Raw genomic sequence first — 143,332 nt, 5'->3', positions numbered from 1 at the left:
GACAGAACTAGAATAAAGTAAAATATAAAAACCCAAGTATAACTACCTCACATGTACATCAGTGCAATATTTGAGTAAGTGTACTTTCGACGACTGCATTTCCTACTGGACTCCTGAGAACGTATACGTTTCACTAGACAGTACAATATGAAGTACTTTAGGTTTGTTGTCACCCTGATGGCCTCCACTGTTCATACCTGCACTCGATAAGTATCTGCTGATGAGTGTGTACTAAAAAGCCAACACACCTTCACACAGACTGCTGACAGTCAGTCAGTGACCAAACAGGTGAAGCCTTTCCCAGCTCTGACACTCAGCATGTTTTGGTGGATAGGTGACATACCAGGTTGTGGCCCCTGTGAGGCCCCTGTGAGGCCCCTGTGAGGCCCCTGTGAGACCCCTGTGAGGCCCCTGTGAGGTCCATGTAGGCCCCTGTGAGGTCCGCTGTGAGGCCCCTGTGAGACCCCTGTGAGACCCCTGCCCAATAAGGTCCCAGGAGTCTAGCTTACACATGAGTTTGACCAGTTCTAAAGATCATCGGCTATTTTTCGCTACACTCACAGTGAAGGTAACAGACAAAGTATAACTAGACTTCTCAACAATTATGAAAACCTATTTATGTATGCAATAATTTTTCAGTTTGACAATACATTCTTCAACCATTAGAGACAATAAAACATATTTTTAAAATGTGGAAAAGAGAGAAATGCATGTTTGTACTCCGTTCAATTAATCTGCTACTTCTACATTATTAATCCTAATGCCTGCCACCAGGTCCAATTCCCCCCCCCCCCCCCCCCCTAAAACCATGACAAGTTTTGCATTGAGTAGTAGGAAACAAATGTATATGACGCGGGAAGAGCTTTTTCTTAAGAGATTGTTATTTTTCAAAACAACTACAAAACAGATTTTTGGTGAGTAAAAAATGCATTGTAAATTTAAAAGATTATTTCATATGCGTTATGTAGAATCTTAACCTGAAAAGTAATTAGGGTCTGCAGCTGTAGTGGTGTTGTGGAGTGCAATATTTCCCAATAAAAACTAATGGAATAGTGGTATTACGATCAGGAAAGGGAAGTACAGTAGTTGAGTTTATTACATAGTTACTTATGTATTTGAACATACCTTTGTTCCAAGAAGCTGGCGTTCCAACAAGCCGTAGAGGAGAGTTGAATTATAATGTCACTGTACACAAAAACATAAAACAGAGCCTCACTGTGAAAGATGTTAAACCAGCAGAGACAAGTGCAGAGACCATTCACATATAATTGACTTACATTCCAATAATACTTGACTTACTTTGTGACAGTGGAGTCTGTGCTGTACATCAGCCTTAGCCTCCATGAATTTAATCTTTCATAATTGATCGGGGATATTGATTTACTGACATTCATCACTCTGAAGTCCTCCGGGGGGGCATAACTCTGCAGGCAGGAAGACAAACAGAGACAAGAGATTATAGCACACATATAGTGATGATGTTTGTGCTGGTACTTTCACAGTCTGACTACGGCTTCAGTCTTCGTTGTGTCTCTTCTTCTTCCATGAAGATAAAATAAATAGGCCACGTCTGACGCCTAAGTATTTTGCTGTAGAGGCTGAACGTGTGTTGTTTCTTTATCAGTGCACATTCCTGACTATTCGCCGGCTATTTGTAGAAAACAACTGCTCCAAATACAGTGGAGCTCCTGTATAAGGACTGGTATGAGTTTAGACATTGATGCCACCCTGTGGTTAAACACAGGAACTGATTAGGGGAAAGCATAAACACAAGGTTATTTGGGGGTGTGTTTTTTTTTTTTTTTGTAATGGTACCCTAAATAAAAAATTAAAACATTTGTATTTTGATGGCGTGACATTCTGTGAAATAAATGTGATGCAATCAATAGATTTAAAAGGCAAACTGTTTATAGATTTAAATGTAACTAAATCAAATATAACTATTACAATTAAGACCACAGGCTTTAATAAGAAGGTCACTCAAATCTTAAATCACATACCTCTTCATTAGAGTACAGTAGGAAGCCGTGGTCTCCTCCACAGATGATTTTGGTCACTGTGTGTTGTTTGGATTTTAAGAAAGGAAAGAGAAAGAGCACATGTTAGCTGGTAAGGCGTGTGGCGCAGTGGACTGGTGCGTTTGTGTTCGGATCAGGGGAGCACAGGTTCAAACCCCACTGCAGTCAGCATGTCGTTGTGTCCCTGGGCAAGACACTTCACCCCAAATTGCTCCTGTGGGGATTGTCCACAGTATTGAGTATGTAAGTTGCTTTGGATAAAAGCGACTAACATGTAATGTAATGTAAACAGCTCATAACAGGTCATTAAATACATACTTAGAGTAGTTGTGTTTCATGCTTTTATTGAAAATAGGAAGAGTGTACTTTAGTCATGGTGTCATAGTCTACCTGATCTGTGGAAACTCCCAGTCAGGAAACCGGCCTTGAGAGGAAACGGGCTGCTGGCGTCCCCCGGTGCTCCTGTGGCCAGCTGGCCATGGCTGTTACAACCGAACGCATACACCACGCAGGAGGAAGGCACAAACGCCAACGTGTGTTGCCTGACAAAAGAAGAAATAGCAACATTTAGGATGAAGGAGGACAGAGCCAGCCTCAAATATACTTAAGGGGAACATTCATTTGCAACCACTGTTTGCCAAGATGAGATATGGGATTAAAACACCCTAAAAGTTTCATTTTATTATTCTTGTGTCTGATTTCAAACAGTACAAATGTTTCCTTTAAACCAAGAACACAGTAGGCATAAAAATGGCAGATGGCAAGGATTTTCAGACGTAGAGCTACAGGTTGGGAGCCATTCGTAAAAACCTCAGGCATGGTTACACTGGACGTATATTACAATATATTTGAGATTGAAAATGTCTGTCAGTGCAACTCTGTTACCACCAACTCTTTGCATACGCTAAACATTTCCCTGTAAGTGTGTGGCTATTAGTGCTGATCATTGTGAATTTTACTGGGTTTTCACTGAGATTTTCTTTTCCTTAAAAAGGGGCCAATCTTGCCAAATGAAAGCACTCACCGGATGGAAACAGAAAATAGCACTGAGATACCTTTTATTTGGCAGTGTGGTTAGGGGTGCATTTAACCCTCTGCTGGTGCCGAGTTACACCATTTTGTTGTCCTTTAGTTATTTGAGAAGGTTTAGTGGACGCAATAGCCGCACAATCCTTTTTGTGAGTTTGCCCCCTGAGATTATAAAATACAATCTAATTTAAGACAAATCAATGACCCTACCAATAATTTGTGATGTTTCAGGAAGTTGTTAAACTTTGAAATACCTTTGAAGTTAATTCAGTATATAACATTACCAGTAACCACAGCCTCAACAATGACCACAGAGCTAAACAAACACTTTTCTGACAGAGACATCAGCTTGTACAGGTGTACCTCATATTTTGTCTAGGTTAAAAAGGGAAAGTACCTGCCACAGGTGATCTGGGACACCTCGGTGCCCATGAGCTCCAGCACTCGCCTGGGTAACAGTTCATTGTTGGTGGAACCATGACCCAGCTGACCCCACGAGCCTTCACCAAATGTAAATAAGCCGCCGTCCTGCCAGAGACACAACAAAGGATTAAATGGGGCGAAGCCTGCGAGCTAGTTCAGGCAGTCAACTCGAGCACCAATGATACATGAACACGTGACGCACCTCGTCCCTCTTACAACCAACCAAACACATTCTCCTAAACATGCCGCTCTATTGAAGCTGCCAGGTCTTCCTGCCTCTGCCTCGCTGTGCTGCTGCTGCCACTGCTGTGTTCACTTGCTATTGCTACGTTCATGTTCCTGCTGCTGTGTTTCATGTTCCTGCTGCTTGCCTGACCCACCACCACTACCCCAGCTTCCACCCCAGCTTCCACCCCAGCTTCCACCCCAGCTTCCACCCCAGCTTCCACCTGTAGGCTCGGGGGATAGTTATCCAATCATCACTCAATGTTCTTTGTAAATCTGTGGAGTGATGAAGCCTGAGCCTAGATGCCAAACTCAAACTATATGCTGCTTCTAATAAACATATTATGAAACACGTGAGTTGTCTGACTGAACTCTTGTTGCTGTTTCAGATTGTTGGCTGTAATGCAGCAAGTCAAAGTTAAATATGTAGAGAATCACTATACAGAGAGAATACTCTAACTGATATACCAATTATCAAAGACTTAGTTGGACTATACAAACTGAACTATTAAACATTTGGTGTCACGCCATTGGAGGTAGCAAGATATGTGGGTATTATGTGGATCTGCGGGGAACTGAAAATCCCCAGTGGGGGTTTCTACCTTTGTGAGGGCCGCTGTATGTTCCTCTCCACAGCTGATGTGAACAACTTTTTGAGATCTCAGAAACTTGATGTGGCACGGGACAGCCCGATCTGAGGAAGTGAAAATAAATAAGTAAGCAAGATCACTCAATATCTTATACACTGTTTGTGTATTCACATATGACTGGCACACCATAGGGGAACAAGGCAACTTCTGCAATTGAATCTCTCCATGAGTATTTGTTTTAATTCTGTTTCTATACTTCAATTCCAGGCTTTATTGTCCTTTGTACATTAGCTACAGTGTAGATATGTCAATTAAAAACATAGGTCACAGGCTCCTCCAACAGTGCAACATATACATAGGACATAGAACCAATAAAACAGATCAAGTAAATACAAATAAAATAGAATAGAAATAGTGCAAGAAGAGTCTATTTACAAGTATATATATTATATCCCATATCTAATGAATAACACAATACTGTAACTTCTATATTGTAGGTGTAATATTAAATCAATATATACCAGTGTATAAACATAGTTATTGCAGCTTTTTAAGGAATGAAGGCCATTTAAAAGCACATCCAAGGTACCTAAACCAGAAATGTCCACACGCTAAGACTTTATCACCACATTTAATTGTTACTATAAATGCAATTAGACAAAAATGTAAGTTTATATAATTCCTTTATACCTAGAGCAACAAATGTATATTGTCATGTTGTTCATTTTACAAGCTGTTCACAAGTATGTTTTTGATCATAATTATTTAATAATACAATCATGTATTTCTTTTTAATGTAATTTATTGTCTTTTATTGTGATTGCAGTAATGTGTTTTTATTAGATGTACTGTACAGCACTTTAGCTCGACCAAAAATCGCTTTTAAATGTGCTTTATAAATAAAACTTGATTTGATTTCAATGGATACGGCCTGTTGTTTTTTCCTATCCAGCTGACTATTACCTTGTTTATCATTGAGACCCAGTTGTCCAGCTCTGTTTTTGCCCCATCCGAACACAGCTCCAGACAAGGAGAGAGCGAAGCTGTGGTCCCCCCCGGCGGTTATCTGTGCCAGGGGAATACCCGCCAGAGACTTGAGGGGGTGAGGGAACAGCTTGCTCGGTTCTCCCTTCCCCAGGCCGAGCTGACCGCTGGTGTTCTGGCCCCACGTGAACAGCTGGCCGTCTGTGTGGGAAAACAGAGAAGAAAAAAACGGTAATTTCACATTTGCATCAATTACTGCCAGTAAGGAACATATTTAACATCTGTTTGGTGATGTCAGAATATGCAACATCCCTCAGGACCCCTCTCTCTCCATCCAATCTGTCTCTCTGCATCACTGTCAAATAAAGGCAAGATGCCAGAAAAGAAATTACAAAAAGGAGAAAAGATTGAAACACCGTTTACTTCTTTCTTTAAATGTGAATACAATGGCTGCATCACAAATCTACATTTACATATATAGTGCCCAGCATTATATTTCATTACAGTATAAAGTAAATATATAGTAAAAGTAAATATATTGTTATCAACACCGTATATTATTTTTGTGTGTGTTTTTCTGTGGGGATTTCCAAAATCATTTCGATGTGAGCAAAGTACAGATTGTACAGTATTTATTTAGGGGGGTGGGCATGTGTGAAGAGGAATAGAGATACATGCTGATGTAAAGTTTAAATTGTAATCAGTCTCATCTGGATTTGGATCGAGTTTTGCCAAAGAGTGGATGGATACAAGAATACAGACATGATGTGTTATGAAGAGACGTTGTCTTTCACACCTTTTGAAAGTGCAATGCAGTGCTGATTCCCACACATTACTTGAGAGATCCGGTGGTCACACAGCCTCTTGACCAACCTGGGGGGGTGGGGGGGGGGAGGAAAATGATTATTAACCAAACTATAGAAAACCAGGAAGGAGCTACTTACAGTACACTAAATAATAATAATCAAATATGCACAGAAATACAAATGTTTATTTATTCTACCTAATACTTACATTTGTATTCAATTGTTTTAATATTAGATTATTACATTTATGTTTTTTTCTGTTATTTCTATTTTGACTTAATTCCCTATTTAATGTCATGATTTATTGCATTTTCTTTTTACTAACTTGTGTATTTCTTTTTATAATAATAATTGCTTTACTCCTTCATAACTCATTGCTTACTGTACAAAACAACTATTTATATTAAAACCTTGGTCTAAATATCAGTTATCAGAACATTTCATTTTGTGACCAGGATAGTCCGGGGGTTCAGGAGTTTAAGCTTCTTGGCTTAGCTAAAGTCTTTTTTGAAATGTATGAACATGAACAGATATCACTTATTTATTATTCCACCGCAGGAGGTTTACTGCATCTGAACAGTTTAATGAATAAAACATTATCCTCTTTAAACCTTCTTATTGCTTTGGAGCAGATATGGGTCCCTGCTACAACCTCATTTACAAAGCTTATATCCAAACCACCAATTATTACAACATATTTTTTCTTTTCAGCCAAAAGCCTACATTGTTTGTTTCTGTGCTACTCAGTCACCTTGGGATTCGAACAGCCACCTCTGAGGTCCCCAGGCCGAGCTGGCCCCCTTCACCGGCCCCCCACGCAAACACTTGCCCCTGCTCGTTCACCGCCATCGAATGAGCCCGACCACACGACACCACCCTTATGGTCTGAGTGTCGAGCGCCGCTACGAGCTCTGTGGAGAGGAGGGAGAGCTTCAGACATTTCATGAAAAAAACAATTATGTTAAGTATGGAGGTTTCATTTTCAACATACTCTCTCATTGCATACACAAAGGCCTGGGTATACGTTTTGTTACTGACAAAAACTACTTTTCCTTTCAGTTAGCAAGCTAAATAATCCAAATGGGGTTTTTTTTAATCATGATGTTGAAGTAGAGAGCATTTATTATGACTTCATGGACCCAACCCATCTCAGGCATTTAGCGTGGGCATCTAATCTTTTGGACAGCTCTAACTTAGTGAGGCATCAAAGGCATTTGCTATAAGTCATAACAAAAAACACCTGATATTCAGAAGCCCAGATCTTATGATATTAAACATACACAGAAGAAATCTGAGTCATCTATGCTGAGGCTGTGTGCTATCAAAATAGGCTTGTCACATCATAGACCCAGCAGGAATCACGTGAGGAGGACATACTGTGGTGCAGATAATGTGGAGTTGGTGTACTGGTTTCATACAGTATGTGGTTTCCTGCTATAGAACAGGTTTAATGCGGATAGATATGATCCTGTGGTTTCAATAGAGTGCCCTATCGATCATAAATCTATCGATTAGATTTATGATTCGTAAATTATAAAAGTAGGGTAGACATGTGGAGAATATCCGACTGTACAAAACGTGATCCGTCTCTTAAATGTGTGTCAACCACAGACCTTATTTCGAGCTATTTTCCTAAATCTTATGGAGAAATTGGATTACGTTTTTGTCGAAGGAACCCATGCGCAGCTTACTTCCAGGTTTTAGGACGCGTCACTGTGGCACTCTATAGAGACTATATTAGAGTATGACTTAAAATAAATCGGCAACTAACTAATTACAGGATGCTTCATAATTTACAAATGGTCTTTACCTAAATAAATCCTATGTGAATCATCAACATCTGTACCACATTTTAAGGCAATCATTGCATCCAGTTGATGTCAAAGTATTTGACTTGGAAAGTGGTGAACTGAGCAAGTTGCCCTCCGTATAGACAGGCACTGCCAATACAAACAGCTTCTGTAAACACGCCATGTCATCTTCACCCACATTCTCACACCTGTTTGGTAACTTTCCACTCTGACCAAGTGAAAGTGGTGCAGCATGGTGGTGCAACCGCTTACACTGTGTAATGATTAATCAAAAGGTCAGTGAATCAGCATTTCAGCTTACCTGGAGAAGTCCCTGGTTTGTCTTGGCCCAGCTGTCCACAGCTGTTAGAACCACATGTGTACACGCTGCCATCTTGCAGCAGGAATATAGAGTGTTGGCCTCCACACGCTACATCTTTCAGTCCCCTGCCATTGAACACTTGACAGTATCTTGGCTCAAATAGGAGGTTCCTCTCCAAACCTATTCCCAACTGTCCATCCTTTGCATTGCCCCAACAGAGCATGTTGTCGAGGGGAGAGGGCGATAAGTACCGATCTGAAGAGGCAGAGAGTGATGGCCAGATGGAGGAAGACAAAACAATGTTCAGGCTTGACAGCAGCCCCGCTTTCTCCGCTTCATGTAAAGTCCAACCCTGGAAGAAGCAAGAAACAGGGTAAATATCACTTCATATTTCTTCATTAGGAACACTTTCCGATTACCGTTCTCAATGTGAAGCCCTGATGCTTTTTTTAACATTAAAGTATGGGTTTAAAGGTGAACATGGATGAAATGTGTGAGAATTGTGTAAGCATTCTGAAGAAGAACAGGACAGTGTGTTTAAATAAACCTTGTCGGTGTAATCCCGGCTTAAGAAGCTACAACAGTCCCTGCTTTACTGTCAATCCGCATGCAACACATGCATATTACTCACTGAGTTAGACATGGGTAATAAATAAATGGGAATAGAACATAAATTAAAACCAATATGACATAGATCAGATGTCAAACTACAGCTCTGGCTTATTGTGATGGACCTTTTATGTTATCCCTTTAAATGGACTGGGATATAACCATAGACTGTATAGGACAAAATTAGTTGCAATAAGAGAACTAATGTTAGTCATGTGAAAATAATATATGCGATGACATTAATGAAATGCAGCATTATATAGCCTACACTAAAAGATTATTCTGGGAGATACATACAATTAAAGCACTTAATGCATAACAGAGATGATTATGTTTGTGACAAGTAAGTGTATACAGCATTTGATATGTAGGAGTCAAGGTTCAATAGCAGCAGTTGTCTATTATTATAAGCAATGATTTAGCTTATTGTGGATCCCTGACTATGGCTTAATCATATTTAGTGTTACGTTAGCTTGCTGTTGGTGAGACATTAAGGGGAGTGGCCTGCATTGTGCAGACAATATCAACACTAACTCACTGTGCAGGCGTAGTTAAAAATCTCCAAGCATGCATCATCTGGTCAAACAGTAAACGAACAAAACCAAAGCAAAAGACTCAATGACACACACACAATCCGTTATTAATAGTTAGCTATTTAACCTTAGCAAGCTACAGCCACGCTAACTGTCAGTGTTAGGGATAAAAACACATAAATCAACGAGCTAACCGCTGTCTTAATTATAAGTAAAACAGTGTTGTAATATCGTGATTATTACAAAAATGGGTTGTTTACCTGGACAGATGCATTCTGAAATTGGGCGTCTGGTTTCAGTTCAGCTAAGAAAACAAACGAGGAAGTACCACACAGCTGACGTCACTGAACGGCAGGGGAGCTGCGATTGGTCCGCAGATCCGGAAGTGCTGGTGTCACGAGAAAAATCTGTGTCACATTCATAGAAATGACAGCAATATAAACTGTAATTATAAAAAATATGTAGTATATGAAATAAGTGAATATATATTATATCTAAAATACATAAATAATAAACCCGCTCATCTCCATTTTAATTTATATATATATATATATATATATATATATATATATATATATATATATATATATATATATATATATATATAGATATATAGATGGTGTGCTGTTATTGAGGTTGTTAAATGATGGCCCCATATTATTTAGTCAGCTAAGGCTAAATCATTTTTAATAGCCGTAATGACCCAATACAGCAGGGAGAGTCACCATTTTTAAAGCTGTAAACCCAAAAATGACTAGATCTGTGCTCCTACCCCTATGGTAAAATATTCAGAAAATGGTAGAAGAAATGTCCTTTCATTTTTTTTTTTTTTCGAGAGGTGTAATGTCAATAATTCCCAGTGCTGCATCTGAAAGTATAAATAACAAACAATCGTTTTTTCAAGGTTCAAAGCAGCCATGAAAGTCTGCACTTTTAAAGCACTGCTAACACATATTATATCCTGATTTTTGGAAAACATCTAAAATCATTTGAGAATATCAGACTGTGACCTTACTCTCACATTTTGCTGAATGCAAGCCAGCAGGCTTTTCTTGCTTTTTTTTTAACCCAAATATTTGAACAGCAAATAAAAGAAAATGACACCAACACTACCTTTTAGAAAATGGCAAAAAAACATCAAACACAACAAAAAGATTAAGAATAGATCTTGTGGAAAAAGTTCAACACGTGTCAGTGAAAATGTTGTAAGGGCTGCTGCACTTAGTGATACAAGTAAAAAGAAAGAATGCAGATGTACTAGTCTTAATGCTATAAAAACAATAAAAATGCCAGCACATTTCAGAGCAGCACATTTTCACAAAGGGTCCGTCTTCATTAACTGGTGGTAAAGCTTTCACACCTTCTGCTCGAACACAATCTGCTATTGCAGTTCTTAAACTTTACACTTAATGATGAACATTTCACATACATTGTTGTACTGTATTTCAAAATGAAAGAAATAGGAGTTTGTATAAAACTACTCTTTAATATCATATTGCAAGTCAATGATAAACTCTCCCTTTGTGATAAGGTACATTTAATATGTGCTAAACATTTACGCCTCAAATGACTAACGTAAACGATGCTTCTCTATGCTATGCAGTAGTCCATGATTGCTGATTGGTGCATATAGCTGTCATTCGCTATCTTGTCGACCAATCATCTTCACTGTGGGGCGTTGATATGGGCGTATGCGTGTTCAGGCTTCTGATTGGCGCGGTCACATCTGAGGCCGTGTTTGATAACATTGAGGATCCAAAACACCGAGCACGGCTGTTTTGATTCAGTTACTAGCGGGTTCTTTTCAAGAAACCAGCAGAGGTCTACAGCATTTTAATACATCTACAACATTAAAGGTATGGTTCTTAGTCAACACATCATTGAAAGGTTGAGGGGAATGCGAACTTGTAGCCAATGCTAGTCATCTAGCTAGCTAGTAGCTAGTCAGCCAAATATAGCTATCGTTATGCAGCTAGTTAGCTAGTTAATGCTAACGCGTCGAAACCTACTAACTTTAACGTGTGTCCATTTGCTTTAGAATAACTGCAATTAGTATATATTATTTATTATTATTATTATAATTATACATGTTTACACAAACATTGAGACACACCTATGTGGTCCTTGTGTTTATGTTATCGGATGTATTGTTAGCGCAATCAGCTTTACGACATAGAAGAGTTGAATACAGTTGGTAGAAGTAAAAGTACTGCATTGCAAATGTTACAAAAGTACAAAAGTATTAGCATCAAAATATACTAAAAGTGCTAATTATGCAGATTGGACCATTTCAGAATCATATCATACGTGTTGATTATAATTATTGATGCATTCATGTGTTTATCGAAGCTGGTAAAGGTGGGGTGATTTTACTTTGTGTACTGCAGGGTAGCTTGTTAATTTACTCCAATTGTAACTAAAGTCTTATTTAAGTGTTGATTAATTTTCCATCGTTAATCAAATTCTGCAAAGTAACTTATGGTACTAAATAAATAGAGTGGAATAAAAGTCAACGATGTACCTCTAAATTGTAGTGGGATAGAAGTAGCAAATAATTCAAGTAAAGTACAAGTCCCTTCAAAATAGTACAGTGCTTGAAAAAAATCGACTTAGTTATTTTACACCGCTACTGTTAATATAAACGTTACTTTAAAAAATGAAGCTTGATGTAACTATACTGCTACATTTAGTTAGTCTTGTTGCATATATATAAGTATTTCAATAATGTATTCAAATGTTCTGTATGCATCAGGAGGACTGTTTGCAGGCAATACAACAGAGGATCTTTGAATATTTATGTGATTTTTATTAGGATAAGTTGTCAAACAAGAAGGTCTTGATTTCAATCCTGAATATCAACACAATGAAGAATACCTTTGTTAGTCCCACAGAGGGGACATTTACATTGTTACAGCAGAAAAGAGCCACAGGCAGCTTAATGTTACATATGTTACATGCATTAAAAAGTACTAACTTAAAATATATATACACACACATGTGTAATAGGATTATTTGGGGTGAGATTTGAAAGTTGTGAAACAATGACTGACTCACTTACAGCTGATGTTCTGCTATTAGTAAATCTTGAGATTGTTTTTCTCCATTGTCTGTGTGTAATGGCAGAAATCCACTAACAGCTTTCGATCTACTGGAGTCCTTAAATTAGTTTGTAGCAATAGCTGCAGTATTTTGATATCCTTTGGTAATGTGAGGTTGGAAAAACTGCAACGTCATTTGTAATGTTCAAAAAGTTCCGTATCTAATAAAACTAATAGATGTCGTCTCCGTTGTTTGGACAGCAGATCCCTCTTTATCCAGTGCTTCTCCAGTGTTTCTGCTGTCACGGTGATGTCCGCAGCCTGTCTCGTACGCCTGGCAAGATGCAGTGGTCCTCAAGTGGGACGTAGTGGTCTTTTACAGAGGGGCCTACTCCCACTACCATTCCAGCAGGACAGCCACCTCCACTTCACCCAGAGACAGCTTTACACCCCTTCAGGAAAACGGTACAGCAACACACGCTTTGATTCAGACGGCAGTGGAACCCCAACTACTTGGGATTCATTTGGCATCTGGGACGATCGTATCGATGAGCCAATTCTGCTGCCTTCCAGCATCCGCTACGGCAAGCCCATTCCCAAAGTCAGTTTATCGAAGGTAGGCTGTGCCTCGCTCATCGGGCAACGCAAGGACAATGAAGACCGCTACCAGGTCTCCCAAATGACCGACAGCATCCTCTACTTTGCTGTGTTTGATGGACATGGCGGGCCAGAAGCGGCAGATTTTTGTCTAAAATACATGGAGAAATACATCAAGTAGGCAAATCATCAAATATGGCTTTATCACATACCAACCATTGTCACATGATTGCCTAGGCATACCTGTTATAGCTGATTTTCTGATCCTCTGTCTTTTGTTGTTGTTTCAGGGACCTTGTGACAGAGGAGTCCGATCTGGAAGTAGTTATAACGAAGGCCTTCCTTGAAATAGACAAAGCTCTTGCAAGGCACTTGCACTTCTCTCCAAGTGGTAGGTTCCTTCATGTTACTTGTAGATAGTTATACTCTGTGTATATATATATATATACACCGTGGTATTTATGTTATGACACTTTTTTCTTCTCTCCTCAAAACCTAACTTATTTATCCTACTTAGGCTTTGAAGCCTTGGATTCCCAACTGACATTAACCAAGCACTTTGGTTAGAGGTCTGTCATTAAACTCATAGTTACTGAATAACATATGAACAATAAACCACCTACAAGTACAGCCAACACTAGTGCTTCACTATTCATCTACGCATACAGAAAGGAACAAATTAAAGGAAAAACCTAAGCTACTGTGTGGATAGACATAGGCAATGTGGATGTTTTTGATGAGCCCAGTTAAAGCCTGAGTTATATTGTGGATTGGTGTGTAAGACAGTGTGTTCCACCATCACCAGAAACAGTAAGCGAGGGAATATTTTACAAAAGATTCTTTCAGTAAAAATAACTTCTTTCATTAAAGGTCTCTGCACTTTGTTTAATATTTACTCCAACAAACCCTGAAGCTTTTTTAAAGTCCTGTGGTTTGTCAACACTTAACAAAGACACTTGTTGTTGTTGTTTTTCCTATAATTTGTCAACTATCTATCAATCTGCAAAGTATACTGTTTAGCACAGGTAGTGAAATGAATTATAGGTACGTAAAGCATCCCTCAAAGCTAAATATTTGTCTTGATGATCATGTGGTCTACATGTTTGCCCTTGTCATATAGAACATTTAAAAATCAGCTTACATTTTCTTCAATGGCATTATATCTGCTTACGGTTATGTTATTTTATAAAAGCTAGTATACGTGTAATGTGGCCAAACATCGGCCACGCTGTGTGAAATGTCCCAATATGCCTGTGTGTGTGTGCATGTTATCTACGGCAGCTGCTGACCCAGCTAAGAGCTGGAGGCCCTTGACACCAATGTGGATGGCGAGAGGCTAGATATTGAAGGAGAGTCCAGCGGGTCCTAAATCCTGGACTACTGGAAGGTTCCCTATCTTTCTCTCACTCCGCTCTCTCTCTTCATTTTCTTCTCTCACCAAGTGTATGCAAAGCTTCTTGTGAGACAATGCTTCAGTTGGACCAGTTGTATGAGGTGTACTGTGTGTTGTCAATGACACGTCTGGCCCATGAGATGCAGCATGTTTAAAATGCATATACGTTTAAAACAGAATATCAAATGGCTATAAATCTCTAGCTAGTGACCTCATTTGTCAATTTGGAGAGAAAAGATCAAATGCAGACCTAAATCATGACATTTAATGCGGTGAATTCTCATCTGTCGTAACTTAAGAAATTCACGTTTAAGTGTAGTAAACACATTACGTCGGATGTAACCGTGTTGCTTTTAAGACACATTTTGAAGTCACATCTTACCGTTTGCCTGCTTTAAAATTAATTATTACTAATTATTTATTACCATTACCAAGTATTTATATTTGATATCAATTTTCTTATGACAAATAAGTTGTGTTTTTCTTTCATTTGGAACTCTAAATAAATGCATGTAAACCCTCACCTGAGGAAGTAGAACAAGGATCTTGTATGTGTACTATACACTGACAAGTGTCAGATATCTTTAGCTCATTTTAGCAATAACTCTGCTGTAGAGTTAGCTGTGGACCTGAACTCTGTGCTGAAACAATTCGACCTGCATGTGCGACTGCCCCCTCTTTTGTTTACTGTGTAATCTCCAGCCCTCTATATGACTCCCCACTCATGTGTTCATGTTTTAATGTGTGGATGTGATGTGTGAGATACACCATGTGATGATTGATGTGACCAATGTGAACAGTGCTTTTTTTGTGTTTACCATTTTATTTTTTATGGCACGTTCCACCTCTAATGTGACCTTTTTTGTCTCTGTAGTGAATGCAGGCACCACCTCCACCGTGGCCCTGCTGAGGGACGGCATCGAGCTGGTGGTGGGCAGTGTGGGTGACAGCCGCGCCATGCTGTGCCGCAAGGGCAAGGCCGTTAAACTCACTGTCGACCACACTCCTGAGAGGAAGGACGAGAAAGAGAGGTGAGGAGAGCTTATCGGCACTGCAAAGTTTTTCATTTAAGGGGGCATTTATCAGCGGTGTAGGCTTATGTACGGGCCCGGGCGCTGTGCAATAGCTGCCCACTGCTCCTAGTACTAGACTCCTGGCACTAGGATGGGTTAAATGCAGAGAACACATTAGACTGTGTGTGTGCTCTGCGTGTGTGACCATTAAAGAGGGGTTCATCCCTCCCAATTCTATTCTATATCAAACGTATCATTACCTCACATCATTTCTAAATAACTACCGATTTAAAGTAGATTGCAGTATCAGCCAGTATAAATGAAAACGACTGTGTGCAAGGCTTTTAAGGAAACGTTTTTGCCATAATTTATCCCGAAATGGGAGTAAATAAACTTTTATCTGTGATACAATCCAGGAATCAGAATACCTTTATTAGTCCCACGGAGGGGGAATGTGCGTAGTTAGAGCCACAGACAGCTTAAATGTTACATATGTTAAATATTTGACATGCATTAAAAAAAAAGTACTAAATTATGATATAATAAAAAATGTCAAAGTTACATAATTAAAAAAAAATACACATCCTGTAACTGTTCTAAGGATTTAGCAGCCAGGTATATATTACACAGTTATTAACGGCATCTATATATATTGCACATAGTTTGTTGGTATTTAGCAGCAAGGGGTGATATAGTCTGTGTAGTGGGGGATACTAAACTGTCCAACTTAAAACCAAATATGAAGTATTTAGGCTTTCTAAAGTTCTTATTTGTTGTTATTTGTGGAAATCTGCATACTCCCTTTTAGTACGACCCAGTATATCTGTTGTATTTGTTTTTTAAAACTGTCTCTGGTGTTATGGAGATGTAGCTGTTTAATAAAAAAGCATCTGTTTATCTTTTTAATACTACATCTCTGTCAATCGAGTACTTTTCTGTGTGCGCCTCTTTCTCTAGGATAAAGAAAAGTGGAGGTTTTATAACCTGGAACAGTCTGGGACAGTCGAACGTTAACGGCAGGCTGGCCATGACGCGCAGCATCGGAGACTTTGACCTGAAGAACACCGGGGTCATTGCTGAGCCGGAAACCAAAAGGATGACGGTGGGTTTTTAAAAGAGGGGTTTGAAGCAACTTTGCACTAAATACATACGGATTTATAACAAAATAAATTACCTCAACTTGTCAATAAGGAGTCTGTAAATTGGTTATTATATATAAGATGTTATTTAAGGATTTTATTTTGGTTCTCTTTTGAATAAATGTATTATCCCTTCAATGTTTTTTTCTTATTCCTCATAAATGAAAGTTAGACATCTTTCTAAATATAGCTTGCCTTGTCCTCAGTTGCACCATGCCCACGACTCTTTCCTGGCGCTGACCACAGACGGTGTTAACTTCATCATGAACAGTCAGGAGATCTGCAACGTAATCAACCAATGCCACGACCCCAAAGAAGCCGCTCAGAGAATCTCTGACCAGGTAAGACCTTCATAAACACACGGAGTGAAACCAAACCATGCATCTGAAGTCTGGTAAATGGACACTCAGAAATCTATCTGTTACATTTACAGACCCTCATAAGTATTCTTTTCATTTCAAGCTACACTCATAGTGGGCTGCTGCCATCAGTCAAGTCTGTCCCTCTATCATTTCATCATTTACAAGAGTAGTGTAGTGTGTGCTTAGCGAGAGCGTGGATGAGCGACACAGAGAGAGAGAGAGAGTTTGGGTTGAGAAAAAAAATCAGCTAATGAGAACAGAGAAGAAATGAGAGGAAAAGTTGTCTTGTTTTATTAAATGTAGTGTCACACACACACACACACACACACACACACACACTTTGCCCCCTTACACATCTAAAACTAACACAAGGTTTTGCAGGAGCGAGTTTACTGCATGCGTGTCAGACATGCAGGTCATGCACTTTGTAGCCATGCTGTGTAGCTTGACTTAAGGTCCTTACACACACCAAGCCGATTTCGGCCGTCGATAGTTGTCGGGCCGTTGATGAGCGTTGTGTCGCCCTACTCAGATTGGTGTATCTTGGTGTGTCCGGCCCCATCGTGTCTTTTCGGCCGCGCCGCCGATTCGACATGTTGAATCAGTAAAAGGCCGTCGGCTAAAGAAAGCACTCTGATTGGCTGTTCAGCTAGCGAATCAGTGCATGAGAAGCGAAACGGAAGTGAGGAACCCAAACAAACGGTTAAGAAGGCACATCTGAGATTTCATTGAACTCCAGCTCTCGACGCAGGTTCGGGAAAGCCCCATGAGCTTCTCGCTGTAGAGTGAAAATGGAACGCACATGCTATTTGTTGCTATTTGAAACAACAGTCGGGTCTGTCGGGACGTGTTCTTTGGTGTCAGATTGGTGTGTAGGGGCCCTAACATGAGCCCTAATGAATACAGTAAAACATGTCCGTGATGATCCATGCTTTATGGACCTGCTGCAGGTCGTCTTTGGTCTCAGACAATTGCTCCAAAACTCCAATGAATTTATGTTGCAAATACTAGACGGCAGAGTTTTGTGCGATTGTTAATGTTTTTCTTTACATGATGGTCCTCTTCTCTCACAGGCCCTGCAGTATGGCTCAGAGGACAACAGCACGGTCATCGTGGTGCCCTTCGGAGCCTGGGGGCGGCACAAGAGCTCGGGCCCCAGCTTCTCCTTCAGCCGGAGCGTGGTGTCCAGCGGGCGCTGGGCGTAGTCAGGTTGGGGGCTGCGGATCTGGTCCATGTGTGCAATACAATCCAACAACAGTGCCCTTGTGGAAATATTATAAAAACTGTGGTTTGCTCCAAAAATGTATACAATAGGATAACGTAATATTATTTAGAGTAGCATGATGTGAGCCTCCTTTCCTCAGAGGCAGTATTCATGAAGTGCACTAAATGAAAAACATCCTCTTTATAAAAGGTTTTATCTCGCGCAGGCCAATGACCCTATAGACGCTGAAAGCTACGGAGAGTTTGAGTGGCAGACAGGAGTTCCCGATGACCTGACAGCCGTCTCCTGTATTTATTTGGCCTGCTCTGAATCACCTGAGATTTGAAGACTGCTATCCTGTCAGTCTTTTAAATACTTTTAGCTATAACGCCCAAGTTTGCACTTTTTATTTTCACAGTTAACTTAACGTGGATAATTTGCAATTTTAACAAAAAAAAGTACTTCTGGATTTTAACAGCTGTTTTAAAGCCAGCAGTCTTTCTGTTTCTCAGTGTTAAGGATTGGACTACATGCACAGATAAGGAAATACAATAATGGAACTGCATTTTAGGGATGCATGATATGGATCGTTTATCGATAACCGATAAATACCTGCTTCTCACCGCAAATGCTCATAACCCAAGCAATATTTCCACATTTCTGGCATTGTAAAAAAAAAAAGCAGGTTTGCACACCTGGGGATAAGAGAGGCTAAGCAAAAAATAGATCATTTAATAATGATAGATCTTATCTATCAGATCATAATTGTTGACAAACAAAAACAACAAACACTTTTTATCTAGTAAAGTACATTAATAACTTGTATTGCAAATTTGAAATTGTGTTGTCTTCCTCTGAAAACCGTCCAAAGCGGCAACAACATGTCTTTAGTCCCAATTTTTCGATTTTTTTTCTATTCAGCATTCTGAGCTTCTCCCCTCTGTTGATTGGCTGATCTCAAACACACAGTGTCAGAGTGTACATGCTGCACTTGTGAAGTCTGTCAAAGCAATAGAGTGCCAAAGTGACGCGTCCTAAAACCCGGAAGTAAGTTAGCATTTTACCACTTCCGGTTCCTTCGACAAAAACCAATGCAATTTCTCCATAGGATTTTGGAAAATAGCTGGAAATAAGGTCTGTGGTTGAGACACATTTAAGAGACGTGTCTACCCTACTTTTACCATTTTCAAATCATAAATCTAATCAATGGATTTATGATCGATTGATTTATGATTTGAAAATTATAAAAGTAGGGTAGACATGTGGATATTATCCGGCTGAACAAAACGTGATCTGTCTCTTAAATGTGTCTCAACCACAGACTTTATTTCCAGCTATCCAAAATCCTATGGAGAAATTGCATTGGTTTTTGTCGAAGGAACCAGAAGGAGTTCACTTCCGGGTTTTAGGACGCGTCACTGTGGCACTCTATATAGCTTTGTCTTATTGGCTAATAATTTATCAGCCATCATTTTATTTACAGAATGAAACATAACAATATACATTTCCCGTCATTAGGGGATGATTTATCGGCCTGATTTATATCATGGATCCCTAATTAATTTGTCAATTAATTTAGCCCTTTTTATATCAAAATCGACTTAAATGTACATAGAAAGGTCACGACTTCTGAAGCAACTGGACAAAAAGCATCACGACCAAAATAAGTCAGAGGGCAGGTCTTGATACGTCCGTTCTTAAATGTTCTCTAATTGCACAATCGTTGAGAGAAATTAACCCAGAATGTTCTGTGATCTAGTTTGTGCTTAATGCTATTTATATGATCAGCATTTCCGTGGCGCATATAAGATATTCTTGTTACCAAGCTTGTATAAGTGTTAATATTTCTATTAAGAAACTGTATTTTAAGGGCACTAAGATGTGTTCAAGGTACAGAAATGTAAAGTTTATGTTTTGTAAATAATTCTATTTATGTACATCCGGAAAACTGGTAAGTTCTCATAACTTAATAACTCGTCATATCAGTCACAAACACAGGACCTTTGCTTCAGTTTCATCTTCTTTGTTTGGTTGTAACTTGTTTACAATCATTAATTCTTCATTTGATGTGTCACTCAGAAAGAGAAAAGCACACTTAATGCAACGCTAAAGAGATGTTCAGCTGAGAGCCATGTTCAACTAAGTGACTGTTTGCTTAACTTCGCTCCTCCACTCAGAAATATCACTCGCACCCTGCAGGGTTGAGGAGCTGTAGGTTGTCCTGGCTGATGTGAGGGGATAAGTGTCCGGGGTGAAGGGTTACAGATCGACTGTTCTGTCCACTGTTGATCTTTAGTTCTGTTGAGAAATACAACGCTTCATATCCATCGCCATTCTTCGACCTGTGATATTTGTTACCTTCAGTTATTTTCCTCCAACACCAGCTTTAGATGTTATGTAAACTGTCTGATTGACTCATCCTCCATACAAACCTCATCTGTTACACATGTACTGTATCCCAGTGTGTTCCTTTGTTTTTTCTGTTTTTGGTTTCACTGCCTTTTCAAATACAATCGTTGTATCCGGGACCTAAATGTCACTTTTCCAACACGACACTGTTAGTACTGTATTTTTGGTCTCAATGGCTTGTGACACAAACGATTAAAAACTCAACAAATAACAATCATGTGTCCTGTCTTTAAATCTTCTGTTTGTTGTACGGAGAAGTACAGATATGAAATGACTCAATAAATAAATCAAATATGTAAAAATAAAAACATCATACTAAAATGCAGATTGATTTCTCATCCAATAAATAATAAATATTATCTTTTTATAATTAATTTTCCTTTTTAACCTGTGCATTTATTTGAGGATTGAGACCATTTTTGTATGTATTTCTTTTTTTGTGTGTATTATTAGTTTCTATATTTATTTGTGTCTTGTGAGTATTTGTGAAACTGCCATTTAAGCGATCTTTCAAAGTAAAGAAAAAATGTAATGTATAACATTTAAAAGTCAGAACATTTTCCTTCTTGTCCATTTATTCTTGGAGTGTTAAAGAAAGGTTTCGTCACTGATAAGTAACCAAACAATGTTTTACTGATGAATTCACCCTGACAGACCGACTGAATTTATGAGGACGACATACTCCAGCGGCTAAAGAAGTATTCAGATCCTTTAAGGTAGGGTAGATAAGAATGGAGAAACCAGCTCGAGTGCGCTAGAATTTGAAAAAGTCGAAAAAAATCTGCCCCTTCCTTACAGAGCCCCTCCTCCAACACACACGAACGCGCACATGACCAATGAGGGCACGAGATACGTTTGTGCACAGATGGAAGGCTGACAGGCAGGTAGGCCATCCAGTTATTTTAGCCGGGCCGGCTCAGATGATTGGTCGTGCTTTTTACAGCGCTACGGCTTCCACAGATGACATTTTTTTAATGGATTTTTTGTCAAAGCACAAATATTCATTGCTATTGGGATGTTAAGAGCATTCCATGGAATATAACAGAAAGTGTATCTCGAGCTGGTTTCTCAAACTTACCTACCCCACCTTTAAGAAAAAGGACTCCCTCTGTAGTGAAATGTTCCCGACCATGGGATTTGTTTGGAATGATGGTACAGGTGCATCCATCTTTATGCAACACTAAATAATGCAGTAAAAGCATTTTTGAATGTTTTAAAAGTAAGTACAAGTAAGTTTGTGTAATCAGGAAATATTTGAAAAGTTTCAATCGTAGAAGTACTCGGTTAAGAACATTTCCTTCCTGATTGATAACATTTAATTATATATCATATATATATATATCCTCATGCATTAATGAAGAATCAGGATTTGACTGCTGTATTCAGTTGAGGTCAGTCAGTCAGAATTCATCTTTTCGTTTTTATTGATTAATCTGCTAACTCATTTTTTCTTGTGTTTTTTAAAGACATTGAATGATTTCCGGTTAATTCCTTTTGTAAACACGAGAAAAGTTCAAAGTGACACCTTAAACTCTTTTGTGTTGTCCAACCGGCTGTTTAGACAGCAACAACATTGAATTACTTACATTTTATATACAGCTGGGTAGTGGTGGTGCAGTAAAGAGGACAATATTTCCCTCTGAGATTTTAGTGAAGTACAAGTTATTTATTTTACTTTTATTGTCCAAACATGCACTTGTTAAAAATTCAAACCCTTTTTTTGTATACACATTAAAAAATAAGACATAAAAACAACATGACCTATTGTTGCCGTTATTCTAAAAACTCTTGTTAAAGTTACACCACTGGAGGATAGTCTTTCTCTGTTTAAACCCTTTCCTCTCTCTCTGTGTGGTGGATAAAGGGTTAACGTTGAGGGGTCCCAGCTGAGTGGAGGCACCTGTCCCCCCCTCAGGGTGCCCCCCTCCTCTGGTCCTCAGTCTGCAGCAGCGCTCCTCTGAAGCTGCAGCAGGATCACAGCAGCAGCCGGTGAGTCACAACCAAACTCTTCTTTACTTAAAAACACCAAGGAGCAGGTGATCACTTTCTGAAAAGCATGATTTATTTGTTTTAGTTGTGCTTCTGCAAGACTTAGTTTGCGTAATACTAGTTGGAGCAAGAAGAACATTTATGTTTTAGTGTTAAAAAAAATCTAAAAACGACATGTATTAAAATTAAGTAGTGTGAGAATCTGTGCTACAGGATTTGACCACAGAGTGATGTGATCTGTGCAGTGGTGAGAAAGTGATTAAAACTTGTATTTAAGTAAAAGTATTAATACCTCACTGTAAATACTGAACTTGAAGTAAAAGTCCAGCATTCAACATTTTACTTATGTGAAAGTACGAGTTAAAAATGTACTTGAAGTATCAAAAGAAAAGTACTCATTCTGCAGAACCATGACATTTTTCAGACATTTTGGCAATCAAAATTAGAATTCATTATGCATCATATATTTTGAGCTCTAATGTGTTTTTAATGTAATCAAATGAACAAAAATAAAGGTTTCTCATTCTGCAGAAAATGGTCCCTGTCAGTGTTTTAATATGAAATATTATTATTCAATTTTGATGTTTTTGGATTGATATAACTGATGTGTAATTATCCTAACTCTGGTCTGCATACTGAATTTGACGGTGCCCATTTGAACGAATGTACTGTTGTTGGGCAGTTTAATCTACAATTTAGAGATCATTTGTAAAAAGATTTGTATGAAGAACAATGGAAAAAACTGAATTAAATAAAAAAGCCAAAGAAATGTCCCTTGTGATGTCATTTTCAGATGATCTAATTATGCGTAATTCATGTGTGCTAAAGAGCAGCCGTACAAACCGTGTTATGAAGATTGCGTGAAACCCTGAGATTCACACACTGTTGTTTTACATCAGTAAAATATGTCTTTCTCTCAGATCACGGTCCCAGGATGATGGAGAGAGCCAATCACATCAACATTGCCATGATGGAAGACATCGGCACTAACGGAACGGTGGGGTCAAAGGTCGCCCCCGGCGCGGAGCAGAGCCCCGAGCGAGGCTCCACCGTCAGCTTCCACAACGTGCGCTACAGAGTGCAGCTGCAGAGCGGCTTCGTCTGCCGGAGGAAGACGAGCCACCGGGAGATACTGCTCGACCTCAAGTCAGTCCTCAAAACACACACGCTCTTCACCTGTCTGTCTTCTGTCAGTTAAAGCTGTTTGTATCAGCTTTGGAAAGAGGAAATGTATATTAACTGAAGTCGTGTACTGACTGAGGGAACCATTTTGAGGTTGACTTTTAGGATATATATATTTCTTTACTATATATTTCTACACCACTAAATTTATTTGACTGTTTTAATAGCTAGTTACGTTAGAGATCCAGATTATTAACTGATACAACATTTTAATTAACTAATAAATCAACATTGACTGCCACTTTTACACAGAGACTTTATTTGACTAATCATTTCCTCAGATTTCAGTAGAAAATCTTTTAAATGATTGTACATATGAATGCTCATTTGTTCTAACTTAACTAAACAAACTCTCACCCCGCTCCATTAGTCATGTTCTTGTCAAAGAAGACAAAGAATAGTGTTGACTTTCAGATGAAGTGATAAAACACACTCTTAACTTTGGAGACTGCGTTACAATAAAAGAGCGGTATTTCTTTATTTGAGTTCAATATGTTTCATTATATCCTTGTTCAAAGTGGAACAATAGTGAATAGACTCTTGAATTATTTTCTTTCTGATGGTATTATTAAACACACCTGACGTTTCCCATGGAGGAATGAATCATTTCACACAAGTTTCTCCCGCCTCTGTGTTAATTATCTGATATTAAGCATGGTTTCCTGCATATAATCTCTCTGATGCACCTCTCTGTCTGCCAGGGAAACGATTTAAAGTCGCTCACGTGATCCGCTGTCGGGATTTTATTCATTTTGATTCCATTTTATATCACTGACTCTTTTCTGCTATTGTGTAACTGTTCCCTCTGAAGTCAAAGGATTTACTTTAATAACATTTCCCAAAGCCCAGTATAATTTTTCTTTCAAAAAAAGGCTAATGATATCAGTAAAAAATGCAAATGACGTTAATTCTGTTTCGGATGAATGAGGGAGGAATGTGCTTTGAGAAAAATAAGTTTCCTCGTGTGAGAGAATCAAATTATTCCACTCTGTTTCACACTGCTCACATTTGGATCATAACAACTGATGTACAGAAGTGAAAATATGATATTATACCTTTTTTGAAATGAATGCAAACCGTTTAAATGTCCCAATCATGGTCTTTAAATGAAATGATCCCTGCTAAATTGGTTTGTGTGTTTGTGCTGCAGTGGCATTATGAGACCTGGACTCAACGCTATCCTTGGACCAACTGGAAGTGGAAAATCTTCGTGAGTATCCCACTGATCTCTTGGAAAAAAGGTATTTAAAATGCATTTGGTTTTGATATAATTGTTACATTTTTGTATGATTTTTTCGTTGTTGAAAGATTCTTGGACATCCTGGCTGCGAGGAAGGACCCCTCAGGTCTCTCTGGAGAAGTCCTCATCGACAGAGCACCGCAGCCTCCAAACTTCAAGTGCCTCTCTGGATATGTGGTTCAGGTGCATTTTGAATTATTTTAACAACGTAAACCTGCAGGACCGGATTCCTGTCCACATTAATAATGATAACCTGATGTTTGGTCTCCACAAACATCCGGCTGTTTATCACTAAATACTACGTTGACCTGCACGTCCCTCACTTTGTCTGGGGCTAAAAAAAACTTTGTGTAATGTTTTTATTAGAGCTTTTCACTACAATGCATTCAATCAAATGTTAGCTTAAATTGTGTTCTGTTTTTCAAAGGTAATCAAAACAATACAAAAAAAGTGAGTCAGTTGAATTATATTTAAAGTAAAAAAAAAATCCCACTGTTAAGTTTTATGAATAAAAATTCAATCAATTCATGATATTTCTGATAATGTTAAGTGATTGTTGTGGGGGAAACTTCTGAAGCAATTGGAGAGTCAGGACTCAGAGAGACACGGGGAGAGCTGGAGCTTTGATGGCAAACACTGACGGTTTATTTGGAGTTACGGCCGGAGAATTGACAAGACAGGTGGTGTGTCACGAGTTGACACAGCGGTTGCCAAACCAATTCTGAAGAACTCTTCTGCAGCTCGAGGTTTTAACTAGTTCTGAGTTTAATAATCAACATTCTTTATCAGTGAGACTAAACAATTATGGACCCTGAATCTAACTAGAGCTCTCGTCCATAGAAAAGACTGTGCAGTAAACTACCTCATGGCGGCTTGTGCTCTGTCATAGACTGGCAACAACAATGCGCCCAAGCTGCCCCTCCTTAAGAGAGATAGCATCAATACCCAAGGCCGTAGACCTGTGCCACGGGAAAAGAGACAGTGAGAGGAGAAAACGATGAACTGGGTCGAAGGTTGAATACCTAAGCAAATTATTCCCTAACAATTGTGATCCAAAAAGTATAATTGATTAAACATTTTTGAATGTTTGAAATCCACTTTTTTTATTTAGTTGTGTTTAGTAAATGATATTTCTAAAGTCAAAGAGAAATAAATACTGTTTTGGCCCTGACGGAAATGACCTCCCAGAAACCACACTAATAAGAGCTGTAGCACAAAATATCTAAAAGACACTAAAGAGCTCTGTAAAGCTTAGGGAAACTTTTATACCAGTTTTTAATATACAAAGTTACTAGCTTCCAAACTCTGTTAATTCATCACATCTCTGCAGTGCAGTTTCGAATGTAAACTAAAATACAAAGTCTTCCTGTGACCTTTGCCCTCAGGAGGACGTGGTGATGGGCACGCTGACGGTCAGGGAGAATCTGCGTTTCTCCGCAGCGCTGCGTCTGCCTCGCTCCGTGCTGCAGAGCGAGAAGGAGGCTCGAGTCAATCAGCTCATCTCAGAGCTGGGGCTCAGCAAGGTGGCCGACTGCAAGGTGAAGACACACAATACTCTGTGATACACAAAGTACTCGTGTATTTCACCTAAGTGAGAGTAGAAATAACAGTGTGAAATACTCTACTGTTTAAATGTCCTGACTTCAGAATAATATATGTAAAGAGTAAAAGACATTAAGTACAAATGTGGTAGCATCACTATATAGTTAAAGGACAAAGATGTACTCAGCTACAAATAATATATGTTATTGAATTATAAGTATGGCTGCATTAATTGTTCCGTCTCTTTAATTTGGCAGCCGGTAAGGAGGAGCCTTTTTAAACATATGGATATTATATATTCTGCCCTGTAGCTTGTGAATTTAATTAAACCTATAATGACCTAAAACACAATCAAATATTTTTTTTCTTTTTTTTTTTTGCAATTACACAAATCTGAATCTTCCAATAAGTAAGGCTATCCAAAAACTGTAGTGGAGTAAAATCCAATACATGGAAGTATTAGTAAAGCACAAGTACTTCAGTACACAACTACTGTACATAGTAGACAACTTTCTTAGTTAAATTCCACATCTTTAATGACTACCTTCAGGTGAGAGTCGGGACAGATGTTTCTGGGTGTTTTCCTTCAGGTGGGCACACAGATGACGAGGGGGATCTCAGGAGGAGAGAGGAAGAGGACGAACATCGGCATGGAGTTGATCATCGACCCGGCGGTTCTCTTTCTGGACGAGCCGACCACCGGACTGGACGCCAGCACCGCCAACTCCGTCCTGCTGCTGCTGAAGAGGTGACGCCATTACTCTGATCTATATTGGATTAATATCAGGTCACAGTTCAGTCTCAGGCCTTCTCTATAGATAACACCCAAAATAAAGAGTGTTGGAGGTTGTGTGGGAACATGGAGGCTGACCACTCGCACATTTTCTGGAACTGTACAAAGATAAGGTCATATTGGGAGAAGGTTAATGCAGTTCTCAAAATGATTATGGAATTCCAAATACCTTCCCAGTGATGTATCTTGGGAACATTAAGGATGTTGTCACGGGAGGCGATCTATATTTGACTTAGGTTTTACTTGGAGCGAGTAAGAAAGCTAGGAATTGGCTTAATGTGAACACTCCGACTCAGGAGCAGTGGCTGGAAATTGTTCAAGATATTTCTGTCATGGAAAAGTTGACATACGTTTTGAGAATCCAAGAGAATGCATTCCATAGGAAATGGGAAAAGTGGAATATTTACATGGTTGACACCAACGAGTAAGTGAATGACTAATTCAATCCTGTACAGTAGTGTGAATATTGAAGGTCCTGAGACAACTAGTATTTATTATGCTTTATTTTATAACTGATTTGTGTGTATTATTTTTTGTTGTTTAGACAACATTTACGTTTTTACATGTTGTTCTGTTATTATCGTTGTGAAAACTCAATAAAAACACAAGAAAAAGAGATCAATGGGACCTACCTGGTAAAATAAAGGTTTGAAAATCCAACCTGCAAAAAATAAACTGTAATTAAAAACAAATAGATTGAATTGAAATAATTATACAGAATATATTTGTTTATTTAATTTTCCTTGGGTTCAACTTTACATATATTATATAACATTTTACATGATAAACAGTAATTGCATTATTCACATCAAACACATCTGATACAATTCAGAGCCAGTCGACATCGTTCATACAACTAAGTGGAATACTCATTTAAAAACTACTAATAATACTAACTTAAAATTCATATCATCTCTATGTATTTTTACATTACATGTTTTTAGTACCTGTAAAATAAACCTTAATTTAATTTAGCGTTATTTATGTTTAATTTAATAACGATATACCTCTTTGAACATTTCACTTGATATATCATGTGATGAGATTGAAATGCACGTTCAGTTCTGCTGCTATGCTTTACAATGTATTAAACAGTTTAATAATACAAATAATTATAACCGAAGTATGCCACGTTCAATGTTTGTTTGTTCAATCTATAATATTCTTGTGATAGACCTACAATGTATGGAGGGCAGAGCAAGCCACATTAATAATGTTTAAATACTTTTACAGTGTTTATGTAGATTCAATTATCTAGTACAGTTAAAAAATCATATGCAGCAACATGGATTATATTCTATTTCTTAAGTATTAATTGAATGTAAATTAACAAAGGAGATATACAAAGGCAGAACATTCTTTGTGTAGTATTACATTTGTTTTTGCATCAAAAGTCATCTTTATTGTACATATTACTAATACATACTTTTACAATGTGTCTCTTCAGAATGGCCAGTAAGGGCAGAACGATCATCCTGTCGATCCACCAGCCGCGGTACTCCATCTACCGACTGTTCGACTCCCTCACTCTGCTGGTCGGAGGGAAAATGGTTTACCACGGACCGGCGCCTAACGCTTTGGACTACTTCGCCAACATTGGTGAGAACATGGATGCTTGTTCTGTAGATATTAATGTTGACTTGTACTATGTTATCTGTTTATTGTGTTGCACTGTTGGACGAGCCTGTGACCTAAGATGTTCATTGTCATAACTACACTGTAGCTATGTATGCACGCATGACAACAAAAGCCTTGAAACTTGATATTGTTTTAATAATATAAAAGATAAAACTATTAACCTGTTTTTTATTGCCCTTTTTTATAATTGAACTTGACACATAGACAATTAAAACATCAAATCACACCAGGACATTATTGAAAAGTATTTATAGGAACTTCACAAGCTTTCCTTTTTAACAATGTAAGTAAGTCTCCTCACTTTTAAGTCTTTTTAAAGTTCTTTAGGTGCTTATTATTTTTACGCTGACCCACATTAATCTTTGTTTATATGTGTTAGTGTGATAGAGACTATGATATGTTTAAAAGTTTGTTTTGTACCTGCCCTGGAACTGCATCCTGTCTTCTCTGCTGAGAATACTGTTTTTTATGCATGGATTATTGTGACTGTGTCTCAGGTTTCCCCTGTGAGCCCCACAACAACCCAGCTGACTTCTTTCTGGATGTTATTAACGGAGACTCCACGGCTGCCTCCATGACCAAGGTGCCCGGCTCTGAAGGTAACGCCATTTATAAATCCCTGCATGAAAACTAATGACGAGGAGAGCAACACCTTTCTGTCTTCGCAATAGGATGGATTTGTAAAGACGTGTCCAAAGTCCCCGGACTGAACTGTGTGCATGACATTTGAAATATCCTTCATGATCCTCAAGCGTCTGCAAAGGATGATTGTCAAGAGGTTTTTTTTTTTGTTTTTTTTTTTTTTTAAATAAATTCCTCATCCTGTATTACCTTGAATTTCTGAAGATTTTTTTTTTTTTCATGCATCAATGGTGAACGAAGAGTAAAAAACAATAACACATCTGTTCACAACTTGTGTAATACAATCCAAAAAGTTGTTCCCTAAATACTGACATGGATAAACCCTTGCTTTTTAAAAAGCCTACAGTGCTTACAGTGTTTGGATTGGTTGTTCTCCTTGGAGACATGCAGGAAAAAACGTTTTTTAAATCCACGGCAACATTGGGTGAGTTCTTGTTAAACAAATGATACTTTTGGAGGTGAAGTATTCCTTTAAAAGTCCACAGCATCTTTTCCAATGCCATTATTTTTTTAATTAGTTCAAATATTTAAACCTGTCACTTTCCTCTCCGTTCACCTACAAGATGTGGAGTTTGAGGAGCAGAGCGGCTTGCGGCAGAGCATCGAGGAGCGCCTGGTGGACGAGTTCAGGAGCAGCAGCTACTGCAGCGCCACCAGAGCGGAGCTGGAGCTCATCGAGCAGGAGAAGAAGTGTTCCTCCTGCTCAAAGTCCCGCACCATCACCTACAACAGCTCCTTCCTCCACCAGCTGCGATGGGTTCTCAGGAGAACCTTCCAGAACCTCATGCTGAACCCACAAACATCTGTGGCCCAGGTAGACATCGAACTAATCATCAAGGTCAAAGATATGACAGTCACAAACTTTAAGACTAGTGTTGTTTTAATTCCAATAACTTACTGTACGTTTTACAAATAACATGTGGATTTTTATTAAATGACTCTTACCTCTTCTCACCTGTAGAATGGTTGTGCATTAGTTCCAACTTTTATTAGCAATATTTTATTACCTTTTGACAGATCCAAAATATCCTTTTTTTAGTCTTTATGCTAAACTAAGCTGCTAATTTACAATTTAATGAACATTCAAAACAATAAGAGCGGTATTGATCCACCCATTTATTACACCAAAAACTGAATAGGTACATTTTTTTAAATTATGTAACAGATATTTATTTGTTCTAATTTATAACTTCATGTATTGTCTTCTTGTAATACAAAGTACATACAAAGCTCTACAGACACATAAACCCACACTCTATTTACAGATAGTATAATAGCAATTCTTATGTAGATAGCAATACAATTACAAATCTGATATAAACTGGTGGTAGCAGACACATTTTGAATTTAAAGTATTTATTAAATGATGTTATCCCAGTTACACGTTTATTAAGTCATGCTCAAAAGGTCATAGAGTATGCACAGCATTGTTTATTTTAAACATGTAGTCCTTACTTTGTGATTTTTAGTACATCTCAGGTCCAGATTTCAAGTCTACAGCTCTGACGGATATAATTATTGTCTCTGATTTCTGTTTTAAGGTTAAAAGTTTAAGGTTGTGCCACTATCGTGATGGTGCACAGGATGCGTAGACAGCACTTAGTAGAGGTCAGGACTTAAGGCTCTCATTAGTCACCCCATGGCGGCGAAATGCTGTCAGAAGTCTACTCACTTTAGCAATTATTAACAGCTAATTGGCCCCAAATAAGTCAAAAACAATCCCACAAGAGGGGCTCTAGGTGGCGTGGGCGCCGTAATCGGCTTTGGTGACTGCTGCGACCCCGCTCTGCCTCTCTGGGCCAGGATCTAAACTGATATCATATCAGGACAAAGCCCCCTGGCCCCGGTCCGGAGTCATCACATGATGGCATCAAGACCTGTCACTCCCCCGCCTCGCTTTCACATGAGGGGCTGCGGGGAATGAGGTGAAACAGGCTCAACCCTATTAGCTTATCCCCTCACCCTGGGAACCGCTTTACTCCCGTCATAATCTGTAAATTGTTAGGATTAAAATTTGCGTCGCTTTCACTTTTCTCACTCTTTTCTGTTATCTTCCCCCCCACCACTTGACCCCGCAAACATTTTTCTTCTCTGTCAAAGGGGACACTGCTTAAGTTTTATTATCATTCTGCAAATGTAATTAATGACAGTCTGATATTAGACAAACTGGGGGGATTCATTCCTGCACTGATTGTTCAGAAGGATAAGGAAAGGGACCTTTGATCAAGTCAGTTCCTCCGTGGTCGCCGGGCAGTTGTCCAGCAGTTTGTCCTTCAGTTGTAAAAGTATGTAGGCGCACTGATATCCTGGGTTTTTGAATACCGGATTATTTGTACGTAGGCTACGCAAAGAATCAATTGTTTTCCAGATTGGTTGAAATAGGAGACACGAGTGGAGGTTGAATCTACCTCTGATCAATTGTGGAAGTCTCTGACAACATGTTGTAACTTGAGAGAAGTTAATAATCGTTTGGTAAGAAATTAAGAGAAACCTCTGAATCTTTTAGGGATTAAGTTCAGTTCTGCATAAAGATAATTCACTGAGTTTAGGGATTGTTTTGTTCATGTATTACACCTTTGTTCTATACTTTAATTCACTGGGGAGTAGATTCATATTAAGTGTGTCTTCCTCGCTAATAGCTGTTATTTTCTATTTGAATGAAAAGCATGAAGAGGCCACAAGCTGCAGGTCATTGGTCAGACAATACATGTATTATTTACATTTCACTTGTTAGACGCTTTTATCCAAAGCGACTTACATACTCAATACTGTGGGCAATCCCCACAGGAGCGATTTGGGGTGAAGTGTCTCAGGGACACAACGACATGCTGACTGCAGTGGGACTCGAACTTGATATCCTCTGATTTGAAGATCAGCGCACTAATCCACTGAGCCATAGCTTTCTACAATACATGTATTACTTTTTTACCCTGGCTCAGATGTGCAAGTCTTTTTAGAAACAGGACTTTTAGATGGCTGTCAGTGCTTAGTAATTAAAACTCTCATGTTTCTCTCTGTGCAGCTGGGAGTCAACATTTTCCTCGCCCTCATCGTTGGAGCCATTTTCTTCGGAGTCAAAGACGATCAGAGCGGTATCCAGAACAGGTGAGAGACTCTGGCCGAGAGGGAGTGCGGACGTCTTTCAACCAGAAGGTTGTGCGTTCGATGCAGTCAACATGTCGATGTATCCTTGGGCAAGATACTTAACCCTGAGGTGCTCCCGATGGCATGGCCAACGATGTGTGAATGTGTATGAATGTTAGTTCCTAGAGTAAGGTACACTGCTCTGTATGAATGGGTGTGAATGGGTGTACGACATGTGGTATGGTTAGGGTTAGGGTTTAGGGTTTTGAAGGGTCTTAAAGACTGGATAAGTAAAGTCCATTCACCATTTACTCGATGAAATACACACTGCACAGAAACCCTGCTTTAACACTCCAACACCCATCTACTATATTTACTGTACGAAGAGAGACACAGCTACTGAGAGGAGAATAAGTGTGTTTGTGGTATTCTGTAATGGAAAACCAATACTTACAGTAGTTGATATTTCATAGGCTGATTTAGGACTTTCTAAAGACTTAATACACTTATACTTCAGCCATTAAGACATTATTCTTTTGCAGAAATTGGACCCATGACTTCAGTAATTCAGTAATTCTCTTTTCCACCTCCGCAATATCGCCAAACTCCGTCCCTCTCTCACCCGCCCCGCAGCTGAGCGACAAATTCACACCTTCATCTCCTCCCGCCTTGACTATTGCATCTCACTCCTCTTCGGCATCAGCAGAACATCCCTCAACAGACTCCAGCGTGTCCAGAGCGCAGCCGCCAGACTCCTCCCCCACACCAAATCATGGCCTCACATCACCCCGGTCCTCAAAGAACTCAACTGGCTCCCCGTCTCACACCGCATTCACTACAAACTCCTGGTCCTCACCTATAAAGCCCTCCACCATCTGCCCCCCCGCCCCTACCTCACTGACCTCCTCATCCTCTACCAACCACCCCGGTCCCTCAGATCCACCTCAGCCGGTTTGCTCTCAATCCCCAAGGCCAAACTCCGGAGCTTCGGGGACAGAGCCTTCTCTGTGGCAGCCCCGAAGCTCTGGAACTCCCTCCCCCAAGACCTCCGTGAGTCTGATTCCCTCACCCTGTTCCAGTCCCGTCTCAAAACCCACCTCTTCAACTCTGCTTATCCTTAAACCCGCCCCTCCCCCCTCTGAACCAACATCCTCCGGACTGCTTTTCTGTTTTTGTTTTGTTTTTGTTTGTGTTTTTGTTCTTGTTTTGTTTGTCGACCTTACTCATAATGTGAAGCGTCTTTGGGTCTAGAAAAGCGCTATATAAATCCCATTTATTTTTATTATTATTATTATAATAATAGATAACCCAATAAATACAAACTATGAATAATACCCCGGTTATCCTCATTCAACGGTCAGGTAGCAATAACAATGGGTTAACCAGAAATATACAACTTTTATGAAAGCTGCATTACAGGAACGTTCACAATATTAATCATAACTTCTCACATGTTAACCCAATGGTACAGACCTTCCTCTAATAACAAATGTATTGATTCTTTTTAATCAAAACTCACATCAACTGGGCTGAATTATTCTTCAAACGTTTTGCCTGATATTAAATCCTGTATGTCTTTTATGATGAGCCTACAGAGATATTTTTCTGATTATTTGTGGGATATAATGTGGTTATATAGTAAGGAGTTATTGATGTTTCCTAATCATTGTTCAGGTTGTTAAGTCAGTCACTTGCTTTCCATAAAGAAGTGTGAAAAGTAGAGCAGGCTAATCCTCTTACCGTGTTTTATTGGGCACAACCTGGTACTCACAGGCCCAGTGAAGCACATCACAAACCTCAACAGTCTCCCTCTTCTTTCCTGTGCATGCTTCAGTGGAATATAAAGACTTGATGTCATTATATTCATGGTCAATGCATAGGCAGTATGGCAGACAGCGGTGTACGCGGCTTAAACATTATTCTGGCCTCCCTCCGGCTCACTGGTCTATAGTGGAGTCAGTCACCTCTTAAGTCCCGGCTGTACGTACATACGGACCACACCACATCTACTCAAAGCTGCCTTCAGTCAACTTTTCTTTACTCAGTGTAATCTGCAAAGTTATTTTCATTTGCATCAGACACTCTGAGTCTACATCCTGGGGCATACTTCTTATTTTAACATAATATTATATATATATTTTTAGAAAATATTAAATAATGTTTGTTTTAATAATGTATATAAATGTATTTTAAAAGAAATGCGTTTTGTATTATTTTAAGCCTTTAGGTTTCTAATTTGATTTTACCTGGAATTTTCTTTTACTATAAGCAACTTCTATTAGTAACTTATTAAGCTGTGCCTATTCCCTATATTATTATTTTTATTATTATTATTATTATTATTTCCAACTTTCACTGGACATATATGCTTATAGGATATCTTATTTCATTTTAATCTTTTTTTTGGCACATTCTCATTTTCATTATTTTAGCGAGTGCCGTGCTACCTCTTTCTCTCTGGATATGTGGAAAGTAAAATATTGAAATAAAAGCCTGGTGTTGTTTTTTCGTTGTTGCAGGATGGGCGCCCTCTTCTTCATCACTACCAACCAGTGTTTCAGCACCGTGTCTGCAGCGGAGCTCTTCATCACTGAGAGGAAACTGTTCGTGTACGTTAAGTGCTTAATTGTTAAGTTAACCTTTGGATTGAGTAATAAGAGCTAGAACTTACTTTATGTTTCTGTTTCATGTTACAGTCATGAGTACATCAGCGGCTACTACAGGGTGTCCGTCTACTTCCTGTCTAAGATCCTGTCCGACATCACTCTGCGCACCGTCACCTCCGTGATCTTCAGCTGCATCGTCTACTTCATGATCGGTAAGACTGAAACGAAAGTGCTTTTAGACGAACTTCAAGAGAATCTGATTAAACAACATCCTTAACATTTATCTCCTTTCTTATTTTTGCATTTTGAAGTATGAATGCTTGTTGTTTGTATGTTGTACGTTTGTTTTTTGTATTTTTGATGGCACTTTAAAAAAAGGAGTAGCTCTACTTATCTCATTGTAGCTGTATAATGACAATAAAGTATTCTATTCTATTTTTAATATAATCTATAAAGTAATTACATTCGTACATTTGTGTTTCCATGCAGGTCTGAAATCCTCCGCCGCAGAGTTCCTCGTCTTCACGCTGACGGTGACCCTGGTGGCGTACACGGCCACCGCCATGACGATGGCCATCTCAGCCGACCAGAGCGTCGTTGCCCTCGCCAACATCTTCATGACCATCACCTTCGTCTTCATGATGGTGAGAATATGTAGACAAGCCGAAATATACACAGACGACACTAATACCTTTTAATTAGGACTCAGATGTGTTCGGACTCAATTCATGTTATTAGTCGACGGTGTGTGAATGTGTGCGAGTGTTGGCTTCCTTGAGCAGGTGGCATCTTGTATGGCAGCCTCAGCCTCTGTGTGACTGTGTGTGAGTGGGTGAATGCTGACTTGTATATGTAAAGCGCTTTGCGGAGTCGTAAACACCGGATAAAGTGCTATATACTCATGCCGTCCATTTAACATTTAGTCACAGTGGCTGAGCTTTTCTTGCTGTGATTCAAAATGTAAACTTTGCTGTGGTGTTTATAGATTTTCTCAGGTCTGCTGGTGAACCTCCCCAGCATTATGGACTGGCTGGCGTGGCTGAAATACTTCAGCATCCCTCGCTATGGCCTCGCAGTAAGTCACAATTAAAGGGTTTATTTGTGATATTCCTGCATTCAAATGTTATTCTTTTTAATATTTAATTTATTATGTTATATATCGTGTTGAGCTGTTTTCTGACATTATCCTGAATGTTTGCGATGTCTAATTCCTAAATGTAATCATATAGCTTAAACCCTCTTTACATAGTTGGCTGTAAGGTTAAAAAGTCCTCTCTTAGAATAGTGTGAGCACTTTCAGTTCATTTGAGTTCCCTAATTGATCACACAGATCATTCTGAGTTTACAGTCTAACTTACCATGTTCAATTTGTTCTGCTCGGCGTTCATTGACTATATTGTCTTTGTCCAGGCTTTGAAGATCAATGAGTTTGTGGGTTTGAAGTTCTGTGACGAGGCTGGGATCAGAAACACGTCGGCTGCAGGGACAAACTGCAGCGTGAGCGCAGCCGGCCTGACGTGAGTACTCCTGCATATGTGTGTGACCTGGATGGGTCTTACTGGTTTCATAACCTCTGTGATCAAATATAACTTTTCCAGTTGAGCTAGTCCACCATCGCTCATGTTGAAGTTGCCACTCTTCACAACCTTATTTAGACTTGGCTTTACAAACGTCTATGTACAGAGGCAAGTGAAAGAAATTAGGTGTCTGGTCATCCATTTTTTAAATCTAATCTAAATTGTTTATATTCTCTGTTTCTTACATAAGAACAGGTTTTTAAAAATATTTATAAGTTTTCCTAAATTTTAGGTTAGATTTTTGAGACCAGAGCGGGGTTTGGCCGTGTGTTTGTTTGAGTAAAATATATTTTGACCAAGTGCAACATACCTATATGGGACCAAAATCATTCATGTTTTCCTAAACGACAAATTAGTGCCGATTAAATGCAACTCCAGCCAAAAGCAAGACGTGGCAGTAATGTTAAACCAACACACAGTTAATGTATCATATGTGCATAACGGTGCGTGCTGAAGTTAAAACTCACCTCCTAAAGAGTTAGAGGGAACCTAGAAACAATATCCTGGGATCTTCTTTTCCACATCAACACAGACTTAGAGAATGGATCCATGTATTTGTATCTCACTTGCCTCTCAGGGCCTTCCGTATTATATTTAACTATTTAACTCTCAAATATGATCTTGGGGTTGTTATTGCAGATGTACAGGGGAGCAGTACCTGGACTACCTGGGAATAGAGTACACCACGTGGGGACTGTGGGAGAACCACGTGGCTCTGACCGCCATGACGTTCATTTTCTTCCTCATCGCCTATCTGAAACTCCGCTACATCAAGAAATTCACTTAAATGTGATTATTAAAACTATGCAAATGTAGCATTTTTCATTTTTGTCTTCATGGGACCAGGCCAGTAAATATTCACCAAAAATGTCAGTATTATAGGAATCTAAAGTTAGATGAGACGAGAGGAACTACTCTCATGTTTGTGTGCTAATAAGTAAGGGGGGAGTTAGCTTAGCATAAAGACCTGAAGCAGGAGGAAACAGCTGTTTAAAGTTTGAATAAATCTACCATACCAATTTCAGTTGGTTGTTCTTAATGCAATGTCAGTGAGAATGAATATATTTTGGATGTATTTTTTATTTATGAGTATTTGTTGTATTATTTCCAAATCAGATTTTATTCTGTACTTTTGTAATTTAGTAATGTTGGTTATTTAGTTTTTGCACAATTTCCAAATGACCTTGATTCTAACTAATAACTGATTATTTGTATTTGTAGATATTATATCATTATATTATAGATAGTGTGTGTTAACCCCTTTATGTTAGGGGTGTCAAACTCAAGGCCCGGGGGCCAAATCCGGCCCGCGACTTCATTTTATGTGGCCCCGCAAGAGCTTGCAAAGAATATAATACGTTTATTATACGGTCACATGACACTTTACAGAAGCAGGTTGCCCATAAACTACATGTCCCACAATGCATCTCGTTTTGTGACATGCGCACTGAAGAGAATTGCAATTATTTGCCCTGGACTTCTGCTTTCAAACGTAGCTCGTTATTACCCTATCCGATAATAATCCAATTCAGAGGCAATAATGTAATATAATACATTATTTTATATATTATATATTTATACATGTATATTTATATAGTTACAACCGGCCCTTTGAGTGCAACCATAATGCTAATGTGGCCCGCCATGAAATTGAGTTTGACACCCCTGCTTTATGTTAATCCAGAGAACATTTATAAACATTTATATTATCAGACAGCTTTTTGAAAACATGTATAAACATTTTCAATAACATTGGACTGTGTTTTTTTGTGTGTGCAGTGAGTTTTGATAACATGCTATCTTTTTTCCATAGTGTACCATTTAGAAACATATTTAAAAAATATATTATAATATGTTTTTCAGTCAGTTATCCCTGATACATAAAGACCCTTTATAAAGTGAAATCCAATTCAATCAAATACTTTTTTTAACCTATTATTATTATCATTATTATTATTATTGGAGAACTACAACCAAAAAAAGTCAGAAAAATTAAACAGTATCCTGTATTTTAATAACACTTTATTGGCATTATAATAGATTAAAAAAAAAGAAATAGATTGTAAAAAAAAAAAGTAAGGCACAGAGAAAAACAATAATGAATGCATGGGTTTCCCATGAACACTAAATGCACTCCAAATCGAAGTTTGTTTTAAGTTACAATATGTATCATAAAGTGATAATAAGCTATTAGATTTGAAGCTTAATTGATGTACAGAGGATGAGTGAATATGACAGAACGTGCCACACTTGTACCTACTGTGTATTAAAACGATGAAAAAAGAATTAGCATGATTTTTTGGTATTTGTGTAAATGCTAAGATGTGTGGATACAGCAATCAAAAGCAGGTGAGCATATTTCTCATGTGATACTAAAATCATACGCCGCGTATTCTGAGTACATCTGAGCATGCTGGCAGGCCGCGGTATAATATTTACTGCAATGTAACACTGTACTGTAAATCCTTCACTATTTGACCTCTTTCACACATGTCCCTTCATCATCCTGTTTAAGTAATACTTCATATTAGCTTTAGTGAATACTTTAAGATGTCTCACAGGAGGGCCTCACTCTCTTTCAGTGCATTTTTGATTTGGTCACCTCCTTTGTAATATGTGAGGAAATGTCTTGGTTGCTTGTGCAGGGGAGTTTCCAGAGGAGTGTTGTTCTTCCTTCCATCAGGCTGACTTCTCACACATGGCCGCTCGCGTTGGTGTTGGTGTCGAGGCCGTCGGTGGAGAGTGAGGAGGGGGGGCGGGGGCGGGGGCCGCTGGGGGTGGCGGGCTGAGCGTGGCTGGCCTGAGACACCACGTCGTCAGACTCCCAGCGCTCCAGCTCCTCCCTCACCAGCCGCTCCATCTGCTCCCTGTGGACGTCTGTGTCCCGGCTCAGACGCTCGTCCTGACACAGAGACACAGTTTGTTTACATGCACACAACAAACTGCCTGACGCAGGATATCTGACAACAAGCCCTGTTCTAATCTGGTTGCTGCCAATCTGCACAGAAGTTAGCTGCAGGACAGAATTTCCATTTCTCTCCAGCGTCTTTGTTATTGAAACATAATTCATAAATCCATATAGCCTTTTTGATTTGAGATGTACAGAGGTTTCTGTCAGACACACTGATTGTTCCCCAAACTGTGGAACAGCCTCTCGTTTGATCTTAGAACTGCAATTGGAATTTTTAAAAGTAAATTAGTAAATCTTTTAAACTTGGCTTATACTCTGTTGCAGTATCACTGTTCATTTTTTAACATATTTTGATTATGTTCCTCACTTGTTATTGTCATTTTTTTGTCATACTATGTAAAGCACTTTAGGCTGCGTCAAGCATGAAAGGTGCTATGAGGGCGCAGTGGGTTTTGCGTTGGTGTTGGGATCAGGTTCAAACCCCACTGCAGTCAGCATGTCGTTGTGTCCCTGTGACACATCACCCCAAATTGCTCCTGTGGGGATTCTCCACAGTATTGAGTATATAAGTAACTTTGGATAAAAGCGTCTAACAAGTGACATGTAATGTAATATAAATATAGTGTATTATTATTATTATTATTTTTGTCTCCGCAGCTCCTCACCTCCATGACTCCGTCCAGCAGTCGGCTCAGCACGTCTCTGCGTTTGAGTTTGGCTCTCTCCATCGTTTCCAGCTTCACGATCACGGCGTCGATCTTTGACACGATGCTGCCGATGGAGTGCTCCATGCGGTCCACACGCCGCACCAGCCTGAGGGACACACAGCCCAGATTAACATGTCTTACTTTACTACATTAATTACTACAGTCATTCTGATTAGTATGAACAACTTGAATACAGTATGCATGTACATTTTGAAGGTATGATAATGAGTCTGCCATACATTTCTATTATTAATCAGTGATTAGTTCAACTTGTATTTAATGATCAACTATGTCGGCATGAAAGGGTCCTTGTAGTTAAAAAAACAATAATCACTATGTTGTGATAACGGAGATCTTACCTTGCAGATTGATCTTTATGTATTCATTGTTATGTTATGCATGGGGTTTTTGTTGTTGTATTTGACTTGTTGTTTGCTCCTTTTACCCCTCACTACTAGAGATGTCCTGATCCGATCATGTGATTGGGGATCGGAGCCGATCACGTGATTTTCAAAAGATCAGAATCGGGAAAAAAAATCGGGGATCGGGATTTTTTTTTTTTTTTTTTAATACTTTTTTTTTAAATGTTGTATTCAATGTTACAAAACAAAAATGACCATGTTCAAGTCTTAAAGTCATCCTGAGGCCTTAGTTTTGGTTTCAAATTACACAACATCATGTATGTGTTGCTTCTTTGGGGCTTGTTTTCATAGACCTGGTTGCTTATTTCTCTCAAATCTGGCAACAGAGTGGGCGCAGTGTCTAATTGTAGCAGTAAGCTAACGAGTACTGAAAGCTTTATTTTGTTTTGATCCAATGCTGCACAACTGAACTGATCCAATGCTGCTGTGAAAAAAAGAAGCTATATCCATGTTGGATAGAATATCCAATTTAAATAAAAAAATAACCTTAAGGGACAACTTGAATGCTTTTTTTCTCTTAATGCATTGCATAAAGATCGGATCGGGAAAAATCTGTATCGGCAAATTGTCAAAATCAAATGATCGGCATCTGATCGGGAGCAAAAAAAGGTGATCGGGACATCCCTACTCACTACTCTGTCTCTCCGTCTCTGCAGGGCTGGTGGGTGAGGCACACCTGTCCCCACTCACATGATCAACCTGCTCTTTAAGAGCCTGGCCCAGCTGTTCCACGGTCCGGAGTGCCTTTCTGCAGCCTGGAGTCTGTTTTGTTCACTTCACAGTTTTTTGAGGAGCTTTTTTGAGTTTTTGTCGGGAACGTTTTCCCTCAGCTTTGTTTTTGGACTTACTGCAGCCAGCCAGCTCCCTGTCGTCAGGACCTGCCCTGGACTACCTTCCTTGGACTACCTTCCTTTATTAAACACATTGAAACTTTATTTTTGTCAGTCTCTGCTTTGGGCTCCAAGTAGAATCCAAACGTCACATTCATGACATAAAAACCCCGGTTTATTTCCCAACTTTCCTTGGTACATTTAATCTCAGATCATTTTTACTTTTTTCTATTAAAAAGTTAATTTCGTTCTTGTATATTTAAGTTCATTGAAGATTTGGTTATTGTACGTTCTTCCTCATAGTAACACCCTCCCTAAGCACTGTGTTTTGTGTACCTACAATTACCCAAATACGCTATTGTAGAATCACATGCATGAAGTTACAGTACAACAATGATAATAAAAGCTCCATACACTTGAAACTCTTCGTAGGAGACCCCCCCGGAGCTGCTGCCGCGGCGTCGCGAGCTGTGGCCGCTGTCCTCGTCATCGTCTTCCTCCGAGTCGTCCTGAGTGCGAGGGAAGCTCCGCCCACTGGTGGCTCTCGTCAGCGAATTGCGTTCCAGATCCAAGTCCTCCTGGCGAGCGAGCAGAGACACACTGAACATCTGCAGGCCGAGAGTAAACTAACACGGGCATGCAGAGGGTGTTTTGCTTTTGTGTTTCTGTTGGCACGGGCACTCACTCTCTCTTTCTCCAGGTCGTCTCTCATCTGCTGGTGTTCGTTCTCCGTCAGCTCCTGGTCTCCATCGTGATCGTACTTGGCAAAGATGGCCTGAATCTCTGCGTCTGTGTGGCCCTTCCTGAGACAAGAAAGAAATAGGAAGACACTCAGAAGATGTGTCATATTAATGTAAGGGTACAAAAGGATCAATCAAACATTGAATTGACTTCTCAGGAGGTTTTAGTCTTTATGTATAGAGTCTATGGTTTTAGCCTTTATGTATAGAGTCTATGGTTTTAGCCTTTATGTATAGAGTCTATGGTTTTAGCGGTATTGCTCACCCTTTCAGATCCTGGCGCAGTTCATCGAAGTTGAGTTTTCCCCCGGCCTGACGCAAACTGTCAGAGATGTCGTCTACTGCCGTCTTCTTCAGTCTCAACTTCATCAAAGCTTTGTTACAACCCTGAGGGAGAAGAATACATACATTAGGACTGACCTGAAGAAATCCTCTCGAGTTTAAGGTAAGGAAACTACACTTCTGCTAAAGTCAACTGCGGTCCCTATTATCAAGATGAAAGCACTCTCATCAGTTAAGTAAAACTTTTAGGAATAAAAGGAGTAAACATTTTTACTGTAAACTGAAGAACAAAAGAAAACGATATCCTTTAAGAAAACTAAGATTAAACTGAATTGGTAACTGATTGGTTACAAACTAAATCAAAAAACTGCTGTATCTCTATTTCAGTTTTAGTTTATGAGCTTTTATAAATTACTTCCGGAAAAAAAACAATTACAATTTAGACATTGACTGACACAGACATTTCTATGAAATGTACCAGGCTTAACCCTTAGATGCACGAGTGACTGGACCCTACATTCTTCCATAAGTGGGTCAAAAAGGACCCGTATTGGTCGTCACTTTCTTTTTTGGTTCACACTAGAAATATGTTATATTAAATGTTTCAGTATTTATAATTTTAAACATTTTTTTTACATTTAGAAAAAAAAACGTTTTGAACATATTGATGCAAAGATCTCTGCTATTCTGAGACCCTCACAGTATTCCAGTCTCTTTTCAAAACTCATATCTTCTCCTCTTGTCTACTCATAGCCCAGCCCCCCATCAATCCATGCCGGTTGATCAAGTTTGATAGTCCTATACCCCCCCCACCGTAACCTTCCCTTATATTGTAAAGCTATTTTGAGTCCTTGAAAAGCCCTATACAAATATAATGTATTATTATTATTATTATTATTATACTGACAGGTATCAGATCTGGCTGTGTAAAATAATCTTCCTGACAGGTGTCACTTGTGATGTAGTCTGTGTGGTCTACAGTGAATGTATTCCTGACAGCAACAGGTGATAAGAATCAAAGGTTCCCAGAGGATTCCATAGAAAATGCATGCGGGTCATTTTTGACCCACTTATGGAAGCTTGGGGTAGAAATACAAAAACTACAATTTCTTAAAATGTAAATACAAATTTTGAATGGCATGATATCCAAAACATGTTTTTTGAGGAATAGCTGGAATATAAAATACTCAAAGAAAACCACCTCACCGGGTCAAAAAAGACCCACTTATGCATCTAAGGGTTGATGCAACTCCACTGCCACCTTTCCCGGGAAATAACACTGACATTTTCTAATATTCTTTATTTGTTCTAATATCTTTTCTATTACATGTTTTTCCAATATCTGTATCGGTAAGAAGAAACAACCAGACCCAAGAAATTGCAATATTTGGAGTGGGCTCTGGATCTTATTGCCGTGGTGGTGGCTTCTGTTGATTCAATGGATTGAATCTGACCGGACCAAATGAATATTCCACGTAGCTCCATACCTTCTTAATGAGATCTGTCATTTCCATCTCAGACCTCTGCTGGGACATGTCGGCCTTCACCTCAGAGTAGGTGTCATTGATGATGGCCAGGAACATGTTCTGTATGGAGAGAGAATGGGAAAGGTGTTATTGTGTCAGGGAGGGGGAGTACTGTATGTAAACAACCACAGGACACTCTACTCACCATGAGAATAAAGACAATGAAGAAGACAAAGGTCGTAAAGTAGATCGGTCCGAGCACGGGGTTCGACTCCTCTATTTCTGAGAACTCAAAGTCCCTCAGGATGATGCGGAACTGAGTAAATCTACAAAAACAGAAACAACACATGTATTCATCAGGGAACATGAGAGGTACTGCTACATGTGAGCACTGTGCTTTGAAAGACATACATGCTGGCCTGGAAAGTGCTGAAATCGTTGACTTGTGTTCCAAACACCAGGTATGCCAGCTGAGCGTAGGCCAGGAAGATGATGAAGAACATGATGGCGAAGCCCACCAGGTCCTTGGCACAGCGAGACATGGTGCCCGACAGCTGGCTCATGGTCTTGTTGAAGTTGATGAACTTAAAGAGCTGAGAGGACGAGAAAATATTAGCATTAGTCGACCTTATAGGAGTTGGTGTTGTGTCTCGTCAAATGTGTTAGTTTTGTTTATGTATCATGTCTGTCATTCCAAGTCTAGTCAGGTTTTCATGTTATTTCACGTCATGTCATGTCTGTTGTCATATATCTCTGGTCGAATCCCGTGTTTCATGTCATGTCTCGTTTTCCATTTCCTGTTTTATTTTGTACTTACCTCTTTTCTCATTTCAGGCCCTGTTACTTCCTCCCTTTGTGTGTTTTCCCGCCATCGTTAGTGGCCGTTTCTCAATGTCGAGTACACATGCTGCAGAGCCACTATTTCAAGTATAGTACGTCATCGAGTGGCGCCGAAGGACTGTTTAAATGCATGTTAAATGCCCAGCATTCTGCGCCACTCTATGACGTAGTATACTTGAAATAGTGGCTCTGCAGCATGTGTTCTCGACATTGAGAAACGCCCAGCGTCTGCCCCGCCCCTGATTGTTTCCACCTGTTCCCACTCACCTCTTGTTTAAATAGTCCTGTCTTCCCCTGTCCTGTGTCAGTTCGACTTGTTTGTTTCCATGAATGGTCGTGCCAGGCTTCAGCCAAGAGAGGATCATTTCCAGTCGAGTCAGGTTTTGTTATTTTTTACAGATTTAAGTTGATCTTAAGTTCTCTTTTTGTTACGCTTGTTTTTCCTCCTTGTGAGCGCTTTTTATTTAATCCAGTACCTACTCTTTAAGACTGAGGGATTTTCTGTTTGCTTGGAATTAAAATAAATGTTTTGCTACATTCAAGACTGTCTCTGGGTCGTGCATTTGGGTTCTCCAGTCCACTATGGCACTGATCCTCAAAGTGGGGTCTGCTAAAAGCTTCTGGTTAAGTAATTTGTTTAGGTTTTAATTTTCTTTCTTTTACAAGACGAGCGACCAATTACATTTCGATTTTTACATCTAAAATTGTTTATACATCATATATATATCAGACACATTCTACTATTTGAAATACCATGATCAAAATCTGTGTTTTATTTACCTTTTTATGAACTAAAAGTGAAACACTTCACACTTAATTTGTTTGTGTGTCTGCTCTTAAAAGCACTTTAAAATGTAGCCTGATACTTTGTTACTTGTAGTTTATTAAATTGATATTTGGATATCATTCATATTATTGGATTTGATGTATTATATTCTACTATCATTGTAATACATTTCACTGAGCGATCTTTCACATATCGAGGACAACAGAAGTTTGAAACAAAGGCAATATCAAATGAGCTGAAGAACACCAAAAGAAAACCTCAGCACTTTTCTGTCTCTGGAGTAATTATGGATCAACATTAAGAATTTCTACCTTGACCCATGAGAAGAAGACGATGACTGCAGCCACGTTGTTGAACTGGACCTGCAGGGTGGCCAGAGCCTCAAAGCTGGGGTGAGCGGAGTGATTCTCCAGCAGGCCTTTCATCCGGTCGCCCACCATGGCTGTTCGCGTTACGTTCATGATGATGGCGACAACACTCAACTGAAAAAAGAGCAGACGGAGAAAGAAAAAACTCAGTCAATTTTCTGCGATCAGCTTCTCCTGGTTAGGATACCTTCATTGTTCATTCAGGCATGTTTTAACCAGGAGCTAAATTATCTGCCGAGGTTTCCTCTCAGAAATGTCTGAGTTTCTCGAATGCAGCACAGTGGAAAACAAACGTCCCGAAACAGCTGTGAACAGAGTTGCCACTAATGTTTGCTCAACTGTTTTTCTCTAATAACTTAAGATCCAATGACTAAAATCCTTTTTTAATTATTTAAAAACCACCAAATTCTAGAAAGTGTATTGTAAAAATATGGACTAAACAAGGAAAAACGATAGACCAGGGCTATTCAATTGGCAGCCCCAGGGTGATATTTACTATTTTCTTTTGGGCCAGAGTGCCTTTTATTCCAGAGTGGGCGTTAAATTGAGAGATAGAGTGGAAGACATTGCCTGAAAACTTCGGCGGGCTCGGGTTTCGAACCCACCTGCTAGCTACTGTAGTGAAAACTCCTGTCATTTATTGCATCTCTGCGTGAATTATTAGATAATTTCACCTAAATCAAATGAAATGATGTTGATGGTTAAATTAGCTTCACATGTAGGCCTACTGAGTTCTGAACTTGCCATTTAGATCTATAAAGGCCTTGGGGCTATGTTGTTTGATTTAATTCAACACAATATATGCACTCCACTATGCTGTTGTAGTATTTACTGTATCTGAAGCTCTTAATATGATTGCTCATATTTCAAGCCATCTTTTTCCCGGCCCCTTGCTTTGGATCATTTTCATTAACCGGCCCCCATTCCAAACTAATTGAATAGCCCTGCGATAGACAGTGAAGAGGGAGATAAGGAACGAAATGCACTGAAGTATTTCGCCTGCTCTATAAGGTGAGCTTCATGGGGAGCCCGGTCTGGTCGTTTTTATACATTTCAATGCGAAATAGTCACATGTAATACATTTAGTGATCCCAAATACAACTATTGATACACACCACGACAATGAGAACATCCAGACAGTTCCACAGGTTCTTGAAGTAATGCAGGCGGTGGATGTGTATCTCCAGCACTTCCTCCACCACGTAGTAGAGGATGAATATGCAGAAAGCCACCTCACACAGACCCACAAAGTAGTCCCAGCTGGACACGTATCGGATCAGACGCACAGTCTGGAACTGCCATGAGGTCAGCACCCCACCTGTAGCAGGGAACTCCACCAGCAACCTGTGTTCATACAATGATACTTTTACACTATATAGATCAATCGAAATAAAGCAAATATAACGTTTATTTTATTTTATTGTAAGGGTAAAATAGGATTTTTTTTCTCTTTTCAGACTGTAACTTTTTTGTTGTTGAAAGCTATTTTGATTATCAAAGAATCATTTAAGTCATTCATCGACTAAAATAACCGATCACTTCCTTTGACTAATCGACTATCAGAAGTTTGAAAAACGTTTTTTAAAAGATGTTACCTTGGGTTTAAGGGAATTTTCATGAACAATGCATTTATCAATTTATTTAAAAAGATTAACAACAAGATTAAACAACAATTGATTGAGGAGTAATAAGGAGGAAAGAAGATACAACTCTTTCAAATGTTTCATCTGCACATTTATAGCAGCAATTTCAGAAACGTTGAACCTTTTGTAGTAATGTTATTAAGGTTGGAAAAAAAACTAAAGTTGGATGGACAATCAGGTTAAACAATGTTTCATCAATGCATACATTTGTTGCATTTCATTCCAACCAGATGCCATTGTTGTGTCATTATTGTACTGATGTGATCAGTGATTCTCACCTGGCGATGCAGAACAGGTTAATGTTCCCGTTGTAGACGGAGAAGTCGAGGAACACGGCTCTGGTGCCTCGGTCCAGCCACAGATGGTCTTTGAGGAACTGCAGTTGGGTTGCTGACTCCTCTCTCGTTCGAGACAGGTCTTGGTAGTATCCTCCAGCTCCATATTTAGATATCTGGCCCCAATAACCACTGCCAGCCATCTCACTCTCTGCTGTATACATCCACCTAGGAGACAAAAGAAAGAAAGATATTGTAGACATTTGTTAATACAGCTTCAGTCCCATTAAAACATTGGTAATCAGAGCCTATTAAATTAAAAGCATGGACTCACGCAGTTCCATTCTTGGGGCCAAAGGAGGCCGTGTCCTCGTTGGACGGGGTGTACATGTTGTAGCAGTCCTGAATCTCGCCTCTCAGATCTTCGTGGACGGAGCAGGACTCGTTGCGGACTTTAACCTGTCGGAGCCGTGGCACCCCGAGGAGCAGGTTCTCATAGTAGATGAGACTCTGATTCTCTGGCAGGCTCTTGTTGTTGTACCACACCTCCCAGTACATGCCTTTGAGGAAAGGTCCCTCTGTGAACTGTAAGGGTAGGAGAGCCAAGTTTACAACACAGGAGAGGCCAGAAATTAGAAAACCCTATATTTATTTATTTAATTGTGAATTTTGTATGTCCATGTTTGTACTAGTGTTTTCCTTCTTAAAATGTTTTTTAAATATTTTGAGATTTGGTTGAGCAGGGTATACTTGTACTTTTACTAGTCCTTTTATTAGAGATGTGTCTGTTGTTTGTGTTTGTTTTTAGTGTCAGGATGGAACCCTTGTCTTTTTCTCTGCAAACAGAATCGACCTACGGGTACAAAATAAATAAATAACCTGAACCTTTACCTGAACCCTGTTGGTTATTTATTTTGATTGCAAAATTGTTCTTTGTTTACAACCCAAAATGCCTTGTATTATTATATTTTACAGTACTCATTGAAAAGTGTATTGTTAGATATCAAGCACACAAAGGTGTTATACATAGCTTTAACTTGCTGTGATAATGTGATTTTGCTATAATCTTTTGTTATAGACAATGCACTTTTTCTATGTTAGAGCAATATTTCCTACCTTGTTTTACTTCCGGTATGTATTTCCACTGAAATGTATTTCTACGGAGGTGGAACTACAACTGTGACCATGTGTGCTCGGATGAAAAGCACCAATGTACTCTTGTGCATGGTCCTTTATTATACATTATGGCGCAACTAAGCTCTGAAGGCTACGTGTAGTTTGACATTTTGGAAAATTAGATACATGAGAATATAGACACCGTTCTCCTCTCCGCCAGTCAAAATTAAGGATGGGAAACGTAGCTTAAAAAGCCAAACATTAATGAAATTTTCGTTTTACCTTCCAGAAATCCTCCATGGTTGAGAGGCTTCTAAAAGAGGAAGGGTCCCCGGCATACAGCGGTGTGTCCAGGAACAGCTGAGACATGACTTTGGTATAGTAGTACATATTGGCACTCACCATCCCATAAGTCACTACAGAGCAAAAAAACACAAGTATTAAAACTGATATTCCTGTTAGCACTTGCTTCATAACAAGCTGTTGGTGAAATGCAGTCATACAACGGTAGTTAATGTTGTTGGTGTACGTTTGCTCTTTAAATCTAGTTTGGCAATGCAAAGAATTGAAAAGAACTCAGTATTGGGTTAAACTTGATTTCGTTTCACTACACAGCACTATTCCTAGTAGCATTCAGCGTTCAGTTTTCAGGCACCAGCTCTGGAAACTGCTTATAATGTCGAGCTTTGCCTGGCAGAATATCCCTCTATCCAGTCTGCCAGGAAATTGTTTCCTGATCCACCCTTAAACCACACTTTGGCATATTTCACTGCAGCAAAAAGAGAGTAGAGAAACTTTACCACAAGTTTTCTCATCATATGCATTTTAAATGTGATTCCAATGATCTTTTTACCATCAGAAAATGTGGCCATCAAATGTGTGCTGTAGCTGTAACCCCCTGTCTGGTGTCACAGATTCATTTTCAGCTGCCAAAACCATTAAGCATACAATGTGAGCTTGGAAAATAACTTTTCAGCTACCAGAAAAGTGCCAAGGCCTGCGTATTTTGTGCCACATTTCTAAGTGCTTTCTATGAGTCACTTGGATCGACTATCCTTTCAGTATTCTTGAGTGTTTACTTACAGATACAAACAGTGATGAGGAATGCGATGTATGTGACCATCTCCCTCAGTACGTTCCTGAGGTACCGCTCTCGACTGCTGTCACTGTCCTCCATCAGCTCCGTGCCCCACAGAACTGCAAAGAAAAAAACAGCAATTAAAATATCAGTCAGCATGTGTACAATAGATATTATTATATAAATAATGCATTAAAAAGATCTGTATGTTTCTCCCTTAGACTAAGCTATTGAGTTAGAAATAGCAAAATCCCTACACTAGGGGTTTTGAAAATATTAATTTTAGAGCAAAGACATAGAACAATCTCTTCTTTAGTGACTCTATAAAAAAAGAAGAAGTTTTTACTAGATTATTAATGTCTATTTATTATAAATGTTTACCCTTTTGCCATGTATGGAGCACTTTTTAGCCTGGACTTTGAGTGCTTTACTTAATATGATTATTTTTCTTACATAGTAGCATTGAAACTTTAGTAGATGTCTGCTATAAGGGCATTGATAACATTAGTGAGAAGGGTGACATTCAATACAAATGTCTTGTTTATATTGTTAGTATGAGGAATTACTACTTCAAATCACTGAAATACCTCGGTTTGATGTCATTGTGGAGTGAAAAAAGCTTGATGGTGTACGTAAACGTTATCATGGTTTTACTAATCTGTAGCTAGATAATTGCTGAACTATTCTAGGAAGTTTACAAAGAGCAGTGGTGTAAAGTAACTAAGTGTAGGTGTAACTACAATTTAGAGTGTAGTGTACTTTTTCTCCAGCACATTCATTTTAATACCTTTAGTTACTTTGCATAATTGGCCTAATGATTTGAAATATAACCAACACTTCAATAAAACTTAAGTTACATCTGGAGTAAATTCACCATCTGCCCTGCAGTATACACGTTTATGTTAGATGCACCTTTAAAAGCTGTGATAACACTTTAATGCAACAATATTTCTAATCAAAAACATATAATATATATCATTCTGAAATGGGTCAATCTGCATATTGAGTACTTTTACTGTATGTAAATGTCAATACTGGACGTTTACTTGTAACAGAGTATTCCTACACTCTTCTACGTCATTCTACTTCATAACAAGATCTGAGTACTTCTTCCACCTCTGACAAAGTGGGTGACTAACTTCTGATCTTTTGCAGTATCTGCTTCAAAAAGCCGTGGTGGATATGCCTGTCCTGCTGCCGGGCATCCACAGTAGGGGTCGGGTAGAGTCCTCCGCGGGTGATGTGGGTGCTGCTGCCCGCTCCGGGGAAGCTGCCCAGGCCGCTGCTGCAGCTGCTGCTGGAGGCCGTGGACACCGACCTCCTCCCGGGACTCGCTGGAGGCCAGTCGGCTGCCATGATCTCCTCTTCGGGCTCAAACCCTGGGTTGTCGCGGCTCCAGGCTTGTCTGGACGGGGGCGACGGGGTTCCTACGGCTCCCCCGAGACCCAGGTCTTGATGCTGGATGTTCTCCATCTCTATCCCCTCGCCTGAGTCTAGTTTGTGCGGCACCTTGGCAGTCTGGTTCTGCGGCAGCTGCTGTGGTCTGACTCGGGATGAACTCATGGTCCAATTAGCTATTTGTTTTCTATCTACTGCGGGGCATCTGCAAAAGTTACGCTAAACACTGTAGAATGTTATAACGGCTCAAGCATTTCGGCTAACCGTACCACCTAAAAACGCCTAAAAACAACAAATCTGATTAGAAAAGTGTGTCCAATAACTCCCTAAATAACTACATTAAAATTACACGGTGTTTACAAATCAAAATCAAGACGTTCTAATAGCGGTATCATGCTCCGTATATAGCTTGTGTTAATGTAGTAAGTTAGTTTTCACTCTCAACAAACCGTTAAGAAAACTTTCCGATCTTCAATTCCGTCTCAAAAAAGATGTCTTCCTTAATACAGCGATGCCTTTAATGCGTTTAAAGTTGTTCCCTAATAAGCTATTTAAGTTGTTGCTAATAAGCTATTTACATGACACTGGTGGCTGCATTAAGATGCCGTGTTTATGTGGAAGAAGAAAGACACTTTTCTTGCCCCAGGACAGCCATCTTGTTCCTGAACTGTTCCCCTAAAAAAACTCATTCCCATTTGTCCGGGACTCAGATTACATTAGAAGTCATGGCGTCGCAGAAAAGGATGGAAAACACCTCTGTGGAAAACATTTTTTATTTTATTACATATGCTTTTGCTCCATTTATATTGTGTTTTCTTAAATGAACTGTTTTAATGTTCACTTTATAAAGAGATGTGTTTTTTTTTGTTGATTTGTAAAGATCAGAATGCAGCTTCCCATCGTTACAGTGTTGACATAGTATATTTTTGTTATAGTTTTTAACACTAAGACAACAAATTAGCCTTTGCTTTGGTTTTTTTAAATATGTTAAGTACCGTATTCAGATGAATATAGACGTCAGTGTTACATAATATCTGTATGTTTGGGTCAGCGGTTGCCATGACAACACAACAGACGGGGAAATTGAAACTGTTTATAAGTAATTTTCAAAAGGTTGCACAGGAGTTTGAGATATAAAACCACAAATTCCTAGTTAATTTCGTGTTCAAATTGTCAATTTCTTTAGAGCAACAAAGCATGGGGCTGTTAGAGTTTTCTTTCTGAATAAATCATTAATGCTTCAGGTTATTTGCTTGTAACTTGACATTAAAAGCAAATAGCCCATAGAAAGAGGGAGTCTGATTTGCTAACTATAATGTTTAGAAAAGGAAAATCACAACCACCAGTAAATAATCTTTTAATTAAGCAGTTTCTATAGATTTCTCTAAACCCACCCTCAAAGTGTAAATTACCTTTAGTTATAAAGTGCTATCAAAGATAACCTTGTTCACAGAAAACACTGTTTTCCCCCATAATTTCACTCTTCAGAGCATCAAAAACATAAACTGACATAGGCTTATTTTATATTTCTCCAAATGTCATTGTTTGCCATTGTATTTCATTGGAAGTGGCGATAATACTTTATTTTGTTACCAAGCTGAAGCATGAATGGTCCTGTTGATCCACAGTATCAGACACAACACTTGTTTGACCACTTGGTGGCACCAAACATCCAAACTTGTAAAAGCTTGATTATTATAAACCAGTGACAAGACTACTAAAAACCTCATGAACTATGCCTTCAAGTTGTTAAATGTACTATCCATCAAAGCACAATTCTTGTTCGTCACAAATGTCTGGCATATCAAACAAAGCAAATGGGCAGGAGGTGATGCTTCATGGCCCCAACTGTGACTGGCTGTATAGAATATAGAAGACTGATAACTGTTATTCGGATTAATTATGTTCATTGGATGCATTTTTAGACTTCAAGCAGATCCAATTAATGAGTCATATTCATTGTTTTGAGGGACAGTTTGATAAAGAAAGGTTATTTTTCGCTTTATGAATAACTAATGTATGACATTCACTCAAACAACAAGTCTCTGCAGCTGCAATGATCATGAGGTGACATAAGGTCCTATTTTCTTTAGTTGGGTACAGCTTGTCCTTCTTTCACGAGTACCACTCTTTGCATTTAAGTTTTGATACTGTTTTACTCCAACTTTTTTTCTGAGTAAAAGATTGCAGTCTTTACTCTGTGTAAATGTATATACATAAGCCTATGTGAAAGCAATAAAAGGCCAGTAACTCAATATTTTAAAGAATTTCCCAAATTGGGATTAATAAAGTATCTATATATCTATCTATATATATATATATATATCTACATATATATATATATATATATATATATATATATATATATATATCCATCCATCCATCGGTCTATCTGTCTGTCTGTCCATCTATCTATCTATCTATCTATCTATCTATCTATCTATCTATCTATCTATCTATCCATCCATCCATCCATCCATCCATCCATCCATCCATCCATCCATCTAAATCACGTATACAATGTTCATGTTACAAAAGCGAGCTAGTTATGAAATTGGAAATGTATCTGATTATTACAAACCAACCAACCGACTGTGATTTTGATCTGAAACTGGACGTTTAATGTGCAAAATAAAACCGTTGTATGAATGTAGGGGAATATGTTCAGATTTATTTTTGTTTCCCTTTAATTGAATGCCCTTTTTTCATTTTATTTTAATCCGTGTATCTATCGTCCAATTGTTTTTCTTTATTAAGAAACGTCTGAGAGGCGTTTTTGCTTTTTGCTTTTACCTTACTAAATGGTCAAATGGTCATTGGAGCGAGGTGCGGGGCGAGACTCACGGAAGTGATTTCAAAACAAAAGCACTCGTTTGCTAAAATCACACTTTGAATCACTACAGTATCCTGCTGAAGGAACGGTGATTATTATAAACAAGGTGAATTTAGCGATCACAACGAAAACGGCCAAGACACATATTGAGCCCAGAAAATGAATGTTATTAAGGGCTGTAAATATAATATGCCTCTGTCTGTAAAATGGAAAACATTGTTAGGAGATTTAAAATATACAGCGGTTCTGCACTGCGGTAACTCAGCCTCCTCTCGCGTTTGTTTTTTCAAATCAGCTGCTCTTCATTTTTCCTCCTATATTTGACGAGTGATACAAATATTTGTTACCATAAGTTCTTAAGGAAACTGACACTGTTGGACTCGGTTCTAGTTTGACTTCTACTAAAACTAAAATGAAGTACTTTTACTCTGTACTTTGTGAGTAATCCTCTGTCAAAGTCCCCTCCATAGTACATAATGCATGTTTTTCTGCTATCTTTGATGAATGATACAAATATATATTATATAAAAATAGCAGAGAAACATGCATTATTGTTCTCAGGGGGGGACATTGACAGAGGAGTACTGGAACAGTACACAGTAAGTACTTCATAGTACTTGTGGGGGTAGTTTCACTAGTACTGAGTCCAACAGGATCAATATCACGAAGAACTAATGGCAACAAAAAAGAATTCCCTCATCAAACTTAGCAGAAGTGGCTTGATTGTGTTCTCAGCAGGGGATTTTGACAAAGTATTTCTCAAAAAATACACAGTAAAAGTACTTCAATGTATTGTAAGTAGTAGGCTAACTAATACAAAGTCAAGCAGTATCAATTTCATTAAGAACTAATGGTAACATTATATGTTTATCATTCATCAAAAATAGCAGAAAAACATGCATTATGTAGGCTACTAAGGAGGGGACTTTGACAGAGGATTACTCACAAAGTACACAGGAAAAAGTACTTTATTTCTGGTAGTAGTCAAACTAGAACTGAGTCCAACAGTATCAGTTTCCTTAAGAACTTGTGGTAACAAATATTATTGCGTCATGAAGACGTCAAGACATCAGCTTGAAAATTCTTGTGAATGGAGTCAGACACTGGAAGTGTGCAGGAGCCGTTGACTGGGACTGATGGAAGGATGAGGCTGATGAGACTGAAGAATCTGTGACGAACTAGCAGCTGAGAAATAATCATATATTAAAAGACAGCAGCTTCATAAGAAGCCAACATCAGTGACATGAGTGTGTCAGTGTGCAGTCTACCATCCTCTTAAAATACTCTGTCCAACAATATCACTCTCATGAAGAAAGGTTTTTTAACGCTTTTTCAAAATAGCAGAGAAACATGCATTCTTATTCTCAGGAGGGGACATTGACAGAGGATTGTTGGAAAAGTACACAGTAAGTACTTCATAGTACTTGTGGGGGTAGTTTCACTAGTACTGAGTCCAACAGGATCAATCTCACGAACAACTAATGACAAAAAAAATTCCCTCATCAAACTTAAAAGACAGCAGCTTCATAAGAGGCCACCAAGAGTGACAGAGTGTCTCAGTGTGCTGAAGGATAGACCAGCTACAGGCCAGACTCTATAGACTTTCCAAGGGGTAAAATGCTGCTGCCGGAGTACTGACCGGAAGTATTGCTGATATCAAGTCTACCATCCTCTTAAAATACTCTGTCCAACAATATCAATCTCATGAAGAAAGGTTTTTTTTAACGCTTATTCAAAATAGCAGAGAAACATGCATTCTTGTTCTCAGGAGGGGACATTGACAGAGTAGTACTGGAAAAGTACTACATAGTAGGGGGTATTTTCAGTGGTACTGAGTCCAACAGGATCAATCTCACGAAGAATTAATGGCAACAAAAAATAATTCCCTCATTAAACTTAGCAGAAGTGGCTTGATTTTGTTCTAAGCAGGGGACTTTGAGTATTTCTCAAAAAATACACAGTAAAAGTACTTCAATGTACTGTAAGTAGTAGGCTAACTAATACAAAGTCAAACAGTGTCAATTTCATTAAGAACTAATGGTAAAATTATATTTTTTATCATTCATCAAATATAGCAGAAAAACATGCATTATGTAGCCTACTAAGGAGGGGACTTTGACAGAGGATTGCTCACAAAGTACACAGCAAAAGTACTTTTCTTAAGAACTTGTGGTAAAACATATTTGTATCACTCGTCAAATATAGCAGCTGATTTGAACAAACAAACGCGAGAGGAGGCTGAGTTGACCGCAGTGCAGAATCGCTGTATAGTTTAAATCTCCTAACAATGTTGTCCATTTTAGACACAGGCTTATTATATTTACAGCCCTTAATAACATCCATTTTCTCGGTTCAATATATATCTACGCCGTTTTCGTTGTGATCGCTAAATTCACCTTGTTTCCCTTTGTTTATAATATTATCACCGCTTTGTTTTGAAATCACTTCCGTGAGTTTCGCCCCGCCCCTCGCTCCAATGACCATCAGACCATTTAGTAAGGTAAAAAGCAAAAAAGCCTCTCAAACGTTCTTCCGTTTACGTGCTTAATAAAGAAAAACAATTGGACGGTAGATACACGGATTTATTTTGTATGTACATTCTTCTTGTAAATATGTTTAATAAAAACCAAATAAATATACCACAACAACTAATAGTACTACTTCTTGGCATTTAAAATAAATAAATAAACACGAATGTCAATGATGATCATTAGCCTTTTACTAGAGTCAAGTGTTTTTTGGGGACAGCGTTACAAAGTTTTGGGGGCGGGGCCATTTGTTTGACGTCATAATATATGTTGCCTAGTGTAAACAGTCCATTGGCTGATTCTTTGTGATGGGGGTTCCCTGCCCCGGATTGCAGGGGTGAAACAATAAATACAACCTATCACTTTAAATCTTCAATCTCTGGTACAGCAGAGATCATAAACTGTTAGGTAGTCAAACGAGGGGAAATATCATTATACACACCTGGGATATTCCAGAACAGTGTACAGCTGGTCACTCGTAGATATTTATTAACAATAATTCTGTCTACATAGATAGGTCTTTCATAAGGTAAGTTAGCCATCCTCCAAGCTCTGTCAGGCTACCAGCTAATGTTAGCTGCATTGTCTGGTCGAAAACACGACTGCTCGCCAGACCGGTAGTACTCATTTAAAGTTATCAACTAGAGGTGTCGCTTCTGTATACATAGCGCACCTTAGCTATTTAGCTTTGAGTGTCAGTTAAATTAGTCAAATTTGCCTTCCTTTGTTTTTTTTGAGCTAGCATTAGCCCTCGACTTGTTTCATTGATAATGGTTCAGTTTTGACTGTAGGGTAATTTATTAAAAACTTTGAGTAACTCTGAATTACCTGGTTTTGATGCAATAAGATATACGTTTGTCGTTTTTGGTAAATTTTTGCCTCATTGGCATAACATTGACATGCTTTTTTGGTGCACCACAATGGCTAACATCACCTCATCGTTATGAAGGCTTTATTTTCCCTCTCTTGCAATTAGCGTCCGACTTCTGTGTGCAGAAGTGTCATCAAAGTAACATCTTGACAGTTGTGGAATTTTCTGTGTAAACGGACAATAACCATGTGGTTCTAGTAATGTGGTGCTCCGGCAAAGTGACAGCCGGATGAAGGAAAAACGACGACGCCACAAGTTAGCTTATGCTAATGCTAGCTAACTAGCATGTCGCAAGCTTGCCGTTGCTGTTCTGTGTACTGGGTTAGCGTTAGCATTTCAAGATTACAGCCAAGAGGCAGGTAGTTCAGATTATATATTCATTCCTATATTTCACAGTCTAGCGGACGTTTGTCTTGCTGTCAATGTGGGTGCATCATTTCTATGACGGGGATGCACATTATACATCTGTAATGTCAAAGGGCTGATTAAAATGTGAGAAATAGTTGTTAGCATAGACATGAAAAGGCCTCATTTATACAGTATGCCTAGCTACAAAGGGCTGCACACATGTGTGTAACACACCTATGTGATTGATACTTTTTATATATAGCATTTTCATTTTAGTTAAATTCGATTCTTTGTCCGTTTCCAAACTTTAACATCTGCATTAGTCTCCTTATTCTCCGACTACAGCCGGTTTCCCTCTTTTGTCTCATTGGATGAACGTGATGGCGCAGTTGTGTTAGCCAGGCAGCTAGCTAAACAGTCAGCTGTCTTGCGTCTGCTAAATGTGATTGATGTGGGTCGGATGAACGGTGGGCCTAATAAGACAAATAACCTCGTTCTGTTCAAAAGGAGACGTGAAACACCTCTCGTACTTCATGTTCTGGCTGCCCAAACATCGATGTTGTTTATCAGCAAACGTTCACGAGTACTCGTATGAACTTCCTTAAAATGGGCTGAAGTCAAAAGCTTTATGTCCATGTGATTATCTTCTACATTCAGTTGTCAATTCGTTTGGTGCGTCCCACTATAACTAATGCAGTCTTATACTTAAGCTCTGAAACAAATCTAACCTTTTATGAAGCTCAATTATTCTAACTGGTTTGTAAAAAGTGCAGATGGATGATCTAATACAATAAACCAGCACCATACACTACTACAGCCTGCAAAGTGACCTTAAGGTGCAGTCCACACCTCTTGAACAAATGCTAAATGCATAGAATAATAAATAACCTTCAGAAATGTAGGGTTTCTAACAGGACTGTATATATATATATTTCAAATAATTTGCATTTATAAAATGTCAACCAAGTGTATGTGTGTGTTTGAGGTTCTTGATGGCGGTATAACAATTAATCCCTTGTCTCTCTTCTGTTTCAGCACTTAATATTGTTTACCAAAGAAATGGTGATGGAGAAGCCAAGTCCCCTGCTTGTAGGGCGGGAGTTTGTGAGGCAGTATTACACACTGTTAAATAAGGCACCAGACTTCCTGCACAGGTAATTACCCAAATAAGTTGCAAGGCACTAACTCTGAAGGTGTTTGCATTGCTGTTTAACTGTCATATATCTGTGTCATTAGGTTTTATGGGAGGAATTCTTCTTATGTTCATGGAGGACTTGACCCAAGTGGGAAGCTTGCAGAAGCAGTTTACGGTCAAGCGGTAAGTGCTATGACCAAGTAATGAAGATTCACATAAAGAAATTCTGTCTTGTATAGAATTACAAATAACAGTGATACAATTAGTATTTTTTAAATGTAGATCATAGCACTCAGTAAATAGTTAATTTAAAGATAGAATAATTGCTGGTGAAAACAATAGTGACATGATTGACCATATATCAATTAATAATGAAAGTGAATGTAAACAGCACACCAACTTACCTCAGAACATTGCTAACTGGCAAATCCTCAATATGAATGATATTCTATGATCTAATGCAATGTTATTTTTACAGATGTATTCTCCCTTTCCCCAAATTAATTTGTATTCTTTGTCAATTTGTCTCTGCAACTCTTAGGAAATCCACAAGAAGGTCATGTCCCTGCAGTTCAGTGAGTGCCACACAAAGATCAGACACGTGGATGCTCATGCCACACTGAGTGACGGCGTGGTGGTGCAAGTCCTTGGAGAACTGTCCAACAACGGTCAACCCATGAGGAAGTTCATGCAAACTTTCGTGCTTGCTCCAGAGGTGATTCCCTCTGCTTCTGAGTACTGTTGCCATACATATTTGAGAGTTGAGTGAGAATTAAGAAATAATTATTTCCTAAGATGTATTGCACGTGCAATGTTCTAGCATCATGCCATGTGTGTAAAAATCAAATATGAGACTGATCAGCTGGTCACCGTCAGTGCATCTTTAGCTCTACTACAGTTTTTAGTTCAGTTGCTTTTTCTAAACTGAAATAGGTCACAAAAAGAAAAAAAATGTGAAGTCTGGTTTCACAGTCTGGCAACAATAACATCTAATTGGTTCAGTTTAAAGAAAATCCCTCTTAATGATTTAGAAATTCTCACTATAGGGTTCAGTGGCCAACAAGTTCTACGTCCACAATGACATCTTCCGTTACGAGGATGAGGTCTTTGGCGACTCTGAAGCGGAGCTTGATGAAGGTAAGATGTTCACAAATATCCCAAACACAGCGGGTTTTTTAAATTAAAAAAAAGAATGTTTTCATGGTTTCTCATGAGCAACTAAAGCAAATCATTTGAAAATTGTTTTGGTTTCTCTCACTTAGAATCAGAGGAGGAAGTTGAAGAGGAGCCGGAGGAGAGGCAGCCGTCCCCTGAGCCACTTCAAGAAAGCCCCAACAGCACCACCTACTACGAGCCTCACCCTGTCACGTACGTCAGAGCTTCAACTATCTCATAATATATATTAGGATGTTTTACCCTTAAAATATACATAAAGCATTTAGCTTTTTATACTTATTTTACCTGTGGAAGTGACTTCATGTTGATTTGTGCTCTGTAGTAATGGAGTAGAGGAGCCCATGGAGGAGCCGGCTCCAGAGCCCGAACCAGAGCCCGAACCAGAGCCCAAGGTAGAAGAAGTCAAGCCTGAAGTCGATGAGAAGGTTTTGGAAGAGATGGAGGAGAAAGCTCCGTCACCGGCCCCTGTGGAGTCTCCACCAAACACACAGGAGCCTCCCAAGGTGAGCCTGATGTGTGGATAGAGCGACACCTGTTTCTTTCTCTCACACAAACACATTCACTTCCTGCCCTTGAAAATAAAGTATTAAGAACAAATTTGACCTTTTTATGAAAGTAACACCAGCGAGACAGTATATCCAACAACTAACTGACCACTAGGGATGGGTATCGTTAAGGTTTTAACGGTACTACTACTTTTATCGATACCGCTTATCGATCTGGTCTTTTAACGGTACTTATAAGGTAAACTAACTAAACAAATTGTGAACAAAATTAAGATTGCTTTTTATTTAAATTAATAATATTTCACATCAAAAGAAACAATGTTTCAAAAAATCGTATTCAATAATCTGATGACAGAATTGTAGGCTACCGATAACGTCAGAGCTTAACGGTACCACGGTCTTTAATAATTCAGCCCCGGGGCCTGTTTAATACCGGGGCTCGGTACCCATCCCTACTGACCACAATGTCAGCCCTGCTGATATCTTAAACCACCAAACAAATGTTGCTGTAGCTTATCTCCCAATCCAACAGAGGTTTCAATGAAGACATTAACATACCCACCAAAGTTTAAAGTAAGGTGTTAATTGTTGTTAACAATGCATTACTGCTTCTTTCCCAGGCTTTCTCATGGGCCTCTGTGACCAGTAAAAACCTGCCACCCAGCGGCACTCTAACGTCCTCTGGAATGTCCCCCCATCTTGTCAAAGGTCAAAGCTCACAGGTAAACATCTATCATGAATTTGACTAATAAAGTGAACTATCAGAGCAGATGTGAAGCAGACAGGGTGTCCGCGGGGTCTTAAAAAGTATTAAAAGTTGATAATTAAATGTAGCGACAATTAAGGCTATTAAAAAGTATTAAACGGCATTTTCCAAGGTTTTACATTTTGTGGTTTGTTTTCAATAAGTTTATCAATTGTCCAAAGAGGTTGTATTCTACAGTCTGCCTGAATGTAATCATTGCGTAGGTGTGTGGTGTGATTCTGTGTACCGTAATTTTCGGACTATAAGGCGCACCTGAATATAAGCCGCAGCAGCTAAATTGAATGATGTGTACATATATAAGCCGCACTGGACTATAAGCCGCAGGTGTTTTAATGTTTAATTACCATATGTAAGGGTTCGTGCAAAGAGGGGATTGTCGGGAAAGAGATGGCTGTTTGAGGAAGCTCCCATTTATTAACATTTCAACAAACAAGTTGCATATTTGCGTAACGTATTCAAGTGTTACCATTTAGTGCAATATTAGCTACAGAACATGTACTGTGCTGTGTAAACTGTACTGTATCACATAGCGTTTCAGACACACAAACTTTTCAACTTTCAAACGTAAACGGTGCGCTCCCAGCGCACGTACCGGCAGTGGTTTTCAACCAGTCGCTCTCGTAATGTCTGTCTGTCTTGCTCTTGTTCTGTCTCTCGTACCACTCTCGGTTCCACTTTTACTTTTGCTCGCTACCTGTCTCACTCTTTTCCGGCCTCCAGCTTTTCCTGCTGGAGCCCGCCGCTTAAAGGTGGGGTGCGCGGACCGGCCATAGAGCCCATAGAGTTAAAGGTGGTGAACTGTAACCTGTAAAATCCATAGATTTAGGAGGTCCCCTAGTGGCCGTTAGCTGTAAAAATCCATAGATTAGCCGCACCGTTATATAAGCCGCAGCGTCGAAAAATGGGGAAAAAGGCACGGCTTATAGTCCGAAAATTACGGTAGTTTATTTATGGCATCCCGTTGAATTTGACGTCATCTGAACAGGACATTGCACGCTCACTGCTTGCTAGCGTGCGAAGGTCCGTTTACGCCGGTTGTTAAAAGATAAGGAGGAAGGACAATCAATACTGTATATAGTAAATGTTGCGCCAATGTAACCGGTTAAAACTCGAAGTGGCGATGAGGTCTTAAAATGTATGGAAAGGGTCTTAAAAAGGGTCTTAAAAGGTCTTACATTTAACTTCAGGTTTCCTGCATGTACCCTGAGCAAAGCAATATTTCACAACTATACAAGTCTACCACGACGGGTATTTCAATCATACATTTAATGGATGACTACATGGTGGCTATAAGCAGCATAGGGTGCATTTTGTGCAATAATTTTCCGAGTGGTGTGGAGTTTAGGAACATTGGGGTTTGCATTACATAAAGGAACTCACTGTACAAAGGAACCACTTCTCGCCTGTATATTTGAGACCATTATGAAATACAAAAGATTGATTTCACAACCAAATTGGGTGGATACAAATGTGTTATATTCCTAACTATAATTACTCAAAGCATGTACAAAAGGAGCAAAGTGACTTAAGAATAGAACACATAACCAGCTGAGGCAAGTGGACCCAATCTGTTTCTTTGAAGCAATTATGAAAGGGATTTCTGGTTGATTTATTAATGTTTTGTGTGACACCCCTCCCCCTACAGGCCAGAGGTGATGGAAAGACGGAGATGCAGACGGCACCCATCCGACCGAGAGACCAGCGCACACGTGACAGACCGGCGTTCCCCCCGCGGGGTTCCAGGCCTGGTAATGCCAACACCTGTCCTGCAGAATAAGGCCTTCATCACGTCTTCTTTTTCAAGTGGTTCATTTGGTTTGTTCTCACACACGTCTCTCTCACTGTTAGATGGTGTTGCACCTTCGGAGTCACAAACGGGGAAACCACCCTTGAGTTTTGTTAACAAAGGTAAACCCTTTGAGTCACGTCTTCTAAAACCCTGTTTCTTGATTTGTCTTTGGGAATTTATTTAGTCAGTGTTATCTTCCACCTGGTATGGGTTTCACTTTGCTGATAATGTGATTGACTTTCTTACATGTAGATGCAGATGATTCATGTTAGCCAATGTGTTTGTTTTGACCTGCAGGTAGCCGGGGCGACTCTGACTCTGGCGACATGGACAACAGGCGAATTGTCCGTTACCCTGACAGTCACCAGCTCTTTGTTGGCAACCTCCCACATGACATCGATGAGAGCGAGCTCAAAGACTTCTTCATGAGTATGTTTACTACACTACTACTGTCTCGTTCAACAAAATGAATGAAAACCTCAATATGAATTATTTACATCCTACAAGCTGTAGTCTACAGACTTAAGGCGAGACACGGCAAAAACATCGTTTTTCATGCACTGGTCAATTTTGAGATTTTGTGCCATTTTGATTCCATAACATGTTTTTCTTTCAGGCTTTTGGAAGGAAAACGTACAAAATACACATTTAGGTGTTTATTTGACTATAGTTTGTCTATTTGCGTCTGTAGATTTCTCCTAAATTCACCAAAAGTTAGCATTCTAACGTAACATAAAGTACCGCGACCGCTGTTTGCACCATGTCAACAGAGATATCGTTGGCAAGCTGAGTCTCTCCTACACAATCTCACCGGATCCAAATATGGTCATTTCCTTTCTATCAGTAACCAATCGTGAAAGTACAAAGGGGTCTTAAACCAAGAAACAAAATCTCATTAGCTGGTGTCAATTTCTGACAACATGATTCGTTCAGATGCGTCACGTGGTGTGCTTAAACACTTCCTGGTTAGCTTTCCGCTGGAAATTTAAATCTGAAAATGACAAAAGAACAGACGACAACAATTGTCACTTGCACGAAGCAAGGTAATACAAAAAAGAAATGACCCCGAACATGAAATACCTTCTCGGAGTGCGTCGATGCGCAAGCTGTCATCCAAAGAACAGGAGGGTTTTACTCAATATGAGTTTTTTTCTCCTACTCCGAGTCAGAAATGTCCACTTCAGTAGCACTTGCATACACCAAACCTTCCAGTTATATTCCTATCAATATTATGAAGGCTTTTACAGAAGGGTTTGTTCAAATATCATTCAAAGCCTGAATGATATAACATTTTATACCTAAAAACATGGCAAATTGATATTTTAGGGCTGTTGACAGTATTTTCTGATTTATGGAGTGATTATAAGAGAAAAAATCCCTTCTGTAAAAGCCTTAGATTCTAATATGACTACAAAATGAAAAAATAATTTTAAACCTGGCTTTATCCAATGTTCAGATTTGTGTTCCTGAAATGTGTTAAAATATGCGCATATTTAATGTGATTATGGCTCATTTGCACATTTAAACAGGCTATTTCAGAAAACTTCTAATACAAAAAACAATTTTCCTAATATAAGTAATTAACTGGAGACATTTCTAGCGGATATCTTTAAGTAAAAATGACCCTATTCACCTGTCTCGCCTTAACAACAAATGTTTTGGTACAGAGCTTCTCACACATGACCATTTTAATATATATTTGAATGAGAATATTGATGCAGTAATGACGAGTCCCTAAATTGTAATCACAATCTCATAAAAAAAGTATTACAATTATTTTATTTTTCCCAAATGTTGCTGTTTGTCAAAATGTCATGACATGAAAAACACATCTTTACAATTGTAAATAAACTCCCTTTTTTTGTCTTTTTCTTGCAGCGTACGGAAATGTCGTGGAGCTGCGGATAAACACCAAGGGCGTTGGTGGGAAACTTCCCAACTTTGGATTTGTGGTCTTTGACGACTCTGATCCCGTGCAAAGAATCCTGGGGGCCAAGGTACAAGGGGCATGTATCACAATTTCATTACCTACTTTCATTCATCTGGTGGTGGTTTGGTGACACACAACTAATCTATAATGGCACATGGTGTGGGATAAACACACCGGAAACACCTTGATTTTTTAAAATGATAATTCTTGTTTCTGTTATTTCTGTCACAAATCCAGCTGGTGAACAAATGTATGAGGCTGTGTTCAGAACAATTGTAGCATTGGGTTAAAGGAAAAAATGGGCAGCTGGGTCGAGGTGTTGCTGCACCTGAGATCAAATATAAATCAAGAAGTGCAGTTTGCAATCGCTAAGACAGTTTGATTCTTCTTTTCTATCACTGTGGCAGCATTGCTGGAAACTCACTGGTCTCATTTACTGTGTCATCTTTGTACACAGAACATCCTAGACCAGGGCTATTCAATTGGCGGCCCGCGGGCCAAATCCGGCCCCGGGGTGATATTTACTGGCCCTTTCAGTATAATGTTAAAAAGTAATCAACTTTTTTAAAATTAATTTGTTTAAAGTTTTTGGGCCAGAGTGCCTTTTTATTCCAGAGAGGGTGTTAAATTGAGAGATAGAGGGGAAGACATTGCCTGAAAACTTTGGTGGGCTCGGGTTTCGAACCCACCTACTAGCTACTGTAGATAATTTCACCTAAATTAAATCAAATGAAATGATGTTGATGGTTAAATTAGCTTCACATGTAGGCCTACTGAGTTCTGAACTTGCCATTTAGATCTATAAAGGCCTTGGGTCTATCTTGTTTGATTTAATTAAACACAACATATGCACTCCACTATGCTGTTGTAGTATTTCCTGTATCTGAAGCTCTTAATATGATTGCTCATATTTCAAGCCATCTTTTTCCCGGCCCCTTGCTTTGGATCATTTTCATCAACCGGCCCCCATTCCAAACTAATTGAATAGCCCTGTCCTAGACCAAACAGCAGCTGTCAAAACTATAAAAACGCCGATATCCAAGGCAACTTCCTACAAATAAGAAGTAAACGGAAGAAAGACATGAACAATTCAACATCTTAAATATGTTTCTCATGTTTTTGTCGCAATTTTTGGGAAGTTTCTGTGTTGGCACCTCAACTGCAAACTCCATTGTGGCTTAATGTAAATGAATGATGGGACTACTTTTTTTATTTTTTATTTTTTTTTAACTGGTGCATTCTAAATCTTGTCTGAACACAGCCTTAAATCTGAAATGATTTCACTGGCAGGGACACAGAACTTGTCAGGTCAACCCAGTGCTTACATGGGGTCCGGGACAGATGGACAAAGTTGTGTGTGCAAACCAGTGAATGACGTGGATTCTGAAATTGATTGGGGGAAAATATTAAGTCTTTTTTTTTTTTCGTTCATACTGACCGTGCTTATCTCCCTGCAGCCGATAATGTTCCGCGGTGAAGTGCGTCTGAATGTGGAGGAGAAAAAGACGAGGGCGGTGCGTGAAAGAGAAACTCGTGGAGGAGACGATCGTCGGGACATGAGGCGCAGCGACCGGGGCTCCGGAGGGTCAAGAGGCATCGTGGGGAGTGGGATGATGCGCGACGGGAGGGGACCCCCACCCCGAGGCGGCATGGCCCCCAAACCCGGCATGGGCTCCGGAAGAGGCTCCGGGGGCCAGGGCGAGGGCCGCTTCACCACCCAGCGCCGCTGAGACGAGCACCACCCCGCAGTGTGGAAGTAGTACCGCGTTCTTCATCTTCAACCGTTCTCTCGTTAAAGAAAAAGAAATCTTCATGTATAAACGTATATATTTGGTTTTTTTGTTTTATTTTTTTATTTTTTTGTTCCCTCTTTTGCTTTGGAATGTGACACAGCCTGTCAACTTTTTTCTTTTGTGAAATAGACAGCACAAAAATAAGCAAACAAATCTTTTCCGCTTATTAGTTGTGAGCTGAGCGTCCTTTTCGGGTATCTCAAGAATTCACAAACTTTAATTTGTAAATTTGTGAAAGAAAAGACGAACCAACCAGGAGCAATCTGCCACATTAGGAGGGACTGATGAGACTTTTAACTACGATAACACAGCCCATCATTTGGAAAAGAGATTATATGCCTTGACTTAACTGAGGCGCTGCTTCATGAAATCCCTCTATTGCACATTTTATACGGTAGTTTTCTGCCCGTTACTGTTGGAAAAGAGTGAGATGCAAAATGTGTGCAGTTCCAGTGGAAAAGTTTGCCTTTTACTTTTTCCTTTTGAGAGACCACTGCTTACAAATTGCATAATGCACTCATCAATATGCACTAATGGGTACTTTTGTCGTATTACATAGACATCCAAGCTCGGAACGCAGCTGGAGAGACCTGTTTTGTCTCAAAGCGACACGACTTTCCGGGGCAGGCCTCGCTCACAGCCTGTCCGCTGTGACCAATGAACCTTTCACACTTTTGACCCAAAACTACACTTCAATTACTGCTGGATGGACAAGATGACAAAGCAAATCTACATTATATTTTTCCTCATTTATAAATCGAATGAAAATAATAAAAAAAAAGAAAAAGCTTAAATCCTGGACTTTCACCAAATAACTCGGGGGAGGGGGGGACAAGAAACGAAGAACAATAGAAGAGTGGTTGTGATGATGGCGGCTCGCTCTGTTTTTTTTATTTTGATTCCAAGTTAGTTTTTTCTTCATGTTTTTCCCTGCCAGCTACACCACGAAACTAGACGGATGCCACCTTCCCTGCCTAAGTGCGGAGTAACAGAATAAATGTACAGCTAAAATCATAGTTTACTGTATGTTTTGTGTTCTGTATATACTTCTAATTTCTCTCACAACTTGGTAAAAGCATGAATGGTGCCTTCTATTTCACCTTTTCCAGTCTTACTCTAGCGGTTCGAGGCGTTCTGCTTCCTGTTATGGAGCCGCTCATTTTGAACTATATTTCTTTTTGGGAGCGGATGGGAAAACATTGCAGTATTCATTCACAGGTTTTTGAGTTTTTTTTTCTTTCTGGTGCATAGTTTATTTTTCCATACTGTTTTACTACCTAAGATAATCTGCTGTGAGTTTTTTGTACATTTGTTTGTATTGTGTCTGTTCTGGGGTCTGTAGAGGACATTAGGTGCATCCAGTTCTGTTAGATGTTAAAAGATGCATCTGAAGAACAACCCCCCCCCCCCCCGGTTAAGGTACATTAAAGATGGTGACAGTAAAATGTTTGTTCCTCGGTTTAAGAAGTCATAGCTCTACACATCCCTAGGGTCTGCAGTTTGGAAATAATTTATCTAATTCAGATGATGTTACTGCTACGTTCCTAAGCAACCATTTTGCAGGTGGACTGGCCGTAACCCGCCTACAGACTAGCAAATAATGCTCACTTTTCTAGCTATTAGTGCATTTGTATTTTCATATCCTGTTCTTCTTATTATTCATTTCTTTCTTCCATTCAAGGCAATGATCTAAACGCCACCTTTGTCTTCCCCCTCTTGCCCTCTAGTGTATTTCCTTTGTACCACTTGGTAGGGAGGGAAGACCTTTTGGTTTCAGCTGGACAGGAAAACATGACACACTTTATTATTTTTTGTTATCTTGCACTGAATTGGGAAGTGATCGATGTAGCATTTTTCTGGACAAATATACGAATGAGGTCTTCCTTGTCTGCTGGTATTGCACTATTTACAACATTTCTGGGACAATCTCTCATTTGGAATACAGTCTCTCCAAATTTCTCATCTGGCAGTAGAAAAAATACGATGACGTGACATGAAATATCTGCTCTCAGTTGATGTACAGACATGGCATATTTTATGTCATTTGCCACAGTAATACTCGGCTATTCTCCCTTTGTAGTCGAAATCAAATATTTTCAGATGTGAGATTAGTTTAATAGAGATTTCTTACCATCAGTCTTTGACCTATTACAGAAAAACCTTGCTCTTTGATCCTTGAGTGTTTCTCATGGGTGCCTCTGCCCCGAATGTTTATTTGTCAGGTAATTGCTTAACTTGAGCACTTCACTGCAATCCTACTTTTTACAGCAACGGTCAACGAAGAGGGTGACGAAGAAGAGCCATCATGCTTTCACACCAATTTGTGCTTTTTACATCAAAGTGGTGGTTAAATATCTGAGGATTGATCTTCTTTTTCACTGAGGTTTTCAACAAAGTACCCTTTTTCCAATCTTTTAAAGGATCCTCAAAAGCGAAAAAGGCTGTCAATTAATGTTCCTGTGGTTGAAAATGCAGTATGGATCCTCTGTGAATCATTCCAGTCCTTTTTTTGAATGGAAATAGAAGTACCTTCTTGGCTTTAGCAGGTGTGGTAAACAGGTGGCTGCCATCTTCATTTGTACTGTGTTTACCCTTTACTTGTTGCTCGTACAAAAGTGTTGCAGGTGGAGAATCTTTTTCCTGGTTTTTGTTCTTTTTTTTTCTTTCAATTTTGAATGTGTTGGACTTAACATACAATAAACTACTGATATCAGCCCCACTCACAACGTTTGTCATGTGTACAGGTTCCTGCATCGGAGATAATTGAGAGGACACGCTGCTGCTTTTGTTAATAAGCTTCACAAAACTGATCATATTATGAAGTATGAAGCAGCTCCTTCCTTTAGTGCAGAAAAACGTACAAGATAATCAGCTTTTATCTTCAATACTTTGAAACAGTAGGGGCAAGCTTTGGTTGTGACCTGATTGTTATTTTGAAAGTATTACACTTAGTATTTCTAATTAAAGGAACACCCTACAGTCTTTACACTCTGCCCCTTGTATTAAGTGTTTTGGGGCTTTTGAAAAAGCTTTCTCAGGACTAGATAAAATCTTGCTTTGGAGTTTGGAGACCACATTTAAAGCTCAAGTTCTGTCTTACAAACATGGTGTAGAGTTTAAAATATGTTGTCGGATTTGTAGTTTAGACGCTTTTCAGGCTTGACTTATACTAAGGAATAAAAGTCGTAATGTATTGGTTTCTTTTTGTATGTCACTACCAAGTCACCTGATGTAGTGGAAATGCGTTATTAAATTATATTGGAGTGTCCTTTTGTTTTTCTGTCTCATCCCTTATTGTAATGTTCCTTTTTGATCCGTGTTTATTATACAGCTTGACTCCCAGAAACATCCAGAAAACATTAAGTGAGCCCAGAGTCTTTACTGGAACTGACACCGCCACACCTTTTGGCCATTAGTGATGACCGAGAGGATATCATTTTGTTTGCTCTCAGGAAAATCCTACTCCTATTTCATTTGTGAGTCTCTGTTGTTCTCTTTTGCTACATCCACGCCGATGGTGTAATAAACTAATCTACAGGTGGTGGTATGTCACGATGTGCTGTAATGTGCCAACAAAGGAAACACGAAGAAGACAACCAAGAACATGGAAGCAAACTTTTATCAATTATTTTTATTAAATGTATTCAAAATCAGCTTGTTTTTAGGAATAAGGAAATGCATTTAAGATGCAATTTTAGACACAATCCCTTTTGGGTAAGTAACACTAAATATAGAACAGAAACAGGAAACCTCCACATTGCTCCCTTCAGATGAAAACAAACGACTGCATGCATTTGTGTAAATACAGTTATTCATTTACACAATTGTTATATTCAAAGGATTGAAGCTGTCTCATCCAGCAGCACCCGCTCAGTCTCCGTCACTTTTGGATGAAGATTCACTGGATGAAGAATGAAACTTCTGAGCCTGGATGGGAGGTCTCTGATCTCCTTTTGGATTGCTCTGAGGGACCACTGGGGGGAGTTGATATTGAGAAACCGGGAGGGAAGCTGAGTGTGGAAGAAGCTGACCTCCTGCTTGAATATACCTGGGGTCAGTTGCACGTTGACCATAAGCATAAGACCCTCCTCTGCCTGGATACTGGAGGACGTAGTAAGGCATCATGTGCTGCTGGTAGAAGGCATTAGCTGGAGGAGGACGGGGGTCTTGTTCTAGTACCTTGACATAGTTTGGAGGTGGAGGTGCTGGGTTCAAAGACTCCCCAAGGAACCGCCATGGTGGGTCCTCATTTCTTTGCAGAGTAGCCAAAACATCTTTCACAAAGGAAAATATGATCATTAGGAATCAAGTCAATCACATTCACTACAGGATCTGAAATCAAAGCGCTGAGAACTGAATTCATGTCATACCTTGTTGATGGTCATTTGGTGTAGCTCCTTGGCGATAGTTGGCAAGTCTATCTAAACAGGGACTTGAGGAAAAGATTTCCAAAGAAAAGGTCACTATTTCATAATATTGCTAAATTAAGGGATACTGCCAGGATTTGAGCAACACTGATCTCATGAGTCTAAAAAATATACATCAATCAAATTGATTTGGATGAACTCAACAATGTATTTAATTGGTTAACTGTTAATACAATAAAACATACATTTCATACATTCTGTTTAAAAAAGATTAAAGCTAGAACTAAATGTACAAATGCAAAATATATTTTGGAGTCTAACACAAATGTATAATGTGTACTCCAAACCCAAATACAAAAAAGTACAGAAAAATCACCTAAAAAGGATTAAATCAATCAAATTCACCTAAGGATCTTCAAAAGAAGATTTCACTATTTCATAATATTATGAAATAAAAGTCCATTGCCAGGATTTTAACAGCACTAATGTCATGAGTCTAATACATTTTTTTTATAATATCATATATATTTTGCCTAAAAATGCTGGAGCCTGCATACACAGATGTACTACTACTACTACTACTACTACTACTACTACTACTATGTACTACCACTATTACTCCACAACCAAATACAAAAAAATACAGAAAGAATCACCAGATACGAGTAGTCTAGTCAATCAAATCCCAAATTCACGTTGAATATGTTTACTATCTGTTTAATAAATCTTCTATTCAAGGAAACGTCCTCAGGGTTACAGCCCAAACGTATATGTTATGTAAGTTTGAATTAAAGAATGATGTCTTAATAAATCCTACCTGTGTCGTGTATCAGGGAGCACAGAAGAAGAGTCAGGGCTGCTGTTATGGAAAGTTATTTCCTGCTGAACCTCTGAGAATCCTCTTTATAGATAGGGGTGACACATTATTTGTTTTTGTAATGCATTAGTTTTATGACTGAGGTATTGTGTCACACTCTGTTATACTGTAATGATCATGTATGCAATCATACTGGATTGAATAATTTTATCAACAGTCTTAATTACTTTAATTACCGAGTAAATGTGAATCATAGTGTCTTTATTATTATTATTACAAGTGTTGAGAAACAATGTTAACTGAGAAACTGTCTAATATCAGCTTTGGCATTGAAAGTGAATACAAACACTAGGAACAAGCTCAAAAGCACAGTGAATAACTATTGTATTTATAATTTTGTCAAATGAATTTGCCCTTTCTGTTTCAGGGTTAAAACTTAGACTTTAAACATAAGTATGTATTGATAACTACAATAAGCAGTATTTATTCCACTGTACACTATTTAAATGTACAATCTGTTGTATATAGACTCCTGCATTTACTTGGTCACTCACAACCTTCTCTGCAACATTTAGCTTATTGTATTTTATGTATATAGTTCACTTCTCCTGCATACAGGGGTGAATCCGAAAATTATACTTTTATACTGACATTTCTTTCTTTATTCATTATTTGTATTTAGTCTTTTACCAGTTATAATGAAATATTTAATTCTCCATACACTCAATGTTTGTTATCTTGCCCTTTAAATAGGTGAACTCTGCTGATCAGCCACGTATCGCCACGTCTTCGCGCATGCGCAGTGCCTCACACTTGTGTTCCGGGGTCGATCTGTACACTGTAGAAAATCATCATTGTGTACCTTTTTCATTTTCTATTCACGTCGTTTTTACACGGACAACTGAAGGGGGAGTCTGGGGGATTTATCGGAAGGAGAGACGCTTTGAATACGGCACCGAGAGATGAACTTCTTCAGAGGAGTGATGGGGGGACAGGCCGCCGGGCCGCAGCCCTCCGGAGCCGAGACGGTAGGAAACACCCTGGATAACCGGAGCTAACTGAGGCTAACTGAAGCTAACTGAGGCTAGCTAACATTAGCACCACAGGGTTCCAGACGCACTGACTCCACACACGTCAGCATTTAAACTCATGTTTATACACGCAGGGTGCATTTATATACCTACATATAACACCAATAATTACATGTTAAGAGACGGAGGCCTTCCTAAATCAGAACAACGAGCTAGTTATAAAGCTAATAAGCTAACGTAGCATACCTGTCAGTTAGCAGCAGGCTGTCTGACATGTCTTCTGTTTTCTCTACGTTTAGCTATAATGAATGGACAATAATGACTATAAGGAGTATCGGCTGTTAACTATATCTTTATCTTCAAATTACATCCAAGAATACACGAGCTAACTATGTTAAGATCCAATTTAAATGATATTGTAGTCATCTCTAGGTTCCCAATGTCCTGTTCTTGATATAAACCAACATTTGTAGTGATTGGTAAGGGCTTTTTTTGCACTTCAAATTGCAAACGAATGAAGGAATATGGGATTTTAAAATACATTTCAATCATCACAACCTGTTCAGCCACTCAGTAGATATCAATGTCTACAAAAAAAAAAGAGATACAGATCATGCCAAATTTGAGGGCGTAGGTTTCAATTAGCATGTCATCATCAGGCTGTATCTGTTGGTGGATGCTTTTAACATTTGACTTAGATACATTGATGAGATCCTAAAACCCTTTGAAAGATCCCGCTAATGTGTCTTCTTAAATTAGATTAAGCTTGGGAATTCATCACCCTGGGAACATATGGGATGCAAGGCATTTAGTACCACTGTCCCTCTTGCTATGCTCTTCATATATCTCTGCAATGAATTTAGCTTTCACTATCACTCGATCTGATTACAAACTTCTCACATAATTGGTAAGCCTATAAAAAGGTAGCCTATCATCACCATCCAAGGTCCAAGGTGACTCCTCAAGGTGCTTGTGTTGTTCAGCATCTTAGGATAATCTATTTCCAATGCCTTAAAAATAAATTATGGAGTATTGCAGCCGTTTTACAATTAAGTAATTCTGTAGACTAATGTTTTCCAACTGGCTTGTCTCCTAAGACCCTAACAGTATGGCATTTGTTATCGGTTGAAAATGTATGGTAGTTGGGACCGTGTAAAATAAATAACACATTTCCTTATCCAATCATTTGCAAATATTAGAGGAATGCATTTATTTTCATTTTATGACTCCTGAGAACAAAAATCAACCACATTTTTCATGATGCCTTGTAAGACATGCTTCTGAAGTAAGGGAAAACATCATGTCCGCTGATATGCAAAATACAACCCATCGTCCCTATTTTAAGTCACATAAAAATATATTTTAGGCCGTATATGAGGCCTGCACAAATAATCAAGGATTTCTTTCTCTACAGATCCAGAAGTTGTGTGACCGGGTAGCCTCCTCGACGCTACTAGAAGACCGCAGAGATGCTGTCCGGGCCCTCAAGTCCCTCTCTAAGGTAAAACCAGACACAGTTAATCTACTACATTGTGCACAGTGTAATTCAGTCCAATGCAACAATGCAATACATTTGACATTTATGGAGGTAGAAGCTGAATTGGGTTTTACTGAGAGTGTTTTACATTCTTTGTCTTTCAGGCAATGAAATAATTTCGGAGAACAATATACAAGAAACACCTCTGTATTAAACAAATTCATTTAAAACACACCATTGTTACCTTCTAAAAGATTGGCTTTATAGCAGTGCTGTAATATTTGAATGCATCATTTTTCATCTGGATTATACTGGCTGAGAATATGATAGGCTTTTGGTTAAGCCACATTACAGTATGGATGATTCTCACAAGGTGTTTGGCATACTTACTTTTTTTTAAATTGCAGCAGTAGCTGTCATCAAAGGAGAAAATGGCATGTAAATGAATTATGATATTTGTAAATATATTCTCTTCTGTCATGGATGATTTGTCAAACTCTGCTGAATCCTCTCAAAGCTGCCTGTGCCACATCAACCATGAGTAATGTGTTTTTCAGGCATGAATAAGGGGTTTAGGAGGCACAGGGTTTCACATTATCGCTCAGTGGTATCAGTGCTGATCAAAAACACAGACATTGATGTGTTGACTTCCTGTATTTTATAAGAAATACGGTACAAAGTTCATGATTTAGTATTATTCAAATATTACTGGTAATTCGAAAGCACTAAGATTTAGTTTGAGTCCAAAAACATTTCTTATCTGCTACTACTGCAAGTGACCTCCCATGAAACAGTTGTTTTTAATAACCTTTTCTGTTTGTACAGTGAACTTTCGTCCTATTTTGTTCTCTCAAATTTGTATTTAATCTGTCTTTTATTTAATATTTTATATATAACTTTTAATTGCCTTGTTGTTGTAAATCACCTTAAAAATCGCCTTGCCTTCCATTTGATCCTTTCTAGAAATATCGCATGGAAGTTGGCACACAGGCGATGGAACACTTGATTAACATTCTGCAAACTGACCGGTATGATACAAATATTTCTATTTTTCTACAGGCACCTTGTTCTGATAAGAGTTAATAATGCGACTTGTGTTTGGTTTATTCTCCGATCTTTCCTGTAAATGGAACAGGTCTGACTCTGAAATCCTTGGCTATGCTTTGGACACACTCTACAACCTCATCTGCAATGATGAGGAGGAAGAGCAAGGTATTTAACCCTTCCTCACTTATCACCATTGAAGATAATTCTTCCTAATTGTGTGACTACAGTAACCGGTGGTGACGGAGCCATTATTTTTTGCATGTGTAAATAAGTCGAGTTCATTTCAACTGGACACAAGTTAATTTGCATTCCCCTCCTCTGTTCACTCATGATGAATGCTTTGTGTAAAGATTCTCTCTTTTCTCTTCCATGTTTAAACCTACAGATGAATCAGAAGGTAAACATCTTTTAAACTGTGCATGACGCCACCCCCCCCCTCCCCTAACCACCAGCAGCACTTCAATCATCCATTGTTTTTGGGGTTGGGAAAAGAGCACGTATTGTTTACACCTGCTTCTGTACACAGAGTTTTATTAGCGGATGAAATTCAAGGCTGTATTTCTGATTGTTGTCTTGCCATATCTTCGTAAGAGTCAGTCAGCTGATTCTTCAGGTTGGTTGAAATAAATGCTGGCTTTTGGGTGAGGCTTTAAACTTCCTCTTCCCCCCTCGCACTCTCAGACGCAGTAACCCCTATCCCTGCCTCAGGGAAGCATAAGAATGTTTCCATGCCTGGTCAGTACTGAAAACAAGCTTTTGCAAATGTAGTAATTAAGCTGCTATCTAACTAACTGCACTAAAATGGGTTGAAACTGGAAAAGTGAGTGGAAGGTGTTTTGGGTGGTAACATGAGTGCTTCACTAATCACTTCCCCACACCTCTTGTCTGTTTACGTGTCATATCTTGTCGCCCCCTTGTTTCTAGAGCTGTACCAAGAAGTCTAACGCTGTGTCACAATGTTGACTGAATATGTTCTGCGCAGTGCATGAAGGATAGTCTACGCTACTATTATTAGCATTATACTATATATAAAATCTGACTTGTGTAATCCATTCATCTTTCCATAATGCTTGAAGCCACGAAGGGAGGCGTGTGCCTGTATTAACGGGCAGTCTAGCAGCACTCGTCTCTGAATACATTTGTATCTCCAGGAAAAGGAAGAATGTACATCTAGTGAAAACAGCCCTTTATTTGATCCATTGGAAATATAAACATATTGATTACTGCAACTTCTAATATACATTTTAAATGTCACAACATTGTTTTTGGATGGAAGCAGAAATCTTAGAGAAAGAACAAGGTATGTCCAGATTACTAGGTGGGTATGCAATTAATCTGAGTGCAGTGGGGTTTCTCACCATGTTGTTACACTAAAAAAAAAACTCTCCCACGTTAAATGTTAAATTCCCGTGTGTACATAGTAACCCTACTGAGCTCCCCCTGTTCACCCTCCCACCCAGCTGTCCCTCATCCCCCATTTTTGTTTCCCTAAAGGCGTGTTCACAACTATCACCCTGAGCATTTGCACATTTCTCAAATGGCTTTACATGTTCCTTTTTAAAGTCACAATTCATTAGCAGAAAACCACCAAGTCATTTTGAGAAGATCTGATGAAGCGTTCTAACTCGGGCTCATGGTTATGAACAAACCAGCTGGTCCCCTCACTGCACTGCTGCTGTAGTGCTTATTGCAGCAAATGTTATATTTCATTCTCCTTCACAGATGAGGCCATGCAGAAGCAGTCTGATGACCTCGGCGCTCAGTTCACCGAGCAGTTCATTCAGGACCCCGAACACATCACTCTGATTCTCAGTCTGCTGGAGGTACTGAGAGAGTCTTTTTGGTTTTTTATTTGTCTCAACGCAGCCTGACACATTTATGCATTGATGTGTTTTATTTCTTAGGAGTTTGACTTTCACGTACGTTGGCCCGGGGTGAAGCTGTTGACCGCTCTCCTGAAGAACCAGGGGGTCCAGGTCCAGGGGATTATTCTGGTCAGCCCCATGGGTGAGCGTCTCCTCTGCACTTGTGACCTGTTTAGAGTTATCAGGGGTTTACTCATCCTCTGTTTTATATAAACACATCTCTGTCCTTTTACTGAGGGCACCTGTTCTCTCTGGAACAGTTGGCAACTCACAACAAAAGATAGTCAGATTGTCAGACAGTATTTTTTAAATTGCTAAATATTTTGTGTTTTAGATAAACCAGTATTTCATCAAACCTTTTGATTCATTCATTCGCAGGTGTTTCCAGATTGATGGACTTATTGGCAGACTCTAGAGAAGTGATCCGTAATGATGTAAGTATTTCAGTTTAAGCTGACATTTTGTTATAAAACGTTTATGGAAACCTGTGAAACTGATGCCATGTTTAGACTTAGTTTAGCTCTTTGTGCAAGAACGCAGCCATCTCATTCGGACTTTGAAGCCTATCAAAATACCAAAGTATATAATAAATGACTATACAAATAATTAAAGGTAGGGTAGGTAATTCTGGAGAAACCAGCTTGAGTGCGATAGAATTTGAAAATACACAGCCGGGGAAAATCTGCCACTTCCTTACAGAGCCCCTCCTCCAACACACACGAACAAGCACATGACCAATGAGGGCACGAGATAAGTTTGTGCACAGATGGAAGGCTGACAGGCAGGTAGGCCATCCAGTTACTTTAGCCGGGCCGGCTCAGATGATTGGTCGTGCTTTTTACAGCGCCACGGCTTCCACATATGATATTTCTTTACGGATTTTTTGTCAAAGCACTTCAGATATTCAGTGCTATCTGGATGTTAAGAGCATTCCATGGAATATAACAAAAAGTGTATCTCGAGCCGGTTTCTCAAACTTACCTACCCCACCTTTAATTTCTTCATGTGTAATACAAATTACAATGCTAACCAGCAAAACACTTCCTTGACCACTTGCATACATGCATTGTAACAAAAATGTGCATTTCTTTGATGATAAACTCAGGTTTTAAACTGTACTTCCTGATATTTCCTGAACCTTATACAGTGTGTCTGAACTCTAACTGTAATTCAAAACTATTTTTACAACTTGTATTTCATTCCAACAGGGCCTGCTGTTGCTTCAACAGCTGACCAAAAGCAATGCTGCGATTCAGAAAATCGTGGCATTTGAAAGCGCATTTGAGCGTCTTCTAGACATCATCACAGAAGAGGGCAGCAGCGATGGAGGTAAAAGCATTTTGAAATATGAAAAATCCAGTTTCTTGACATGAAACCGTATGAATATTGTTTTTCTTGTGAGTTATGTTCTGATGCACATCCTTCTCTGCCTGCAGGTATCGTGGTGGAGGACTGCTTGCTGCTGCTGCTCAACCTGCTGAAGAACAACAGCTCCAACCAGAACTTCTTCAAGGAGGGCTCGTACATCCAGAGGATGAAGCCCTGGTTCGAGGTCGGGGATGATAACTCTGGCTGGTCTGCACAGAAGGTCACCAACCTCCACCTCATGCTGCAGGTAACGCAGAGCATTCAGGCTGACATGTTTCTTCAAACCTTTCACAAATGAAGCGAGCAGAACAATGGCCTTTTGTTTGCTATAACACAATGTTCTGTTCCCAGTTGGTGCGAGTCATGGTGTCTCCGGTGAATTCCCCTGGAGCCTCAGCCAGCTGTCAGAAGTCCATGTACCAGTGCGGCTTGCTGCAGCAGCTGTGCACCATCCTCATGGCCACGGGGGTGCCTGCCGACATCCTCACTGAGGTAAGGACAGAAAGCAATACCCAGTACACCCAGAAGAAACAGTTGTTTAGTCAGAAGGATCGGCCCCTTTTGAGACATACAACATTCCTTTTTTTGCTTATATTTATACATTAATAAATAAAGGAAATGCATAAATAAAGCTTCAATTATGAAATAAATATTCAGGTACATTTAAAAGCAAAAGCAATACCCACCAAAATAATCATAATTAAATAAACTGATTTGAGAAATGTCTTTTTGTACTAATTTATTTTCTAATAAAAACCAGTGCTTAACACTTTTAAAATTAACCTGCACATTTATTGATTTTAGATTCTCTAATTATTTTAGTTGTTTAGATTTTTTTAATATGTTATAAAGGCAGTTTTAGTCCTCCATATTGATCCAACTGCTTTTTTTCAGACCATCAACACTGTGTCAGAGGTCATCCGGGGGTCACAGGTCAACCAGGATTACTTTGCATCCGTCAACGCTCCTTCAAACCCACCCAGGTAAGAAACATCCTGAGACCTAAAGCCCCCACTTTCCATCTGATAGTTAACTAATCCAACTTGAACTTCCTCTGCCCATAGACCAGCCATCGTGGTGCTGCTCATGTCCATGGTGAATGAGAGACAACCGTTTGTGCTTCGCTGCGCCGTCCTCTACTGTTTCCAGTGTTTCCTGTACAAGAACCAGAAAGGACAGGGAGAGATCGTGGCTACGCTGCTGCCCTCCACCATTGATGGTAAGTTACACCGAGTTGAGAATTTAGAAGTTCATTTTCAATTTCTCCTGACAAGACGTTGATCATTTCCCTCGTACCAACCGTACTTCAGTTGTTTTATATGTTTCAAGAGTGCAGAGTCTTAAAGCCGCCTTTTTTTTTGGAGTTATGCTTTGAATTCAACACTTATAAAACACTGACAGGCTGTTTATATACAATAACAGAATTTTTTTGGAAAAAAAGATGCTACGATACTATTAAATCTAAGCACTTCACTCATAGAAATAGGCTTTAAAAAATAATAATTATAACATTACAAATAAAATACTTAATTGTAACGAATTGGCTTTATAGAGTGCTACTGTGACGAATCCTAAAACCCGGAAGTAAGTTAGCATTTTACCACTTCCGGTTCCTTCGACAAAACCAATGCAATTTCTCCATAGGATTTTGGAAATAGCTCGAAATAAGCTCTGTGGAAAGTAGGGTAGACATGGGGAGATTATCCGGCTGAACAAAACGTGATCCGTCTCTTACATTTGTGTTAACCACAGAACTTTTTAGGTCTTCCGGGTTTTAGGACGCGTCACTGTGGCACTCGATTGGTGGGAAAAGTTACAAATATGTGGTTCTTTAGCTTTTGAGGTGTAATACTATATTTATATTTCTTTAAGGTTATATCATTTCTGAGATGTTGAACAGTTGTTTTTGTTGTTGTACACTATGCACATAAACACATCTAAATATGACTGAATAATGGGTAAATATTGCTTAATTATTTGAAGTATGTACAAAATAATCCGTTACTGACTGGCTCACATTTCTCCCTCAGCCAATTCCATCTCCGCGGGCCAGCTGCTGTGCGGAGGCCTGTTCTCAGCGGACTCTCTCTCCAACTGGTGTGCCTCCGTGGCCCTGGCCCACGCCCTGCAGGACAACCTCACCCAGAAGGAGCAGCTGCTGAGGGTCCAGCTGGCCACCAGCCTGGGGAAGCCCCCCGTCTCCCTGCTGCAGCAATGCACCAACATCCTCTCACAGGTAGGAAGAGAACACTTAGCTGCAGGAACGAAGAAGAGGTTACCTGTGTGTCTGGATAGGAAGGATTCTGGGGCAAATTAGGGTTACAGTCTATGGTTAATACTGAAGTGTCAACAACGGTGAAAAGAACGGTGTAACGTTATGTGGTTTTGCAGGGAGATAAGATCGCCCGGCGGGTAAGTAACGCTTGTGTGTGTGTGTGTGTGTGTGTGTGTGTGTGTGTGTGTGTGTGTGTGTGTGTGTGTGTGTGTGTGCGTGTTTTGTGAGTGTTTGGGCAGCATCTAAGCTGGTTATTTTGGCCTGGCATCTGTAGTAGTGGTCTTGTTGGCCCACATGTTTGGGGATCTTGCTTCCCTTAACTCTCTACTACTCCTCATTCACCCCTAACCTCCGGTTTTGACCCCTCTCTTCCTCATCAGGGTGGCACACTAGTTGCTCTCACTGTGTGCACTAGTGGGGAAGTACACACATGGACAGCCAAGCAGCTTGTTTGTTTTTTGTGGGTTTGTCATCCTAACACCTTTTGAGCTGCGAGTGGTTTGTTTGCAAACCCCTTATCTGTGTGTTCAGGAAGTTTGCTGCTGCAGCTTCGGGGCCTTTTCCTGTCCAAGTGAGAGATCTCCTCTCTTGTTTGTCTGGTTCCTTTTCTTACATGTACCTGCTTGCAAATGCAGGTGCCAGAAAAAGTGATAGTTATAATGATTAGTTAAGTATCCCCTGTGGGTTCAGGTGGTTACACATATATTAATGGCTACAAGATGAAGGTTGAAGTTATTCAACTCAATTTATTTTTTCCTGGGAGTTTCTCAGTTTGCATTACTCTCTTCATGCCTCCCTTCTTCCTGTTTACGCCAGTTATGTCTGTAGTGAAGGAGCAAAACCCAGCCCCCCTCGGACCTCCACCTTACTTACTTTGTCATGTTCAGCCAGCCATAAAAGATAACGAGAAGCAAGCACCAAGGCTTCATGTAGCTACGCTGTAAATGTATTATCTCTTTGATTTACACACGGCATCTATTACACGTCTGTCCGTCCTGGGAGAGGGATCCCTCCTCTGTTGCTCTCCCTGAGGTTTCTCCCATGTTCCCCTTTAAACTGAGTTTTTCTCTGGAATTGTTTCCTTGTACGATGTGAGGGTCTAAGGACAGAGGGTGTCGTGTTGTCATACTGATATTCTGTACACACTGTGAAGTCCACTGATATTGGGCTATATAAATAAACATTGATTGATTGATGTAGGGTTGTAGTTCATGCCAGGCGACCAATGACAAAAAGGGTCTTTGCAAACCCACAAAGGATGAAAATGGCTTCTTGGAATTACACTTCCTCGTGGGGGAGGAGTCTGAGTGCAGGAACTCGAGCAGTATTAGATTAGTGTGGCATCAGGAGACGTGCATTACGGAAGGAGCTGACCCCGAGATTAAGCTCTATGCTATTTGTCATGCTGACTGCAAAGAATCAGATTGGTTACGGGGGGGAGGAGCACGGACATCCGGTAGTTATATAAGTCCTGATCCTTTTATGTGAAGCAAACAGCAGATGTGGATGTGTCTTTATTTCTCTCTCTTGAGTCTTTGACTTTAGTTTTAGTTGGTTAGTAGCGGTTGTTTTAAACACAATCCACCGCACAAACACTTACAGAAGCACGGTGTGTACTTTGTTTTTTTGAAAAAGGCAAATGTTTCTGAGTGAATGCTCGTGGTCTTGTTCCTGTCTATTTGTTTTCCTCTTCATTTTTGCATTGCATCACATTTGGAGATTAAACCTGAAAAGGTGATTTTGTACGTTTTTATAGTTTCTAATGCTGATAAGTTTTTCTCCCCCACCTTCATGGCTCAGATCTTATTACAGATGCTCTTCTGAAAGCATGATGTGCATTAAGTGTTGATGCACCAGCTTGTTTGCAGCCTCACCTACTGTACAGTGTAGACATGACAGATCACCTCTGGCTGGGCAGTCTGCGTTGTGGATGGAATTTCATCATTTTTAGTCCAACTCCATTCAATTCATCCCTTTTTTTACTTTTCCACATTATTCTGCATTATTTTTCTGTATAAAAGCTGACTTTTCTTAACAACCAAAGGGACTCCTGTCTATCACTTTTCTATTATTACACTTCCTTTTGTGTTCGTAAAAGCACATTCAGTGGGTTTTGCTTTGCACGTGCTGATAGTTGGAGACACAGTAACAACGTTGTGTTACTTGTATTGCCAGGCATCAGTCGCACACACAATTCAAATTGGCAACCATAACATTAATTGTGTATTTTTGGAATCAATATATTGTATGAGTTTTGTGTCCGAGTGTTTTGTTTTGTGATAACTTTAAGAACTACTAACGGTTGATGTGATTGAAATGCTTCCATTGAGGAAATGAATGGGTTTACCTAACCACTTCCTTCTTTTGTTGAATATTAATCTGTTTCCCATTTCAGGATGGGAAGATTTGACTTATTGAGAAGTGTGCTAACTAAATGAATGCTTATTTATTTTACCATCAACTCATAATCACAACCTTTGTTGCCATTTTTGATCAGCTTATCAGTTTTCCTGAATTAAATATACTGTCAATAGTTTTGTAAGATTCCTGCTGCAAATCATGACTTGCTATAAGTAGAATTATAGTTATTAAAACATTAGTGGTAAATCTGATGATTTGGTTTAAAGTACGTACATTCTGTTTCCTCTTTGCCTTAACTCTAAGTGTTTTAATATCTCCAGAAAATAACATATTTTGACTTTAATCAGTATTTTTACTGTCACTCAACAAGAACATTTATTACCACATTTATTTGTATTGTTGTTGTTTTTCGTCCACAGGGCAGTAAGGTGCAGACCCGGGTGGGCCTCCTCATGCTGCTGTGCACCTGGATCAACAACTGTCCCATCGCTGTCACTCACTTTCTACACAACCAGGAGAACGTTCCTTTTGTATCCTTCAAAATAATTTCAAGCCTATCGAAACATTTCATTACAATACATATCTGTATTTCATAATAAATATAATATTAATACACTTTATTTATATAGCACCTTTCATGCTTGACGCAGCCCAAAGTGCTTTACAGAGTATGACAACAACATCACAATGGCAAATGAGGAACATGATTAGAATATGTTAAAACAATAAAAAGATAGGTCTTTAATTTACTTTAAAAATTCCAATTGAGGTTGCCGTTCTAAGATTTAGTCATAGTTGTCTTTAAAAAGTAGTTTTAAACTGTTCCTTAATATTAATATGAATTAATTTCAGATTGACTCATTTTGAAATAATAACTTTGGAGGAATTCAGTTTAATCTTCTTATTCGGATTGAAGGTTAATGGCCCCAGAAGAGTTTTTTTTGCTAAATCAGTCTAAAACGGTCAAATATCACTTGTTTTGCATCAATCTTGATACAGGGTACTTATTATATGTTGTACTTTGGATTCCTAAAGCTTTTAGTCTACTAACCCATCATCCAAGGTTAGTTTTCACTATAAGTACAACATATATTTTGGACGGACACTATAATTTACAGTTTTTTACCATGTTCAATCGGAATTTTCTTTAAAATAAAAAACATCTATATTAAATCTGACTGTTCTACATCCAACTGACAGGTTTATCATTACTTTGAGAAAAAAGATTATTAATTTAACCCTTTTAGAAGGGAAGATATGGTCATTTGTTCTGGGAATGTCATTTTCGAGCCTGAAACCTGAAAAACAGGTTTGCGGCTTAAGATGTTAAATAGTATTGTGTGAGTGTGAGCCTGTGTGGACCCTTGACTCTGACTCTGCAGCTGACAGCTCAGATCTCAGAGAACTTGGGGGAGGATGAGCGGCTGGTCCAGGGTCTGTGTGCGCTGCTGCTCGGCATCTGCATCTTTTACAACGACAACTCGCTGGAAAACTACACCAAGTAAGTGGTGTCCTCACGCACACTTTAGAATGCTCCCCTAAACACAGTTGCATGATCTGCAGTATACTCCAAACCCTTAGTTCTCTTACAGTTCCATATTGTGGATATTTTTGGCTGAATTTCTCATTGAGAATAAAATATCTCTGTGATATGTTCTTTATATACAAGTACAGTCTGAGACTCTTATGAATGTGCAAACACTATTACAGTTACGCACTTAGACAAATATTATATGGATAAGTAATCAAGTTTGTCTAGAATTGTTCCTATGCACCGATGCTGAAGTTATACAAAGTTTAGATATTTTGAATCTGTTGAAACAAGCTGTATCCTCTTTAAGCCCTGCCATGTTGTCTCTGTCCTCCTCAGAGACAAGCTGAAGCAGCTCATCGAGAAGCGGATTGGAAAGGAGAACTTTGTGGAGAAGCTCGGCTTCATCACCAAACACGAGCTGTACTCGCGGGCGGCCCAGAAGCCTCAGCCTGTGTTCCTGTCTCCGGAGCAGATGCTGTTCGACCACGAGTTCACCAAGCTGGTCAAAGAGCTGGAGGGTCAGTCGGAGCCTCTTCCACACAGCCAGCAATAGTTCATCTGTCATGGCAGAGTTTAACTTTGTTTTTTACCCGCTGCTCCAAACAGGTGTGATCACAAAAGCAGTTCACAAATCAAGCGAGGATGAGAAGAAGGAGGAGGATGTGAAGAAGACTTTAGAACAACATGATAATATCGTAATGCGGTACAAGGACCTGATCCGAGAACAGGTAAACAAAGATATTGAAGTGACTGTTATTTTTGTATATATTGATTGTTGTGCTTTTATTTAGTTCTTAATGTCTGCATCAGGGTTTCCGCTAGGATTTTGTCTCGCCGGTCAAATGTCCGGAAATAATGTATTTTACCGGACAAATTCAAAACTTACCGGTCATGTTTCAATAATAAGAATTGTGTAGCAGAGTTTCCGTTGGCAGGTAATTACCGGATTATAACCGGATATGCTGATGTTTAAAAATCAGTTAATGGGAGTCATTTTTATATTGCTTCAGTTTATTATCGTAACATATCGAAAAGTTCAGATTCATTTCTCAATAAATAATTCCACAAACAACAAACAACATAATTATTACATTCAAACAGTAGACCAAGATAACTTGCCATAATAACACGGGAGAAACAGATCCTCTCTCTCTCTCTCTCTCTCTCTCTCTCTCTCTCTCTCTCTCTCTCTCTCTCTCTCTCTCGTGACAGCCGGTCAGTTTCTCATGCAGCTCGCTAAACAGTGGGCGGGGCTTCAGGTGATTATGCAGCAGCTGATCTGATCTCTCTCTCGCGTCCGGTTATATTTCACTCGCGTTTATTTCCATATCGATCAGTTCCAGCTCTCCTGATCGGCCTTTATAGAGAGCACCGATCAAACTATTAAGAGTGAATATCGGCCGATAATGACCGGCAGCCAATCGGTCGGAGAATCCCTAATTATTACCGGACATTTTGACCGGCAGGTTTTGAATTTACCGGTTTTTAATCAATTTCACCAGCTAAAAATTGGTAATTACTGGCTAACGGAAACCCTGGTCTGCATATGTATAAATGTGTGTATATATAGGTATATACATATTTGCACACATATTTTTATTATATTTGTTTTTGTATTGGGGATTGTGGGAAACGGTATTTCTGTCTGTCAGTCAAACAAACTGGAAGATTGACAATAAAGTTGACTTTGACTTGACTTGACATTACACTTTTTGAGCATGCTTGGGTTTTATTTCGGTGTATATGATGTTACTTATATTTGATGTTCGTGCCATTGACGGTTTGATTGTGACTGTGTGACCCTCAGGATGCTCAGATCCAGGAGCTGAAGGAGCAGGTAGGGACCATGACGTCTCAGAGCGAACAGATGCAGACGACGGTCACGCAGCAGCTGTCCCAGATCCAGCAGCACAAAGACCAGTACAACGTCATCAAGCTCAAACTAGGTGGGTTCGTCTCATTGGTTGACAGGTAACAGGTGTTTCTGTCCGCTGGGTAAAAGTGCTCTATGTCTGCAAAGAAGAGGAATTTTCTGCAATAGAAAAAAGTATTCAATTACATTTCCGGGTGATATTTTTTTTTTTTCTTTTAACAACCCAGTTCTTGTTTCAATTTCTTTGGCCACCGTCCATGTTGATGATAACATTTTACAGCTTCATTGCTGAGATACGACGCACCAGGGATATGCAGCGACGTCTCAAGATAGTTTTCCAACATATTTACTCAACAACTATAACATGTACAATCACAGAGGTCTGAGAGGGAAAGAATAATATTTTGGAGGAATACACTACTCTAAAGGATTAATAACTTTGAACTATAATTAACTATTACGTATCCTTAACAAATAATCATTACTTAAATAAAACCCCTAAACCAAAACGTTGAATAAATAAATAGGAATCTCTGCCTATGTTTCCAAAAAAGTGCAATTTTCTGTACAATCACCACGTTTGAAAAATGGTTGGATAAACCATGCTGTTTATTCTGGCATCTTTTTGGCCTACTCATTGGTGATATACTTATGTAAACAAAACTCAACAGGGTATAAACACAACAGAAAAATGCTGTTCTACGCAAAAATTATTATTATTATTACGGTAAGCTCAAACATAATTATTCTGACAGGGCTCAAGGCTGATATATGGAGAAATAATGAGTATAGAAATCTGTATCTACCTGAAGAATCCAGTACCGATCCGGCTATATTATTGTGTGTGTGTTTTGAACTGTGTGTTTCACCTCCAGGTAAGGACAGCCAGTCTCAGGCGAACAGCCAGGCCGACTCTCAGGTGAACGGGCTGCAGACGGAGGAGCTCTCGCAGCTCAGAGAGGATCTGGAGGAGCTCCGGCAGCAACACACACTCCTGCAGACACAGCTCAGTGACAAAGACGCTCTCATCAACACCCTGGTTAGTAATGTCCACGCACAGTGTGTGTTTGTTTAAGCTGTAAGTGTAAGCTGTACGTTTGCCAAACAGCAACAGAGATCACCTTCAAACACCAGAGTCTGATTTAGTGACTGCGTACAAATCATCACAAATACAATTGACTTTATTACACAAATGGTGTCTTGTTTCCTCCGGGCCTAACACACAAACAGACTTAGAATAACAGATGACTTCAAACCACACCGACACTGTCGTGGTAACAGCCAGACAACATTACAATAAAAGAAAAACAACTACAGATTTCAGGCTAACCAAAACTCCTTAAAACAACATATACATTCTTATGACAAAACTTCTAACCATATTCGTGTGAGGAACCCTTTCCACGGGGAACCCTGAATGCATTGGAGCTGTATTTGTCCATGCTCAGAGAGTAATAGGTATTTATTTAGTTGTCTATGTATCATCAAAGATACTTTCAAAGCCAACAAGTGAAACATTTCCAAGTACTCCCTTCTTAGATGTGAGGATCTGCTTGCATTAAAACACTCTAACATGTTATGTGTCACCTTTTGGCTCTGGAACGAAGCTGTCATTATAATACATTAATACACAAATGTCTTGACTTCAAAATGTACTTCTAAATGTAGAAGTAAAAGCCTCTATAATCAAATTCATGTGCAGCTTAATTTAAAATGCAATATTAATTATGCTATAATGTTATTTCTTTATCCATATGTTAATAGGGGGATGTGTCTTGCTGGTGTCACATAACAGTTATATTAAACTGCACATTTATTTAATTATTGAGTTTTTTTTTGGGACCCTTATTTCTTTATAATAATAATAATAATAATCATAATAGCAGCTTTAGTCTTCCATTCCTCGGGAACTCCCATAATGATTTTTTCACATTTCTATGACATTCTATCGACCAGGTATAAGAAAATAATCAGCAGATTAAATTAATTAAATGTTCTTAAAGGCTTAAACTGTTTTGATTGTTATTCTACAATTGGGGTTTTACTTTAATCATCTTACAGAAAAAAAGTGCATCATTAATTAGAGATGCTCCAATCGCCATTTTTGGGGCCGATCGCCGGAATCAGTATCGGCCCGGGCGAGTGGGCAGGGCATATATATATATATATATATATATATATATACATACATACATACATACATACATACATACATACATACATACATATTGTGATCTTCCATTTAAATCAGTGGTGTCAAACTCAAGGCCCGGGGGCCAAATCCGGCCCGCGACTTCATTTCATGCGGCCCCACAAGAGCTTGCAAAGAATATCATATGTGTATTATACAGTTACATGCCGCTTTACAGAAGCACATTGCCCATAAACTACATACCCCACAATGCATCTCAAATTAGACTTTTTTTCTTCAGAATTTGGCTTTTCTTTTTAAATCATTTTCTGACATTCTTACTGAAGAGACTTGCAATTATTTGCCCTAGACTTCTGCTTTCAGACGTAGTTAATTATGAAGTTATTACCCTTTCCGATAATAATCCAATGCAGAGGCAATCATGTAATATAATACATTATTTTATATATATTATATATTTATATATGTATATTTATATAGTCTTGAAGTTACAAACGGCCCTTTGAGTGCAACCATGATGCTGATGTGGCCCGTAATGAAATTGAGTTTGACACCCCTGATTTAAATTGATCTTTAAAATGTAGTTAATGGAGCTCATTCACTGGCGCTTCCACAAACAACAACCAACATAATTATTACATTCAAATGAAGTACATTATTCAAGTTTACATTAACTTTGGAGAATAACACGTGAGAAATGACGGGAGCCTATCTTTCTCCCTCTCCCCCTCTCTCTCGCCCCCTCTCTCTCTTCCCCTCAGTATCCGTCTCATGCAGCTCACTGATCCAGTAACGAGTGACCCGACGGTGAAGAATAAATATATTTATAATTAGTTTAGCTTGTTCCAGAGGTAGATCAAATAGCTAAGTGTGTTAGGTCTAACTCTTAGAGTGTGTGTTGCTCTGCTCACCGCTCCGTCACAACGGGTGGAGCTGCAGGATTTCTGCTTCACACACGATGCATTCCGCTATTTTACTGTCTTTTTCGGACACCTTAAAATACAGCCAGACTGGTGAAGCCATTTTGGCGAGCTTGTTTTGCCGCGCACAGAGAAAAGTGTATTTTACGTCATGTGATCGGCTCTCCTGATCGGCCTTTAGAGAGAGCACCGATCGATCGGCAGAGAGTGAATATCGATCGGAGCATCCCTATCACTAATGTTTCCTGTGTCCTCTCTGTGTTCTCTGTGACTGTAGAGATCAGAGACAGCAGAAGGTTCGGCAGCATCAGACAACACAGAAATGCTCAAGGTGAGATTCATCACTGATACACTGTTTCCCCTTTTAGAAACATAAACTGAATTTTTCAATAATAATGTTTGAAGGATGAGGCTGGCATTATTATTCATTTCTGATTTCATCTTCAACTCCCATGAAAGATGGAAACCTTAGTTTCGCATACTTGAAATGCTTTTGGATTACTTCCCTCTATGATCGTTGAATACCAAAAGAGATACCCCTTGAGCTTAATCCTTTCAGTTAATCAATTATGTTTATTTATTTAATCGTTTATTTGGCAGGGACAATGCAGAGTAACGAACACTTAAAACATTAAAATGTGTCAAGCGTAACAGTGCCAGGTTTAGCTTTGAGCTCATTTCACATAAAACATTTAAGAAGTTTACATTTTACAAACATAGCAAAAACAAAACACATGATATGCAAAAAGTACAAAAGCAGCACACACAAGTATTTATGACATGGTAATACAATATAGCAGCTACGACATATAAAGTGCAAGAGGAGATTCCCCTGTGTTAAAGTGCATTTAGCGGTGATTGCACGGATGTTTGTTTCTCAGCCATTCTTTGAGTTAAATGTTAAATGCATTTGAAAGTCTTTGACTCTCTGTGTTGCAGGAGCTTGATGCTCTGAGGAGTCAGGTCCATTCCCAGGCGACAGAAATCGACCAGATGAAGGCGGAGAGACAAGAGCTGCTCCGGAAAGCCGAAGCTGTGGTAAATATCACACAAAATCACATTAAATACCAAAAATATCACATCATTATTGACAGATAGTAAATGATTGACTGGTTCCTCTCAGTCCTCGGAGGCGGTTTCCAGCGGTGACGGCTCGTTAGACGCTGCCAAGATGGCGGAAATAGAGAGCAGACTGGCAGCTCAGACGAGCGAGACAGAGAGACTCAAGGTGTGTAGGAAAGCTGTTTGTTAATATCTGAGCATGACTGTGAAACATCACCTTACCTCGACCAATTGACTTCTAATATTACTACACCGATTGGCTTCTCGCCTTTTAAAAACGTTGTTTATTGGGTTTTTTCAGCAGCATACAGTTACTCTATCAGAGCGTGTATCAAAAGTAGGTAAACAAATCTTCACTTTATAGAAAATAAGTAGAGTAACAATGTAAATACTGGGCAAAAAGATCCCACACAGACAGAAGACCTCCATCCATCCATCTTCTCCCGCTTATCCGTTGTCGGGTCGCGGGGGTAGCAGTTCCAGCAGAGAGCCCCAAACGTTCCTTTCCCCTGGCCACATCAACCAGCTCTGACTGGGAAGGCGCTCCCAGGCCAGCGAAGAGATATAATCCCTCCATCTGGTCCTAGGTCTACCCCTCGGTCTCTTCCCAGCTGGACGTGCCTGGAACACCTCCCTAGGGAGGCGCCCAGGTGGCATCCTAACTAGGTTGAAGGAGGAGCGGTTCAACTCCGAGTCCCTCCCGGATGACTGAACTTCTCACCTTATCCCTAAGGGAGACACCAGCCACCCTGCGGAGAAAACCCATCTCGGCCGCTTGTACCCGCGATCTCGTTCTTTCGGTCATGACCCGTCCTTCATGACCATAGGTGAGGGTAGGAACGAAAACAGCGCGGTAGACAGAGAGCTTTGCCTTCTGGCTCAGCTCTCTTTTCGTCACAACGGTGCGGTAAAGCGACTGCAGTACCGCTCCCGCTGCTCCGATTCTCCGACCCATCTCACGCTCCATTGTTCCTTCACTCGAGAACAAGACCCCGAGATACTTGAACTCCTTCACTTGGAGTAAGGACTCATTCCCTACTTGGAGTGGACAGTCCATCGGTTTCCTGCTGATGATCAGCACCTCCAAATCTGAGACCACAGAAGACAAACAGACATACAAAAACAGACAGACAAAAAAATAAAATAAATAGAAAACCAGTCAGCTAAAACCAAAATGTCAATAATAAGCAATAAATGTCAGGCTCTCGTCTTTTCCAAAGTATAAGCTTTTTCTCCAGAGTCAGGTTCTCATTGTTTGTATTTATGGATTATTCTCTCATCATTCATTCCAGGAGGAGTCGAAGAGTTTGTCAAAGAGCCGGGTGGATCTGGATCAGCAGCTGGCCGCAGCCACCAGCACGGCGGCCATCTTGCAGACGGAGAAGGCCCTGCTGCAGACGGAGGTGCAGGAGTCGAAGAAGGAGCAGGACGACCTTCTGATGCTGCTTGCCGACCAGGACCAGAAGATCCACAGCCTCAAGCAGAGGCTCAAAGCCCTGGGAGAACCGGTACACCATCAGAATGATATTTATCTACAATTATCAACAGTTTAAATCCTTAATGAATCGACATGTTTGATTTTTACTGCTGAAATGTAGATTGAGGACACCAGTAAATGGACTGAAAATGACCCACTAGTTACACTTTTAGTCCCCTAATTTTACATCCACGATCTCGTCCAAATGATTCTAACTTATGTTCAATCAGGAGAGACGGTTTTGATGTAAGTAGAATACATATTTATTGCCAGGAATACACAAATGAATGTAATGGAGTTTTGGCGATTAGGCCCCGTTGTGCAGGAGTATCATTCGGGAGGGGAGAACCGATCCGATGAAATCCCCCGGGGTCTAGACACTGGTGGTGGTGAATAGATAGTTAGGTCCGGTCTGAAGGGGAGGGGCTTAGCTTGACCCTGGATTCAGAGGGACAGGAGGTGAAAAGGGGTGGAGGAGGGTTGCGTCTAGTCACCTGAAATGACAGCTGTCAGAGGGGGGAGAGCAGATTTAAAAGGTTTAGCGGAGCGCTGTGATAGGCTTGTGAGAATAGAGCGAAGTGATTGGTTAAGCTGGGGAGCGACGCACCCGATCACTTATTGAGAGGAGAGAGAGCAGTAACATGGAAATAGTAAAAGAATGAGTAAAGAAGGTCTTCCTGGTTGAACTTGTGCCGAGCTAAATTAGCACGGCCAGCTGATTTAAATAGATGTTGTCGCCACTTCTCGAAAAGGGTACCGGTGACTGAAGAAGCTGCAAATAACCTTTTTCCAGATAGTGGGTTTAAAAAGCGTTGCGAAGTTCTCAGCATGACTTTCTCGGAAATATTCATGTTTAATTATGCAACGACTAAATCTACCCAACGTCCTCTATATTTAATCATTTATTTTATATATATTTATAATCTTTATCGTCCGCTCCCAACTTACCCAGTGTTCTGAGGTGTTAATGTTTGAGTAGCAGAGGAGATCTTTACACCAGGGGTGTCCAAACTACGATTTGGCCCCCGGACCATTTTTAATCGGCCCTCAGCAAATTAAAAAAGCATAATGACTGAAGTATAATAAACTTCTGCATGTCTTTATATTGTACTTCTTAAATATATATGTTCAAATATATTACACAGTATTCATGTGTTAATAAGCCCAATTTTCAAATAAATTCAAGTTGAAAACATGTTTAAACAAATCTAAGTTGATAGAAAAAAGCCCAATGACAAATGTACATAACAAGCTTGAAATATACCTTTCATATTTCCGCTTCTTATCAGCAATTTGAAGCTTCTGTTTTAAGGAATGAGCTGCCAACTAAATAAATGAAACCCCATGGAGAGCTGGGATGTAGGCTATTTTTTTCTTACAGTATTTTCAAGTATCAAGAATAATTTACCTACATTGGATTGATTTTTCCAACTTATAACTGAACTTATGAGGCAATATACCTCACCTCTAGTGAGCGGCCCAGCCCTTCGTATATTTGTATATGTGACCCTCTGTGAACCGTATATAGGCACGAAATATACTAATAGAAATACGTTGCTTTTAAAATCGTTCTGTGTGACACGAAAAAAATGCGAAAATAGTGTTGGTGAACACGAATCAATAGATTAATTTCGTGACTGTGTTGTCCTCTCAGCTGTGACGTGAGTGTTTGCTATAGTTAGACTGTGACTCTGTCCTCACAGGTGGACGATGAAGACGATCTAGACGCCAGGGACCAAACAGACGACGATGAAGAAGACGATGATGAAGACGAGGACTAGAGGGAAAACACTGAAAGAAAAAGGAGAGATGGGAATATTTGTCTGTCAACAGGCAGAAAAAAGAACTGTGCAGAAACACAGCTGAGAAACTGAAGAATAGGACTAATATATTGAAGCAGTTCCTCCCCTCCGGCTGCCATGCTATCGTCATCTTTCTTTTACTCACTGTCACATGTTAGTTATTTTTTCCACTGGTTCAGTTTTCAGTGACAGCAAATAGATGTCAGTGCATTCATCTCTGCTACTTTTATCGTCAGTTTGTGATGGATTTTACCAGTCTTGTGTTTATTGTAATGTATTTTCATATAGTTTGTAATCACAAGAACGTAGACGCTAAGTAATTATTAATACACGTCATGAGTAAAATTCAGAGAGAAGGATTTAAAATGTAGCAAAGATGCATCTGTAAAGAGGTTAAATATTATTCTCATTTTATCATTGACATACAGTTAGGCTCAGCTGCAGCGTGGCACTGTGCTGCTCGCTGCCATCAGTTTCACTATATTTCATTATGTTCATTTCCCTTTGACGACAGAACCAACCCGCTCTACAATATGCTGCAAAACACTGACAGAAAACATGTCAAGACAAAAAAAAGGAGATATTTTTGCAACTTTTTGTCCAGTACTGGCATCCAGCTTCTGTATTATATTGTGTAACTTATCAGTTTATGAGCCACATTGAAATGAATAAAGAATCTATCGGTCTGAATGTCTGAATGGAGGGATAATTGTAGATAAATTAAATTTTACTAAATCCACAAAGAGACTTATGTGTTTGTATTTTAGAATGATTGATGTCTGATATGAAGGGCAGATAAGTAAATGTCTATAAATAGGTATCACATTAAAAGAAATATGATATCTATGGATATCTTTCTGGTATTGTCATTCACTTACAAACAATGTCTTGGCTGGTTATGATCCCTGACAGAAATTACCAGAAAGATATTTTATTTGGTTGTTTAAAAATGTTTCTTTTATTGTTCATTTTAACAAAAGAAAGACAAACTCTTCTAATTCATCTGTGAGAAAAACATGCGTAACGGATTGTTTCTAGAAACAGGAAATATCTAAATGAGTTGAGCATAAAAGTCTGTGTTTAGTGCCAACTTCCGGCACTTGAACTACACTTTTAGGGGATTCACTACAAGAACACTGACTTGTGTTGGAATAAAGGGAAGAAAAAAATTGCAACATCGAACAAATGATTTCCAACCTTTCATTTAAGTATTTTGGCAAGAAATAATCATGCCCCCACATGAGGAAATATGTTATATAATATTTGATTTGAAAAGCATACAATCACAAACAGTGAGGATTTACCCTACAGTGACCATCAACTGGCGGCCCGCGGGCCAAATGTGGCAGGCCAGACATTCTCATCCGGCACCCGCTGTGGGGCGCTGACGGAGTGGTTAGTGCGTTCGCCCCCCACTCATTTAGTTTTTACAACGTCTCGTGAGTAATGTGCAGTACCGGAGTCCAACAGAGAGGCAGCAGCTGCGGGACAGTAGCCTGCGTGCTGCGTAGCCTTCCCTGCCCCCCTGCCCCCCTACATGCTTCCACATTTTCCCAAAGGCCTCAACATCTTTAAAACTCTTTAAAAAGTATAACCTTAAAGAGGGCCAGTGGGGATTTTCGAAAATATAGATTTCAGTCTCACATTTTTCATTAAAAAAGCTCCTCTGAAAAATGGATTTCTGTTAACACATTTGAAGACTGCAGAAGCAAAACTTCAGCTGTGTTCATGAAGAATGTTGCTCATTAAATGCCGAAAAAGCTTGTCCACGCAGTTCAACTATGCGACTCCTGAGACCGATTACATAATTCCCACCTGGTTCAGGTAAACCACGCCTAGAGGTAGTCTGAAAACTCCTGTTGAAAAACATCTCTTTCCTGCAGCCCTGCCCAGACGACGAGGCACAGCAGTTTGAAAAAATGGGGAACTTGTGTGAAGGAATTCATTGTAAATGTATTAATCACCTGTGGCCGTGTCCAAATCTAGCCAGAAAGTTGACCTGCAAAACACTTTCTCTGCTCACAAACATGACGTCTCGCTGGGAGCAGACGAGTTTGTTGAATTTGTGAGTGACAAGTAGTAATGAGGAAGCTTCTGTGGATAAGGTTACATACATTTTCTGAGGTGAACACAGCACCTGAGGCTCAGACAGGAAGTGACTGCAATTATTGATAAACTCCTTGCACAGGACAGACACAGAGGAGCAGTTTACTGAACGGGTCTGCTGTGAAGAGGTGGCCAAATGCCAGAGTGGCTGTTCAAAGAATCTCCTCACATTTCTTGGTGAGAAATCACAAACAATACACAATGACCACAACGATAAAAAAAAAAACATCCAAAGAGAGACAAAAAAAATACACAAATAAGTAAGACATAAAAAGATCACTAAGAGACTCAAAATAACATATTGAGCAAAGATTTATTACACAAAAAGAGACGGAAAAACTAGTGATGCAATGCAATCAAAAAAGGCAATAAAAAGACACATGATGTTCCCTGATGAAGATTTTCGGCTGACTCAAGTCAGAAGTTGTTATCATTACTAATAGTTTATTATATTATGACTATTTTATTCTCAGCCAAAGATTTGTAAATCAAATTAACCAACGTTTTCAATTGAAACACGCCTGCTTCCCATTAATGAAAATGAAACAATGTTAATTGTCACAAACCAACTGGATGCGTACCGTATCTTTTGCAGTTTAATGCCATTCTGTCTTTATAAGTGAAATTATGCAATAAACGGTCCCTCTGCTGTCATGGATCCTCCTGTGATGGCTGTGTTCCAACACTAGGGGGCAACACACAGCCTCAGATGTGCTCCATCTCTAACTAAATGACTTGTTTGGGCCCCTTTCAAATATCATATGAGGAATGCAAGAGGGATCGAAACAAGCTGGTGCTACAATTGTTTAAATTAAAGATACCTGAAACTCACTTGACATTACTTTAAAAAAGTGTGTTACAGTTTGGGCTTCAATACTCAATTATTAGAGCAAGTGACAACGTTTTTACAATGTAATGTTTCTCACCTGGTGGCTTATAATGTAAATGTTGTTATCTTAACATTAGTCCTCTATATCTGTTTGAATCTATGCAAATACTGTACTATGTGTTGTGCAGTGAACACTTCAGGGCCTTTCGGCAATTCTGGCCTGTCTGAGAACCGTGTTGCCTTCAAGTACCTATCAAATACAGTTCACACACTAGTCCTTGAAAGCTTCACTGCTGCACATCAGTATTCTGTGCTCCAGGTTAGCTGGTTTTTATTTGTCCATATTCAGGCACAAATTAGCAGCTAGTTTGATTTGTTTGTCTTTGTGATCATTTCAATTTAGAAAAAACAACATACACAAACAAATCAGCAATTAAATCCCATGCTCCCCAGCAACTAAATGAAGGATTACATCACAAGTAGGTGACATGTGAAGATAAACTGTTTGCGTTACAATGTTGAAAACAGGGACTCTGACCTGGTGGAGTCCAAGGCACCAATGGTTGTTTCACATTTAGCATTTTTGATACTGTCATCTTTAAAGGGGGTTTCATTCAATAAGAGCAGCTTTGGACAATGCAGCACTTTAATATCAAGTAGGTCAGATAAGGTTGTGAATACCATTTCCTAGCAATTAAAAACCCCGGGGCAATTCCAATGTTCAGATAGTGTATCAGTTTGTTGTTGAGGTTTCTTGTTCTGAAATAAATAACAATAATTTAGATGCAAAGGTGCAAAAAAAGAAGCCATTAAGATAATAATAGCAACACATTTAAGTATTCATGTGTATATAGAATTAAACACAAACCAATTCTACACTCCAACAAATGAATAGAAAATAACAACAAGCTATATATAAAATACAAATATATACAAGATACAAATAATATAATAAATGAAATAGAATAAAAAAGAATTCATAAAAAGGCATAACCCAAAATAAAATAAAAACAATGATAATAATAATAATAATAATAATAATAATAATAATAATAATAATAATAATAATAATAATACAAATGCACATTAACATCACTGGTGGAGATTAAACATTTATATATAAAGATTGCAAATTAAATCAAGTTTAACTTTTACTTTATTGGGGAAATCAGTTTATATTTGCACTAAGATATTTCTCTCTTTTATGGTTGTTGTTGTCATCATCCTTGACGCCTCGCCCCTCCCTCCTCTCTCGTGCATCCTGTCCTCGCATCTCTCCCCATCCTCCACCCCCCCCCCCCCCCCCTCCTCCACCCTCCGCCCTACCCCCCTCTCCCCTCCTTCCCCCCCCCCTTCTTTTTTTCACGGTGACTGTGCGGTGTGTTCTGCAGGGACATGCTCTGTCTGTCTGTGAGCTGCTTTTTATTTTAAATAATATTTAAATTTGAAAGACTTCCAAGGTCGAGCCTCATGCATCATGACTTTTTAAATGACCACCATGCAAAAACAACCTCGATCATTATTATAAAGGAAACTCGTCTCCACCGCTGCTCCTCACCGGCTCCTCCAGGGAATCCTCCACCACCTGCCGACGCCTCCCCACCATATGACCGTCTCAAAGGTGAGTTTACTCGGGGTGAAGTCCTGCAGTGAGTCAGTGTTCTGCTGTGTGGCTCCGCAGTGACAGTGTTATCGGTTTGTGTTGCTGACACCCTGACAGCTTTATTCCAGCTTCTCTCTCCCGGCGTGCAGCTCTGCCATGCGGCTGCACAGCCTCCTGTCCCCGGGCAGGAAACACACTCAGGTTTCATGAGTGTGTGTGTGTGTGTTGTTGTGTGTGTGAAGGATAGTTTTGTGGTGGCAGTCATAAGGTTAATATGCACGTCTTTCTTATCAAGGTCATACAGACAAACGAGCTTCTTTAGTGGTCGTCTAACTTGCACACGTTTACCCATCAGATTGTGTGTTTTATGAGCAGGTGCACCATTTTTTGAATGACCCCTTCCTCACTGACACAACTTTTTTAACACGGAGAAGGATTATTCAATCGGTTGTTTTGGGTGTAAAATGTCAGAAGATTGGAAAATAACTATTACAGGAAATGTCTGTTTTTAAGAAAAACAGTCCATATCCTAAATATAATCAGTTTACAGTTATAAAAGATACATGTTCACTTATTAGCAGTTTGAAGTGACTGAAACTGAAATTGCTGATTTAAAAATAGATTTATTACACATTGATAAAACCAGCCTGCCCTTGACAGTACATGAAGGATGTCTGAAGCATCTCACTTTATAAACCGCTGAATCATATTACTTTAAGGAATCGTCCACAAAAGTCTGTAAAAACCTAGATTAACGACTGAAATAACTCAAAGATTCATATCGGACAGGGGAAACCAGTTGTGTTAGTTATTGAGTTGATCATTTGATTGAAATACATCCCTAACAGTACAACTGTTTAGTTTAAACATTAGTTTATTTATCAAGCAGAAATGCTTGTTTAAACTTTTCAAAGATCTGAATTTTCTATACTTCTATCATTATTTAAAAAAAAGCAGGGCTGTGTCTAACGATAATGTTATTGTGATTAATCTGCAGATTGATAGATATTAATCTGCATTAATCATATCTGCTCTAAATTAATCTCGGTTTAATTGTATCCATAGTCCCCTCTCTTAATTAATTGTAGGGTTCATAAAGTTTTAAAAAATGTTGATTGACAATACATGTCTGTCATGTACGTAAACTGTCACCATTATAATAATATGTTGATTTATTCTTGAGGAAAACATTGGAGCTTTTCCATTTGATCTACTGCAAATGAAATATCTCTTCAATTATTGGTTTGACAAAACAATCTGAATATGTCACATTGGGAACCAGTCATGGTCGCTTTCTATAGTTTTGTTGTTGCATCTTGACAAAACTAACACAAAATGAATAAATGTTCAAATTAATCTGATCAATCTGTGTCATCAGCATAAATAATATCCTGAATATTTCCTGTGTACCCCTTCAGTTAGGGTCCTCTTCATGTCCACAACACCTCATTAATTAATCCATTATGTGTCTCTGCGGGCGGCTCTACCGTCCGTCCAACAGTTCAACAGATGGTTTGGATCATTGTTTTTGCCCACTTGTGTCTAGGAGGACGTAAACAAACTAAAGACAAAAGGAAAATCAGTTTGAGAGCTCTGTGTTTAATGACCCGAGTCTAATGGTCAACACATGTGGAAAGTGAAACAGTGGGTGGATTAGGATTATGTGCCAACAGGCTCTCAGCGTGGCATCACTTGAACAGCCGCAAGCCGTTAGTTTGATCTGGAGAAGTTACACATTGTTATGTCAAGAATTCAATTTGAATGTTTTATGGCCATATTGTGTTGTGCTGATCTAAATCTGATTTAATCCAATCAAGCTATGACTTGAAAAAACAGCTTCCAAAATATGTTTTTATTTTACATTTTTGGGATTATACATGTGATCTTTTGCTTATATTTCATGAATTGATTTCTGAAAATACTCTCTGTTTTAGCAATAGCTCAAACTGCAGCTGCGGAGAGACGCCACCAACATAAGCAATATCATATATTAAGGGGAATTTCTCAACATTTTGGGACATAAATATACTCTGCTTTCTTTGTGAGTTATTTGAGATGAATGATATCACTCTCCTCCTCATGTCTGTGTGTTAAGAACAGAGCTGGAGGTGGTTATCTTAGATTAGCATAGACTGGAAACAGGTGGAACCCGCTAGCCTCGTTCAATAGACAGATTTTTGGCCAGTTGTGAGGATAAAAAGTAATTTAACTTATTCTTAAATGCCACTAATACATGATCATGTCATTAATTAGAGTTCAGTCCTTGAAGGAGTTGTTCATTCTGGGAAATGCACTTATTCACTTAGAGAATCAATACCACTCTGATGTCTGTGTGGAGATCTTTAGCCTTTTATCTCAACCCAAACCAACACATCCCTATTTTACCTTTGCTGTTGTTAATGTATTGAACAAACAAGATTCAACATCATTATTGTGTGTGGCAGATTTGCTTAATGACATCCACTGGTTTCTGATTAAAGGATGTGTGCTATCTATTTGATAAATTATACATTTGATGACATAGATAAGTCCCAACTTCATTTTCCTTGCAAGGTTCAGTAAATCCCACTTTGAGCTATTTTTAACACGTAAAAATGCCAGTTTACTTATAAATGAGTTAAGAGATGTCAATGTTAATAGTAAGTAGAGTATCAGATGCTGTACAGCTCAAACAACACCTTAAAGTGTGCTGCAGTTCTTTAACAGTGAGGTCAGTAACACTTGTGCAGACATGTTGGATAATATTACTTGGAATATGATGAAATGGATGTTGGTATGTGGTGTGATGCAAAGTGTGGGCTGCACAACACACACCTGCGTTTCATAATCAACAGCTTCTCATTTCGAAACCTGACTGGTGTTTTCAGACTATGAGAGGCAGGATCATGCTGAGTTTGAGTGTGACAACATGACTCATTAGAAGTGAGGAGGTGGCATGCCAGCTCTCGATTAATTGTAGGCCTCCTGTCATCGACCTAATGGCAGACTCCTGCCAAAACGTTCATTAGACTAATGAGCGCGCAACTCGTGTTAAACTGAAAACTCCTGCAGCCAAGAATAAACCTCACTGGGTTTTAAACTGGGCCGAAACAACACATCCTCACACACATGTTTTAATGAGGAGTTTGTGGTATTTGAAGTCACTGCATTCTCTTTTATTAAATTCAATTCTGTCTCTAATGAAATCTGTTGTGCTTTTTCATTTTGGGCCATAAAACGCTACTTTTATCTCTGACCTGTTATCGCACAGACCGTTAACATACCTGAGATTCTCCAACTTTCGTCTATCCTTGTGCATAATGCTATGTAAAAGTGCAGAGTCTCTATTGTATTTCTATTAAGATATGTATTGTTTGTTTTGTGCTATATCTCACCGTACCCATGTCAAAGAGTTCAGGTTCCTGAGATGGTACACAAACAGCACAGGTATCAAAGTCCTGCCTTCTTTATTTACTGTTGTGAATTGAAGGTGTGCTTTTGAGCAAATATGCCCTTGAGGGTTGTTTTGGCCTCTGCCATGCTGCTGTTGTGCAATAAACTGGTCATTAAAACACAGAAACTGTAACCTGTATTCGTAACAGCGTGCCTTAGTAACCTCAGACACCTGTTGATGTATACTCTGTGGTTTGCACTCTGTACTGCAGGTGTAGTGTGTTTTTATCTCATGGAAAAATTTGACGAAATTATCAGGAAATGTTGTGCTAAGAGATTGGCTTTTTGTTGATAAGATACTTGGCAAACATATCTATTCTGTCTACAATTGCGAGAATAAATTCACTGTTTAAAGGGTACCTATCATACAAAATGCACTTTTTGATGTCTTTTATACATAAACATGTGTCCCCGGTGTGTCAGGGAACTCACGCAGCGTCAGAAAATAAAACCCTCTGTCTTTTCCTCCGTACCCAAACCTCTAAAAACGGGGGTACAACGGAGCTGATTCAGATTTGCGGCGATTTGACGTCATATCGGCAATGCGGACCCACAGCACTATCAGAAACGTTGCTATCAGAAACAATGTCCGACTGTTTTGGACGTAATATGGTCGGTGTTTACATTAGCATCGCTAACACTCAGAGCTAACCTGTACTGCACAGAGCATGTATGTGAAGAAGCAGGAAATACAAAGGAACTCACCTTGTGGTATAACCGGCAAGAGAGAAAGCCTTTGAGCTCCATACTGTTTCAGAAATAATCCCTGATAATCCATGATATGGCGTTTCATCACTGCAGTGTCTGCCGGTAGAATCTCCTGCATGAGCAGGCACAAGCTCCGCCCCTCTTTTCTTTTCTTTTTTAAAAGCTTTATACATAAAATCAGCACTTTTGAAACAGGAAGTGAAATAGAGGGATATGAGGCATGGCTAGAATGGGTGATCTGTTTGGTATTTTGAGCAAAACACTTCATAGAAATGTTTTTTATATATTTTTATATATCTGAGACCCATGCTATTGCCTAAAAATAGCATGATAGGTGACCTTTAAGTAATTTTTAAATAAAAAATACCACAGCACATTGAATATATTTTTGCCCATTGAATAGTTGATCTGGAGCTTTCCATCACATCAGATGATTTTTAATAAAAGATGGGATTTAAACGAGACCTTTTTAAGCGTTCAGTAGAACATATAAATGTCCTTGACTTCATAGTAAATCTGCTGATTAGCATCATGGGAAATATCAGAAAGCCCTAATAGTACAGCTGCTACATTTGACCGTGAGGTGATGTTTTGTCATGGTGTGTCAGACAAAACCAAACATTTAAAGACATTGCCTTGTGCCCCACAATATTGTGATGCCCATTATCCGAAAATGAATAAACAAACAATCAATAGATTAAATTAATATTCTGGATGAATATAATCATGGATTATCTGGTTTTGGATGTACATTAGCTGATGAGAATTCAAACTGTTCCTGATATTAGTGTAGCGTACATGCTGAATCATTAGGTGTTAATCCACACTGAGGTGAATATGTATCCAGGTCACACTGCTCTGTATGTACTGTGTGTGTGTACCATGGTGTGTACAGATGCTAAATGCAACACAAGATGGTGATATCCTGTAGCTTTATGATCAATATGTAGGTCTGTGAGTTAACATAATCTTTCTAATCTTTAGTATTTATCTGAAGAAATCACTTTTGAGTCGATGGAACCAGATCAGTATTTGACATTTTTAACCCAGGTGGCAGCATAGCTCGAACAAATGATGGTTGGTTCACAGCTTTTATACTTAAGTATCTACTCTGCAATTTGAACTTAGTGGAAACTTCATTTCAATTTCTGTCTTGAGACTCTACTGATTTGGTGTCTTTCCATCCAGTCCCAAAAACGTTTACATTTTCCACTTCGGGCTTGGTGATAATTAAATGTAAAAATGAAACGTATTGGAATGAACTCCTGTATGGAGATAATGTGAGACATAATAACCAGCCAGTAATAATATAGTATTCAGTTTAAATGCAGGTATTGTTTGACTTAAGAAGTTTCAATATTACTTCTGTGTTATTTCCATCAATCCTGAATAAAGAAACAGATACCCAGCCCTAGGTTGTGTCATGGATTCCCATTTTTCCTGTATGTTGGATTAAATCACTGAATCCCTAACAAGTAAAAACCAGCCTAAAGCGGAATGAGGTCGGTTCCTCCGTTGCTTCACTGTCAAACCACACGGTGTGCCTGGAGCTGGTGTTGGTGGTGGAGAACCTGATGCCTCAGACATGTCTTTACCTCCAGAACAAAGCCCCCAGGATCCTCAAATATCTGCCCCTCCCCATGTGGTTTCTCCTCACTGAAGCTAAGGAAGGCCTGCCTCTTCATGTTGTTTGTTCCTACTCTTCTCAAACTGTCAATGAACCTGATGATGCAGACTTATACTGCCTCTCTGAGATTCTTACATATATTATACCATGTAGAAACGTGTTGACGGATTTAACTTCTTTTGTTAGAGTAAAGTCATCCTTTAATATGAATAATCTTTTCATTATAGAGTATATTTTAGAATTCAATCAATTTGTTAAATTCACATCATGTAACCTTTGCTGATCAGTGTCCACTCGAACAATATTACGGGATTATGGTTAATACTTAAAGGTAGGGTAGGTAAGAATGGAGAAACCAGCTCGAGTGCGCTATATTTTTGAAAATACACAGCCGAAAAAAATCTGCCCCTTTCTTCAGACTTCCTTACAGAGCCCCTCCTCCAACACACACGAACGCGCACATGACTAATGAGGGCACGAGATAAGTTTGTGCACAGAAAGGCTGACAGGCAGGTAGGCCATCCAGTTATTTTAGCCGGGCCGACTCAGATGACATTTTGTACGTATTTATTGTCAAAGTATTTAATGTATTCATTGCTATCGGGATGTTAAGAGCATTCCATGGAATATAACAAAAAGTGTTTCTGAAGTGAATTATCCACTCCACCTTTAAATGTAGTTTTAAAAGTAAGAAAAAAGACGCAAGGTCAACAAACCGATTCGTACTAACATTAGTTTTCTTTATACACCTTAGGCTAGTGCTCGTATTAATCAGAGCCAATCAAAATGAGCAGTTTGAATTCTGCTTTACGGTTAAAGATGCAAATGGAGAGTATTATTATTTATGATTACACTGCTTTGTGGCTTCAAATACAGATCATTTTGATTATTCCGCCAAGTACCGTTGTGTTTAATCGTCTATAAAATGTAGAAATATGCTAATAAACATTACCCACATCTTAAAGTGACATCTTTCTTGTTTTGATAGATTAAAAATCATACATATTCAGTTTATACTTTCGTTTATTGCTGATCAAACCGCAAAGAGAAACTCTTGACTTGACTGCTTTGTCAATTATTAAAATAGTTTGATGTCAGTTTTGTGTGCTTTCTTTCTTTTACCTTATTTTAATTTTAAATCAAATCATAGTTTTGATTTGCATCTCCATCAACACTTCATCAAAGGGGCGGATGTTTGAATTTGAAGTGGATCGATCATCTGACACTTTGTAATCTTCTGTGAAATGACGATGTCGATTTGTATTCTCACTGGATGCACTCAAGATTGCGACTAACCTGATTCAAACAAATCTGCCATATTTGAGTGCTAAGGCTTTTGGGAAAAATCTGCTGCTGGTTTATGTTAAGGATGATTACTGTACTCTTCGTGACAATGGTTTAGGAAATCCTAAAATGCTCTTATGTAACCGCAGAGTGTGCACGTGACTGAATAACCTCTCTCAGTTATTGTCACACACCAGCATCCCTTAAGTCAACCAGCTCCTGCGGTTCATTGTCCCTGCAGGGCCGGGGCCTTTACACTGCAAAAGATAATGACTTTTTAAACAAAAGCTTGAAAAGACATGTTTGTGTTTCCACTCTTCTCTTTACGCTTCCATCACTGCCACTCAGATCACTCGTGGCAGGTTGTCCTGCACGTTTCTGACATGACAGCTGTCCGCCTGTTTGAGGATTATCTGCTCCCACGTGGGGCAAACAGGGAGGGGATTACATAAAAAAATAAAAAGAGAGAGAGAGAGAGTCTGGATTTGTGCAATGTCGAGCTCACCGTGCCCTTGCACAAGTTTTCAGGCTGCGGGGAGGTGACAGTGTGAGGAAAGAGGTTTTATCATGATTGAGCTAACACAGAGCAAACAACTGCGTTATGTATTTTTGTTTGCTGTAACGGTAACTAAAATAGTTAATTTTTTTATTTAAGCATTTTTATTTAGTCAGGCTGTATACTGAAAGATGCAGATAGGCTAAGAACACTGTAATATTTGAGTATTTATTGCAACTAATATAGTTATTGCGATATTAAACAATGCAATTGAATATATTCCTTAAATCTTACAGACCTAATTTGGGTCAAAGACGTTACTGACAATTTTCCACCCACATCTCAAGGTGTGCCGCTAACTGGACATGGGAAAGGGAAATACCATGCTTGTTTATGTGGACAAAAGAAAAATATTGTTTGTATATTAAATAATATCACGCTAACCTGTTTATTTGCACATATACACTTAAGTAAAAGAAAGAGTTAAAGAAAAAAAGTCACATTTTTCAATATTTTCTGACATTTTGTGGAACAACTGATTAATCATTTTATATAGAAAGTTATTGTAATAAAGTATATTGTTTGATAATCAACATAGTCATTAGTTGCAGCCTTATCAATAAGTTATAGGCTTATAGAGATAAGTGATATTTTTGTAGGTATGTTTGACATCCTTCCTAACTATAGTCTTGTGACCCCTCAGATCCACCCTGCGACCCCAAGGTTGGGTCCCAGCTTTTATTTCATCAATGTTTCTATTGATTTTTCACTCTTCTGTTGAGGTGTATCAGCAGCCACAGGATGTATTTATTCAGGCAGCACTGTTTCAGTGTGAGTGCTCATGATATTGTTTTCTAGACTCAGAGGTTCTTTATCTTGAAGCAGATGGGTCAGCAGAGTCTGATTCATTATTCATGAGGAAAAGTACATGGCCTCTTACACTGATGTGTTCATGTGTGTTTGTTCACCATATTGATTCCAGTGCGCTAAAGTAGCCTTAATGGTTGTACCTCGTGAAAAACCCTGTCGGAGCAAATGCATGTTTGCTCCCTGACGAGGCAGCTGTGTGCATTTGTTTATTAGACTCAACATGAGCAATAGAGGAAATACTTATGTGCCAGATCCTTTATAGTAGGGCTGAACAATTAATCACATTTGATCAAAATCCCAATATGGACCCATGCAATATCCAAATAACATGAGGTGCAATATTTGTTTTTAGCAACATATATCATTATGCCAAAATACAATTTTAACATCGGTCTTACCTTTAAGAAACGTAGTCCTTTGATGTCAAGGATATTCTGCAAATAATGTAATTGTACGTTTTACGTTGCTAAAACGTGTTATTGTAAGTCTATTGAAAAATAAGTTTGCTTGCGTGTAGACTGTATTAATCTTAGTTAACATTTGAGGAATATAAGGAAAATATCCCCATTAATTGCCAAACATACTACTGCTATTATAAGATTGTGAATATTGTAAACATCAGCATGTTAGCATTGTTATTGTGTGTTAGCATGCTTATGTTAGAATTTAGCTAAGTTGCTAGCATGACTGTAAACTTCAGAATCAAATCATGTTTTTCATAAAAGGCAACTAAAGTGCATCTTAGTTTTGAGCCAACTTTTGAATGTTGTTATTATACACCCATCCACATATTCTTAGACTCCTTGTCATTAGCTAAGTCAGCTAGCTGCACGTTCTGTTAGCTCAGTATCACAACACGCTAATGCAGTTAGCTAATGTGTGCGATCTTATTAGCGGCGGCCTCCCTCAGCCTGATAGCGGGGCGTTAATTCAGCGGCACGCCGTCTGTGTATTGTGTATAGTGAGAGGCTGTGTCTATTTAAAGGCAAGCTAATCCCCTTGAGTCACATAAAGTAAAACTCACCTTGACTACAGTCACTATGGTTAGGATGTGGCCTTGACTGCAGAGTTCACTGACACAGTATTAATTTAAGGATCCCTGTGTAAGACCTCATTGCCTTTGCTGAATAATTGATAATCCTCCGGTCCATTTGTCATTTAATATTTATTGCAAGTAGTAAATTCTGCAATAAAATGAATCTATTTACCATATTAAACAGTGCATCTTGAGCTAATTTTAGAACATCAAACATCACATGTCTCCCCCCTCTTCCTCCTTCTTCCCTTTGATGATGAGTATTTTTAGGAGCTTCTGCTGCAGAGGCAATTGAATGTCTGCAGAGCGGCTTGGCTTAGTTGTAATTAATACTAGATAACAAAAACCCTCTGGAGGCCACGACCTGAGACACACTCCTGCCTCTGATGTGACATAATAATCCATGATTAAAATTAGCTCATGTGGGGGAGAATTACATTTATGATTTTAATTGGCCGAAAGTTCCTAAATAGGACAGCGACACAAACACTTTCCAGTTGTTTTATTTGCTTCCTTTTTGTTTTATGTCCCTTTTCTGTCAAATGAAGATACATGGACAAACTTCATGTTGTCCAATTGCAGTCCTTTCCCCTTTTTACTACTTTATTTCAGGAGTGAACATTCATTTACTTTGTCATAATAGGATCTTGTTCATGGCATTTTTATACATCTGTATCTATACAAGGAACAAAAATAGGCTGTTCAATCACTTCAGGGTTAAATCTTTCAATTATTTGTGATTTTCATATTTAAACAATATATTTATCCGTTTAACATACTTGTTCTCGACGATGTATAGGTTATTCTTACCATTTCTTAAAGGCTGTTTAAATCTGAATTCTAGTTGTTAAATGCAGGATCTTTCGTCACATACCTTTTGTACAACATGACGGGGAAACTTCTTAAATAAAATGTATTATTTCTAGTTTCATATGGCTAACAAATCAATAACAGAGAAGTAATTGGCTTAGGACTTATTTTTTGTTGTTGTCTGAGTTTTAACTGTATTTGGAGCTCTCTGTCTGTAATTTATATATTTGAACTGCAACCTCCATCAAGCTCGTCTCGAGTCTGGACGCTCTTACCATAAGCCAATAAAGGAATTGATTTCATTTCCAGCCCATCAAACCCAGCCAATGTTTGGTTGTAGTTGTACTCCTTGATGCCAGACGTTAAAGTGTTTGTCTAATATATTGACATTCTTTATGTCTACAATCATCAAGGTACACATAAATTCTCAAACATATAACAGATTTGACCGTGTAGTGAGTCTTGATCTTTAATAGCGAGTAAAAGTGTGCATTTTCCTGAAGTGTTTCTTTGATGTTAAATCAGGATTTATTGGCTGTACAAACCGCCTTTTGCTGCCAAAGTTGATGTAAGCAGGTGAGTGAGGTGGTGATATCACTGAAAACCAGCTGTGATAAATGTGTGAATCAGATATGAAAGAATGAGGTGAGCTGCACGGGCATGCTAACATGTGAGTCATGTTTCATTTAGGCTAACCTGAAGTGAGATCACCATCACACAATGTCCTTTACTCTTTACCTGAAACCACAAACATAAGCAAATTAGTTTCAATATGACTGTTCTTTTGATGAGCACATCCCTTCCTGATTGCTATCACCTTTTCAACATCTCTGTCATCACATTTCTGACCTGATGTGACAGCACTGTGGCTCATCTTTCTGATGTTCTCTTTCGATGCAGTAACTGGAAACAAACTCAGACTTGCAAAGATGAAACTCAGATATTGCATCCGTACTTTAGTCACACCTTTACCTGTTGAGACACATGAGCAGATAAAGATCTGAAACTTGATTATTCACGTTGTATCTTCGTATTATTTCTGTGGTTCTTTACGCAAGCTTGTTCATATGTGTTAGTTTTGTTATTCACTGAAATGTACCTTATTGCACATTTCAGTCTTTTTGGCATTTCTGTAGTGAAAGCATTATATTTTAATATCATTACATTTGGATTTGGATTGATGGATGTTCAAGGGATTTGAATACTAACATTTTGTTGATTTTGATGAAATCATGCGTGTGATGGTCTACTTTTGGCAACTCCGGTGAATTGAATGCCAAAAAACCTCTGAATATTCAATAATTCCAATGTTTTTATTGTGCTTTCTCTCCTTTTTGGAGGCTTATAGGAGTGCAACAATACTAAATAACTAGTAACAGAACAGGCTAAGATTCATTGTGATGATATAAAATCGCCAAGAACACGAGCTGCTTCTTTCACGTTTCTTAATTACCAGCTGCGACATTGTGTGAAGCTGTTTTGATCCCTTTACGAGGTGTTAATATTTTTTCCCGCGGACAATTATTGTGCGCTTGCAAGATGTCCCAAATATTTGCAGATGTGAAGTTGAGATCTAAATAATGGCTGAGTTGGAGCCTATGTTTTCTCTGTGTTACGACCTGTAGAATCAGTATCTTTCCTGTGTGTCTGTGCAGGTGTTTGCACTTGTCTATGTACATTGGACGTGAGTAGATGACTAATTCAATTATTGACTGCACCTGTTCAGTAGGTATACACTTGAATCGGATTACACTATTTGCTCAGTCGGCGCAAACACTTGAGCATTTAAAAGCCAAATACTCACAGAAAGCCTAATCCTCACTCCTGTAGCCTGGGCCCCAAATGGAAACGCAGGATTGCACTTGGCACTGAAACCAGATGTTTTACAGTCAAAACAGAGGCAGAGTGCTGATCAGGAATGACAAATTGAGGAAGGGAAGGTCATTGTGTCTCTGTAGTGTCAAAAGCTTTGGCCTATTTTCTCACAGCAGCCAGCTATTAGTCCTCCAGTGTGGGATCTGTCATTAGAGAGCGAGCCTTTGTGATTGCGGCTCTTTGGAAAGAATCACAAGCTTTCAGGAGTCGTGCTCTGTCCTTATTGATAATTACCACAAAGCACACACACTAGAAACACCAGGGTTTAATCCAGAGCCAAGAGCTAAATGAGACAAGTAGAGCCTTGCACTCTGTTAATAAATCAAAGCTGTCTGTTTGCTTTGATAAGAGCAAAGACTACATGGTGACATTGGCCGATCTGTCTGTCTGACACACCTTTGGCGCAGTGATAATGGCCTGTGCATTACATTTAAAAGTATGTGTGTGTGCCATGTTGGCTAAGAATATACCAACATGATTTCGACTTATCAACACCAAATTCGGTTTAGGGTCTTGGGTGAAGGAGAAAATCAATTATATTGAAAAATAATGAAAAACATTTCCGCTATCAACCAAAAATGGCCAAAACTCAAGCTGTCGTTGATAGATCCTGATTAAAATCAGTCGATAGGACGACCAACATTACAAATTGAACATACACACCCAGTTTTATCCAGATGCAACAAAGATACAGTAGGGCTTATTGTATGATGTTGTGTGTGCAGTTTTAGAAATGTTGCATATGTTTTAATAACAAGTGTAATTGGTCTCATAATCATTCCTCATAAACAGGATTAAACTTGTTAAATGACCTTGTCTTATCTCGTGAAGCATGAGCCCGGCTTTATGCAGCTTGCTTCTTTTGATTTTGGCGTTTTTTTTTTTTTTGATTACCAAGAACAGGTTCATACCTGTGATGGTAGACTCTAGGACAAAGGCATTTTTCATCTCTAAAAATGTCAAAGTAATTTCAGTATCTGTTTAAATGTAACGTAGTTTCATAAATGTTGAGAGTTAGGTGTCTATTCAATATTTTCCCCCAAAACATTATTAAGTCAAACTCCTACATTTGATGTGCAACTGCTTTGCACATATATCCCAGTGTGACCTGACGTCTCTTATCTCCGAGACAGTGTGTGACCGTTGGACTGTGATGTGTATTTGGGGGGAGATGTGTTTGTGGCCAGCGTTTATCAGCTGTGTGTACGTGTGTAGACGGGTGTGTGTGTGGTTGTAGTTACATTTCCCCAAGCACCTAGGTACAATTTTGAGCTACAACCACTCAGACACACATGTTGATTTTACATAGGAAAACGTCATCTTACAAAATGTGGTGCATTCCCAAGGATTAAAGTACACCCTCCGTCTATAAAGCAGCTAAAATTAGATCCAACCCAGCCAGCTGCAGCAATAAATGCTGGCTCAGGCATTACACAGCAGTAGCAATCATTCAACATTTGTCTACTAGAATACTATTTTTCTGATTCAAATCACACACTAACAGTCCTTTATATTTAGTAATTCAACCTTTATTCAAATGAGAGCAGTTCTGTATCTTTTGTATGGGTGCCCTGAGATGAAAAGACTGTAAATTAAGGATAAAACTGAGAAAAACGTATAAAAGGGCATTTAACCAAATCTGAAACGCAACAAAATGGGATGAAAATTAACCGGGAATATCTACAACCTACTATAAATTGACCATGCATGTACGGGAATAAATACTGTTGTTGATCTGAACGCATTAAACTGCTGTGCATGCAGGGACGTTTATGCAATAACAGCGATTGATCAGCCCCTCGGCCACACCCTCGTTTGACCGCATGAAGGGTCGGACTTGTTCAGCCTGTCCTCTTATCGACCTGTTGGTTTCTATTAGCCTCTGGTGCTAATGTGCTGTTACGTAATGCTACAGTTTGACTCGGTGTGATCACCACCGCTGTCCAGCTGAAGCCATGTGAGAGGCTCAATGGGGTTTGTAGCAGCTGGGCGATCTGCCAAACAATCCAGCCAATTTAATTTTGACTGCATGTTGCACCCTTTTTTTTTTTTTTTTTTTTGAAAAACTTGAGGGTCTGAGGAGCGTTTGATCGCACTTCACAGAGGACAGACTGTTTGAGACGTATACTGCTAGGGATTATAACATTAAGAGGGAATATTAGTTTGGTGTATCAAGTGGAGAACATCTGCCTCCACTCGTACACACTGCCAGGATAAAAAGTAACAAGTCAGGATTTTTAATCTATAAAACAGGTACAGTTAATTTAATGTTGGGCCAGAGGGTTTATTGGAGATACAGTGTTGAAAGGGGGAGACAGAGGGGATGACTTCCACGGGCTGGAGAGCTGAACCAGTGTACTGGGCAGCGGACACTTGTAAATAAGAGGAGGATATAAGAGATTATCGATCTATTGATGATCTATCAAGGGTTGTATGGACCTGAAAATCTGAATATAAAGAGAATTTCAAAGAAAATAAGGAATAACTTTAAATTTTTACTTTGTTAATTACTTTTGTTATCGACTTACTCCAGACTTACTAGGAATAGAAATGTATGAGTGTAACGGGTTGTTTTAAGCTACAGATGTGTTAAAAAGAAAGATCTGCTGAGTAGGATATTTTAGTATTGAGCAACAAGGCTGAAGAGGAGCGTCTTTCTCTTTAATTTCCTTCTCCTTAAAAGATTGAACAAGAAATCCTGATTGAGCAAACACTGTGGAGGAGTGACGAGAGGGAGTGTGATTACCTGCTCTCTCTCTCTCGCTCCCTCTCTCTCCTTGTAGTCACCTCCCTCTCAGGGAGTGTACACACACACACACACACACTTCTGCACTCTCCACTCCTGCTTGTTCACACACGCACTCGGTCTCCTCTGACTGTCTGTGTGCCCATCAAAGCTTGGTTAGGACTTGGACACTAGTATAGTTTTGTGTGTGGGTGTTGTGGTGTGTGCGTGTGCGTGTGTGTGTGTGTGTGTGTGTGTGTTGGTTTGCATATGTCTGTGTGTGTTGACAAGGAGATGCAGTGTTGATCCATGTGCTTGAAGACAAGTGATTTTTTTATTTTTTTTGTGGTTTGCCTCTCAGACGTAACTTTTTCTGAGTCATTTAAGGACCCTCTGCTCCGTCTTGTGCCGGTGTCGACTCCCTGGACAGGGTGAGTGCCGCTGAACTCCCAGCTGACTTTCTCACACTCCCTCTTTCTTAACCACACACTCTTTTCTGTCTCCTCTGTGCTGCCTCACTGCTGTTTTATTTCATGTCCTTCTCCCGTGGATTTGTCTGTGAAATTCTCAATCTTTTACTCTTTATAGCACTGTCCAGAAATGGCTGACTGTGCTTGTGTGTGTGTGTGTGTGTGTGTGTGTGTGTGTGTGTGTGTGTGTCTGTGTGTGTGTGTGTGTGTGTGTGTGTGTGTGTGTGTGTGTGTTTGTGTGTGTGTGTGTGTGTGAGTGTGTGTGAGCTCACTTTTTCCCTTGAGGATTCAAAGTCAGTGTGCATGAAGACAGGCTTCAACAAGATGAAAGAAAAAAAATCTTTCTTCAAATCAGCACTTTGCCTTAAATCTATTTTTATAAAGCGCTCCTCTGTTCCCTGCACAGCACAGATTTATTTGACAGCAGGCTTCACTTGCACTTCTTTTTTTAGTTTAATTATCCATTTGCTCAAACTTGGCCAAGTAGCCGCTCATTTGCTTCCTAAAGCATGGAAGTACTTTCTATTTTTTGCTGGAAAGAAAATGCCATTATGAAACTGAAGCCGTTCCACAACAGTGAAAATGACATCATCACCATCATCTTCATCCACCGTCCTTGTAAAGTCCCCCGCCACAGATGGGTATTCCAGTCCAGCCTGAGAAACACTACCATTCATAGGGAATATGTGCCTTGAAGTTTTGAATCGCAGTCTGTTTGAGGTCTCTTCATTAAGCCCGGTGTCCTGTTGCTCACGTCAGTGGGTTTTGAAACCTATGAGCACGCAGAGCTGCTCGTCACAGCTGAGGAAGAGGAGCTCTGAGCTCCAACCTCAAAACAAACTGTGTGTGTAAAGCACCTAGTCTAAATAGCTGCCATTGAATGCTTGGCATGTGTTAGGCTTTTTGTCTATGATCAGATATTTCCTTTTATAAACCTTTTGCTAAGTTCTTTATTCAACACATGATGCAAGTTGGGAAAAAAGGGTTCAACATATTTGTGTTCGCACTTACCAATAAGCAGTATAGTATTAATACATAAAGCATTATGTTGTATTCGTCTACACATTCTAATGTCTCTGATTGTTGGATGGATTTTCTTTAGTAGTAATAATAATTAATTACATTTAATTCATCTGCCAAGACAAATCTCGAAGCGCTTCACAACAAAGGACACTGATACAATTTGAGAGATTAAACAATTAATAATAATAATAACAATAATAATAACAATAATAATAAAAATAAAAGTCGGAGATAGCGATAAAAATGGCAGCTCAGTAGTGAATTGACAAAGTGTCTAGTCTTGAAATAAAAATCTCCTATAGCTTAGTTGAAGTGATACCTGCCCCGTATAAAGCTTCAATATACTAATGGGAACTTCAATAAAGGATTCTTTCAGCTTTCTTTTACTTCACTCTTTCCTCTGCCAGAGAGGTCATTTCTTTGGTTCTGTTCTTTGGCTTGATTCTGTTTTCTCGCTGGATAATGGAAAAACTATTTTTAAGCAATTTTAATGAATCTTGTTTAAAGGGTGTGGCATGGGTCACGAAATCTGTCATAGCATTTTGGAACGGATCCGAATCACTGGGCGGACACACGCATTATTTTTCACTTACGGAAATGTTCCTGGCGGAAGTCTGCTTTCTTCGAGTACTCTTTTGAGTTTTCAAAGTTTTGGTGGTTATTTCGATCTATAATAACAACGGTACACTCACCACATGAGATCTGGAAATGCAGTAATGTTGAAAAAAGCTAGACTATGCACATGTCACATGTAATTGGGTGATTATACATGTTTTAAACAAACCTCCAGGGTATGCATTTGAAAGAGAAAAAGATCAAATTAGGATTTTGATGTCTTTCATAAATACCACTCAAAGTTAACGCAGCTGCTCTCTGCTTCATCTTTGACTTGCCACATTTAGTGTATTCATTCTAACTGTTATAAAAATGATGGCCAAAAACAAACAAAGATGAATGTTTAATCCATAACCGCTTTATAATCAATTCAAAGTTGACTACTGGTGCTCACATTAACCACAATTCCACTGGACTGCCAATATATTTTAATAGAGTTTTTTTATAGAGTTATTTCCTTCCTTGAAATTGCGAGAAATAAAATATATATTTGGCCTTACTCTGCAATCGTACTGACTCGGGCTGTCCTCAACTAAAGGAATTCAGTCAACTGACAATCATACGACTAACCAACTCGTTGATTTATTGAAAGATGTGTAAAACTGAGTTTCTCCACATTAAACCGTGCAAAAGAGCCACTTTTTTACCAATTAGACTAGCAATTCACTTCTTAAAGGTGGGGTAGGTAAGTTTGAGAAACCGGCTCGAGATACACTTTTTGTTATATTCTCTTAACATCCCGATAGCATTGAATATCTGAAGTGCTTTGACAATAAATTCATTTAAAAAATGTCAGCTGTGGAAGCCGTAGCGCTGTAAAAAGCACGACCAATCATTTGAGCCGGCCCGGCTAAAATAACTGGATGGCCTACCTGCCTGTCAGCCTTCCATCTGTGCACAAACTTATCTCGTGCCCTCATTGGTCATGTGCGCGTTCGTGTGTGTTGGAGGAGGGGCTCTTTAAGGAAGTGGCAGATTTGTTCCTGCTTTGTATTTTCAAATTCTAGCGCACTCGACCTGGTTTCTCCAAAATTACCTACCCCACCTTTAAGTCCCTTAATATTGACCGTGGCAAACAGATTCACAGATGCTGCCAAGGGACAGAGAAAGACAATGTGATGCTAGTTAGGAACTCATTGGTTCACAAAAACAACCAAACTTCTGTTAATAATTTGAAAATGCAATATGAAAATGGCACAGCAGGTTGATTGGGTTTATTTATATGATCTTCACCCTGCCCCACACACTCCTTCGTACGTTAATCATTAGATCACACCTGTAAAACCGTCTCAAAGAACTATTGTAAGCTAATCTGGACATCTGAATGTGCAATCATACAGAGCTTCAAAAAGACCTTTAAACATTAAAGATATAATCATTACACTAAAGCATGTTGGACTAATGCACTTTCATGCTATTGACGAAACGGAAACTAAGATATGATTTTAATATGATTACGCTTGACGAAGTGGATATCTATACAACCACATCATTAGTTTACTAATCATTAGTTTACTGTTTAATTATTTATATGATGCATGCATGCACAAAGCTAAAATATTCTCAAGGTAAACAGAGTGACACACTTCAAACTGAAACACAGACATGGGCTGTATTTTCCTTTCACTCACTCACTCACTCACTCACACGTGTGCTGTAGTCTATAGAAAGTGAAGCAGCTATTGGTTTACCAGTGTTGCTGCTGTTATCCTATTACAGGACAGAGGGTGAAAGCTGTCATCTGTGTGTGATATCTGAACGTCTAAACTAAGGGAAGTGTGTCTCACACACAGTGAATGTGAGTACACACATACTGTTAACAAAGTGGCATGTGTTCACACCTCTTCATTCCTCGTCTTGTATTTCACTCTGAGCGTTTACAAAACATTGCATCTACAGATTGAGGAGGCGGGGCTGGTGCATGTTTGGTTTTATGCACTTTGGGATCAGGTTTGGGGTTGTGAGGTTTTCATTGTTAAGACTGGAAAGGGCCCAAAGTCCTGAGCATCTGCAGAGGACAGATTGAGTCCAAACGGTCTCTCTGCTCATAGCTTAGGGCCAGACGCTGCTTAAGTTACCGATATCGCGACACCAGTAAGTCAACTTTGAACTCCCCCTCTTCTAGTGCCAAGCCTTGGTAAGCCAGAGAGAGGAGTGGCTGGTAGTGTACGCGTTTATGAGTTATGAGGTGATTAAAAGACAGCCTGTAGGTGAGGGATAGGTGCATATGTAGGCTTTGCACGTCCATAGACAAGTACAGACCCACCAAAGACCTGTGGCAGAGCAAAGGAGATGTACAGTATATCTTATAAAGCCATATCTGTGTTTTCAGTTTTAGTTTTATGACTGTTTTTACAGCCCCCTTATTGCGGTTTCTGCTGTGAGTCACGGACTAAAATAAATTTCCCTCTGACAAAAAGGACAGCCATAAAGCATTTCAAAAGAGCCTTGCAAATTAAACCCTTTTTGTGCTGTCTGTTAAATGGGCCTTGTATGTGTTCTGATCAGCAAGAAGTTAGTGTAAAAATAGCCTGAATAGTGGTTTCGTCATCAGCTCTGGGAGACAGGCCGCCCGGCTGTGTACCTGCTGAAGACGCAGCTGAGAGGGAGCTTGCTATCTGCCTCATTACAACCGTATTACACCCTGCTGTAGATGTGACAAGATGTCTCCGCTTTCTGCCCTGAAGCCTCCGCCTCCGGTCTTGTAAGCCTCAGCAGAACATGAACGCTGATTATATCGACCCAGATGTGCATGTTCCTTACTGAGCATTGCACTGACTGCTTGATGCTTTTAGTATGTATCGTTTGAATGTAGACATTTTAAGTGAGGTTTGTTTTTCTTATTGAGGTCATGTTTGATTCCTCTTGTGCCTTTATTGGTGTCCTTATTGGCTGGTTATCATGTCAAGCTTCTATAAGGAAGTTACCCTGATAGATTATGATCATCAGTAGTGGCTATTTGATGATATAAAACTAAATATCTTTGGACTGTTTGTCACACATAATATTACCTTTATTATTGGTCTCTGTATTGCGACAGGAAGTTCTATTATTTTCTGCCACTAATTAGGCAATTGTTATTCAAAATAATTAAGAAAATAAGTTATTGTTGTGCTGTTTAGTAGCGACCATTTTAGTACAGAGACGATAACGTTTTTTTTGTAATTTGGTTTATTGAGGCAATGCAAACATTATTCAGTTTGCCATGACAAGTTTACTTTGTGAATCCTTCAGATTGAGCTGCCAGGATTACATACTGTATGGATGTGACTGATGGTGCCTGACTCTGAAACACCTGAGAGGTTAAATGGAGCCCCTCTTCAGGTGGGGAAACATTCCTGTGTGACAGCATGGGGCTCTGTGATGGCCTCGGGGTAGAAGTTGAGAGGTGGAGGAGTAAACTGAGACACCGGGAGTCACAATCCTCCCGTGCCTTTCTGCTCCTCTGAGATTCTCCTTCTTTCTTTTTGTTGTCTTAAAGAAGATTATCCGTCGTTCTCTGCTCAGCTTCTTTGTAGCCGGCAGAGCTGGGGCCTGGTCCGGTCATCACAAAGGACTGCGGGCTGCCACATAACAACATAAGGCGCGTTCACACCAAGTACTTTTCCCACAAAGGTTCCTGAGAACTCTTTAGTTCTCATGAACTAAGTACAGATCGCGTTCACACCGGAAATCAGTTCCTGGGGGAGGATTAGGCAAATGAAGCCGCTGACGTCACTTCTTCTTCTTCTGCTTTGGGTTTACTGGCAAGCCGCAAACAACTTCACGGCGTATACTGCCACCCGAAGTCCCCGGCTGGAAGTCCCCGGAGTTAGGGACTGGCTTCAGTAGAAGCTGCTGGGACTCCCAGCAGCTTCTACTGAAGCCTTCAGAGTAAACGGCCAGAACGCCGACACCTCCTAGTCTCCACCGCTCCCATGTTTTATTTTGTGTTGTCATAAGTTAGTCTCTCTGCGTTTCCGCGCTGGGCTAATGCTAATAATGCAATGCGAGGATAATAAAATGGCGGCTTCACAAAAGTTTTTGGGAGTTTGACGGGGCGTGGTTTGCATTCCGCCCAGCCAATCAGACACAGGAACCTTTTTCTCCCACGAAAGTCCCTGCTCTCTAGCAGGGACTGAAAAGGGGCTAAAAAAGGTTCTCTAGAACTAATTTAGTTCCTGGGACTTTTTGGTGTGAACGCAACTAAATCGTAGTTCTCAGGAACCTTTGTGGGAAAAGTACTTGGTGTGAACGCGCCTATAGCAATGACATAAAGAGAAGGATTTCATTGCTTCAAGGACATGTTTTAGGGGGCGTTTGATTTCTAAGAAAACGGCATGTTTTGATGTTCCCCCTGTTATCCTGCTTTCTCCTATTTCCATTGCCCACTTACTTGCTTGCTCTCTCTGTGTTGTTATTTTGGTCCATTTTTGTACGTTAACATCTTGTCCATCAACCTCCTCTTCCTCCACTAATTCATAAGTAATGACCATGCAGCAGCAGTAGCAGCAGCAGCAGGCAGAGCATCGGAGCAGACATGCCGGCTGGCCAGGCCTCGTCCCAACGGACCAGAGCCACTTATCTCTCACAATAATGACATATGCATCGACTGGCTTTAAGAAAGTGGCTTCCCAGTATTTGGGAAGTCTCCCACGTTTATTTTCTCCGCTATAATTGACTGTCTTAACGAACAACATATTTCATGCATAAGAAGTCATTTGCTTGCCAAAAAAATATGAATCAAGGATAACACTGACATCCAAAGTAAAACTGACATTACAACAAAAACATTTTTACAATCATGATTCATGAGTGTGGATATTGTCATTATCAACACCTAATCTAATCAAATTACTCATACAAACATATACATCCTTTCCTTTAATGCGTGTTTTTTCGGAGGAAGCATTTTTCTCAGCTTTGGCTGCTCACATTTTGCAACATCGATCTCATCTACGGTTACTTAATACTGGAAAGAAACAGTATCGCCACCTATAAAAAGCCCTATCACCATCAGTTCCGTTCTTCTTTATAGTCCCATAGGGGAAATCGGACTTGCAGCCGAGAACAAATAAACAGTAACGGAAAACATATAACAAGAAAAGAAGAGAAAAAAACTTTCAAAGATTAATTTGTAGGCTTTTTGCAGTTCTGCAGTTCTAAATCATTGCAGAAAAATGCCTAAATGCAAGGTTACCTTTTGTGCAAATTAAGCATGTTTTTTGCACTAGGACTGTGAGAGATGATTCTCCTTGACTGACCCCTCCTCCCCTCTCCTCCCTCCTCTCTCAGATGACATGGCGTCCTCAGTACCGCAGCTCCAAGTTCCGCCACGTGTTCGGTAAGCCCGCCGTCAAGGATAGCTGCTATGACGGCGTGCCAATCACACGCAGCGTCCAGGACAACAACTTCTGTGCCGTCAACCCACGTTTCCTGGCAGTCATCACCGAGTGCGCCGGGGGAGGGGCTTTCCTGGTCCTGTCCGTCCATCATGTGAGTATCTCCATCTCATGGCAGCTTTTACTCCCTGATGTCAGCTTTTTAAAGGATACTGTGATGTGTTTGGTAGATGTGTGCCCTGAAGGAGATATTTGTTTTTGCTACGAGGTTAAAGAAAAGCATGAATAGTCTAAATATAGACTTTTAAGCAATAGATGGACATTTCTCTAGTTGAAAAACAGCTGACTTTAGAAGATAAACTTTACAATCTAAGGCAATCAAAGACAACAGCTTTGCCATGAATTGTGCTTTTGCAAAGCTTTCGAAAATGCAATATTTATTGACACCGTCAGAAAGTTGGTAATGTTTATCATTGAGGTTGTAATGGAAGGTGTTCTGCTATACTGTATTATGTTAAAAGGTCAACTGAAAATACGTCTGCAAACAACAATTACATTTACATTCCTTCATACAAAATTCCCCTAAATAGTTACCTGATCCAGCTCGAGGCAAATTGAGTCATGTTACCTGTAGTTCATCATAGTTATTATGCTGCTCAATGTTTCAACTAGCTTCCTAGCAAGCTTAAAACAGGAGACATCAGGAAAATCAACATAAAACATTTCCCCATAACTGAAATTAGCTTTGACCAAAAGTTGGGAAGTTTCAGAAAAAAGTGTAGCAATGGAATTTCACATTAGAAATTATTATGGTGAGAACATTATTACCTCGGCCATGGAGGTCGTGTTTTTAGTTTGGTTTGACTTTTTGTAAACAGGATTACGGAATAAACTACGATTGTAATTTTCATGAAACTGGGTCATGGAAGAAACAATACAATTATCGAACGGACCATAATCACAGGGAGGTATAACAAATGCTTTTCCCTTCCGTTAACATTGCGAGATACTGCGTTTGGTCTCAGCAGGGATCTCAGGTCTCTGCTTTTTATACTTAAAATAACTTTTTCTCTTTGGTAAAAAGTAGAAGAACAATTAATCTGCTGAGTGTTCGACATCTCTCATGGTTTCTCTTTGCTCGTGCACACACAGCACACCTTGGAAAGAAAGATCTGCTCTCAGATTCTAAATAGGACAGCAGCAGTGGAGCCAAAGCAAATACCAGGAAACCCCCGGCAGCTGATTAACTTGAACCTAAACATAGCATGTGGTCTTCTTTTTCCTCCTCATTATTCTGCCTTATCTCCCCCACCAACTTCACCTTAAACATGATAAATCAAGCACTCTCCATGACGTTATTTATGCATATTATCACATCCACCGGTGTTATCAGCAACAACAGTGATCCTTCAAATAAACTCAGCCAGACTTCCTTATTGTGTGCCGGTAAAATGTACAGTCCTGCTGTATGTCTCCAGTCGAGAGCGATTTATCAAGCTCCCTCCCTTCTCCCTCTCTCTGTCTGTGTCCAACTTTTAAATTATCTTGGACTTATCACCAGCCTCCTAGCTTGGGCAGGAATTGCATACATGCTCAGGAATGACATAACTCATCGTTCGACCTCCCTCTTCCCCTTCTTTCACCATCTCGAGGAGGTGAAACTTCCCCCCTCTGCTGCCCTTCACCTCCCATCTTTGTGTGTGAGCTCACAGAGAATCGTTCTGTGGAGAACAGTGCTTCTATGTTCTACTTTCTTGTGCATATGTTAGGTTTGCTGGAAAGCACAGGTAGTGGTTACATCATCCCCATGCAGACACACCTTACCTACACAGTAATCAAGCCTGCAGGTGTTTGAGTGTGTGTCAGTAGGAAGGTTCTGTTCGTACTAACTGCATAATTAGCAGACTTGTCCGGGCAGAAAATCTTCTGCAGATCTCTCTGACCTTTTCCTTCTAACAGGATCATGAAATACCAGGGCGTGTGTCAAACATTTTGTGTAGCTCTACCTGTAGTTTGAATACTTTCATTTAAATGTCATGAAGAGTTTGACTGCTCTTTAGCTTGTTCTCATATGTGAAGATCTTGTCCTGTTAAGATATTTAGAAACCAGCTTTCTATCTGTCTTTAAATCTGCACTAATAAATATGTTTTATATTAAAGGGAAACTCGGCCAGTCAGTTTAGAGGTCTTAGGCTTGAATTTCGATAAATTACCTCAAGGGACGTCATTTGAGTCTACATTGTTTGTACATTGTCTTATTCTAAAGACTACAAGTTTGAAACCCCCCCTAAAATCTTCACGGGGGAGGAGTTATAAAGTGGTGAGCTTACTTACCTCTTCAGTGCACTCCTCTACAGGCTACATTAGCTGCTACTAGCATTACACACCTGAATATCTCCGTTTGTGGTTGAGTTGCATTATGGTTAATGTAGGAACCAGGTTTTGACAAGGAATAAGACAATTTCTCCTGATTTCTATTAGGGCTGCTCAATTAATCGTACGATTATGGCTTGCAACGATTACGAAAACAACGTAATCAAAATAAAACTTTTTTTTTTAATACTTTTTTTTTTTTTTTTTTCAGTTGAATTGTACTTAAAGTTCAGGGTAATCAACTGTCAAAAACATACTGTTCAAAAAAATGTTCTCCAATAAATGGATGTTTTCAAATTCAATGAATAATCGCATTTAATAATCGCAATTAGAATTATTGACCCAAATAATTGACATTATGATTTTTGCCATAATCGAGCAGCCCTAATTTCTATACAATGCGGACAGTAGTAGTAGAGCAGAGGTAGCAGCTGATTTGAATAGTTAGCATAAAGTGGCCAGGACTCTATCCAAGACTGGCCAAAATATAGTTTGGCTGTAACAGGTTAACTCATTGCCTTACACTTTTTTGTAAAGATTTAACAAAGAATACACAGTATAATGTGCTTTTTGAGCTTAACATGAGCTGGTGCTCTAGCGCTTTCCCCCTGCTTCCAGTCTTAATACTAAACTAGCTAGCTACATATTTACTGTACATAAATGAAAGTGTCTATTGCAATAAAACAGAGCACTTTTATCAGAATGTCAGACTAACTCAATGATATAAATGTTTTGGCTTTTATATTTCAGTTTTTTAATCCTCTTTTTGTTTGTTTATCAGACAGGTAAAGTGGATCCTCACCAACCCCGCATATCGGGCCACAGAGGAAATGTGTTAGACGTCAAATGGAATCCATTCAACGACTACTGCATCGCCTCCTGTTCTGAAGACACCACGGTTTGTACAAACACACACCCACCTAAAGTACACATAGTTCACTGGTGTGTTATCATTTCCCTTCATTATGAGCATGTAGCAGCAGGGAGATTATTTTATTGCCTTGCTGTTTAGCCTTCAAGAAGTCATTCCTCACATTCCTCAGCCATGACTTGGCTCAGAAGAAATCAATGTACAAAGAAAGAGAGAGGAGAGTGATAAAAGACCATTTATTTAAAGTCATTTATTTCTCGTGTCCAGTCGACCCTCAATTATTTATTGAATCGTTATTTTTCATAGATTTAGACATATTGATTTTGTTCGTTTGTGATCTCTCTTACAGTGGTGTATTCAAAGCCTTCACTAAAAAGTGCTGATGCCACTCTGTAAAAATGCATTGGAAATTAACTAAATGTATGTCAAAACAATTTTTTAAAACGCACTTAAAGTTAAGTAAAAGTACTCATCATTACTGATACAAGCATTCATGTAAAAGCTGAATTTTATGGTTTCAGTCGGTTGCCACTTTTCGCCTTTATCAAATCAATGAGACAGGAAAACAGAGAAAAGATCATTAATTGTACAAAATTGTAAATTATTATTCAAATAAATAATAATGGTAAACTTGAGAAGCTGGAAGCATTACATTTTTGCACATCAATCAGAAAGAATGTTTTTTTATATTGGCTTATGAACAAATCAACTAGTCAATTCAGGTGTCCTGTGATAGTTTAATGTATGACAGAACATCATATTTCATGAGGTCTTGATGATGTTTTTTTGGTTGTGTCTGCAGGTGAAAGTGTGGGAAATCCCTCCTCATGGCGTGCTGAAGAACCTCACAGTCCCGTGGAAGGAGCTCCAGGGTCACAGCCGCAGAGTGGGCCTCATCGAGTGGCACCCCACTGCTAACAACATCCTCTTCAGTACGGCCTATGACTACAAGGTAATGCAAACACACAGTAGTTAACTAACCTAACTCTGAACTCAAACAAGCTACTGTGACATATACTGTAAACAAGTGTGTATAGCAATGCAGTCAAACCGGTCACAGATCTATCAGCCCAGTTCTTTTGATCTGATCATGATCATGACAAAGATTGCTGACAGTAACACTGCAATCTACAGTACAAAGCTTCACAATCACTTTAGAAGTGACAGCAGCATTTCAGGAATGTTCGCTCTACATGTATGGTTTTTCTGCTGCAATCCAAAATGGGACAAGTCTCATGTCCGGGTATGAATATAGAAGGCTTCTCAATTCTCTAATTCCCCTCCTCGACTCCTATCTTCGTGTCTTAGTCCCGCCCACAGGAGATGCGAGCGGAGGAGTCGAGGAGGGGAACCGAGGAGAGAGGAGGGGAAGCAGCAGGCGGTTAGAGAAATGAGAACTCCTCTCCTCTGAGCGGTCATTTTAAAGAGACGTCCATTAATGATGACAGAGGCACAGCAGCACTCTGTCTGATGGACAGATGTGTTCATGACCATTTATATATTTACTTTTAATGAATTCACAGTGCGGTATAATGAGACAATAACAGGCTACAGATGCGGACATACACACACACATATATTTATAAACATTACATTACATCGCATTTAGCTGACGCTTTTATCCAAAGCGACTTACAAAAATTGCATTCGACCAAGAAGATACAAACTTGAAGAAACCAGAATCATTTAAGTACATCTGGTTTCATAGAGCCAAAACATTTCAAGTGCTACTCAACAGGCTTTAGATAAGCCAGTCCTTTATTAGTATAAGTGCTTGGATAGTAATTCTATTGCTCGAAGTGGAGTCGAAAGAGATGAGTTTTCAGTCTGCGCCGGAAGATGTGTAGGCTTTCTGCTGTTCTGATGTCAATGGGGAGCTCATTCCACCATTTTGGAGCCAGGATAGCAAACCAACGTGTTTTTGCTGATGGGAACTTGGGTCCCCCGTCGCATATTCAATTTCAAACACAATCAGAGGCTGGATATAGACATCCCCCTGCCTTCTAAGTCAAATGTATGGCAGTGTCAACTCTCAAGGCACCAGTAGGCTTTAAAATAACCTGCATGTAAAAAAAAAAAAGGGATTCTTTACTAATGTATCGTATGTGCAACCAAGTGAGGAAATATTGTCTGAAATTATATGTATATATATAATATAAGATATATTGCATCTACCCCTCTTTATAATAGCAGTGTTTCCTCCATGCCTTTTTAAATGTGAAAACCCCTTTAAACGATGTTAAGACATGATGAGAAATCCCTTCATATCAACCAGTTGGCTTAACATTTTAATACAGAAAACCAAAGGAAGTTGAGTCAGGACACATAGGAGTGATTAACTACTATTACAGTAAAATAAGACAAAATATTTCAGTCTTTTTTGTTGTTGTTGAAATGCATAAATTCATTGCAATCTGTCTGATTTTGTTATCTTCAATAAGTGAATGTCCCACAACATGTTCAAGCCCTTGCCTTCAACTGTTCTAGGTGATGATCTGGAACCTGGACTGTCCAGAGCAGGTGATCAAAAACCCTGTACGGACAATCAGCCACCACACAGACGTCGTCCTCTCTCTGTCTTTCAACACGGACGGCAGCCTCTTCGCCACCACCTGCAAGGACAGGAAGGTCCGAATCATAGAGCCGCGCTCAGGAAACCTACTGCAGGTCAGGCTTTGTGTGTGTGTGTGTGTGTGTGTGTGTGTGTGTGTGTGTGTGTGTGTGTGTGTGTGTGTGTGTGTGTGTGTGTGTGTGTGTGTGTGTGTGTGTGTGTGTGTGTGTGTGTGTGTGTGTGTGTGTGTGTGTGTGTGTGTGTGTGTGTGTGTGTGTGTGTGTGTGTGTGTGTGTGTGTGTGTGTGTGTGTGTGTGTGTGTGTGTGTGTGTGTGTGTGTGTGTGTGTGTGTGTGTGTGTGTGTGTGTGTGTGTGTGTGTGTGTGTGTGTGTGTGTGTGTGTGTGTGTGTGTGACCTGTTTCAATACATAACATATAATCCTGCAATTACATTTGAGAATGCTCTTATTTAAAAAGGCTGCAGCTTCAGTATGTGCCAGCTTATCTAATGTCACTGTGAATGAAACTTGTAAAAACACAGGTATTTCTCTGTGTTTATTTAAGATATTTTGAAAAAAAAAGTTTGAAAAGCTATTTTGAAAAAACATAAATTTGCAGCTTAAAAAGTTCACATCACTTTTATTAGAAGCCTTTTTGGAGAAACAACCTTAAGTTCAGTTGTTGTTTACATTAGAATCCCAGCAACTGAAATTGCATGAGAGTGAGTTTCTTGCTCCTCTCCGTCTTCCCAGCTCAGGCTCTCATCCAGCACCACACAGCCAAAACTCACACCTCCGGCCCGATCAGGCCGACAGCATAACTCCACAGACCTTTGGGTCACCAGCCAATGACTCACACTCACATCAGTCCGCTCTCACTACCGTCCCCTGCCAAATAACCTCACATACATAACATTACAATTCTGTCCTGTGAAACGTCATTATTAGTGTATACCTTTTAATACAACTTAAAGGTGACCTATCATGCAAAATGCACTTTTGTACGTCCTTTATACATGAATATGTGTCCCCGGTGTTCCAGGGAACTCACCAAGTGTCAGAAAACACAACCCTCTCTATTTTCCTCCATACCCAAATCTCTTAAAAAGGGGCTGCAACGGATCTGATACAGACTGATCCAGATTTGAACACTTCTATGACGTCACAGAAGTGGCGCTACGGCTATTGGGCCAACTCCACCAATCAGGAGAAGACAGCCACGGACATTGCCGTTCGAAAGTGCTGGAGACGCTGTAGTACATATGCCAGGCCTGTAGATGGTGCTGTTCTCACAGAATCAGCCCATGCAAAGACAGTGTTAAATTGAGCGAAATGAGGAATGGCTAAAATGCATGATCTGTTTGGTATTTTGAAAAATAAAAAGTATAAATATGCCTTATATAGGTATGGTCCTACAATATATTATTCAAATATAGCATGATAGGTCCACTTTAAGGAAACCTATTTATACCAAATGTTTAAGATAAGATGGATCTTTATTCATGCCCGAGGGGAAATGCAGGAGTTTACACATAGTACGAGTTGTTTGATGTATGTTGTGTTTGCAGGAAGCTAACTGTAAGACGCACAAAGCCAGCAAGGTGCTGTTCCTGGGAAACCTGAAGATGCTCTTCACATCGGGAACTTCTCGCTGGAACGACCGACAGTTTGCTCTTTGGGATCAGGTGAGGGCTACAGGAAGTGTTTTCTGACAAATCCTCTCATTTCAGGTCCATTTATGCTTTTACAAGGCACTCGTATGCATTATTGGGTCTTAATTAGCTAATTGTAAGCTGGATCAGGTTTCAATATGTGGAGTTAATGCCGTGTGATGACACCTGCAATCACTTATCATCAGTTGACTGTAGTTCAACACTCAGGTTGTGAGGCGACACCTGAATCACCGACGATGATGATCTGACACTCTGTGGACCTTTGAGTTTAGATCATTTTGTCACACATGCTGTTCCCATCCTCAAGAATGAACTAGATATGGTAGTTATTTTATTTTCTTAGTTAATGTTTCAACCTTCTTGGGCTAAAAAGAGTTGCTAAAAAGAGTTCTTCTGAGTATCCCAGGTTTTTTTAATATATATTTGTTCACAACAATTCAATAACTTGCAGTCAACGTAGGGTTGTTTACATTCATTACTTACTGACTGTGTTTCCTGTTCTTTTTATTCATCTCCAAAATATTTATTTTAATATATAAAAGGTTTTTTTTCACCACAAAGAGGTTGGGCTGCGCTAAACTTTAAAAGATATATATATTTACATCATCAATTTAATTTGCCAATTGTCTTTCTAAATTCAGTGGTTACCCGTTTAGTCAATAAAGCAACAATGACAAAGATAAATAAAAAGTGTATTGTTTTTTCCACAATGTTGCACACAGGAAACAAACTGCAGTCGTTATTAAAAGGTTTGAAAATTGCTGGAAACCTTTGGGACAATGTATGAACAACATTTAATAAAATGCATATCATAGGTCTAGTTGGTTTTTACACCTTTCAAAGTGTAAAAGTTACATATTAAACCTTTCACACAATTGAATATTTTTGACCTAATAATCTTTGGGAAATGTACCTTACCAACTCATGGCTCATCTGTGTGAATCAAATTCTCTCACTGTAGAAACAAAAACATTTAGTATCGGTTCATCCTAATGTGTAATCTCATGGCTAAAACAATACTGAAAGTGAACTCTCTCACAAACACATCTCTGCCATCTAGTGGAGAAACGTGTGGATTTCGCTGTGTTTTGAGAGAGTGTATCGTGGGTGGAAGATTAAAGCTGACGCACGGATTAGGGATTGAGCACTCAGGCTTTTTAAATCAGCGCTGTAGAGTGTTCTTATGTAGAAGTGGATTTAAATGAGTGTTTTAATATTCGGGAATGTTGTCCATATTGCTGGGGCTTCATTTTTTTATGTTATGTTTGTTTCCAGGATGATTTGTCTGTGCCTTTGCTAGAGGAGAACCTGGATGGTTCTTCAGGAGTCCTTTTTCCTTTCTACGACCCCGACACTCACATGCTCTACCTTGCTGGAAAGGTGGGTCTCTGACAGCAACTACAAAGTGTTAATACACAAATTACTTTTAATCACATTGTTATAAAGAGTCCTCTTATCTCTGTCAGGGTGACGGAAATATGAGGTACTATGAGATCGGCTCGGAAAAACCTTACATCCACTACCTAACAGAGTACCGCTCACACCAACCTCAGAAAGGAATGGGTAAGAAACACACAGATACACACATATAAATACACAGAGAGGTGCTATACATTTAAACTCAAACCCAGTATGTTGGAAGTCAAATTGTCCACACATAGTGTGTAAAATGTGGTTGTTTTTGAAACTATGCATGCCTTCTGGGCCTCCTGACTCTCTTGCACCTGTAAGCAAAGCTAATGTGCAAATAAGCCGGCAATATTTGAATAGCCAAACCAGCTGATCAGGGTGGAGTCAGAGATCAGGTGATATGAAGACAGACATGCACTCAAGGTTTAGACTTTAAACTCAAGAGATATTTTTGAATGAAAGAACTCTAGTTTGGGATTTTGCAAATATATTTTTGTATGGTACTAAACAGCGACCGTTCTTTGATATCAATCAACAGAGATATAATCACGATGTAGACCTTTCACAGTCTTAGAGTACTATATATATCATACCCTATATTTCAGACGTTAAGATGATATTCAGGATGAAAGCTCTGTGGTAAAAATAATGTCGTTTTAACTGAAGCTTTACAAATATGGGTTTCCCCTTTGAACTTGTTTAGAGTCTTAGATTCTCTTCCTCTTTCTTTCCTTTTTCTACTTGCCTTTTTCATTTTTGTACAAACTTAATGAGCATTGTTCCAGGGTGCCAGAGATCTAAGACTTTCATCCCCAACGATGGATTAACTTTAATTGTTGTGTGTATGACAATAAAAAAACTTGAAAGCAGCAGAAATGTAATGAATCCTAAAGAAACGCATGCCAGATTCATTATAAGGGTCTAAGGATTAAAACGCTATGGACCTTTTTCTATTGTGTGTGTCCTTAATAAAGTCATTACTGTTATTAAGTTGAGTGGGTGTTAAAAGCCTATCATTTCTGTTCTGCACACGGCCCCTTGGCCTGTGCAGGGGTGGGTCCCACGTTGCCATATTTAATTTTTTCCATCTCAATACTAACATACATGTATACTTGCAAAACTTTTTTGCCTTTTGCATTTTCAAAATGAGCATTACATTCATTCTTGTCAAGCCATAATGTATTTACAGTATATGTTTTTTTTACCGCAGTTATGTTTTGTCTTGGTTTTTATCACACCTTTTACCAAATATCCATTTTAGTGTTCAGTTAATACCTGTCAACTGAATATAACAAGATATACTATACATATATTAAAGCTCAGTTGTGCAGCTCTAAAAGTAAAAGTGTCTTTGTGTCTTCCTTCAGGCGTGATGCCTAAGAGAGGTCTGGACGTGAGCTCCTGTGAAGTTTTCAGGTTTTACAAACTGGTGACAACCAAGAGTCTCATCGAGCCTCTCTCCATGATTGTCCCCCGCAGGGTGAGAGCACAGCGTCTCACACAAACCACAAACACCAGGGAGATATACAAAATAAATACTCAATTTTGAACTAAATAGAATACGGAGAGCTAATCTGAATGTGTGTGTGTTTGTAGTCGGAGTCATACCAAGATGACATCTATCCGATGACTGCTGGCAACAGGCCGGCTCTGTCTGCAGAGGAGTGGCTCAGCGGCATCGATAAAGGTCAGACTTAATGTGTGTGTGTGTGTGACATTTGTGTATGATGGCGAGGTGCTGCGTGATTTACAGATGTGGTGGTGAACTGCTCCAAACTAAATTGATCAGGAAATAAAGGTAGGGCTGGGTTCAGTCAAGATCGCCGTGTTGAGAAGAGTACTTCTCTGGTATTGAGATAGAAAACGTATCCAATACTTAAAACATATACATTTTCATTCAATTTGACTTATTTCTTATTTTTATTTTAGGATCACGGCAATCATGATACAATGGTTACTATGACAACATTTGTGGATTGCTTAGCCATAGTTTTTCGCTATAGCATAGGTGTATTTTGAGTCACTTTTCCACTGTTTATAGTCCTTTGGTACTTAATAATAATAATAATAATACATGTGATTTATAAAGCGCTTTTCCTGGTGCTCAAAGTGCTTAAACATTTAATAATGGTTCTTCCTTAAAGTGGTGGGAGAAGTAGTAAGATCCTTTACTTTGGCATTTAAAGCAAAAGTACAGCAAATCTAGTATTTGAGCTGGTCAAAGTACGGGAGATTGGTCTTACTCTCCTGTACTTTAACCAGTTTATTCAGTGTGATTTGTTAGAAGAAATATTCTAAATGTTATTTCACCATCATTCAGCTCATCTTCCTCCTCTCTTCCTCCTCCATCTCTCTTTGCCTTCTAGGTCCGGTGCTGATGTCTCTGAAGCCTGGAAGTCAAATAGCAGAGTCGTACTCGGAGATGGGTAAGGGGCTGGGAAACACACTGGACACGCGGCGCTCTCAAAGCAGACCAGGCATGCTGCAGCTAGCCTACATTCAGGACAAACTGGAGACCAAAGAGGGAAAGGAGGACGGCGGCAAAACAGAGGGGGAGAGGAGCTGGACGCCCGTCAGCAACGGAGAAGACTATGGACTCTGCTCTCCACCCAAGAACGAGAATGAGGTACGGGGGGGATTTTGAGTTTAAATCCTACTGTTTTTGAAATTATTTAGTTTGCAAAGGCAGAGACGTTGTGTGTTTTCCATAAGACCAATAGAAATAGCGTTTTAATGGAACAAAATAATTATACATGACAGGACATTCAAACCAAATAATTAATCAAACGGAGACATCACTTTGAATGATGATGAGTTCATCAGTAAGTTGTGTAAAATATGAGCAAAATCATCATCAGTTAAAGGTGGGGTAGGTCATTTTGGAGAAACCAGCTCGATTGCGCTCGAATTTGAAAATACTCAACTGGAAAAAATCTGCCGCTTCCTTACAGAGCCCCTCCTCCAACACACACGAACGCGCACATGACCAATGAGGGCACGAGATAAGTTTGTGCACTGATGGAAGGCTGGCAGTAGGGTTGCATATCGTTGACTTTTTTACGATACCGATACCACTGAACGATACCGATACTCAACCGATACATATCGTGATACTTTCATGTTGCATAAGGGAAAAATTGAATCATCCAGCAATTACTCCCATGAAGCGCTTTATGATGTAGTTAACATGTCAAATGAATATTAAATTCAATTGTGGGACTTGGACCTTTTTAGTACTGAACAAACAATGAAAAACACGTTCTCTATGAAGGAAACTGATTCTGCAATATCATTTATAACAACCATCATGCGTGAATAGCACACCTTGACAATGGAAAAACAATATGGCACCGGTATAATCAATATTCAACCTGAGATTCGACTGACCAGAGAACACATAAAGGATCATGAGATCTCGGCATTGCACATAAAACAAATAGCATCATTAAAATCAACATTTGCCTGATGAAAGAAAACTAATCCCATCACAGTTCAGTCTTGTGCATTCATCTTCAAGAAGATGAGCATATCTGCTCTCTCTTGATCCAAACGGGCCCTTTCACAGCGTAGGATATCACCTACTGAACTGAACCCTCTCTCGCTTAGCACGCTGCTTCCCTGAACACAAAGTACTTGGTTGCCATACGAGACAGCATTGGTTGGAGGTTGGATGTGTTGCCACCTTTCCCAGAAATAAACTTCTTACAGTGGTTACAGACCCCACCATTCAGACTGGCAGTGGTTACAGACCCCAGCATTCAGACTGGCAGTGGTTACAGACCCCACCATTCAGACTGGCAGTGGTTACAGACCCCACCATTCAGACTGGCAGTGGTTACAGACCCCACCATTCAGACTGGAAGTCATATGCAGCCACACTTTAGATTTTCTAAAGTGACTCGTTTGCGGAGTTTCACGGCGAAATTGACATCGTAATTCCGACGGTTTGGGCGCGAGTTTAAGGATATTACGCCCCACTTTTATATAAAAAATCGAAAACCGGATCTGATTTCGGTACGGTATACCATAGCCACCAGTAACCGGTATTTTGGTAATACCGGGAACCGGTATGCACCCCTAGCTGACAGGCAGGTAGGCCATCCAGTTATTTTAGCCGGGCCGGCTAAAATTATTGGTCGTGCTTTTTACAGCGCTACGGCTTCCACAGATGACAATTTTTAATGTATTTATTGTGAAAGCATTTAATATATTCATTGCTATCAGGATGTTAAGAGCATTCCATGGAATATAACAAAAAGTGTTTCTGAAATAAATTACATACCCCACCTTTAAAGTATGAATTATACAATTCTCCCCTCTCATCATGCAAACGAGGCGGTGTCGTTTTCTGAGTCCTGTCAGGCTGTGTAAACAGTTTCCACCAATCGGAGCAGGGCATTGGTCTCTGTGCAGCCTGAAAGGCAAAACCTTGTCTAAAAAAGGTCCAGTAAGTCCCAGCTGCTGCTCAAAAAGCTTAAGGATCAGGCTGCGGATGCTCTATATTTTTGTTATTGACAATAAATCCGATGAAAATGCCAAAATCAATATTCAAGTAATCCTACTTAGGGATTAAACTGAAATATCTTATTCCTCAGCGCACAAACATATACATGTACAGCAGATATGTAGTTTTATTACAATATCATACTGTTTGAGTACCCAGCAGTTAAAGGAATCAACCTTTTTCCTTCCCTTACATTTTAAACTATATTTTTTTCAACAGTAATCAATGCCACTGACAGGTTTGGGGAGTCAGAAAGTATTAGTAGTGTGTAATGTATATGTTTCGGTCCATATTTGTTCTGTATTTATCCTTATTTATTTTTTATTGGATTTTTGGTATATTTTTGCCCATATAAGGTCCCATGTCATGCTTTTCTGGTTATTACCCGTCCCCTTGTGTATTCAGTAGCTTTTTATGCATGTAAACGGTCTGCAGAGTCACAAACCTTCAAAGTACACCCTGTAGTGAGTAAAACTCTAACACAGAAAATACCTGTCTATGCTGCCCCAGAACGCCTCGTTGGAGATTTCTCTTGAGAATCTCTTTTGAGTTTGGAAAATTGCACAATATACATTTATTTTAGTAGACCTCAACAATGGAATTATGATCTGTAGAAATGGCCATGACATGGGACCTTTAACACCCTATTTATTATCAAATAAACCTGCACATTTATTTGATAATTAAGGCTTTTAATTCTAAGTTTGTTTCTTCATATTTATACAATTTTTTTTAATGGCAGCTTCAGTCCTCCATATAAAAGTAGATATATTCCAATATAATGTGCGTGTGTTTTGTCCACAGCTGCGTCTGAAGTTCCACAAGCAACAGGAGGAGATCAGACGGTTGCGGGAGCTTCTCAACCAGAGAGACGTACGCGTCACACAGCTGGAGCTGGAGATGAAGAACATGAAAAACTCCCAGCCTCACCAGGGCTCACTTTGAGACTTGCCCCCCCCCCCCCACGGAGTCACTTTCACCCCCTCGTGGACCACATGCATTACTGTACAAACGCACTAACCCCATCTTCAAACCACCGCACCTCTGCCCAGTCTCACTCACTGCACAGGGGGGATTTACACCTCTACTTTATGTTTCCTTTCTGGCTGTTCCTCACACGGTGCACATATTTTCTGTTCATGCACACACACTCAGACAGTGACTCTCACCCAGCTGTAATACAAAGTTAAACTCTTTGCACCTGTTGACTTTTACCCTGTTTCTTTTGTACGCTTCACAGCTATGCAAGTTTATTGTAATTTTTAGCTTTTCTATGCTGTTTGTAGCTGAAAAATAAAAAGGTTGTCTGTGCCTGTCTTGACTGAATGATGTGGCTGCCTGATGTTTGAAAGTTGTTGCAGGGCAGGAGCAGACACCCTGTGTGATTGTACGATAACGCTACATTTTATTTTTTATGCTTGGTGATTGTTTTTTTTCTTCCAATATTTAAACTACTGTAAGTGGAGATGGCTGTGGTGTTTTAATGTATGTTTGCTTGAATGGGCGCGATCTAAATGAATGCCGATATCATGATCCTCGCTGTGTTTCGTTGAGCTGCATATGTTTTTCTGTTTTTCGTTTTTTTTTAATGACTGGATAATTGGTGAATAATGAATCTGTTTCACAGCAGCTATTGTGTAAGCCATGTCTGTAACTGATGCCATGTACCAGTTCTTAATTTTTATATTTATTTTAAAAATACAGTCAAAGAAAAAATAAAATAAAATCGAGTTCTTGAATTCACAATTGTAATTTTGCAACTGTTTTTAAAAAGACTGAAAGATCGCTTTCATTTTTCCTGATGTGGAATCACTGTGAGAAAACTTTAAAGGAGCCCTGCACCACTTCTGGGTTCGTTTTCCTCCAGATTTCAGCTCTGAATGTATTTTCCTAAATAGGGTATCTTTTCTTTGCTCTCTGTAAAAAAACTGAAACATATCACTGGGGTTTATTATTCATGTTTAAGCGGAAAGAGTATCTAATACTGTAGTGGATAGTCATATCTGAGCATCTCATTGCTTTGATAAGTAATAGTGGGAAATAAATATATGTTATAAGATAATGGCATTTTTACCTTGTACACCATTGTGGCAATTCCTCTAACATCTCAGTCATTAAATCAAGTTTTTTTAATTTGTCAATTCTTTAATTCTCTGGCTTAGACAAAAACTGTGTTTTTTATTCATATTTGGTTTCTCAGTATCCAATTAGATATAAACACAGATATTACAATGCAAGAAATATACATTTATACAATTTGTTTACATGAATTACTCTTAACCAGGATGTGCAGTTATTGACAAAATAATTATTGAGCTTTATAGTTTATTTGCAGCTCAATCTAGAACACTAACAGCTATGAACTGTTTTAATTTGTATATTTAGTTTGTATTTGTATAAGTAAATGGATGTTGAGTGAGATGATATTTATTACTATGTAGTATATATAATTACTCTGGTCAACTGCTGTTTCTATGTCAAATAATTAATTGTCAAGCTCAAATTTAGGCCAACCGGGACGATGAATACTAATACAGGTACGTGGATTTTATTTATTTGTAAATGAAATATTGCCAGTATGATGAGTTGAAATACTAAATCTGGAATTGAAGAGAAATTAACTCCACTGGAAGACATGTATTTATCTTTTAAATGTGACAGGAAACTCATCCATACTTTTAGAGGCTTAGATTTGATAATCTGTGAATACAACTGCAAAGACTTAAAAATCTTTAAAACATACACAAATGTACACAAGAGTAAGTACAATCCACCTTAATGTCATATGTAAACATGTTTTCCTTCAGGTAACCTCTGAATGGTGTTCACAGTATTTGCCATGTGCAGTCGGACCAGTTTCTTACATTTGCTGCTTTCAGAATTGAAACATCCCTTGTTCTGCATGTTAAAGGGAATTATTCTCTAAATGTAAATAATATATATATATATATATATATATATATATATATATATATATATATATATAATTAAAGAGCCACTTACTATACTGCATAACACCATGCATGCCTGTATTCATGTAGGCAACGCCATAATGATATTTTAGATTTGGCTTACATTTCACAGCCTGTTCTTTATAACACATACAGACACACTGGCTTCACTACAATTGTGACCTCTCTGACCTCTGGCTGGACAGTTCCAGCACAGCTTCATCTCTGGCTGACTTTGTTCCCGGAGCAGTAACGCCCGGTCTATTGTAAACTCTAACCCCCACTGCTGCTGGTGGACAAGTCTCAACACATTCCCACAATGCACTGCTGTTATTGCTCAAGGGCTGATTTGGCTGTTTGATCACATCACAACTGTTAAAAGTGACACGTTGTACCACTAGAGACATGTCAACCAACTTATCTGTGTCCGTGTAACTGTAGAGTTACATTTTCCCCATTCACAAAGCTATTTTATTTACATTTGTATAGTATTTCTGCTTCTCTAAGTAGTTTACAATCTACTCCATAATCTTGTGTTTAAAAGACAATCAATGGTCAGCCTGGAAATGCAATGGTGTATGCGGTTTATACCACAAATAAATATCTGTAGCTGAATAACAAAGGAGCTGCCATATTTGAACACATTTGTTCATAGCAGTTTTGTAGTGACTGAGCTGTCACTACAAAACTGAGAATTTGGGTTATGCACTTTAGTTAACGCTGGCCCATTTCCATAGCATGTAGTAGGACCACATGAAACCGTAACATATTTAATAACATAATGATCGAAGAAATTCTTAAAGAGGCCCCTTTTTATACTTTTGGGGGTTTTCCCTTTCCTGTAGTGTGTTATATAGGTTTTTGTGCATGTACATGGGCTGCAAAGGCTACAATTCAAAAGTTCCCTGCAGAGGGAGTTTCTCTCGATTGGACTCCTTTGTTTACTTCTGCGACATTGTGACATCACTATGTAACACTTGTGCTTCTATTGGCTAGTGCTCCAACACGTTGTACGTGATAGTCTAAGGGGCGGGACATCTCTAAGCGGTTGACCAATCACAACAGAGCCGTACCTGATGATATTTATGAGGTACCATGTGTCAGTAAAGGTTCCTTAGACTTAATTTCCCACTTGTTAGTATGAATAAACATTAGCATGAATTATTGACGAAAAGCAGTGAAGGGTGTAAAATGAAATTGTGTCTCTTTACAAATCTTTTTCCTGCTGTTTCTCCAAGTTCTCTCATGAATGAATCATCACAATGCTGTGGTACTGTGCTGATTGCTTTGCTGAACTAAAATTGTGAAAGATGGATCATCACTCTGTTGCTTTATTATTAATGTGGCTAATACCAAGTCCTCAGAAAAACCATCTCAAGAAGCCAAATGAGAACAACAATATCAATCCATTTCGGAGAGCTCTCGGTATTAAACCATGCACACTCTGACAGTTTCTGTGTTATACTGGAGCAATAACGTGGCTGCAGAGTCGAGTGAGGCATTCACTCTCTGATTTAATAAAAACATGTATTAAAAGTTTTTTACTGGCTTCACATGACCTCATTGTGTCTGGTCAATGCATTTAATCCAGTTACTCTGATATCTTTAAATTGTCTGTTAGATGTATTCAGTAAAAACGGAAACATATGCTTTCTTTTAATATAGTTTTGAAAAACAATATTGATCACATAACGTATAATTTAATATTTCTGGGAAATCCATTTGTCTCTTGTCTACCTAAAACAATAAATTGAAGTAAAAAGCCCTTCACTCAGTGGCTCAGACCCATTAATATTTGAGCAGAGTAAGCTATTTCTGTTACAAAATCAGCAGTGGTGCTTTCAGGTCCGGTAGCTCTCTCAGTTAACTATTGACTATGTGTGTTGAGTCTCTGAGGCTGCAACATGTGGACAGCAAACATCATTCATCTGTACATGATTGCCTGTCTTGTGTTCAAAGTTAACAAAAATAGGCTCTAAAGGAAGCAGCCTGGAGAAGATCAGCTGCCTGTAACGTTTTTAAAACAAATGACTATATACCATTTCTGTAGATTGAACATTGACTACCTTTGTCACATGTGTTTTACACTAACTACAAGCTACTCTCTTGTTCCGGAAAACTCTTCTTTCTTTAAACAGTGACATTCACCAGTCATGTTATTGGTCAGTTTATGCTGTGGAGCAGAGAAGACGGTTAACCCTATCCCCCGGACCTCACTGGAACCGGTGTCTGTTTTAGGAGAGAAAGGTAACACAGAACCAACAATAAACGAGTCCAACGCCCCTGAGTCCCTTAATATCTTTACCGGTACCTTCTCTTTACTCCCGACCAGTGAAACAAAACCATCAGACACAAAAGCTTTATAACCAGGGTCTATCTCCTCATGCTCACTGACAGGAGCCTGAATTACCAATTCAGATAAAGAGGACTGAGTGTGTCTCCGCACAGCCGCAGCACTTTCCCTTTCCACTGCACGTAAAGGCCCTGACACACCAAGCAGTCACCAACTCGCCGATGCCGATGCCGACTGTTGCGTCGGCGTGTTCTCCTGCTTCTTGGCCATGTGTCACACTGGAACACACTGCAAAGACTTCAGCCGAGCAGCGAGAACGTACGAACTGCGCATGCATGAGTGGCAATAACTCTCCTTACCAGCAGGTGGCGGTAGTGTGTATTCGTCATTCAAAAGAGGCAACAACCGGAAGACAGAGAAGAAGAACAGACTACGTGATATAAACAAACAACAAATAGCGTGTGCGTTCCATTTTCATTCTCGTCCATCGAAAACATGTTTCGTGCGGTACTGGAGCTATCAGCTATTGGAGTGTTGCTTGTGGAAGACATTCTCAAGCAACCGTTTCGCTTCTCATGCACTGATTCGCTAGCTGAACAGCCAATCAGAGTGATTTCTTTGTCCGACTGCCTGTGGCCAACGTGGCCATGAAAGGCCAAATAAGGCGTGTCACGGCCGACGGTGCGGGACACACCAAATTGAACTTGGGCGACAGGGCACGCTCAGTCGTCCGACTAACGAAAACGGCCGATTTCGGCCTGGTCACCAATCTGACAACAAAGAACTGACACAGACGGACCCCGACAGTTGCGTCGCCTCGCGTCTCTGCGTTTTGGCCATGTTTCGCACTGGAACATACTGCAAAGACTTCAGCCGACGGCCAAGACGCACGTAGGAACTGCGCATTAGGGGTGGGCGGATCGATCCCAAAATATCGATACTTCCAATATTACGTTACGTTTCAAAATATCGAGCCAATAGGATCGATACTTTTAGAATTTTTTTCCCGTCTCCTCCACTCCTCAAATTCTTCAAAAAACTATGTGCAGACGAACACAAGTATATGCTATTTTCTTCTCTCTCCACTGCTGTCCTCCTCTCCTCGAGGCTCCCTGCCTGAACGCCGATTATCAAGCTGACTGACAGCAGCCAGCAGGGCAGGACAGCAGCAGCCAGCGACTCGCGAGTGCAACACACACACACGCATGATGGCTGAGAGAAAGAGCAGCGTTGTGTGGAGCAATTTCACAACTGGCAATTCAAACTTAGCAAACTGTGATGTGTGCAAGAAGACAGTTCGCTACTCTGGCCACTTTGTATTGTTATATTTAATGTTTGCACTTTAAATTTGCAAAAATAAAACGTTTTTTTGTCTATAAAAATTGTCCTGTCTTTATTCATGAAAATGAATTCAGATTTAGTCTATTTAGGATGATTTCAGCTCAAAAATCATGTCATGCAGCTCTCCCCTACATAAGACGCTCTTCATTTAAAAAAGTATCGATATCGGTATTGGCGATACTGGCCCTGAAATACTTGGTATCGGATAGAATCCAGATTTTGTGGTATCGCCCACCCCTACTGCACATGCGTGAGTGGCAATAACTCTCCTTACCAGCAGGTGGCGGTAGTGTGTATTCGTCATTCAAAAGAAAAGCAACAACCGGAAGACAGACTGCGTGATAACCGAAAGAAGAAGAACAGACTGCGTGATATAAACAAACAACAAATAGCATGTGCGTTCCATTTTCACTCTACAACGAGAAGCTCATGGGGCTTTCCCGAATCTGTGTCGAGAGCTGGAGTTCAATGAAATCTCAGATTTGCCTTCTTAATAGTTTGTTTGGGTCCCTCACTTCCGTTTCGCTTCTCATGCACTGATTCGCTAGGTGAACAGCCAATCAGTGATTTCTTTTGCCGGCTGCCGTTGGCCGACTGCCCGCCGATTCAGGGTTTTCGGCCGAAAAGGCGTCGGCCCGGCTGAAAAGACCCGACGGTGACACACCAATCTGAGTAGGGCGTGTCGACGCTCATCATCGGCCTGGTGTGTCCGGGCCTTAACGATGCCACAGCCCCAGACGCTTTTGCAGACACAGCCCCAGGCCTGGACTTTCTCTTCCACTCAGGACAATAGTTTCTCCAGTGCCCTTTATTAAAACAGTAATTACAGATACGATTGGGGTCAAACTTATCCCGAATCCCACGGTCAATCCTAACTGGAAACGTATCTTTTCCTTCTGAAACACCTTTACTGAAGTTAGCCCCCGCACTACTCTCTTTGTATCCCGCATCTCCACGACCACGGCTGTCGCCAAAAAACACTTTATGGGTCAGAGTAAACTCATCTACCAGCTTGGCTGCCTCTGAAACTCTGTTTACCTTCTGCTCATTAATGTAGGTAACAACACGGTCAGGCAAGGTACATTAATGTAGGTAACAACACGGTCAGGCAAGGTACTTTTGAATTGCTCAAGCAAGATAAGCTCCTGCAGATCTTCCAGAGTTTTTACTTGTGAGGAAACACACAAACGGTTAAAACTAGTGGTTAAATCACAAGCAAACTCCATGTGTGACTGCTTCTCTTTTTTGAGTAACCTAAAACGCTGTCGATATGCTTCAGGTACTAACTCAAATGCCCGAAGTACAGCAGCTTTAACCAACTGGTAATTGCTACTGTCTTCAGCAGTCAAGGCAGCGAAAGCCTCCTGGGCCTTTCCAGTGAAGACACACTGAAGCAGAAGGGTGCGCTCAACATCAGACCAGTCTCGTGCCTCTGCTAGACGCTCAAATAACACAAAGAAAATGTCTGGGTCCTTTTCGTTGAACCTCGGAACTATCCTCAAATTAACAGCAGCATCAAATGCTTGATTTGCAGGAACCTGACCTACAGTCTCTGCAGCTCTCCTAGTCTCAGATGGAAGCTTACCTTCACTTGTCAGCTCCAATCTATAGCGCTCCAAGACTAGTTTTTGTCTGACCTGAACTTGAACCATCTCCGCTTCCTGAAGACAGGCATTTTGTCTCAACTTTTCTACCTCCACATCACGTTCCAAGTGTACCATTAGAAGCTCTTTCTGTTCTTTAAATGATAGTCCAACCCCAAGTCCAGACAGGACTGGAGCCACACCTGAAACA

At 39.4% G+C, this 143,332-nt stretch overlaps 7 protein-coding genes and 1 long non-coding RNA gene across 24 annotated transcripts in view; 5 read left to right on the top strand and 3 right to left on the bottom strand.

Annotated features, from left to right (window-relative positions):
* herc3 (HECT and RLD domain containing E3 ubiquitin protein ligase 3) overlaps positions 1-9,684 on the bottom strand; it is a 21,843-nt gene extending 12,159 nt beyond the window's left edge. For both annotated transcript variants that reach the window (XR_013801764.1, XM_079645138.1), the window contains exons 1-11: positions 9,590-9,684; positions 8,188-8,539; positions 6,827-6,986; positions 6,066-6,142; positions 5,249-5,470; positions 4,298-4,389; positions 3,445-3,575; positions 2,409-2,560; positions 2,001-2,056; positions 1,300-1,424; positions 1,126-1,185 (exon numbers count right to left, since the gene is read on the bottom strand). Coding sequence is in view for 1 of the 2 variants with exons in the window: in XM_079645138.1 (XP_079501264.1) it covers positions 1,126-1,185; positions 1,300-1,424; positions 2,001-2,056; positions 2,409-2,560; positions 3,445-3,575; positions 4,298-4,389; positions 5,249-5,470; positions 6,066-6,142; positions 6,827-6,986; positions 8,188-8,410 (1,298 nt within the window). In the remaining variant the exon portion in view is untranslated. The remainder of the gene's footprint in view (positions 1-1,125; positions 1,186-1,299; positions 1,425-2,000; positions 2,057-2,408; positions 2,561-3,444; positions 3,576-4,297; positions 4,390-5,248; positions 5,471-6,065; positions 6,143-6,826; positions 6,987-8,187; positions 8,540-9,589) is intronic.
* Positions 9,685-11,044: 1,360 nt separating this feature from the next.
* ppm1kb (protein phosphatase, Mg2+/Mn2+ dependent 1Kb) lies at positions 11,045-19,108 on the top strand. Of its 2 annotated transcripts, none has more exons than XM_079645290.1 (7): positions 11,045-11,185; positions 12,632-13,141; positions 13,255-13,355; positions 15,232-15,388; positions 16,328-16,472; positions 16,716-16,850; positions 17,945-19,107. In XM_079645290.1, the coding sequence occupies exons 2-7, from the start codon at positions 12,678-12,680 to the stop codon at positions 18,074-18,076; spliced, it is 1,134 nt and encodes a 377-aa protein (XP_079501416.1). In that variant the 5' UTR covers positions 11,045-11,185; positions 12,632-12,677; the 3' UTR covers positions 18,077-19,107. The 2 variants fall into 2 exon arrangements, with proteins under 2 accessions (XP_079501416.1, XP_079501417.1); XM_079645291.1 differs by having other exon boundaries at positions 11,055-11,185; positions 12,629-13,141; positions 17,945-19,108.
* Positions 19,109-22,234: 3,126 nt separating this feature from the next.
* On the top strand, positions 22,235-39,140 carry abcg2d (ATP binding cassette subfamily G member 2 (JR blood group)). Its single transcript, XM_079645391.1, has 16 exons — positions 22,235-22,473; positions 23,394-23,619; positions 24,806-24,865; positions 24,964-25,078; positions 26,281-26,433; positions 27,028-27,185; positions 28,678-28,829; positions 29,366-29,467; positions 30,074-30,324; positions 32,533-32,615; positions 35,114-35,203; positions 35,291-35,412; positions 35,690-35,844; positions 36,186-36,275; positions 36,611-36,717; positions 37,417-39,140. Exons 2-16 carry the CDS (start codon positions 23,408-23,410, stop codon positions 37,562-37,564), a joined length of 1,998 nt encoding a protein of 665 aa, XP_079501517.1. The 5' UTR covers positions 22,235-22,473; positions 23,394-23,407; the 3' UTR covers positions 37,565-39,140.
* pkd2 (polycystic kidney disease 2) lies at positions 38,783-53,893 on the bottom strand. Of its 2 annotated transcripts, none has more exons than XM_079645193.1 (15): positions 51,382-53,893; positions 50,248-50,361; positions 49,447-49,580; positions 48,383-48,633; positions 48,052-48,276; positions 47,246-47,474; positions 46,074-46,244; positions 44,547-44,728; positions 44,341-44,461; positions 44,157-44,255; positions 42,653-42,774; positions 42,333-42,450; positions 42,062-42,222; positions 40,354-40,501; positions 38,783-39,679 (listed from the first exon to the last, which is right to left on the bottom strand). In XM_079645193.1, exons 1-15 carry the CDS (start codon positions 51,803-51,805, stop codon positions 39,470-39,472), a joined length of 2,709 nt encoding a protein of 902 aa, XP_079501319.1. In that variant the 5' UTR covers positions 51,806-53,893; the 3' UTR covers positions 38,783-39,469. The 2 variants fall into 2 exon arrangements, with proteins under 2 accessions (XP_079501319.1, XP_079501318.1); XM_079645192.1 differs by having other exon boundaries at positions 42,062-42,225; positions 51,382-53,889.
* A 3,469-nt stretch (positions 53,894-57,362) lies between these two features.
* On the top strand, positions 57,363-67,386 carry g3bp2a (G3BP stress granule assembly factor 2a). 8 transcript variants are annotated; one of them, XM_079645228.1, is made up of 13 exons: positions 57,363-57,530; positions 59,256-59,374; positions 59,457-59,538; positions 59,897-60,115; positions 60,402-60,492; positions 60,618-60,723; positions 60,854-61,034; positions 61,658-61,759; positions 63,449-63,551; positions 63,652-63,711; positions 63,890-64,021; positions 65,471-65,598; positions 66,980-67,386. In XM_079645228.1, exons 2-13 carry the CDS (start codon positions 59,280-59,282, stop codon positions 67,250-67,252), a joined length of 1,572 nt encoding a protein of 523 aa, XP_079501354.1. In that variant the 5' UTR covers positions 57,363-57,530; positions 59,256-59,279; the 3' UTR covers positions 67,253-67,386. The 8 variants fall into 8 exon arrangements, with proteins under 8 accessions (XP_079501354.1, XP_079501358.1, XP_079501355.1 ...); XM_079645229.1 differs by having other exon boundaries at positions 57,364-57,530; positions 65,471-65,589; XM_079645231.1 differs by having other exon boundaries at positions 57,365-57,530; positions 59,897-60,070; positions 65,471-65,589.
* A 92-nt stretch (positions 67,387-67,478) lies between these two features.
* LOC307016346 lies at positions 67,479-72,586 on the bottom strand. The gene is made up of 3 exons (XR_013801781.1): positions 72,500-72,586; positions 71,686-71,747; positions 67,479-71,589 (listed from the first exon to the last, which is right to left on the bottom strand). It is a non-coding gene; the product is annotated as an uncharacterized lncRNA (long non-coding RNA).
* A 691-nt stretch (positions 72,587-73,277) lies between these two features.
* On the top strand, positions 73,278-95,486 carry uso1 (USO1 vesicle transport factor). Of its 6 annotated transcripts, XM_079645148.1 has the most exons (27): positions 73,278-73,527; positions 74,945-75,031; positions 75,971-76,035; positions 76,143-76,219; positions 76,440-76,451; positions 76,736-76,789; positions 77,777-77,877; positions 77,959-78,061; positions 78,298-78,353; positions 79,128-79,248; positions 79,356-79,534; positions 79,639-79,779; positions 80,182-80,270; positions 80,352-80,506; positions 81,318-81,523; positions 81,679-81,699; positions 84,343-84,453; positions 85,306-85,424; positions 85,794-85,975; positions 86,064-86,185; positions 87,265-87,403; positions 88,206-88,369; positions 90,680-90,733; positions 91,342-91,440; positions 91,526-91,630; positions 92,757-92,972; positions 94,645-95,486. In XM_079645148.1, the coding sequence occupies exons 1-27, from the start codon at positions 73,462-73,464 to the stop codon at positions 94,720-94,722; spliced, it is 2,922 nt and encodes a 973-aa protein (XP_079501274.1). In that variant the 5' UTR covers positions 73,278-73,461; the 3' UTR covers positions 94,723-95,486. The 6 variants fall into 6 exon arrangements, with proteins under 6 accessions (XP_079501274.1, XP_079501275.1, XP_079501277.1 ...); XM_079645149.1 differs by lacking the exon at positions 76,440-76,451; XM_079645150.1 differs by lacking the exon at positions 81,679-81,699 and having other exon boundaries at positions 73,279-73,527.
* Positions 95,487-99,054: 3,568 nt separating this feature from the next.
* coro2aa (coronin 2Aa) lies at positions 99,055-137,086 on the top strand. 2 transcript variants are annotated; one of them, XM_079645211.1, is made up of 12 exons: positions 99,055-99,299; positions 121,527-121,727; positions 124,728-124,844; positions 125,620-125,769; positions 127,305-127,484; positions 128,935-129,051; positions 130,315-130,419; positions 130,506-130,602; positions 131,817-131,929; positions 132,046-132,136; positions 132,816-133,075; positions 135,758-137,086. In XM_079645211.1, the coding sequence occupies exons 1-12, from the start codon at positions 99,285-99,287 to the stop codon at positions 135,896-135,898; spliced, it is 1,587 nt and encodes a 528-aa protein (XP_079501337.1). In that variant the 5' UTR covers positions 99,055-99,284; the 3' UTR covers positions 135,899-137,086. The 2 variants fall into 2 exon arrangements, with proteins under 2 accessions (XP_079501337.1, XP_079501338.1); XM_079645212.1 differs by lacking the exon at positions 99,055-99,299 and adding an exon at positions 114,247-114,575.
* The last annotated feature ends 6,246 nt before the right edge of the window (positions 137,087-143,332 follow it).

Source organism: Notothenia rossii, assembly GCF_949606895.1.
Source record: "Notothenia rossii genome assembly, chromosome: 1".
Lineage (NCBI taxonomy): Eukaryota > Metazoa > Chordata > Actinopteri > Perciformes > Nototheniidae > Notothenia > Notothenia rossii.
This window is presented reverse-complemented; position numbering and strand designations above follow the sequence as displayed.

Excerpts from the sequence above, each read along its gene's own strand:
- ppm1kb (XM_079645291.1), top strand. The coding sequence starts at position 12,678 with ATGTCCGCAGCCTGTCTCGTACGCCTGGCAAGATGCAGTGGTCCTCAA. Across the intron at positions 13,142-13,254 it reads TACATGGAGAAATACATCAA|GGACCTTGTGACAGAGGAGT; the intron begins GTAGGCAAATCA and ends TTGTTGTTTCAG. Across the intron at positions 13,356-15,231 it reads CTTGCACTTCTCTCCAAGTG|TGAATGCAGGCACCACCTCC; the intron begins GTAGGTTCCTTC and ends TTGTCTCTGTAG.
- abcg2d (XM_079645391.1), top strand. The coding sequence starts at position 23,408 with ATGATGGAGAGAGCCAATCACATCAACATTGCCATGATGGAAGACATC. Across the intron at positions 26,434-27,027 it reads GCAAGGTGGCCGACTGCAAG|GTGGGCACACAGATGACGAG; the intron begins GTGAAGACACAC and ends GTTTTCCTTCAG. Across the intron at positions 35,845-36,185 it reads TCACCTTCGTCTTCATGATG|ATTTTCTCAGGTCTGCTGGT; the intron begins GTGAGAATATGT and ends TGGTGTTTATAG.
- pkd2 (XM_079645192.1), bottom strand. The coding sequence starts at position 51,805 with ATGAGTTCATCCCGAGTCAGACCACAGCAGCTGCCGCAGAACCAGACT. Across the intron at positions 46,245-47,245 it reads TGGATGTTCTCATTGTCGTG|TTGAGTGTTGTCGCCATCAT; the intron begins GTGTGTATCAAT and ends CTCTTTTTTCAG. Across the intron at positions 44,729-46,073 it reads TCTTCTTCTCATGGGTCAAG|CTCTTTAAGTTCATCAACTT; the intron begins GTAGAAATTCTT and ends TCGTCCTCTCAG.
- g3bp2a (XM_079645228.1), top strand. The coding sequence starts at position 59,280 with ATGGTGATGGAGAAGCCAAGTCCCCTGCTTGTAGGGCGGGAGTTTGTG. Across the intron at positions 60,116-60,401 it reads GTTGCCATACATATTTGAGA|GGTTCAGTGGCCAACAAGTT; the intron begins GTTGAGTGAGAA and ends TTCTCACTATAG. Across the intron at positions 63,712-63,889 it reads CTTGAGTTTTGTTAACAAAG|GTAGCCGGGGCGACTCTGAC; the intron begins GTAAACCCTTTG and ends TTTGACCTGCAG.
- uso1 (XM_079645148.1), top strand. The coding sequence starts at position 73,462 with ATGAACTTCTTCAGAGGAGTGATGGGGGGACAGGCCGCCGGGCCGCAG. Across the intron at positions 77,878-77,958 it reads TGATTCTCAGTCTGCTGGAG|GAGTTTGACTTTCACGTACG; the intron begins GTACTGAGAGAG and ends TTTATTTCTTAG. Across the intron at positions 79,249-79,355 it reads AGAGGGCAGCAGCGATGGAG|GTATCGTGGTGGAGGACTGC; the intron begins GTAAAAGCATTT and ends CTCTGCCTGCAG.
- coro2aa (XM_079645211.1), top strand. Across the intron at positions 127,485-128,934 it reads GCTCAGGAAACCTACTGCAG|GAAGCTAACTGTAAGACGCA; the intron begins GTCAGGCTTTGT and ends TTGTGTTTGCAG. Across the intron at positions 132,137-132,815 it reads GCTCAGCGGCATCGATAAAG|GTCCGGTGCTGATGTCTCTG; the intron begins GTCAGACTTAAT and ends TTTGCCTTCTAG.